This window comes from Aythya marila, assembly GCF_965140915.1.
Source record: "Aythya marila genome assembly, chromosome: 3".
Taxonomy (NCBI): Eukaryota; Metazoa; Chordata; class Aves; order Anseriformes; family Anatidae; genus Aythya; species Aythya marila.
In genome coordinates this window covers 64,947,612-65,091,790 of record NC_139044.1, presented here as the reverse complement: position 1 = coordinate 65,091,790, position 144,179 = coordinate 64,947,612, and the positions used below count along the sequence as shown (strand labels likewise).

Genomic DNA, 144,179 nt, shown 5'->3' with positions numbered 1-144,179 from the left:
AAGATTACAGAGTTTTTCCTCTCTGTTCACTTTAAAAAAAAACTAAAAAAGCCTGACTAATCACTTAAAATGGGAGGGGAAAAAAGGAATGTCATTTGGAAACAGTGTTAACCGCTGACTGCCAACAGAAAACTACCCAAAGCATCTTGCCCAGGTAAGAGCAAGTTCATCAGGCTACTTAATCTGGAAAACTTTTCTAAATTTTACTTTACTTTTTCCCCTGCTTGGAAGCTTGAAATGGAAGGCATTTATGGTGATATTTTGGATGCTTCTCAAAATTGGTTTTAGAGGTGCTTTTAATGAGAGTTGGAAATACCTTCTGTAAACACAGAAGTAGAGAGAAGAGATGAGTCTTACGCCAGAAGATGTGCTTGTCTGGTGGGAAGATCTGGCAGGTTGTTGCTGTATTCGGTCCATCCAGGTTCCTGGCAGTCTTCTCCCTGCTGGCAAAGCTATTCACTTTTGACTCTTCAGAAAGACTAAAAGGGAAGATTAACAGTTCGTGATCCTTATCTCACTAAACAGGGAACAAACTGGGTGGTGAAAAATAATCTCATGGTTGCATTTTCTCTCTTTTATACATAATTAAATCCCCCCCCCCCCCTTTTTTTCCTTTCCACATTGTTCTGTGGAATAAAAGTAAGATCAAATTTTGTGCGAACGTAAAATAATTTTATATTAATAGCTTGTCAGGGAAATCTTTCAGATGCTGACTTCCATTGTGGCTAGATAATGAGTTTGTTCTGCAGAAGGCAGATTTCTCAGCAAGTGCCAATCTGACAAATCAGGCTTTATGTTTTGGATGTTTGAAGTCCCTGTTAAGTTGGTTGCACATACAGAAATTTAGCACTCAAATTGCTGAAGGAAGCAGGAGATTATGAGGGGTCTTAAAGTACAACTTCTTTTTCCTTTGAAGGTCAGTGTAAACTCATGGTCTGGCTTGTCGTCCAACCCCCGTGTACAGCATTTATTTAAGATGCTTGTTTGTGAAGGATCCTGCGTCTTTTGCTCCAGTGGGGAGGAGAAGTTTTGAAAGAAATGGAAAGTTGTGTAGTCTTTTTGTAGCATACGAAAGTATTGGTGTCCCATATCTTTGTTCTTTTGATTTTTATATATAAACAATATTTATACATATTGGGATCTTTTGGTATGGCATATACTCAGCTTTCAAGGCTCCCTGACATTTTCTAGCTTCCTTCTGGGTATATGTAGAGAAACTACATTGAAAATTGGTGATCTGAATTAACAACAGGTATGTCACGATAGAAGATGCAGGTTTTTAGCTGTAGTAGCCCACTTTACAGAAATGATTTTAACTACTTGAGGCTGATGATAGCTGGTGATTGACTGGTAGTAGAGCATATAAAGGAAGCGCTGAGATCCTTTTGTTCTTATTTCTTGTTCATCTTCATTCTTCCTCTCCAGACTTGTTTTCTTGCCTTTTGTTTTTCTGATATAGCTATGCCATTATCTGTGCCATTGGAAAATTTACTCAGCTTCTTTGTGCCATGCAGTAGCACCCTGTGAATTTAAATGATATTTCTTCTGAGAGGCTTTGGAGGTCTCAACATCAGGTTCCTCATGTTTTAGACTAAGCATGTAGTTTAGCAGATTGAATAAGGCTTAACGGCAGCTAATTTCTTTGCTCTTGTTTCCAAATTAATCCTATGCATCTGTATGAGATCTAAAACAAGATGCCACTCTAATCGTGGAATATCTTGGTATTAAATGGTAAAATTTTAATTCTACACAGTTAAGAGAGTTGAGGATCTCATTGGAATAATGAAACTATCCTTCCTAAGTTCTGTACCTTCTGCAAGATATGGAGATGTGATCTGTATTTCATTGGGAGACACAGCGTATTCTACTTCTCCAAATAAAAAAAAAATAAAGTTCTATTACAGGAAAAAGTGTTGCTCTTCTTTCTAATCTTGTTCTGCTTTGTGTGTAAATATGTAATCAATCTTTGTGGTGTTTTTTGTTTTTTTGGACAGGTTATTTGGAAGAGGAATGCTTTGCTGAACAGGATGACTTTCGATTCCTGTTCTTTGTGGGAGACTCTATGGATTGGTATGCTTTTTTTTTTTTTTTTTTTTTTTTTTTTTTTTTTTTTTTTAATTTGTGAAACTGATGTGTAGTGATTACATATATACTCAAAGGTTCCACTCCTAAAATTCAGGAACCAAAGCATTTAGGAAGCTTCCAGTGTGCTAGTTTTCTGTTAATTATGCAGAGATATAAACTAAAAGAGTATGTTTTCAATAATATTTTCAGGGTTTGCCATTCATCTAGGTGCTACGGTATTAAGTTAGCTTTTCAACATATGTATGGTTAATATGACTGTTGAAGTACTGGAAAAGCTAAGAGTTGGGGGAATACTGTGTCAGTACTAGAAATGAATCTAGAAGTGCAGAAGTCCTTTCACATGATCTACAAATCAAAAACATGATTTTTCCCAAGAGCTAAGAATATAAAATTATTAATTACATTTTGCGTGTTTATGGTTTCGAATAGTAATAACGACTCACATGGCTGGCATTTCTTGACAGTTAATGGCTCTCTGAATTTAAGATAGAAATAAATATCCTCAAGAGGGCAATTAGTTGTATTTAATGACCCAAAGCAGAGGTGGCTGTTCCCCACCATACTTTCCTTTGAAAATTGCCACAGTAACGTTTATACAGTGGAAGAAAGGAAAATTTCCTAAATTAAACTAACGCTTCTTGTGAGTAGTTTTGTGGGTCATCTACTCATGCAGTGTAGTTGATTAGTTTCAATTTAGGATATGTAAATAGGTATTAAAACTGCAAACTGCTGGTTCCTTTCAGGAGGAACAGTTAGGTGAGTAAGAGAACATTGTCCCTGCTGATTTGTGCTCTGACTCATTCTTTGTATTGGCTTTAGCAGAAAGGATTCCACTGCAATATGTTGCTGCCTCTACTTAATGGCACAGGAAAAAATGTTCAACTCATATTGAAGCAGGAATATGTCCCAGGCTGCCTTGTTCAATAACAGGGTGTCAGAAAGTGCATACTTGAGTATTTTCTGTCAAAATATTTTTTTCAAAGACAAAGTAAGCCCATGACCCTCATACGTGCTCTTGACTTTATTTGTCTTCCCAAAAGGGTATTCTGCTTTTTTATGGTTATGCTGCATAAACTGTTTTTGCAGTTTTACTTCAAAATAATGTCAGCTTTAAAAAATACAGCAGGTTCCCATTTGTGACCATTTAAAATACTCCCAAGAACTAGATTCACCATTTCAGGCACTGTGAGCTTCAAGTTTCTGAAGAATGATGGCTTCTGCATGCTGGGCCTTGGTACTTTTGGTACAAACCTTGGTACTAGACAGTAATGAAAAAATGCTTGCTTTTAGCACATAAAGTTAATTTAGTAAATGACTGGACATTTTGACAGCAGTTCATAGCATGTTCTGATCTGCATCAAACACAACTGCTATGATGGTACTGTTTTCACAAGTAAAAAGTTCCCTGTTTTGGCTGTGTTGGAGTTACCGGTTTTGACAGATGTTGTCTTTGCATATGAGATAGAATCTTTTATTTCTGATTGAGCATACTATCCAGATTTTGAACGGAAATTATTTACCTTTTAGCTTCAAAAGCTGTTAAAAACAGACACCATAGTTCTAGCAGTTCATCATATTTGATGAATGAAATTTTTGTGGTATTTAGCTTTAAGTGTGTACTTCATTGAAATAGTTGTGTCTATTATGTTCTATAAAAAGAAAGTTGCATATGAGTGAGAACCTTGCTTGAGAGAAAATGTGCATACCCAGTAATTTTCAGTACAGAAATGGAAAAAAGTGATTATGTGATGCTTTTTTGCATGTGAAAAGAATTGGTGAGAGTACATGTTCCAAAAGTGAGAATGCTGTGACAAAAGGTACCTGCCCCTTGCTTGAGCACTTTCACCATCAAAAAGCTTACCTATTTAAACTACCAGAGCATGGTCTTCTTTTTACAAGGTACGTGATTGCTGTTCAGCAATGACTGCCTTTGAAATTACAGGATCTGTCTTTCTCAGAGAACAAGTGAGGACTGAAATGAAATTGCTCTGAAGTTATCCTATTGGTCCTTTTCTTTCATTTGAAATTTCTATCCTTACATAATTTGGGGGAAATTTGAGAGGGTAGGAAGAGGTATGCATGAGAAAAGAAACACAAGGTGCATGTTTAATAATCATGTGAATGCTCATGGTAAAAGCCTTGTGAATAAAAAAATAAATAAATGTATGACTGCTTACAGAGGGGGTCCTTTTGAGTTTGTTGGCTGAAATGCTAATGACTTTTACAAAGAATAGCCAAGAAAGGCCATAACTAGCATGCCTGCAGGTTAGATAAGTACAACTTGAAAGCACGTTTAAGTATGGAGATTTGCTGTGTAATGCATGGAGAGATTTCATACATCAGACTGATAAACAGAGGAAGGTGCTGCCTAGAAACCATCAGGAAGCAGTGAGCACATGAGCAGCACTCAGTTTCTTTCTATCTGGAATCTAAAGACTTCAGTCCTCTTCTTAGGTTAGGTATTGTCTTCACAAAAGCGGATGACAGCTTGTTTATTGTTCTCAAACCGAAGATACGTCTGATGACTTTCATAACAACTGAATGGCTGACACTCGCTTCCCACTGAAAGCATTTGGCAGGGTCCAGGCAGCAGCTTGAGATAGTCGCAAAATAGGATGTAGCAGTTTGCTTAGGGAGCTGGAATGGTGAGGGAGCATACAAGAGATTATTTTTCATAGTCACATTTTTTAGGAACAGTCTACAGACACCTGTTCATCCTTTGTTGTATACCGGGCAGTGCTGGCTTGAGAAATACAGGATAGCACAATCTTCTTGGCTAAACTAAGGATGCAGACCACTTTTGCTCTTTCTCCCCTTGTTTCCTTCCTTCAGTTTAGAAGGACAATTCATGATAAAGCAGCATTTTGTAAAACTTTGATACTTTGCCTTGGAACATGAATGCTTCTAGTTATTTTTTTCTCTTAGGGTAGACTTATGTGATACCTTTTTTCAGTCACTTTTGAATGGAGATCAGATGAAGCAGAATTGAACATAGCACTGAAGATAAGAGGTGCCATGGATGTGTATTGTAGCAGGTAGTGTATATAAATATATATTGTATGTAGATAGCTCCTGCCTTTCTTTGTTGCTTTACTAACAGTTCTGAACACTTGGTTTAGTTTTCTTAGAGCAGAGTACCATCAGTTGAAAATCTGTTTTTCTTCTGGATGGTAATAGTTTGTTTAGCATCTGTTACTGTGCAGATAGCCCTGTTTTTCTACACATGTACAGCTTTACCTCTAGCAACACTGAATTTTATCTGGTAGTTTATTACCTTGTCATTAAGTATCATGAGATCCCTCTGTACCTCTTTATAGTTGACCTTTGTTTTTATTAGATTGCTCTGAAAAACAGTTCATGTTCATCATCAGTAAATGTCATGAATTCACATTTCCCTCTTCTTTCCATATGTCAAACTGCTTGAACCCCAGTGTAGTTTTTCTTTGTAGAATCTTTCCACTGACCTTTTTCTATTGAGAAACTAACTGTTCCTCCTTTTGTTTACTATTTTAAACTGATTATTATCTGTGAGAGGTTTTACATTTATCCAAGTGCAGATTAGTTTCTTTTAGAGCCTTGGTGGAGAAACCTTGTCAAAAACAGAAATGCAAAAGTTACCTTTGCTGTTTTGTTGCTCACAGAGCTCTAAAAGATACTGCCCTGGGGATCTCATTTTCGGTTCTCCATGATTTTAAATCCAGAAGTATTTGTTGAATTTCTGCTCTTTTACAGTCCCGGCAGAACACTACAGCTTCTTCCCCTCTTCAGTGTTCTTGGCTTGTGGAGTCATAAGCCTCTGTGGAACTTCAGGTGAGTTTTTCTAGTTCGTTGCTGAAATTTGTGGTTATCTGTCCTGGAAAGCTGTTTTAACTTTCTGCTGTTGTTTATGGAGTTTGTTCTAACAAATATCTTAAAGAAGAGTAGTAAACAGAAGGTTTATAAAGACCAGAACTAAAAACCAACAACCAACAAAAACAAACAAAAAAGTTTTATCTACTATTTATGCTTTAGCTTATAAGTAACATTAGAAACTCTTCTACAGAAAGTTTCATAAAATAAAATGAAAGAAAAAGGAGAGAAAAGTAAAATCTAGAATGAATGATGTTTTTACAAAATGTCAGTTTACATGCTTCGGTATATTCTTGCTGAGTTTAACAATTGTTGAAATGTAATAGGGTAAAGTAGAAAATGATGACAATATTTTTTTCTATTGCAGCAGGAAGACCTCTAAAAAATGGAATATGTATGACACAATGAAATTAACATGCTTATAATAATACCTCTTCATGGTTCTGCTGGAAATGAAGAGAGACAGATTAATAGTTTGTCTTTTAAAAAAAAACAAACAAACAAAGGCTGTCTGGCCCTGGAAATCATCTAGTGATCATAAGCATGAAAATGGGAAAGGAATAGCTTTGCTATGGAATTAGACGAGCAGGCCAAAATGTTGGTGTTCTTGATGAATTCTTGTCAGCATCCTGAGCAACCTTGCATTTGAGTCACAAAAAGTTGTCCATCCTGAGCATGTACATTAGGCTTGCCTTACAGTTCATTCCTTTACTAGTGAAATATTATTCTGGGAAGAGTACGCTTTTGATCCTCCTTGAAGCATATGGTTCTTGTGTAATTTCTTAAGTGTTTTTTCCTCCCTTCATTAGTGCCCAGTGTTTGTACCAACCAGAACCTGCATAGATACTATGGGTGGGATTTGTGTTATTAGACACAGGCATCTCAAGTTAGTAGCACAAACTTGTCACAGTGTGCAGAGGAAGAGGAGATAGATTGCCCTCTGTAGATGTCTATATCCTTCATCTGACTAAAAACATGAAAACAGCCTGAAGTGGCTGCTACTGTCATCCAGATTGAATGAGATGAATCCCACTTTATGTTTCTGGCTGTGGTGATCCATTTTTAAAAAAGGCATAGTCCTTCTGTTCTCCAGCTTGATTAGATGCCAGAGTACTCTGTGGATGCTTAAATTAATAGTCCAAGATAGAGAGGAGGAGTTCTGTGAAGAGCTAGCACTGAAAGGGGGAGACAGCTCTCAGCTCTTCTGCATTTTGTTGGTAAGAACAGTGAATATCTGATAAATACCTAAGACAGTATGTGTAAATTCAAAAAGGAAATGTTGCATTCTGTCAGCATAACAATGAGGAAGGGAGTTCAGCATAATGTCTAAGGATTAGATTTACAGGGAAAAAGAGGACGTGAACAGTTAAATTATGTGGAATAGCAAAATGAATTAACAAATACATGGCTAGACCAGTGAAAACAGGAACTCTTGCTGTGGGGGGCAGGATTGTAGCAACTAAAGAAGAGTTAGTTTCCTGCACATTGATATGAGTCAGTCACTGTATGAAACAAATTGAGAAATACTTCAGTCCTGTGGACATGTTATTTGATAATAAATAACAGGTTAGGATGTTTTACATGTATTTTTTCTTTCCTGAGGCATCTGCTGCTGCTGACTGACTTAGAACAAGGGATTCTATAATGTGTAGTGTAGCTCAGATAGGTAAGCTTTTCAGTGCCTACCAAACAGGCAGATAGGTGATACTGGTACTACCTAAGTTATTTGGAAATACTAGTAATGTTTCCAGCTGTAGGTGATTTCAAAACAAAATCATGAAGTTGGCTATGAGATTTAAATAAATATTCTTTAAAGATAGAGGATCCAAGGAACTACAGACTTGTCAGTCTGACCTCAGTACCAGGGAAGGTTATGGAGCAGATCATCTTGAATGTCATCACACAGCACATACAGGGCAGACGAATTATCAGAAGCAGCCAGCATAGGTTTATGAAAAGCAGGTCCTGCCTGACTAATATCACCTCCTTCAAAATGACCAACTTGAGAGAAAGGCTGTGGATGTTGTTTTACCTGGATTTTAGTAAAGAGTTTGACACTGTTTACCACAGCATTCTCCTGGAGAAACTGGCTGCTTATGGCTTGGACAGGTGTACAGTTTGTTGGGTGAAGAACCGGCTGGATGGCTGGGTTCAGTCATAACAAATGGAGTTCAGTGCAGTTGGTGGCCTGTCACCAGTGGCATTCCCCAGAGCTCAGTACTTCGGCCAGTTTTGGTCAATGTTTTTATGAACAATCTTGATGAGGGGATTGAGTGCACCCTCAGTAAGATCACAGACAATGCAATGATCACAGTCAGGTGGGGCTGTCTATCTGCTTGAGGGTAGGAAGGCTTTGCAGAGGGATCTGGGTAGGCCAAGTCCAATCGAATGACATTCAAGAAGGGTAGGTACCGGGTCCTGCACTTGGGTCATAACCCCATGCAGCAGTATAGGCCTGGGGAAGAGAGCGTGAGCCAGCAGTGTGTCCAGGAGACCAAAAGGCCAACCTTGCATGCAGTATTGGTGAGCCTGCACCTCAAATGTCATGTCCAGTTTGGGCCCCTCATTACAAGAATGATGCTGAGCAGGCCCAGTGTGTGCAGAGAAGAGCAATGAAGCTGGTGAAGGGACTAGAAAAAAAAAGTTATGAGCAACATCTGAGGGAACTGGGGCTGTTTAGTTGGGAGAAGAGGAGGTTGAGGGGAAACCTCATTACTCTCTATAACTACCTGAAAGGAGGCTACAGCAAGGAGAGTGTCAGTCTCTTTTTTCAGGTGACAGGTGCTATAGCATATGAGGAAATGGCCTCAAATTGTGGCAGGGGAGGTTTAGGTTGGGTATCAGGAAGGCTTTCTTCATGGGGAGGGTGGTCAGGCATCGGAACAGACTGCCTAGGGAAGTGGTGGAGTTCTCTTGCCTGGAGGTTTTTAAGAGATGTGCTGATGTGGCACCAAGGGTTTGGTGATGGGACTCATTAGGTCAGGTTGCTGGTTGGACTTGATGTTGAAGGTCTTTTTCAACCTGGATGATCTATGATTATATTGATTTGAATTATTCACTCTTCATCAGTAAAGTTTTGGTTTTGAACGCAAGATTTCCAGTCCTGGTTATAGTAGAGAGAAGCATGGTGAGTCAGAGTATTGTACAGTATCAGCAAGGCTACAGGAGCAGGATCTTTAAGAAAAGTACCAAATAGTGCTAGACCCTGGCATGGGTTCATAAGCAAAATATCAGTCTGAAGTGTAAAGCTTTGCAAAGCTTAAATTGTAAGGATACTTTCATCACTGAGGAAAGCAAGTGATCATTTGCTTCACATTGATTTTAGAGAACCATATTTTGTTTCTTTATTTTTTATTTTTTGCAGATGGAAATACTGACATGAATTTAAGAACTTTGATGCTTTCGGATGTTGAACTCTGATTTGGTAAATGACCAGGAATAAGATACTGCCTGAACAAGCTGAAATGCCTTGAAGACCTCTGGTTGTGCTTTCATTCTTCCTGAAGCAATGGTTTTCTCAGCAATGTTGACATTGGCCAGTCCTGGGACCTCAAATGCTACTTTTATTGTTTATGAAAACGCCTACACGAATTTTACTACTCCACATTTCTTGCTTCGTAGTGGCACAACACAGCCATTGAGATATAGTTCAGGTGCCGTGCTAACCACTGAGAGAAGTACTTTTCTGGTAAATGCTACAGCTATCCTGCCATCACAAGAAATTTTCAGGAGCTTGAGTTTGCCACTCCAGATCATTCTTTCTGCTGCTATGATATTTATCCTATTGGTTTCTTTCCTTGGAAACTTTGTTGTCTGCCTCATGGTCTACCAGAAGGCAGCTATGCGATCTGCGATTAACATTCTCTTAGCAAGCCTGGCTTTTGCAGACATGCTGCTGGCAGTGCTGAACATGCCTTTTGCTTTGATAACAATCATTACCACTCAGTGGATTTTTGGGGATATATTCTGCAGAGTCTCTGCCATGTTTTTCTGGCTTTTTGTCATAGAGGGGGTAGCCATTCTTCTTATTATTAGCATTGACCGATTTCTTATCATAGTGCAGAGGCAAGATAAACTGAACCCATACCGTGCAAAGATTCTAATTGTGATTTCCTGGGCAGCATCCTTTGTTGTTGCTTTTCCGTTGTCAGTAGGGAATCCTAATCTGCAGATACCCTCGAGAGCACCTCAGTGTGTTTTTGGCTACTCTACCAACCCAGGTTACCGAGCGTATGTGATAGTTATCTTGCTAATTTCCTTTTTTATTCCATTCCTGGTAATGTTGTATTCTTTTATGGGCATACTCAACACCGTCCGCCACAATGCAGTTCGTATCCATAGCCACCCTGATAGCATATGTCTCAGCCAGGCCAGCAAACTTGGTCTCATGAGCTTACAGAGACCTTTTCAGATGAATATTGATATGAGCTTTAAAACTCGTGCCTTCACGACCATCTTGATTTTGTTCCTTGTCTTCATAGTCTGTTGGGCACCCTTCACCACTTACAGCCTTATTGCCACATTCAACAGCCACTTCTACTACAAGCACAACTTTTTTGAGATAAGCACTTGGCTCCTTTGGCTCTGCTACCTCAAGTCTGCACTGAATCCACTGATTTACTACTGGAGGATTAAGAAGTTTCATGATGCATGCTTAGACTTGATGCCCAAATACTTCAAGTTTTTGCCACAGCTACCTGGCCATACAAGGCGGCGCATTCGACCCAGTGCCATCTATGTGTGTGGAGAGCATCGGTCTGTAGTGTAAAGCTGCAGTTGTATGACAATGGTTGATTGTTATTTTCTGGGATTATTTGTTTTTAGGCTTTAGGTTGATTTTTGTTTTTGTTTCATATGGCTTCTTCGGTGTGGCCATATCTTATAACTTGATTAAATTTTCTGTGCAATTTTGGGAGGAAAGACAGAGGGAGGGGATGTGATCGGTTATAGTTGGGTTTACTACCAGAATAAAATCTACACAAAATAACAAATGTTACCTCTAGGATTCCATGGAAATCCATTCTTTTAAACAAAAATTGCATTTGTAACATTTTGTCAGGTTTATGCTTACTAGACCTGCAATTGCATCTAATTGTAGGGATTTTTTATGCTGCTAAGATACAGTATATTCGGTTGGTGTAATTTTTCTGAAAAATGTTGCTGCTGTCTGCCAATATATTAGAGCCAAAAAGTCTCATTAGATAACTTCTATTTAATTTTAACAATATTTCAGAAGTTTTGGTGGTGACACTATAAAACTTTTTTTATTTTTTAATATTTCCACAAATATTTTTGTGCACTTTAAAGAAATTGCTATAGAATTTGTTCATTGGAATATTTTGTTCTGTATTGAAGGGGTATTATTGTTGTTATTATTTGTTATATTGGTGAATTTCAATGAAAGTCCCATGTAAGCTCTAGGAGGGCAATTTATGTTGGTATAGCTACAATTACAGTCATAGATTTGATGTTTTTCAAATGACTGATCAAAAATAGCATTTTCTGCTTATTTCTGAGGGGAGTTGGAAGAAGGAAAGAAAGCGATGGAAATATCGCATCCTGAGGTTTAGGCTAACAAAAGATTTAGAAAAGGGGAGTTCACTTGAAAATTGTTGGAGGGGGAAAGGGTAGCTGTGGTGTGGTTACCTGAGGTTGTTAGATGCTATCCAAGCCTAATGACATGCCTGAAAAGCTATAAGAAATTGTGACTGTGCTTTCAGTTCACAGTACGTTGGTATAATGCTGTTTCTGCATGAAGATCATTTAAGGCTAGGTATGCTCTATATGGCTGAAATCATGCTATAAGGTGTTCATTGGGATAGAATTAGGGATAGTAGGGGAAGCCTATGTAGCCTACATAGGAACAACTGTGGGGGACAAAAATCCTAATTGCTTGTTTTCCATTTTAAGTGTTAGGTTGAAATCATAATCTCATAATAATGAATAACAGTTGGCCAGCAAAGTTTGCTAGGGATGGAGTAAAGTTCCCCTTTTACCCTCGAGACTTCTTTACATTAATTTTTCTTTGCCCCTTTCCTTCTGTAGTGGCTGCTACTTCAAGGGTTTGCTCTACTGTTCTCATGCATTAGGCATCAGGTTCTCCCCCTGAAATGCCAAACCACCCTTTTACTAGTACCAGGCTGTCTTGATACCTGCCTGGAAAGTAGAAAGACAAACGTCTTCCTTGACCGCAGCAATCCAGGCTCAGATTTTTTTTTTTTCAATCAGCTAAATAAATATTTAATGAGAGGCAAGTAAAAATAAGAATTAGGTTTGGGCTTTGAAGTGAGATCCCCAGTTTTTCTGAGGCTAGGGAAGAATGCTTGCAGAACTTGTGTGTTCTTGCAGCAGGTTTTTGGGGCTGTCTGTGATGGGATACAGGAGGAATAAGGCACAACGAACTTGTCAACCAGGGCTAGGGGTTGGGCTCCTCTTGGTTCCAGCTGTCTTTCAGTACTCCAAAGCATGGGGCCTCTTCATTGTTCTTGTTCCTGAAGAGCAAATAGGAGCAATTTTATCTATTGCTGCATGAATTCTGAACTGAGTGTATGAAGGAAATGCTCTGTACTGCATGGATGTCCAGGGACTGCGTGCTTCTGGAGGCCAGCTAAGCATTTCTAGCACAGATTTTATTCAAATCTTCAGTGAAGAACTACTTAAACTGTAATTTCTGTTCCTCTCATTGACAATTATTGGTAAAAGTGTTGGCAATTTTTACATTTTATGAGAATAAAAGAAATGATTCTGAATTTTAGTAATTTCATTTTTTAACAAAAAAAGGCTTGTTAATGCACTGCTAGTGGAAGTTCTGGATTGCGAAGGCACCCTAGCAAGGCTGATAATTATTGATGTCCATGTCAATAATTTCTATTCCTTGTCAACCTCACTGATGATACGGATTTTTCTGATCAAAATGATAGGCGGTAAAGGAGTTCTGCTGTAAAACAGAGTGTTTTAATGTCTTTGCAGTATAGCTTTTATTTCTCAATTACATTTACATTGATGGCAAAAGTTTATGACCTGGGTTGTATGGATTTTCTGTTTCAGAGCTGTCATTCTTGTTTATCTCTGAAAGCAGCAAAATTGTGCTTACAGTTAATGTAATATGGTAAGAGTACACACTGTCGAAGATGGCAGAACAGGTATTTTTTGCTGTCTTCCAGAGGTATGATATAAGGGGCTTGAACAAATGTAAAATATTGTAATTCAAAAAGGAATGAGAATTGAGTAATACAGGAAAGTGAGATGGCTTTTTTGAAGGGGAAAGGGAAAAGATTGTTGGGGGGATTTCATAATCTCTGTTAAGTACTTGCTGTGAAGTATAAATTGCAAACATCAAAGAAAGTTAATCTGTCTGAATAACTTGTTTGTTCATTACTACTCTAACAAGGTTTCTGCTCAGAGCTGGGCCTGCTGATACCTGGAGAAAAGAAATGCTGATTGTGTAGCCCAAATTCAAAAGCGACTGAGGTGGTGATACAATATTCACATTTAACCAGGTTTTAGAGATGATGAGAGCATGTAGTGAACAAAGGGTGTTCAAACAAACAAACAAAATGGTGTCAGAGAATAATCCCCAGGATAACTGTGTTTACACATTCATTTGGCCTATTGTGTCTAATACACTGTCTTTAGAGCAGTGCCTTGATCATTACAGCTGAAGTTCTAGGACCAAGATAAATACCACTAGAACTGCTCAGTCTTACTGTCTGTGATCCCACCAAGATAAGCCTGACCTTGCAAACATCTGTAATGTTAAAACACATACGTTTGCAGAATTAGGGCTACTGAGGCATTTTGGTGGGCTTGATCAAGTCAGGATTTTAAAAAAATAAAGTTGATCGTTCTTGATTCTACTGGAAATTACAATAGTGTTCTCCAGAAATTATACATGTTACTGAACTGCATTCCCTTATGTTACATTTTCAGAAATCTTTCATATGGATGATGGAAATGAATGTATTTTCATTTATGTTTCAGTTTAATTCATTCTGTGAAAGCATGCTGCTTACACAAGGCTCATTTGTAGAAATCTATAGCTAAAATGATTCTTTTGTACTCAAAGTTGTGTATTTTTGACATTTGGTACTCATGTAAGAAAATTTATGTATCTAGATAAGAAAATTGTTTTGCCTCTTACTGTTTTCTGTTACTTTCTTAATTTGTATGCCAGATGCTTTTATATTTTCTTTTGAATTTGGGCACATGCATAAACAATTGCAAGACTTCAGTAGTCTTTATGTAACCATTTGAAACTTTCAGTTCTCAAATCATTCAACAGTGCCCTCCTAGAGAGAGATCTTGATTTATTTTTAAGTGAAAAATAAAAATTCGGAGCACAAGTTTGTGGTTGCACTGGTGACAAGTTTCTTAAGTCCAGTTTTCTAGGAGCCACCGCTTCACCTTTATGAACTTTTAATTTTATTTTTTTTTTTTGAGAAATAGTCATTTTCTGAAGAAAACTTGAATTACTCTTTTAAAACAACCTGTTTAGTAAAATGGTATTGTCTTTTCTGTGTCTGTGAGCATACCTGAGAAACAAACAACAAAAAATACAAACATTCTCAAAAAAATGTGGCAAAAGACTATTCAATTGCTGTGTATTTGTATATTCAAAACCTAAGCAAAAGTTTTCTGTTTTGATGTCCAGCTTCCTAGTTTCAAGTATTGTATTTAGTTTGTAAATTAGAGTATTAGATTGCTTTTCAAAATTGCAGTTTAAAACCAAATATTGTTTAAAAAAATAGAAAGCTCTCTTAAGAGCTTGCGTGTCAACATAGCTAAAATAAAAGTGGTAATATACGGCAAAGGAGGAAAAAAAAAATCCAAAAATACTACCTGTACCATGTGCTATCTCTTAGCTGGGACTAAGTACTTTAAATAATCTTATTTTACAATAAATGAAGCAGGCAGTGGTACTGCATGGCATGATTCATTTCAATATAAGACAGTGACCTTTATGATTCAAATGCTGCTTGTTTGTATGTGATGAATTACTTCATGTATTAGTAGAATGAAAAATGTTCAGCAGCTTGGCTGTTTTGGGGATTTTTTTCAGTCTGCTAATGATTCAGCAGAAATTCCACTAGAGTAATGCAGAGAACAGTGTAAAGAGTCAAGGCGTATCCCTAGAGAACCCCTGCAAGGGGATGGGTATTCCAGGTGCCAGGGGATGGCCTTGCTCAGCTGGCCACACAGCTAATTGTAATGCTCCATCCCTGACTTCTTCAACAACCAATTCTTCATATCATCTTCTCTACTTTTGCCTTCTGCCTCCCCTGCTCTGCTGTGTTGTGGCAGGTGTGGTGGTGGCAGGAGGTGCTGGTGTTTGGATAAGTGGAGGAAGCATAGGTGCCTGGAGCAGCTGTTGGACCACCTTGAGTATGGTTTGGAGCATATGTGACAGGCCGAGAGAGAGTTTTACCAACTTTACCAAGATTAGGGCTGTCAGGGAAGAGCTATTACAGGTCCACATATATTTGCTTCTAGTGTTAGTGCAGGATTCTGCTCTTATCCCCAGTAGTTCCAGGTTTTATTCAGTTTTTGTCCTGTTCCAACTGAGCTGCAACAGTCATCAGCTCATTGCTGAATTTGTCCCTCTGTTTTTGTGAGTACCTTGGGCACAGAATTTGCCAGTGAGTATTAAACAGAACTGGAGTTCCTACTGCTTGCTGTCGATCAAAATGGCATTAATGAAGACAATCAGGTCTGCTCTGTTATGAGGAGAAAAAAAAAAAAAGACTTAAGTCAGTTACTGCACTGTATGATGGGGGAAATTGTCAGCTGTAGTAGGTGATGCTACTTAATTCTCAGCTGCACCTTACGAAACTGATCTGTGTTTGTAAAATGGAAGTTATGGATACTTTGGGCACAGTATGTCTATTTTACTTTATTGTGCAACAGTGAGTGCAGCTTGAGGTAAAATCACTAAGTGCTGCAAGCAAGTGCAGATAGTATTCATAAATATCAAAGTAGAACTTGTTCCTGTTCTATTCTGTCTCGGTAACTAACTTTGCTTGTGTGTGGGAGCAGAACATAGCAATATTGAGGCATGCTCCTTGTTTAATTGGTGCTGTGCCTTAAATAGATGACTGCAATTCGAACCTCTGTGGTTGACCTGGAATAAAGGTAAGCCTTTTCACCACTGTGAGTAGGAATTCTACTAACGCTGTCCCTTCTGTTGAAAGAGGAGTTCTCATCAAATAAATGGCAATAATTCCTCCAGGAGTGAATTAATCTGTTCTCCAAAGGGGCTGTAATCACTGCTGTGATAAACATCAGTGTTGTCTTTCGATTTAAGGGACCTAGGCTCTGTGTCAAAGATGGGAGATTTTGGTGGCTGTCAGTAGTTCATAAACAGCTGGTATGGCAAGAGAGAGACCCTGTAGCTTGGAGCAAAGTCTTGGTGCTGAAGTACAGCTTAAGTCCTGCTGTTCTTTGAGGTGCCAGTGCTGTCTCTCTGAAAAAGTCATGCCTTTCAAAGGCAGAGAGAGTGGCCTGTCTTCCATCATCTCCTGTTCGTTGACTCTTTGATGGTGAGAACAGTCTTAGAATTTGGTTCCCTGGATTTGGATGTCCTTCCCTTCCTTACAGGAGGAGATTGAACCTGTCATGTATTGGCCTGTAAACTGCAATATGTCCTAGAGCAGGGAGATGCTGTCAGTCCCTCTTGTGGATGCTATCACAGTGAGTGATTTCATATTTCTTGGGCCAGAGGGAAAGAGCTGGCGTATTCACAAGGAAATGGAAGGATGTGCTCCAGTCACCTTTCATATAAGGTGGAGTAGAGTTTTGCAGTTAGGTTTTCAACTGCTGGAAGCCCCATTGCTGATGCATGCAGTAAGTATGAATGCCCCTTCTACTCTTACCATATATAAGGTAAGAATCCACTGGTTACAGCATTCACGAGAGACAGAAGCTGTGGTTTAAAATCCTCTTGGGTCCTAAGTTGAACTGATACGGTATTTCCCTCATAAATATATTCACCACTGAATAACTAGCTTAAGGAGGTAGTGGTCTGCCAGGAAATTTGTCTTGGTTATGTTTTTTTTGTTTGTTTGTTTTTTTCTCTCCAGTCTTAGCTGTTGAATGAGCCCTGACAATGCCCGTGGATAGAATTTCTCCTGATGTGGGTAATGTAAAGCCTGTTCTATAAATCCTAGTTTGAGATGGGCACTGCACTGTTCACCACTGTCAGTGCTGCAGCACTTATGGACGTGTGTAGGAGCAGATACATATGATGGGATGAATGTATTATTTTAGCTATCTCTGACAAAACCTTTGAAGGCAGATGACTTTGTTTTCAGTGCAAGTACTGCTAGTCTCTGACCCTCTGAATGAGAGTCTACAAATGGCCTGTAAGTTGAACCTCTGGATCTTAACCCCTCCTCCTTAACACATGACTTTATTTTTTATGTTTTATTTTTTATTTTTTAACTGAAGCAGGTCTCTAAGGGAAAAGAAAAATTCAAAAAGCATTTCATGTTTGAGATTTTTTTGGGAGGTGTTTGTGTTACAGTAATTAATTCACATGACTTGTACAGGAGGCCAGACTATATGACCACAGTAATTCTTTCTGACTTTTTTTTTCTGTATGAGAGGTTGATTTCACTTACATAAATCTTCACTTTACTAGTGCCATTGTCAAGGTGAGCCTGGGAATTGCTAGAAAGAATCTTAACTATAATTTAAGGGGTACAAATAAATGGCCCTTTCAAGAGCATTGCTAACCTTTGTAATTCGTCTTAGGTCAACGTTGGTGGTACTTGATTCTAGAAGGCTGGCTTTTCTAATCAACTTTCTCAGAGGAATTCATTATCTTAAAACCTGTGACTAACGAAAGATGTTTTGTTCTTTTGAAGTTCAAGCTAATTTCCATGAAGGTTACTATTACTAAGCAACAGATTCTGTTGAGCGTCTCTTGAGGGGCTGAAGCTACAGCATGTACAAAAGTAAAGCAAAACACAGTGAAAATATGATGAAACAGTATCCCCGGTAGAGTGGCCACAAGTAGTGCCATGCACAGGGCATTTCCAGGAGTTTCCGTGAAAGCTGCTGTTTGACCCACGGGAGCTGAAGATCAGTATAGACTGATCATAGCATTTCACCGTCTGCTGCAAACACAAAGCAAGATTCAGCCTCTCATCAGACAAATACACCACAGCATGACCATTCAAAAGCAAAAAAAAAAAAAAAAAAAAAAAGTCCACGATATAATTCAGCATGCTCGACTCTTCTGAGAAAAGGAATCAGATACAGTATGTTAGTCATATTCAAAGAAGAGCACTTATTCTACTTGTGTGAGGACAGAGCGAAATGAAATACAGGAATGCCTTCTTAGGTCACAAAAGATGCTATCTTTCAGTATTATTTCTGTGCAGCTTTGTGTCTGAGTAGAAATATATATTTGCAGCTTCCTTAAGTTAAAAATAAAAAGGGGGGTGGAGGATATTCAGCTTTTTGAGGGAAAAGATTTCACTCTTCCCTAGCTTAGCTAACAGTTTTGTTAAATACAAGGTACAAATGATAGGAGAGCCCAGAAGCAGATGTGTCCTCACTTCAGTTAAAAAAATGCCTTGGTGTCTAAACCCCTCCGAACTTTCCCATCCAGGGTTGTACAGGAGCTTCCCAGCTCTGTTTAAAGCTCTTGTGCATCTGCTTACATCTATCAAGAGACTGACTGGCTTTTAAAAATTATTGTGATTTTTAGAAATGGATTCTGTTCTTAAACTGCATCCTCATTTTATGTTGCAAGCTCTAAATCACTTTAAACAGGGGTTTGAAATCAATAAGTTGCATGAAGTCTGATTAGTTGATTACAGAAAGAATTAGTTTGTCTGCAGCAATTAAGATTTTATGATGTTGCCATAGGTCAATTACATTATGGTTTCTGTGGGAAATGCCAGTGTTCTGAGAATGTTTTGATTTTCATTCAAAGGGCAAGTTAGTGGTTTCAAAAATTCTCTCAGCAAACAAAGAATCAATTCCTTTAGAAAAGTAGGCAGCTTCTGTTTTGGCATTTCTTCAACAAAATGCTGCTGTTTTTCTGTTCCAGAGACTCCTGCACTATCCAGGACCCCAGGCAACCTCCAGAGAATCAGACTGGAGTGTGAAGGAGTCTCAATGTAAAAAGGGGTGTCAGTAAGCTTGAACTCTTACATTTCCAACTCTCTTAATGCTTTTAGGGGCTCTGTTGCAGGGACCAAGCCAAGCAGACAAAGCCTGAGTTGAGCCTGGTCTCCAGAGACAAAGTCTTTTATCTTTGTGTCAGCAAACCTGGAGATCCAACATCCTTAGCTTCACAGCACCTTGCATCAGGGTCAGCCTAAAGCTGCAGCCCCTGAACACATTAGGTCAGCTAGTCCCGGACATGGCGAGGGAGCTGCAGGAATGAATCTGCACCACTAGATTTAGCATATACACTGCTAAATGGTCCTGGGTATAGTGGCTACAGCATGGCTGAATTAAGGGACTGGAGCACCTCTCCTTGGAGGAAAGGCTAAGAGAGCTGGGACTCTTCAGTGTAGAGAAGAGAAGGCTCGGGGGGAGAATCAATGTTGAGAAATACCTGAAGGGAAGGTGCAAAGAGAATGGAGCCAGGCTTTTTTTAGTGGTGCCCAGTGCCAGGACAAGAGGTAGTGGGCACAAACTGGAACACAAGAGGTTGTGTATGAGCATCAGGAAGCACTTCACTGTGTGGCTAACAGAGTGTTGGCACAGGTTGCCCACAGAGGCTGTGGAGTCTTCCTCCTTGGAGATCATAACATGGTTTGGGTTGGAAGGGACCCTAAAGCCCATCCAGTTCCAAGTCCCCTGCCATGGGCAGGGACGCCTCCCACCAGACCAGGTTGCCCAAAGCCCCACCCAGCCTGGCCTTGAGCACCTCCAGGGATGGGGCATCCACAGCTTCTGTGGGCAGCCTGTGCCAGGGCCTCACCACCTTCATAGTATCTATCACACTCCCCGATAAAGGGTCCCTCTCCAGCTTTCTTTTAGGCCCCCTTCCAGGCCTTTTCTTCAAAAGCTGCCTGGACACGGTTCTGAGCAAGCAGCTCAATGTGGCCCTGCTTGAAGGGACCAGGTGGTCCCTTCCTACCTCAACCATTCTGTGATGCTGTCAGCACCACTGCACAGTCCTTGCTGTTAAATATTTGACACGCTTACTTTTTTATGGGCCAGTAAGCCTTTTCCCTGACACGGCTCACAGGCTACTACAGGGCGAGTTCATTGCACTTAACAGTTTGGGTATGGAGATCATATTTTAAGGGAAGACCTTAATCCCTTATGGGGGAGAATGTATGCTGAGCCATGCCATTTGGTCTGAGAAATAAATCCCTGGCTTGTTTCATTCTTGATGTAAGCAGGAATTTTGGAATTCCTACTGACTGTGATGTTTTTACCTGCTAGTCCTTGAAATGGTAGGAAGCATTAAAATTTCTCATCCACATACTGATCTTTATGCAGTTTATCCATCAGTGTTTGAATAGATGGTATGCAGATTTTTTTTGGTCAAAAAATATGTACTTAAAAAAATCCCAACCTCCTCACCCCTCATCCTCCTGCAAGAAATCAGAGAGCATTTAAAAAACTAGCTTTTCTCTGAGGTCATATATTTTACTATAAAACTGTATGTATGTTCTAGGTGATCCTGCTCGGCAGGGGGGTTGAACTAGATGATCTTCAGAGGTCCCTTCCAACCTCAGCCATTCTGTGATTCTCTATTTAGGAAAGATGGCTTGCAAACATGATTAGTAAAGATACTGAGCTTGCTTATGTCTTCAGATTATTAATTCCAGATCATTCCATAATACCTCAGTCATTTTTTGCAATTCTACTGATGTTACATGAAAACCATCTTGGAAACGTTTCAGATATTTAAAATTAATTGGACTCTCCATATCTTCACTTCCATGGCTGGACCATTTTTATTGCAGGGGACCAATTTTTACTCTCGTTATAGCAATTGTAAATGTGAAATAAATCTATTCATTTCAATAGAGTTGCTTACAAGAGACTTTGCAATATAATTGCAAATCCCACAGTATTTGGCTCTACCAGACCAGTACAGAACATATCTGAAGAGGAAAGGAAATAAATTAAAATGTTATTTAAATTTTAATATTAAAATTGCACGATGTGTGTCCATTGTCACAAGTGATCTCATTCTGAAGTCTGGGGTAGAAACAAATTCTGTGCATTCAATTGAAGAATGGGCAAGATTACTTACCTCCCTCCCACCACCCCCCCAGACTTTTTCAGACACATATTAAAGGTTTGAACCTCTTCGCTCATCCAGAATTAAATATTTTTTATGGAATTGTACTTCTGGGAGGGATTTATCATGTGTATGTGTACATATGTATCATCGTCATCCATGTATGCTTACAGACCTATCCACACATATCTCTGTATAATGAACAGCATAATTTGGAATTGGTCTTCAAAGACAGATGCAGCCACAGAATAAAGAGAAGGCTCTGCTGATGTGTATTTCTTACTGCTTTTTATGTATGCAGCAATGATAATGGGATGACTAGCCCTTTGTACTGGCCTTCGTCCCTATTGGAGCTGCAAATGACCACGTTATCATTTGTAGTGCTGGCAAATATATATCTTGTCTCAAATAAGGTGGTACCATTTTCAGATGATTTGGTTTGCAATACATGAGTTATTTTGTGGTGTAGGGTGAAGTAGTCTTTCAGCGCCTATATCCAGAGTCTTCTGATTGTTCAGTGACTTAGGAAATTACAAGACTTAAAGGGAAAATCAAGCATGCTTGCAACATAAATCTGGATGAATATTTTAAACAAATAAATATAATAGTTCTCATAGAGTACCAAGTTCTTCTATCTGCGATGCACTGATGACTCTGTGTCCTTTTTCATATCCAAAATTTGTTAATATTACCTGGTAAGTCTTTGATAAATCAGATTTTGACATTTTTTCCCAATAAAGTTATCTAAGTCAGTGGTAATTTATTTCCAGCCAGAAATCACCATCTTCAGTATGAGACGTGCCTCAAACAGTAAGATACCCTACTGAGCTCACAGTGCAATAGAAAACTTTTGTTTACTTGTTATAAAACAAATGTGTCTGTCTGTGAGTGCATATAGTAAAATCTGTTTTTATATGGCTTTTCTTAACCTTTCATTAAATTCTGGTAATGGAATCACTACAAATGCAGAAGGGTAATTATGGCTTAGGCAGTAATGTAGTTAAATTTTTGAAAGAAAAACTATTTCCTAAATATGCCTGGCAGAACGTGTGGCTGTCCAGAGCATCGTGCTAGTCCCTAATATTGCCACATGTTTGAAGATTTAGTTCAGAAGGGTTTGCCATAATTTGGGATTATTCTTTTTCAAGGGAATACTGAAAATAACAAATATGTGAGTTCTTTACCCAGCCAATCTTTCCTTACCACCAGCATCAGTATGGAACCAGGAATGTGGTCTACACTTGCTGTCTGTCTGTCTGTCCCACTAAAAGGGTTATATGGCTATGCAGACTGAAACTTCTTCCAGTTGAAGAAACAATTGGAGACGTATTGCTATGAAATATCCTCATGTGAAGGTAATATAGAGGAGGTTTTATTTTGAGAGTGATAGCCAGTTAATTCCAGTTTCTGGCTATTATAATGAGATACTTCAGAAAACAAGTCATTCTAGCTCCAAGATGCATTATGAGCTGGGAAGCATCCACGGTTGTGAAAACTGCAGGAGGTATATCCAGTTCTACCATGCTGACATATTAGCTCAGCAAGGCAGTGAACTGAGCTTGTTTTGTCTCCAAAGTTTTTCTTTGTCTTCACATAGGCTGGCAGGTTTTAAAAAAAAAAACAGACTCTATGCTTCTTAAGCTTCTTGATGTCAGTGTCGTGGATCAGCATGATTTTTTTTTTTTTTTTTTTTTTGTCTTATAGCAAAATGCACATTGCTTTACTGGATTTGTGTTTGAAATGTAGTAATGGGACCCATTATGGTTTCCTGAACATAACTACACTTCAAAATCACTTTGTGTCTCCTTTCTGTAATAGTGATGTGAGAAACAAAAGGAACAGAAAAATGGTGCCTTGTTACTGCACTTACTTGCTTGGTGCATGTCTTTTCGTGGCATTTGCTTTGAATTCTGTCAAGAATAATCTATAACTATTGTCAGTTTTTAAAAAGCAATGAGGGTATATCAGAGTGAGCCAAATTCATGTATCTTATGTTGTATATTTTTCTTTCTCTAGATTCTGAGAACTATCAGGTAGTTACTGTATTAGAGATTCATTTTACCTAACTTTCAGCACCAATAAGATAGGCATCTAATCTGAGCTACTCCCATATGCTCTCTAGGTACCTTCAGGTGGTGAATCATCCCTTCCATCCAAGAAATTTATTTTGGGAGAATGAGTCATTCTCCAGAAATGCCTGCCTGCTTGCAGCGACAATAGAGGCGGGTAAACTTAGGTTGGGGGCCTGTCGTATCTATAAAGTATGGTCAGATGAAGCTCATTCTTTTCTACTCTTATCTGATGTGACTTGTTTAATAGCATGGCCATGGCTGTTTTTTAAAGAGAGAAGCATAAAATCACACCATGATTATTCCATGACATTTACTGTATGGTTTTTGAATCAAATCCTTTGTGGGCAGATAAATTAGGTATCTCACATGGCATTGCCCCCTGCATTTGTGCAACAAACCAGTATATTCAGAGGTATAAGGAGGGAGTAGATTGTTTTAGCTCAAAATTTGGCTGGTGAGCATTGCGTCCTCTTGCTTCTGGTTAAGCGTATGAGTGATAGAATGAATGAGCACCTTGTTCCTCTCTTGTAGGGCATTACTTAAAACACACAGATTACCCCCCAAGTTTTTAGATAACAATTCTCAGACTCTCTGGCATGATACATATGAAAGCTCTTGCAGCTACTCACCCTCCCCCTCTTTCCATGACTAGTCACATTTTGCATTCTTCCGGTAACATGCTCCATTAATTTTGCCTATAGCTAACTCATTGCACATTTGCATCATTAGCATAAAATTTTGACTTTCAAATTTAAAAAAAAAAAAGTCAGCTTTTGTTAAGGCAGATATTCATGTGTGATTATTATTAATATTGCTGCCATCAAATTCTGAATTTAGTACTTGTTTTGTTACTGCTTAGTTACTATTAGACTGCTATATATGACTCCCTGTTAAGGTACTGTTATATGATACTATTTTGGCTCTTATTTATTTATTTATTTATTTATTTATTTATTTATTTATTTAAAATAATTAGTAACATAAAATACAGCAGGAGAAAAGCTTTTTTAAAGGTTCATTTTTTTTTTTAGCTCCAAGCTGTGTCCAGCAGCATTTCTCTCTTTCATCTATTCCCTCCAAGGATATTTTTAATATCTTCAGCAAATCAGCCTTTCAATTCCTCTTTCAGAGAACTGTCCTTACAGTCTAGACCAAAGGGCCTGTGACATCTACAGTTAGGCACTGTCTGGGACCTAAATATAGGTACAACACACCTTGTAATGTACTGCGGTGCATGGCTACTGTGTTGTACTATGGGATTGTGGTGCTTCATCCAGACTATTGGTACTATGTTAAACAAGCAGAAATACTGTCAAATGTCATAACATATGGCGTTGTTCCCAGTAAGCCCATGGGCTAGGCCAGAGGAATTTCTAAGAGCTCTTCTTAAGCTCTAAAAAGCTTCCATCAACAGTGGCACTTATCTGTCAGGGCGCTGCTCTGCATGGTCTGCCTGCAACACGGAACTGCTGATGCCTCTGCTGCTTACAGGCCAAAATTGGGCTTGCTGACTTCTTCTGCATTCCCAAGCAAGCTGTTACATCTGAATAAAATCCATGCCAGTACCACATCCAGAGTCTACTATATACCTGGGGCACAGGAATAAAAGAAGGGCATCTGCAGTAAGGCAACAGACTGAGGCAGTAAAGCAGTTGTTGCCTGTGGCAGGTCCTGGGAGGCAGGCTGGGTGCCGCAGCAAGGCCAGCTTGTCTCTGGGCAGGTAGCTCTCCCCAGGAATGGCAGAACTGTAGGCAAAGAGAGAGCTACCTGCAGCTTCCTTTCCATGTATTCCACTTCTTCACACGGACATCTTTCAATTTTGAATGTAGTGCTAATGGCTTGGTTACTTCTTCAACAGCTATTTCATTTTCTTAGCTAACCTAACTAACTGGAACTGGAAACCTAAATATTTTACCTTTCCTTCATTTTGTTTCTAGGTATGCAGAAAAAAAAAGTACCTTTTTAGCCAATTCCAGGTCCATTTTAACCTCACTTAATACACTGGGTCATGGTGTACATTTCCCCTTGATTATATTTTCATCAGTAAAATGGTTGCTGTGATTCTATATGCTTTTAATACTTAAGCTTAAGATAATTTAATCATTTTTAAAGAAATTGGAGGTGATAAGTTTATTTGTTTCAAAGTAGATTTCTGAAGTTATCAAATAACAGGTGGTTCTTCAAAACTTAGCATTAGTCCATTTTTTAAATTAATTTTATATTGCTTCTACTATGCCAAACAGAAAATACAGTCATTTATTTGAGATGCACTCATTTACTACAAATGCAGTAGATTTATTTTTAACCTTTTAAAAATGCCGTTGTTTTTAAGAAATCCTGAAAGTTAGGTGATAGAATTGAATCTCTAACTAGGGCAATTGTTTGGAGTCCAAACAGGTCATTTGGATTAGAGATGTCAAAGTCCTAGATGAGGGTGGCCTTCAGCAACTGCTAATGTTCTCAGAAATAGATAGTAAGATCCAACTATTCTTTTATCAGAAAACTCCAGAAGTGGAGATTTAAGTTTTTTCTTAAACATGATGTGGGGAAGAGCCAACTCATGCTGTACCACGTTTTGTTTCTGCTAAACAGCATATTGCAGGCCTCCCCTGATGAATGCAAATGATCACAGATTCTTTAGCCATATTGTAAGGCCTCTCAGTGTTGTTGCACTTGCAATCTCCATTAAGGATTAGAGGTGCAGAGCTATTTATGCACTTCCCTTTAAGCAACACATCATTTAACATCTTACCTTTTGAATTCTTGTGGAACAGTAGAAATGAGAGAGGGAGGACTATTTTGGGCTAAATTTATCTTTAGATGCATTGTAATGAGACTCCTTGCCTTTAGTTAACAAAATCTGTTCAAAATGAGAACAGAACTGGACATTACTTTACTGGGAATGTGCCAGGCCATCTTTGAGATGGGAATAAAGGGGCTTTACAGAATTTTGAAAAAAGAGTGGAGGTGAACTGGCAGAATTTAGGCCTTAGACTTTGTGTAGGTAAAGGCCTTAATTCTTTCAAAATGTTCTCTAACATCCAGGCAAATTTATCCTAATGTCAACACTCATTGTCAGCTCTGTGAATCAAAACACTAGCTGCCAGTATGGAGGAACACAGCACAAAGATTCCAATATGCTCAGTAGATGAGTGAAAACAAGTTTTCTTAAGTATTTCTTAACATCATACAAATGTAGAATATAAGTTGGAAGGGACCCACAAGGATCACTGAGTCCGACTGCTGGCTCCTTACAGGACCACCCAAAAGATCAGACCATATGTCTGAGAGCGTTCTCTAAACACTTCTTGAACTCTATCAGGCTCAGTGCTGTGCCCACTGCCCTGGGGAGCCTGTCCCAGTGCCCGAGCACCCTCTGGGTGCAGACCCGTTCCCTAACTCCCAGCCTGACCCTCCCCTGTCCAGTCTCCATGCCATTCCATTGGGTCCTGTCGCTGTCCCCAGAGAGCAGAGCTCAGTGCCTGCCCCTCTGCTCCCCTCATGAGGGAGGTGCAGGCCGCTATGAGGCCTCCCCTCGGCCTCCTCTGCTCTGAGCTGAATAAACCAAGGGTCCTCGGCTGCTCCTCACACGTCTTCCCCTTGAGACCCTTCACCATCTTTGTAGATAAAAGTATTGTATTCTTCCTGATAATATCTGACATGTTGTGCAAGTCTGTTGTGGGATTTCCTGTGCTTATGAAGCCAGATGAAACACAAGGTGGATTATTTTGAAATCAAGAAAGGGTTTTAGAACATCTATCAAGATTTGTACTTCAGAGAAAATGTTCTGTCAACTAGCCAGAAGGCCACTAGGATATGTTGGTTCACAAGACTGATGCAACTTTAACCCTGTATGGCTTTGCTTCATGTAGGGTAAAAAATCATAGAATCATCGAATAACTCAGGTTGGAAGGGACATTTAAGGTCATGTAGTTCCAACCATTCTGCCTTGGGCAGGGATGCCACCCACTAGATCAGGTTGCCCGGGGCCTCATCTAACATGGTCTTGAATGGCTCTAGGGATGGGACATCCACAACCTCTCTGGGCAACCTGTGCTAGTGCCTCACCCCCATCTGAGTGAAAAATTCCCTCCTAGCCTCTAACCTAAATCTCCCCTCTTTTAGTTTAAAACCATTCCGCCTTGTCCTGTCATTATCTGATTGAGCAAAAAGTTGCTCTCCATCTTTTTTATAAGCCCCATTTAAGTACTGAAAAACTGCAATGAGGTCACCTCAAAGCTTTCTCTTCTTTAGGCCGAACAGCCCCAACTATCTCAGCCTTACTTCATAAGAGAGGATCATTTTTGTGGCCCTCCTCTGGACCCGTCCTAACAGGACCACCTCCTTCTTGTGCTGGGGGCCCCAAACCTGGATGCAGTACTCAAGGTGGGGGGTTCATGACAGCAGAGTAGAGGGGCACAGTCCTCTCCCTCAACCTGCTAGCCATTTCTCTGTTGATGCAGCCCAGGATGCAGTTGGCCTTCTGTGCTGCAAGTGCACACTGCTGGCTCGTGTCGAGCTTTTCATCCACCAGAACCCCCAAGTCCTTCTCTGCAGGGCTGCTCTCAAAGAGTTCTTCTCTTCAGTCTGTACTCATGTCCAGGATTGCCCAGACCCCAATGCAGCACCTTGCACTTAGACTTGTTGAATCTCATTAGGTTCACGTGGGCCCACTTCTCAAGCTTGTCCACGTCCATTTATATGGCATCTCTTTCTTCTGTTGTATCAACTGCAGTATTCAAAACTGCCTGTAATATCATACAGATGTTATGTTTTCTAATTAGAGAACCAGATATTAAGTCCCTTTTTTTTTTTTTTCTTTTTTTTTTTTTCCCTGCACGTTCAATAGATGGTGGCATCATATGATGCTTTTTTCACTTGTGATACCTTAAATTAGTTTGCCCAGCAGCTAAACAGTGGATGGAGAATTTATACTTATCTGCCAAACAATGACTTAAACACCACTGTAGATAATGGCACTGTTTTTTCAGAAGAGATATTAGGTAGGGCTCTAGGGAGATTTTCTTATCTTTCTGAGAACTGCTACACAGGAAACAAATTTGATGCTATATTAAACCTGGAGTGAATACATTACTGTCAAAGTAGTTATTACTAGTTTACCCTGGTGTACTTCTGAGCAGAAATTGGCAGTATAGATTCTGTCTGGGTGGGTGCTAAAGATGAACAGATGGATGCTTTTTGCCACATTTTATCTTAAGCATTGAATAAAATGGTAATGACGTATTTGGCTACGACAATTTCTGCGACTGGAAGTTTCTGAAACTAAAAATGTTTCATCTGTGCATCTCTCTTCCTCTTTTATAAGCTATTCTGGTTTTAGTTCTTGATGACTGAACTTTTCTGCTTTATGTGCAACTCTAAATTTACTTGTTATTAATGCTACTGCCTAGGCTAGACAAGAAAAAGACTAATTTTAACTCTGCTTGACACCATGGGCAGTGTTTGGCATCATGTTGGAGTGATTTATATCTCTCAGATTAAACTGCATACTTCTGGTGAGGGCTAGATTGTCACCTGCATCCCAAATTAAAGCAGTTGCACTGCCCTGAATGTTGGTGTTTTGTTTGTTTTTTTGTTTTTAATAGGAACTAAGGTGCAGAACTTCCCAATGCTGGAATGAGAAAAGTAAATGCTTCTTTGTCAGGGAAACATTAAGTAACTTTTAAAGTGGATGAAACTATTCTCTGTTAAGGTTGTTATACATAAAAGATTTTCCAGTGCCTTGTTTACTTATTTTGTTTTCTTTTAATAGAACAGACTAATGATAAAATAAAACTGTACCAATTCACAGTCTGTTAAAATTTTCCTTAAAATTGAGTTCATCATTCAGAATGGCTATCATCCATTTTAAATTAAATTATATTAATGTAATCTTTTATGATTATGTTCGTGAGATAGCTCTTAATGGTTGCTTTCCTGGACTGCCAGTACAGTCTCTGTGTATGTCGTGTGTCAAAGTGTCAGACAGATGATACAGATGATGCAAATTGGGCAAAAACCGTGAAGCTGTAAAATTAGCGAACCTCTGCTCTTGATATTTTTATCTTTCATGTGTCGCATTTTTAAAGAGGTTTCTAGTCTTGTTAGAATTGGCAATGACAGAATGTGACACCATCACTGAAACAGAGACAGTGAAACATATATCTGCTTATTTTAGCTATCTGACTGTGTGTTTTTTTCTCTTGAGGTCCATCTGCTACCACTGGCTCAGCAATCTGATTTAGATGCACCACAATGCCCTTCCATCCCAGAAACTGCATAAATGCAGCACTGATTCACAATCTTAAATCTAAGTGGGTGGAAAGTGCATTTCATTACACTAGGGCTTGAATTCTTCAATTTCTTTTCTCTTGCTTCTGGGAAGATTGAGAGCTTTGGTATTCTAGCAGTGGGATTAGATATAAACCTTAAAAAGCCTTCTTTCATTGAAGGGGGCACTATGGGTTTCCTGGCTCTCACTCTGGTCTGAACTTGCCTTAGACACAGTCATTCATCTCCAGCTTGCTTCAGTTTGGTGCAAAGCTTGGCAAAAGTAAACTCCATCTTTCTATTTCTCTCATTTTTCATGTCTCACCAATGTACATTTTTCTACTCATATGTCCCCTGGCTTGTCTGCATCACCTCCGTGACCCCTCTTGCATTAACTCTGCCTATTGTTGCCAGCATAGGTTACAAAATCCTCTCATCTTTGAGATGCTGTTCAGGGGGCTGGGATGTATGCTACAAGTCAAAATGGCTGTGGTCAAACTTGGGGCTTCCATTCAAACTTTCAGGAGCACAATGTCATTGTCTTGAGTTTGGCGTCTGTCACCTCAGGGTGAACAAAAGAGTCGTAGTTGAATAAAGTTTCTGTAGCTCAGCAGGGGCCACTTACAGACCTATCTGCTGTAGCCCCCCCAGATGGGTGCCTGATTATACATCAAGAGCTACCATAACAGTGCTAACACAGGAGCTGGTGGAATGTCAGGATGGGCTTGCTAATGAACACTAACAACCCTTGGGTAAGCATGAATCCTGTCTTCACAGATTCAGTGCCAGAAAATGACCTTGTCTTAGCAGCAAAGGAACACTGACAATGTCAGGCTATCAGTCTGTGATGTGCCAAATGTCACAGTTACTTCTTCCCTAGTTTCCAGTTGTGATAATATGAGCTCCACAGGCTCTCTGCCTGAGTATCAGCTCCTTGGTGTGGGACATGCATTTGGATGCTTATCTATAGTTGGGTGTATTTTCCTTAATCTCCTGGTTGCCAATGTCCTGAATGGTATGCAGTATGCCACAGCCTTTGGGAGGCCTTAGGATGAAGAAGACAGGGTACTCAGATCTTCCCCAAACCCCAGAGCCAGCCCGCTGGCACAGGGCACTCTGTAGGGCCAGCATCCTGTGAGTGTCCTTTATCACCCAAGGGCAAGGTACCTCTCTTGTCTTTTCTCCCAGACTGAGTACTGGCTTATCACAGACAGACATAAGACATACTCCTAGACAGAACCTTTTTAGTCCCTGCCTTCCACATATGGGAACAGGAACTATACTATGGTCACAGAAGTCTGTGTGAGGTGACTAGAGGAAACAAACTCCTGCATACCATCTCGCTGGGCAACTTTTATGAATTTCATGTCTGAATCAGGGGAAGGAGGTGTCCAGAGAAGCTGCAGTGACTGAAACCTGGCTCTCTAATAAGAGTTTCAAAGGGATCTTGTAACAGAGAGTAGATCTCCTGTCAGAGACTTGTAGGGATTTCCTTGGAAGGGTAGCTGTGGTGTGTAACCTCAGAGTGATAAATGTAATCCTAGCCCTTGAGATAGGAGGTATTGATTTTTTAACGATTTAAATCTCTGTCCTGGTGTGCTCTACCTGGATTTATCCTAGACATGACCTCATGCTGTCCAGACATTTTATGAGAAAAAACACTGTGTTTGATGGGTTTCTTGTAGGCAACTGGTATAGTAATGGAAAAGAAATGCGTGTTGCTCTGTAGCTCTCCTCAAGTAACACGGAGCTGGGACCAAGTCCATGTGAAACCATGAAGCTTGTTGGAGCCAGCTCAAGCCATTTGGGTGCTCAAACCTCCACTTTGTTTGAAGTGTTGGGTCTAAATGCCAGCCAGAACTTACCCCAGCTGAGCCAGAGCTGTGCATGGGCTGTTTGGGCAGCTGGCTGTTACCAGCCCATCTGAGCTCTCCTTGCCCGCTTCTCAGTGGGGTCATTTTTTTCTGGGTTTCTTTCTAATATATCACGATGCTTTGTAATGTTTATGAGTTGAATTTGAGTGCTGTTTCCTAAAACGCCTTCAAGTAGTGAATATAACCTGACAGAACACGTAACACAGATTTTCTGAAAGAAATTGATGATGCTGCCTAAAGCCAGCCTAATCCTTCCTCTGCAGATATTAACTGTTTACCCCAAGCAAGTGGTACTTGCCCAATTGCTGTTTCAGGTTAAGCAGCTCATCAGAAACAAAAAGATAGCAGTAACAAAAGAAGATTGACAACTTAAAAACAGTGTCCTGCCACAAACTTTAAAGGCACTAAAACAACACCACTATGATTGGAAATAAAAATTATCATGGAATAAGTCCCCTAGAGAGGTGAGTTATCTTGAGGCTTAGTCAATTAGTGTTTGAAAGCAATCTGGGAAAATTTTTGAATATATGTCTCCGTTCACCCAGCTGTTCTGAAAACTAGGAGAAAGTGGCTGTGGCAAAAGACCACAGAATTGGTTCCCCTGTGCTCTCCTGAAAGCCAGAAGCATGCACCCATGCCTCCTTCAACTTATCTTTAAGCCAGTCTTTCATACTATTTTCTGCTCCTCATCTTTCTTCAGAATGAGCACAGGTGAAATTACAGATGCTGTACAATAAGTCCAAAGATAAAGTACAAATCATTTTCTGTTGTATGTCTAATTCTGGCTGCCTCACCTCCATGCAATCAACAAATGATTGCTTTTAATTTTTTTTTGCCCTTTTTTTTTTTTTTTTGCCTTTTTTTTTCTTATTTTATTTATTTATTTTTTCCATCTGAAAGTGGCATGTAGAGTGGAGCTGTAGCCAGAGGTACATTTTCTGGAAAAGTTTCAATGTAATTGGGCAATGTCTGTTTTGCAGACAAGGAATCCTAAAAAAAATCACCCAGGTGTTTCATTTTTTGAAATGCCTTGTGATATTTTCTGTAAAAATCTTATCTCAGAATCAGCTCGACCTAGAAATGTCAGTACATTGGAGATGCTTGCTAGTGTGGATCTTGGCAGTCCAGAGTGTCTCAGCAGGCTCTAATGACTCTGCCAAAAAGTCTTGTGGAGAAAATTAATCTCTAGCAGAGCCAAGTTGCTTCAGAAAATGAACCAGGGACTTAGATGATTTGCCATAGTGAAGCATCTTCAACAATTATAAATAACCTGCCTTGCTCCCTCTCTCTCATGCCTCTCTGGCTGTGCACTTGACTCAAAGCTATTTCCAGTGCTTGGAAAACCCGGCCACCATCATGCCTCCTGTATGCTGTGTGCAGGTGGTAGGAGGTAAGACCATGAAGATTTTTCTTCATTCACTATTCTTTGGTGCTCTAATGACTGGATTTAAACCAGGATTAGGATTGCCTTCTGGAGAAGACGGTGCCTCTTGTTTCCCAATATCTAGTCAAATTGAGTGCTTCTGCCTTCTCCTTGGGAAAACAGTGCCATAGGGCATGCTATGATGAATCCAAGGGTATGGGCTAAGGAGAGGGATATATGGAGGGAAGGAAGATGGTAGCAATACACTGAGAAATGGATTGAATCAGAAAACTCTGATGTCCATCCCTGGCTGCTGTGCATTGATGTAAAGGTGCAGGGAGTGGAGCACAGCGGAGCTGACTGCACGTCAGCCACTCATGACACAATTGCAGCCCTACTGCTGCCATGTGCAGCTTGGCAAGGTCTGGCAAGCCCTGGGACACCCAGGGCAAATAAACCTGTGCTGTGCTGTGAGCTGTCACGTATAGGAAGCTATCGGCACACAACAAGGTGCCTTCTATAAGTAACAGAAGGGTAAGGAAAGCTGATCCATGAGCCCTGGTTCTGTTTTGCTTCTTTGCCTTCGTGCAGCCCAAGTACCGTCTTCCCAGGATTGCAATGGATTCATATTCTGAATAAATTTTGCCTGGGTTACAGGCTTTGCCTGGGTGTCAGGGGAGGAAATGTTCAGTGTGGGAGAGTCTGGGACCAAAGCTTTGTTTTTGGGTTTATCCTGTGTTCTTCTCCCCTCTGAACAGGGAATAGTACAGCTCATGAGGAAGGTTAAGACAGAACCTGCAGAAAGGTTACAAAATTAGGCAGTCGACTTTTAGCATTCAACAGAACCTGCTACAGTAAAAAAAGAAAAAAGAAAAGAGGAAATCTGGGTCCCGTTTGGCAGCACTGGGCTTAGGGAGAAAGGTTGAGTGAGTCAGTAGTAAATAAATGGGGTATGTGGCAAGACAACAGGTGGCTGTATCAGCAAGAATATACATGACCTTCTGTTGTTCCTCTGAGCTCCTGTTTGACAGAAAGCTCTAATCATTTTGGGTAAACAGAGCTATAAGCTACAGATAGACAAAAAGGCACAAGAAGGAAATTATTCAGTAGGCAGAGAAAGCAAACCTGCTCTCTTCAGCTTTTTTCCGTCTGTTGGTCCCCATTGAGAAATTGAAAAGGCAGTCGCTGGGGAGTCCTGATCTGCTGGCAATCCAAAGTGATTATTTGATTTGCTTTCACGCAGTTGCAGTGCTGAATCTCAGTGTTCCAGCAGGAGCCAGCTTTATTATTTCAAGGTATTTTAGCTTTCACAGTCACTATTTTTCTCGTAAAGCTTTAGTTTTCAAAATATGCTCTAATGTAACATAGTATAAATTTAAAGATTATCGAAATTTAGGTAATGTTAAACTGTGATGGGGGAAGGGCAGTGTACAGCAGTTTCCAATTTGTGCTATTTTTTTTTTGCAGCTTTGAGTTGCAGAAATAATAACAGTATTTAAAGGAGTCAGCAAGGGGCTGTAATAAGAAGAATGCCTTTCATGGCTATGCACATGCTGTCCATGTAATGTGTGTGATTCATCTGGATTCACTATATTTTTTTTTCACTATATTTTTTCCTTATTATATTAGTTACGGTTTGCACTCTACTTTGTATCAGAAAAATCCACTTTTTACTTTTCCTGAGGTCCTCATTTCTGTGGACCTCCAATACTGACTTGAAGCAGATCAGCCTGGTCTGACTGATGTTAATTGGAGTTATCTCCACTCATTTCTTACACTGCAATAGTTAGAGCACAACCCCACTACATATGTCAAGCAAGGAATTATTAAAGAGATATTCTTAGAAAGAAAATATTGCCTTCCCTTTCAAACAACACCTTCTCTCCTGTACTCATACTTCCAAGAATCAAAGTCAGAACAGAAACAAATGTTGGCCTCCACAGAATTCATACTAGAGGACACTGATGTCTTGGGGGACCTCCACATTCAAACTGGTGCAAAAATCTTAAACCTCACATGGCACCTCCTTGATGTTGCCTCTGACTCTGCTCTCAATACCTGAACTCAAAGTCAATATGCAGATTGTACAATGTATGGATAAGCTGTATCATTTTGAACATCAAGCTATTAACTCCATGACTGACTAGGACAATCCAGGCAATTACTATCATGACTAGCACAACTGTTCATATAGATCTTTTGAAGATGAGTAGAGAGAAGAAAAGAAACTTGAGAAATAGGTAAAAAATAAAAAATAAAAAAGGGAAAAAAAAGAAGAGAGCTGAAGAAATGAATTTTGCAAATATCTGCAGTAGAAGATTTCCAGGCCAGCAGATCATTCCTCTCAGAATCCAGAGACTCTGCCAAACAAGCCATAAAAAAAAGACGGAGGAGTTGCCCTGACAGATGTTTAGCTATTGCAACAGCATGTATAGTATAAATATTTAAATAGCACAAAATACGACAAAGATATCAATTATGGACCAAAGATTATTATACTTCTATATTTTCTTCATGGTCAAGATACTAAAACTGGTGTTTTGGTTAACTCTCTCTATATATATTGTGATATGAGGAGAAAACAGTTTGAAAAAATGTATAAACATTTCAGGCTTTTCCTCTGAAAGTGACAACTAGTGGGGGTTTTTGAATATACATTATTCAAGGAGTCAATGGATAAGAAGCAGGGGTGTGTTTTTCTTTTCATGTTTGAAACACAAAAAGCTTAAGAATTCATCATCCATATCTGAGCTGTAAAGCCCTGAAACATTTAACTATCATCTAAGTAAGACAGGATGAAAATTCATGACAAACATCATAGTTATAAGGACTTGACAAAAAAAATAAAAAATAAAATAATGTATGGCTCTTCTATTAAGGTCTGGGATAAAGGAAGTGGAGAAAACACAGGATACCTCCTGACTGTGATAGCAATAACATCTTCATGACTGTCTTCATGTCTTGTCTAAAGGGAAGCCTTATGATACTTTGTGGGCTTTGTACAGGTGAACTCTGCACATATGCTAAGCTTTATTGGTTGAATTCACAGGTGGAGGTGCTGATCTGGAAGCTGCAATAGGATAAGCAATTGATTTGAGATGTCTATGAAAAGAGATGAAGTTCTTCTCAAGAAGGGCAGGCAACACTGAGTTTTGCTGTCCCCTGGCCAAGGACAAAGTAACTTGTCACTTACTGGCTGCGAGGTGGAGGTAAAGATTTTTGGTAAGGGCAGAGCTGCTTTTCTTACTGATGCCAGATATGCTGGTGAAGCAGTCAGCACCCTAGAAAACTGCCAGCTCTGTTTGTGCCTAACATCATCCTCGAGATGCCTGAATTAGAAGCTTAGTCACACAGTCTGCCAATTTAATCGGTGAAGAAAGGCAGACGCCTCCAGAGAATGAATGGCATAAATCTTTGTGCAAGTGCATCCTAAAAATAGTTGTGAGGAATCCACACCTGAGCCTCCTGTGTGTATGAGTGGCTTTCCTTAAGTGGACAAAGGAAATTTAGTGAGGAATTTAAAACCCCATGACTATTGCATATGCTAGGAAAAAGATAATAGGATAGTCAACAAAAAACAACATCTTTCTGCCTTGGGTAAATATATAGATGCACAATAGTTAAGAAATTAATATAAAATAGCAAATAATAATACAGAATGATACATTCACATAGAATAAATGTAAATAAATACATACATACATATGCAGACCAAAGGAAGGAAATAATATTTTGAATTCAAGAATTAATGAAGTATGACAGCTGTACTAGAAATGGGTGATCACCAGAGTATAACATATATATATATATACCTGTGATCAGTGTGAGGGGGTATATGTATGTGTGTGAATTTACAAGCAGTTTTCCCTACTTCCTCACAAGGAAAACATACCTAAAGGAAGGCAGAATATAATTGTATGTGCAGACTGAAGAACCTCATAATTCAGGTACCATTTCTGTGATTCTTTGCAGACATAGTCCTCCACGTTTCAAGGTAAGGTCCTACATATATATGTATATATTTAAATAAAGTACTCAGACCACATTTTTCCTCTATTAAATATACATGAGTATTTTTATGTGCTGGTAGAGGTGGTTGCAGACATGCCAATGCACATAAAAAGGCATAACAACAAGGTGCAAGAAGCCTCAGGAAATCAATAGAATGCTGTAGTTTTGTGTATGAAATTTTTGTGTTCTTGCAGCCTATCTGATTTCCACTGTTTCAAACCTTGGATCTCTTTTTGTTATGCCTATTAATAAGCTGTCAATCTAGTACCTCTATGCAGCCTTCAAAAGTAAGGCCTTAAATTAGGAGAGGAAAGTAGGGAAGGTGTAAATTGCAATTGGTAGCGTAACTCTGGTGGTGTGAAAGTCTTGCTAATACAGAGAATCTTTTTTTCTTCTTCAACTAAGAGAAATATACCACTTCAGTGCTTTTAGTTTGAGTGAGATTGTTAAGTCTGTGACTGACAATGATATTGTAAGCTTCTTAAAGCATATGTAGACTTCATAGCATCCAGGGAGTTAGCAGAGAAGATGAAAAAATTACCATGGCTTTAATGACATATTTGACATTTGTTTATGCATTCCTATGTCTGATTCACATGCAGCTATGCTCAGTACTCTTTTAACTGTTGCTTGTCTTCACTATTTAAAGAGGCAATAAACCTTCTCTTTAAACCAGAAGGGGTTCTAGTGAGAGCACAGTGGAGGAGGATTGGGGGAGGTGGCAAAGCTGGGAAACCCTCCCTAAAGCCTTGCCCAAAGATGCTTGAGATAGGGTCAAGCTTCAGTGGTTCTGAATGGCATTTTGAAACTGTTGTGCTTGTGCCTATCTTCAGGCCTCAGCCCTAAATTTGATGCTATTGACCTTGAAAGACATGGAGCTTTTGTGCACTCACACAGAAATCAGCTTCTGAAATCCACTTACCTACTTGCCACCTTGGAGGATCACCTCTCTCACACCAAGCTCAGAAGTGGTGGTTAATGAAGCCCCACTCTCTTTAATAATAATAATAATAATAATAATAATAATAAATAATAATAATAAAAAGATACCGTTGACCACAAAGTCTGATCTTCTTTTGCCGATTTTTAACATGATCAATTCACCCTATAAAGCTTTTCTACTCCTTAAATCTAGGACAGCATAGCTGCCATCCTGCCATCACTGCAGAAGTCAAATGTCACACTTAGAAAGCCATCTCAGCTGCTGGAAGGAACAAGGTAAGGAGAGTATGCAGTGAGCATAATGGCTTTCAGGTTGAAGTTGTTTCATACTGACTAGAACATAAATCAGTAATGCAGAGTAGAAGAACACCTCCTGAGCTGTTAAGTCCAGTCCTGTCCTCTGCTATCCCAGGTAACCATGCTATGTAGTTTCCTTCAGAAATGCCAGTCCGTATAGCTGATCTGTCTTAAAGCTATTGACTTGGAGGATACAACAGAAAACCTTCAGGCTAATGTTCTCACAAAGAAATGGCATGATGAGGTCTAAATCTCTAATCTGAAAATGGAAGGCATCAGGTTTGCTAACTCCAGAGGAAAATAAGCTATGTCATGTGGAAAAGGAGAGATAAAGCAGAATGTTTTGATGAATGTTATGCAACTCCAGCAGTTTCATTCAGTGTATTATTTTTAGTCATAGCTGCAGTACACAATATGTGCGTATGATCTGCAGAGGGATTTATTTTAAATAATTGTGGATGGAAGAACCAGGAGCATTGTTCAGAGAGCTATCTCAGCTCATCCTCAGCTTACATCTCTAAAACTGCAGAGAGGCAAATACTACCCTATAAACTTCCAGAAACAACAATTAAAGTCATGATTACTTCCATATATATGGATTTTTAAAGTAACACCTTCTGGAGGGATTTTTCTTGCACACACACAACAATGCTGACTTCCCACTGCCTGCAGCCTGGCTCTGGGACACTGCAGAAGCTGAGAACCTGAGCACCATGTGGTAAAACAACATTTCTTCATGAAAAAGTATAAAACAGAGAGCAGGCATAAAGTAATTCTTCCTGTTTATGTTCTCCCAGCTGTTGCTACCAGCAAGTTAAAAACCACCCACGTTGGAGGCTGCTTCAGAAACACTGTCTTCAGTCATGCTAGGCAAACCCAATTTAACTACATGGTGTGAACAGGCATTTCATTCAGAAGGTCAGCTTAATAGTTTCAGGGAACATCATCTGGTTTCTGGGTTATGGGATGCTGACAATGATTGTTTCTGATTCACCCACTCTGTTTCAGAGGGTACTCATTTGTATCCTCTCTCAGTTTTGTCCTTTTTAATCAGTGTTCAATATAGTCAGTATTTCCTTGCTAGGAACCTATTCCAAAGCTCTTGGGCAGCCATTTCCCATTTCCCATCATCTCTGACATCCTTTTCTGTACCATTTTCTGTTATTTTCAGGATGAAGTGAACATAGCCATATACAGTGTTCAGAAATAATCTACTTTTTTTTTTTTTTTTAATTATTTTTTCCCCAAATACAAAATTCCATTTAATTTTAATTTAATTTAATGCCATTAAAACAGAATCTGTGCTTATGTTCAAATTTTGGCTTTGAAAAACGGGAGTGCTTCGAATTCTCTTGTAAACTTTGAAAATGTCATATGGTTTTATTAACTACATTTAAAGCAGTTGCATGTTTGAAGACATTATCTGTCATATTTATAGCCAATACCTACATCTCTTAAAAAATAATCCTTGTCTCTTGATGGTCCATGACCTAAGTAACTGAGGCAGTCCACTGCAAAGATTTTTTCCTACTTGAAAAACTTACATCCATCATACAACATCTCAGATGCCTACATCTGGAAGCAGCAGCTGAACAAACAAACAAAAAACCCTACAAACTGACACTTATAAAGTTAAGGCAACAGAGAAATCTGGGCATTCAGATTCATTCACACAGTGGCTTTATCATTTGTGCAAAAAGGTCTCTGATATTTTTACAGCAACCTCATGAAACATGCTCTAAGGATTTTCTCAATGCAAGCCTTGGTGTATTGCTGGCTCATTGGCACAGCAGATGCTAACACCGCAGTTCTGTGACCCTCCGGATGGGAAGGAGAGTGGGCTGTCAGCCTGGCACACCAGGAAATGTTTGATAGGCACTGATGTGGCGAAAGGTGCAGACAGGCATCTGCCCTGATGCTTAGGAGGAGTTAGGCACTTAATGCGAGAAAAGCTCAAGTACGTGCCTCTCTACATTACTGGAAATTTTCAGACCTCCAAAATCCATCCCTTGATCCATGTGTTTGGGGGAACACATCTTCTCTACCTGTGTGAAGGGGGTAATAACACCGCCTTATCTCGGAACAGGGTCCACAGACCAGCCTATTTAAGGCTTTAAACTGGATAAACAGCAGAGCACGACACTGTGATACAATGTCAGCTGTTAGACATGTCTGACTACCACAGGATTTTCTCAAGGTTTGTTTCCTTTACTGAGATTTGTGAACAATCACTAGCATTTAAGTGGAACCGAGGTTAAGATTTTTTGTTTGTTTGTTTCTTTGTTTGTTTTCAGTTAGAAATGACACTTTCCTATGCATTTTATTTAAAGATATCCACATCACTTCTGGCAGCTATGCACAGTTCCACTTATGAAAGTATTTTGAACATAGAAACAAGAACTGTGCAGGTTTTATGCCCCAGAAGCATGCACTATTCTTCTTCTCACTAGATGGAGGTCCAGTGCCATGAAAACTGCAGCATTCTTGATTCTTCAAGTTAGTGATGAAGTTGAAATCATTGCCACAACGATCTAGGCAAAACTTTGCAGTATATCTGTGCTCTGAGTAGAGGACACAGATAAAGGAATGCATATTTATAGATCTGTTAAAGCCTATAATACCCTTTGGTAATAAAACATTTAGAAAGGGGAATTTAAAAATGCCATAAAGTTGTAGATGTTTAGATGCAGATGTCTAGCTGTAATGAAGACTTTATAAAATCCAGTTGTGCTGAATAAATTTCTTTTGGCAAAAGCAGAGCTTTTTAATAGATCACATCTGCCTGGTTGATGCTGCATTAATCCTGACAGTAAATTGCTGTAACTAATCTGTTTTAATTAGGGAGAGTAAGGACTGCCATTTATTTTGCTTTTCAAATTTTTCAGTAATCATGCTGCATCATGCCAGTGCATTTAACACTTGCCAGTCGTGGTACCAGAACAAATGCAGGTAAGACCTTTCTTTAGGGGTACCATCCATTTGCACGAAGGAGTCCTATTTAACCTCCTCCAATCTTCCATTAGCTCTGCCTTTCACTTCTCAGAAAATCTGTAGCCCCTTTGTCCTAAAACACTCCTCTCTATTGTCATGCTGTACTTCTCTAAGAATCATTTCTCAGACACTTAATATGAAAGAGGAAGTTGAATCTGCAAGACAATATGCAAATAAATAGATAAATAAAACAAAAAATCAAGGAAATAGGGACTGAGTTAGAGTTGACGTGTTTTTAATTTGTGAGCCAATGTGCTGTAAGAGTGGTGTGGGTGGTCACCCACATCATCCAGTGCTTTGGGTGATGGGAGAAAGGAGTTTAGTTTCTCCCTATCCGTAAGACTTTATTTATGACAGATAAAATCCATTCAGCTTAAGCATATATCGGATGTTAGTTCCTAAAACATCATCTAGATCATTTAACTGACCAGTTCAAAATCTATGTCCTGAAGTCCAAATGTTCCTTAGCCTGTCAGTGACTTTAAAATCTTACAAAATTCATCACATGTCAACAGCTTCTAGTGCTGGCAGTATCTTCCTGGCAAATGCTGGACAGAACACACCTGGTTCACAGATTTCACAGATTTGGAGTCCATACAGTATTTTTTTTTATAATGCTTCTGCCTATTCTGGACTTGTAATTTAGTTATATATTATTTTATATTTTATATTTTGTATTTTATTATGTTATTTTTTAAGATGTTAAAATCTCATCCAAGCAGAGATTTCTGGTGACTGTGAATTCTCCTACATATTGTGAAATGTACGTCATTTACAGTGGAACTTAGATACATAAATGTAGCTGTCTAGCGGTATGTTTGGAGATGTGTGTCTTCCTGGAGAGGCATCTGGGGGCAAGACGGAAACCCTAAGGCATCTCAAATGGCAACCTGTGCCAGAGCCCTGTGTTTGGACTCTGAAATTGCTCTTCTTCGCACAATAAAGGAAATCAAGCACCTGAAGAATAATCATGTATTCTGCTTAGGAGCCTGGCATCTGAAAACTTACTGCAACAATGCTAAATGCTTTTTTAGTCATCTTCCTTGGTGGAGGTAGCTTTAGGAGTTACTGTCTGGGTAAAGTATGGGCCTCCATACTTCACAGAGATAAGAATATATAACTTGCAGTTTATGAGGTGCTAAGCTACCAAGGAAATATTGTCTGAGTAAATATTATCATTAAAACAACCTAGGCAAGCAGCTCCACGTCTCTATCCAGGAAGTTTCAGCCCTGCTGAAACCTGTGGTGCTTGCAGCAGACTCAGCACACACTGCAAGTTTGGGGCTTGAGTTATGAGCTGTGGAAAATGTGTTAATTTTGGAAATTAATGAACATTTCATGTTGATGAATTTTGGATGGATAAATGCATTTAATCATAAAAAGGAGCATGGATGCTTCAAAGTATGTTTCATTTAGGCCTGGATTCCAGGAAAAAAAAAAAAAAAAAAAAAAAAAAAAGGTCGTTACATAATATTTGCCATTGATTCCTTTGCCAAATCCCTTCCCCCAGTTATTTTTGATGCTGACTAATTTTAACCAGATTTTAAAAAAGGGTAGAGTACTCAAGGATATTTATGTTCCTACTGGTCTAATGGAAATAAATTTCAGGATAAACGATAAATTTATGACCCCTCTGAGATAGGCACAACTCAGTCATTATAATTCTCTTTCATAGCAACCTCCTGGTTAATAAGGCACATAACAGGTTGGCCTAACCACATGGACCCAGCTCCAGATGAGTCATAGCCACTGATTTCTTTTTCCCAGTGGGTGTGTTATAAGTGTATGTGGACATGCTGGGGTGAGAAGCAGGACAGGGAGAAGAGGCACAGTATAAATTCATGTTTCCAGACCTCTTCTGTTTCTTTGCTCATGAAGCATTTTATTTTGTTATTGCTTCAGCCAGTTACTCTCATGGTTACTCATAAATTTTATCTCTTGCTCATTATACTGTATTTACTTATAGATGCTGGATATTTCCCACGATTTATAATGTAAGCCTACTCAGAAATGCAGATCGCTCAGTAGGTATTTGACTTATAAAGCAGGCTTAGATGTCTTCTGGGGAATAGCACAGCTATTCTTAGTGCTATATGCTTTATCTTTGGGATAACATATACCAGACATATGCCTTTAAAAGAGAAAATTTTTAAAGTTTTCCATAGATAGTCAAGGCATCTCAGTTTTTATGACCCATTCCCAGTTGTTAAGATTGTATTTTTAAAAATGATCCTGAACCTATTAGGTCTTTGTCCTGATTTATAATTTAGCCAATTAATATTAATTGTAAAATTGTCTTTATTAAATAAATATGATAATAACTTGCAATTAATTATTAAATAATAAAAAATTAGGAAGAGCAAAGTCTTCTTTGGTTTTGACTCTGCTTAATAAGGTACTTGCTCAAATTTGAGAACCGTTAAGAGAGGTAGGAAATTATTAGGATTAATATTGAAAGAATCACCTTAAACAAACACTTTTTCTGCACAATGGATCTACATGGTTATGACTTCAAACACAAGATTGCAGGATTGTTCACTGTAAAGATAAGAACTAAAATTCCATTTAAAATATACATACAGTTAAACAGCCTGAAAAATATTAGAGCATTCCCAAAACTCAGATAAAATGTATGACAAAAATTGGGAATTATTTCATCAAAAACAATTTGCGATAAATATATCTACCTCCAGAAAATGTTCTCTATGAAAAGAGAGAAGGCTTTATTTTTTTTTTCTTTTTTATTTTTTTCTTTTTTCTTTTCTTCTTCTTTACCCAAGAAGAAGCCATTGTGAAAGAAAGATCCTTGTGGAGCTTACATCACCATCTTCTCCTGCTGAGCTCTGGAGTCCAGCACAAAAAAAAAAAAAAAAACAAGAAAAAAAAACAAGCACTGAGCTCATATTACTGGAAAGTTGCTGGATTGTATCTCTGGTTTATGTGGCATAGCTCACCAGAGTGTTGTGAAGGTAGAAGGAATTTCCAGAACACTTAGTAGAATCCAGTGCAGAAACCCATACAGCAAAAATGGAGAAAACTGAGATGTTTTACTACATTCAGAGCAATTTTTGGCATATTTTTTCTCACATAAAGGGGAAATCTTGGTGTCTGCTCCCTAGTCCTGGGCCGTTTTGGTGTTCCAGGTATTGGAGTATCCTTCAGCACTCTGTCAGACTAAACTGTGTTCACTGAGCATAATACGTTTAGGTGAAGGAAAGAATGAAAAAAAGAAAAAAATAGGGGGATTTAACATATATAAATTCTTATGCAATTGAAGTAACAGTCCATATCCTATGCTCCTTAAAACACCTAACAGGGAAGTGTTAAAGCCAGGAAACTAGAAAATCTAAAGCTCATGTCTCCCTCATGCCCCTTACAATGAGGTGAGAGTTACAATAAAAAACAATGAAACACCTCATAAAAAAAATAAGAAGTGACATGATTTACATTCAAAGAATGTTTTCATTATACATTCTGTCATGCTTCTTCCTACTCTTCAGTTCACTTTAGGCCAGAAAGGTTTAATTTTCTGTGTTGACACAGAAAGGGAGCTATCCTGTCAGTGAATGTGCAAGGGGAGTCTCCAGGGAAGGAAATGCAATTATGTTGAGTAACATTGTATTACTTTATTTGTAATAAATATAAAGGCTATGATGCCAAAGGACTGCAGTATAGCTGCATAAAGATTGAGTACGAATGATAAAAGAAATAGAAAATATAGCTTGGATATACAGTGAGCTTCTATTTTTCCCCAGTTGCTATAGTAATGTTTGGCACCTTTGTTAGTTATTCCAGCAAGCTTTCTCATGCTACGTCCCTGGGAGATTTGTCAGTTTGGGAAGACTGAGAACAATGAGCCTGCCTCGGATCTGGACAGACCTCATTAGCTGTGAGGATTAGACACAATACCTAGCACACCCACAGCTAACCAACCTACAGGAGCAGGGGCTTCTGTGGAGAGGGATCCCAGGATAATTTTAATGAGGCCACTCAAACTGGAGGTAGGATTGCTGTTCGACACTCCAAAGCTGGCTGACCCTACAGAAAGTGCCATCCTAATAACTGTTGTTCATGTTTAAGCACAGACTAAAAGAGCTCAAAGGCTTCTACAGCTTCAGGGGAGTTGCACTGATACTCAGAGGACCACAAAAATATGTAAGTACCAAAAGGCTGCTTTTTGCAACCAAATCAAGTTGTTGAAACAGTTTTGCTCTCAGATGTGCAACTTCCAGAGAGTTAAGCAGGAACAGTTCTTTACAGGTGTTGGCCCTTTCCTTTTATCTTTTCACTGTCAACTGAGTCCTCAGCGTTTCTCTGCTCTCCTAGGAGGGATGAGAAAGAAGTGGCAAGCAGCACTGCCACTCTTCTCCATTTTCCTGCCTGGTTTGGGAAGCAGGTGTTTTCTTAATAACAAGGTCTTTGGATGAATCAGTGGAAATATCTGTATCTATCTATCTATCTATATAGGTTATGATGATTATTATCATATTTTTTTAAACAAAAGATCTTTCAATTTCTCTGTGCTGCAGAAGCACCCCCCAACCATAATCAAATCTCTGGAAACTTCGAAAGCTGAATATAACAAAAGTAGCTACAGTAGCAACAAAAAGGATGTTTTTGTTATTGCTGCTGTTTTTAACATTTTTAATCTTATGACGGGTGCTACAATTTTGGACTCTGGCATTGGCTATACTTCCTAAATATATATTTCCAAGTTGCTTGGAAAGTTGGCAGGAGGAGCAGAGATGAAAAAGGCATACTGAAACCTCTCCTGTCAGAATCAACTGCAGTTCACCCTCCCCCTCCCCCCCCCCCAAAAAAAAAAAATGCTCTCTTTTATCATTTCTTGAGTGTATATATAGACCTGCCTGGAATCCTAGTAAATCTCTTGAGAGTGCTGTATTTATAATAATCCCACTATAGCACTGAATTAATTAACACCGCACATGCGAATTTGTGAATTCACAAATGACAAGCTGCAAATAGATCTTTTTTGTTCTTGAGAAGCATGTGCTCAGTGACTAGGAAAATTACAAGTCTGGAAAACTTTGATTACTTTGGGTTTCTCCATGAAGGGCCTAACCAAGAGTTTAGGGAGCAGTTTCGCTGAGATCAGAGATTTCTTGTAGGGCTTACCTTCCTCGTCATGTGCAGTTAATGGCAGCTCTGTGCAATGGGAACTATTTTTAAGAATGTAAGTTAATGATGAGCTGATTATAAACTTTGTCAGGAACCATTATAGGAATTATAGGAATACAGAAGTGACTTTAACTTGGATCAATCCACTTGAATTATCTCTATCCTGGATCTGTTTTTATCATTATTTATTTATTTATGTATTTTTCTCAAGGGATTAATGCAAATAAGAGGTTATTAAGTGTAATCTACATTCCAGTAGACACTTAACCCTGAAAACTCATGCCAGACTCAACAAAAATTTGTGCTTTTGCAAAAATTCTGTTTGACAATTTCAAAAATATCCTATCAGTTACACTGTATAAGTATCCAAATGACAGAGTGCTCCATGATGTTGTCAAGATCCTCACTCTGATGTGCTTTCTGTTTTATGGGTTGAGAGAAAGACAATTTCTTTCTTTAATAACACTTTTTTTCTCTTTCTTTAAAAATAATTGCCAATTACCTTGACATCTGCACTCCATACTGCCTATTACCTGAGCCTGCCCTCATCTTGGCAGTTAACAAAGTAGATGTAGCCCAAGGTAGAACACTTGCCTGATGTGGCTTTTGTCAGTTGATGTGGCTTACTGCAGAGCTGTATTACTTTAGTGCCAACAGTGGAGAGGCAGTGAGAACAAGAGGCCCAAACGAGAATGGGAGAAAGCAACATAAACTGCTCAAAAATTGTCTTTCTTGCTCTTTAGGCATGGCATCCGATACTGTCTGTATGTAGCAATCAATTTGTAACAGATGTTATTTATTTTGATATTTATATATATATATATATATATTTCTACCAATACATGATGCCATGAACTGTAGCTAGATCTCTTTATCTGGAAGGGAGGAAAAAAAAAGGAAGGTTTGGTATGCATTTAAGAAGTGAAAAACCTGCTAGAGAAGAGCTCTGTGGTTAGAGAGATGTAAAAGCCATGTCAAGTCTCGGCTAAGCAACACCGGTGCTTATGTATAGTGTCCTGTATTTCCAGAGAAGGCCTAAAATGTCACAGGATCAGTTCCTCTACCCGCACCCAAGCTGAATGATGGTTGTAAGATACCTGGCTTGAGGACTCTCTAATTAGACGCGGATACTAAAAATCCAGTCACAATGCTAAACACTAAGACCAATGCACCACCAAAATGGGCTTTTACAAACTATCTTCTGGAATGCTATTCCTGTTTGTTGTACAGCCAGTTTCAGAAATAAACCCAGTTTGGTGAAGGACTGACTGCTTCACATGCAGGTGGAGTCACCGTCCCTGGGGGTGTTCAAGGAAAGGTTGGACCTGGCACTTAGGGACATAGCTTAGTGGATGACATTGGTAGTAGGGTGATGACCAGATGACCTCGAAGGTCTTTTCCAACCTTAATGATTCTATGATTCTATGATTCAAGTTAGCTCTCAAGTTTGTTGACACCTGTTTGGAAGCTGAGTGGTATATGGCTTTGAGAGCACTGCAAGAAGCTGCAAGAGAAATGAGGGACATCCAATTAAAAAAACCTGTTAGCAATTAAGCTGAGGCTAAAGGAATATGTGAAGACAAGAACAGAGAACTAAGGTGGGTAATCAGAGCTGTCAAGGTTTTAGGTTGAACATATTTAGTTGAATGCATTTAGTATAATCTACTGCATTTGGTATAACTGAACTGAATTGAATTATCCTTTGATTCATCTGAACTTTTGAGGAAGCTCATATAATCTGGAAGGGTGTGTATTTGTTCAGTAGAGCTGAATAAGGTAAAAAATGGGTTGTTTCACTGAAATGAGACTTTATATTCTACTTAGGCCTTTCTCTAGGAAGGTGGTGACAACAAAAGTCTCTTTTTGTTGTCCAAACTAATAGCATTTGCATAGTGTGGAAACAAAATGTACAGAAATGATATTATCCAACTCTAAAATTAGAATCCAGTTAAGAAACCAGGAAAACACTTACTGGCAGGAACAAATGCTCTTATATACAAACAGACATGAAGAATTATTTTTCATTTTAGTTCAGTTGTATTTAAAACACAACATTTTTTTCATTACATTTTGTTGCATCCTTTCTGAGCTTTGTTATAGAACTCTTGTGCTTAAATTAGGAGAAATGTCATTATAGGTTAAACGGTACAGCTCCCTGAGTAAGTGGCTTGAAATTGGTTTTCATTAGTTCAAATGTACACTTAACATCAACTGGTTCTGTATCGCTTGCCTGAAGCTTGGTCACCCCTGTCTTACACATTTTTTCTTTGGTTATATTCAGATTTTTATTATTATTATTATTTAAATAAGGCACTAGCTAGAATTTTTCAACTGTTGCTATTTTCCTGTTTTTACCATTACCTGCTTTTTATTTTTCTTTATGTTGTTTCACTGCATTCCAGAAAAAATTTAATTATATCTGACTCCAAAAGGGAAAAGCACAGACCTCAGATTTTATGACAAATATACCACTGCATTTCCAGGAGTGTTATTATTTTTTTTTCCTCCACTTAATCTTTCTTCTTTTCTTCTTGAGGAAGAATGACAGATCTTTAGAGGAGTTGGTTCCACTGGCTCTAGAAAATGCTTTCTCCACTATATTAGCAATAAACTGGCAGATTTCAGTTACAGCATGCTCTGTTATCTGCTTTAGATCTTTTCTGCTTTTTTTCACAGACATTCAAGCTACTGGTTTAATGAGAGAGACACTGGACTTACTGTCCCAGAAATCACAATTGATTTTTAAAATTATTTTGATTATGATGTAGTCCAACTTTTTCTTTAGTGAATGCTCATGGCCACTAAGAATCTATTTTTCTCATCCGTTTTCCAATATATTCCTTTATCTTGGCTAAATTTATATACTTGTTAGTGTTTTCTATCGTCCATCAGGCCTTGGATGTTTATTTTTCTGCAATTTTACATGGGGTATAGTGATGGCTCCAAGCTGTGATTTGAGTAGTACGATCCAACCAGACAAAGGGATTTTTCTTTCACTTTAGTAAATACATGGGGTTGTTTACTCAATACCACATAAACTGCATCCAAGCAAAACTTAATTAGGTGTTCTGCCAGGAAAAACCTGTGAGAAGAGAGGAATGGAGAACAGCTGGTTCTGTCAGATGTTACAGTGCTCAGACCTACAAAGGTAAGAGAAGTGTGACTGGCTTATTTCCACCAAGAGAGTAAATATGTGAACAAGTATGGATCTTTCACCCAGGTTATTTTATCTAATAAGACAAGAGGGAAGACAAGCTTATTTGGTGGTAGGTCAACTTTAAGCTCATTTGTTAAGTCTAAATCCCTTGCAATTTCATTATGTCAACAGACTTCTGACCACAGAATTTCTCCTGCATCAAGGATGTTTACATTTCTAAAAATCTTAACACAACTGTACTGACTAAATAATGTTGTAGTCTTTCATACAGTCATAAAGTACATTGTATTCTGGGGTGACCAAGTCCTGGTCCTTCTATTTTACATATTTTTACTACTTTTAAATATTGATGTATTTGCAAAAGCTGTTTACATTGCAGAACTCCTCTTCTTCTCCTCCCCCACCACTCACACGAGAAGCTGCTACTTTGGATGGCTTTTTCCATGGGCATGTATTGTTGCTGCTGTCTACTCCATGGAAATCTGTCACTTGATTCTTGGTATGTGATACTTGATCAGGTTTGTGATTTTTGTGGAACTTGGCATGAGCTGGAGTATCACTGGGTGAGAACCAGCTGTGCTTTATTGCGAAAGAAGTTTGTTGTCTGTGAAATACTCCAACTGTCTATCACATCCTGATTTACCATCATCTAGCACATGGGTATTCTTTATTAGGTAGCTGAAAGCAAGACGTTGTGTGCTGAGCTTGCTTAAGCTGGTTCTTACAGCATAATAGAGATGGCTTAACTGCCTTTAACTTTATTACTCCAGAATTAGCATTAAGTTCAAGAGACCAGTAAGTGTTGCTCAACAATGAGAAAATAAGTGATTAAAACTATACAAGCTCTGGTGTGGTAGCGTAAATGTAACATTGGTGTGCTGGGCTGGTATAGATCAGCCTCTGAGGGTGGCATAGCTGGAAGGCAAGGATCTCATATTGACAGACTATCACTGAGATTACCCTGAGGATGACATCCAAGAACATCTAATGCAAACGTGGTACTGTGGTCCAGAATGTATTTATTTTGTGGCTTTTCTCCTTTTTCAGTCAACCCTCCTGCACATCCATCCCAGCTTGATTGTCACAAGCAGCTTCTTGTTTGAAGTTTAAGCCTTAGGTAACAAATTATTTTCTCCCATGTGTTTGTGCAAGTGGTTCTCCCTATAGTGAGGTTTTATGTGGTTCTGCAGTGAGAAAAATATGTTCTGCTATGCAGGACAATGCTTCTCTGGCTCAGTCCTGACAGATGTTTGCTGTGTCCATAATGTCAATAAAGACAAACTTCTTGCATGCTATAAAGTACTCTGATATGACTATAACGCAAGTGAAGAATTTAAAAGTTGACTCTCTACATATTGGTCAGACTGTCAAAACCCAAAGAACTGCCCCCTTTGCCTTCCTGTAGCACTAATTTGAGAAGGTCGAATAACATTAACTTCAATGAGGCATGATTAACACTGAAGCATATAAATGCAAGAAGTTCAAAAAATGTGAGTTTGCACTTAGTTATTATGTCTCACAGATATTAGGTCATTTGGAGAAAATTATTAGGGAGGTGAAAAGTGGACTTTCAAGTTTTCTAAAAAACGTCAAGCTGACATGCCATTTAGTGGCCAAATACTCTGTTCACATATAGTGGCAGCATAACAGTTGCTGACATTTTTTATTTCTGGCCATATGCATTTATAATGCCAAGCATAATTTATATCCTTGCATTTTGCATATTTGAGAGGAAAATTAAGTTGACAAAGCCTCAGAAATAAAAAAGCAATCAAATTGTGTTTCTATGTTGGTGGAATAGCTCTTGAGGAGACAGAATGTTCCCAGAAGATGCTAAAACAAACATGCAAACAGAACTCTAAATTAGGACCAAGGCAAGAGTTCAAGTGTTTTATTTTTCTTCTGAGACAGGCAGCTTAACTATTTGCTTCAAAGATACAGATCAAATAAATCTGGAAAGTTACATTGCCTTGCTGAATCACTGTCTGAAAGGTTATACTAAATATATTGGAATACAAACGAACCAAACACACTTGAGATACCATTCAGGGTAAGATTCTCACTGTGCAGATAAAAGAGAAGTCTAACCCTTGTATATCAGTAGAAATAAACCTGAAATTTTTCCATATGGAAGAAGGTGTCAATATTATTTGACACCAACTGACATAGCTTCAGCTTTAGTGGTGTTAAGCAAATTTTTATTATCCCTAGATGCCAGTATCATTTCAGATGATGTTGGCTGAATTAGCTTTGCAACAGCATCTCTTGAAAATACAGTTTCTCAACATTGTGAGTGTGCATATATGTATGCACGTAAGCATTTTGGAGTGGAGAATGATTAAGTTCAGCATGGGAGGAGTTTTTATGGTTTAATTTAGAAGCTGGAGATAAACTCAGGGGGTTAAAATCGCTATCGTGAATGTATATCTGAAATGAATGGCATTTACAAGCTTTGCACGTGTATGTAGGAACAAAAGGTTTTAAAAAAAAATTTTGAAAGCAATGCATCATCCTGCAAGGTCTAATACCACCTATAAAAGAGAATCAAAAGACAGCTGCTAGCTTGTTCACACTTGCTGTATATGGCCAAAAGCATATGCACAATGATTAATCCAGGTCAGAGTCAGTCTGTCTGGCAGAAAACTGAGTGCAGCTGGGCTGACCACACGGAAGCCATTTCTCAAAACCTGGGCTTTGAGCACAGCTTGCTGAGGGTCATGTATGCCTGCCTTTCTCAATGCTACTCATAAGAGAATCAGCCCCAAACTGACCTAATTAAATGTCTGCAGTGGGAGACTGCTACCTCTGAGATATATCTGGAACAAGCTACAGGAGGAAATGATTAATCCTGTCTATTAGCAGACTGTTGTATAACATTCACTGATTTGATTTGTCAAAGCTTCAGTAACCGGTGTTTGGGGCACAGCAGAAGACATAACAGGAAGGTTCTGGAGAATATTGCTGTCTGAGAGGAAGATGGCTGTGTTCAGTGTTGGTGTTTCCTCCAGCAAAATCATCGGTGCTCCCAGTTCGCAGCACTATTAGAATGAATATCTCTGCATTATCCAGGAAGCCTGCAGCTTAGCTGTGGTACCCACAAGAAGAAATGACATTCAGATAGAGAGCTAATAGTGTGTTCGTACCCCAAACCTCATCAGTCATAGCTGTCATGCACAACTTCCAGGTAAACATGTTCTTGTAGTATGGGGCAAATAAAAAGCAAACTAAACATTCCCACTATATTTTCAAATGAAAATAAATATCACCAGGATATCAGAATGAAATTGATTAATTCTTGTTGATGTTTGGATAAATACTCTTTATGGTAAACAATCCTAATTCTTGTACTATCTTTTTAGAAAAATATACTTTACTAATTGTTTTTAAAGTAAAGATTTAGTAACAAGTTCTGAAACTTCTTAAAGAGTTAGATCAGTGCATTGCCACCACCAGTAGCTACCATTACGGTAGCTGTTGATGCACTTGTTCATTAACATCCCCTGGAAAGTCATCTGAGGATGTAGGTATAGCTGAGGGCCATTGACTGCTCCTGTTGGATGTGGGCTCTGCTTTCTTCTCCTCTCCCTGCCTTTGAGAGGACATAATGTATATTCTCCTTTCACGTGGATTTGAGGGAGTTTTGGTGAGAAGTAAGGATGAGCTTTATTTATTTTTCTTTCTGAAAGAATGAATCAATTACATGAAATTATTATTTGGTTTGGATGTGGGAAATGTCTTTTTCCCAGTCCATGTTTTGAGCTTGGGTTGCCAGTTTCTATTTTGTTTGTAATATTGTTTTTTTCTTGGAGTGGAGAGAGGGAGTTAAGTCTTTCCATGCTCTTTCCAGTATCTTCCTGTCCAGTGACTACTTTCCTGCTCTGATATGGCCCCCTCCAGGCCTTGGGCTTCCTTCCTCTCAGCCAAGAGCAACAAGACACAGCTCTCTGTAGTGACAGGAATCAGTTGCTCCACCACACATATGTAGGAGTGATATCTCATGTGCAAAGGTCTACTCAGTGCCACAGCAAGTGTGGATGAAGGTTGGTCAAGGACATGCACTGCTATCTCTGCTCTCTACTGACTTACTTCATAGCTGATGAATTGCAGAAGGTATCTGACTCCCATAGTTGTTTATTTCAGAATTAAATGCATTCAGTGTGGTAAGACAGCCACACAAATCTCCCCCTAACAACCTGCTTAAAAAATCAAAAAATCTGTTTAGGAAATATGAATATATATATATATATATATATACACATACATATATTTCTCCAAAAGCTTTTGCTTTTGGAATACATTAGAATATGTTCCTCTGAAGAGGAGAGTTAGTAAAAGGTTTTTGCAACAAGTTGGAATGTGTTAGCAATATCATCATTTCAAAGGAAAATAAACCTTTTTTTTTATGAAGTGTGTTGGTTTCTCTGTGGGCATGATTTACTGTTATGCACAGACAATATATCTTTGAAAACTCTTCTGGCACTTCTAAAGCATCAGCTAAATAGTTGTGCTTCACAGTGGTGAAAAATACAAGAGTGAAATAATAAACTCCTCAAAATCCACGTTTTGTACAATATTATAACTTCTAGCCAATATTACTTGTAATTTCACCTTTTGTACTCTCTTTTTGCCAGGCAAGGAGAGCTTATAAACAGTAATTTATGTTCCAAGCATGTGATGAATAGGCAAGCCTTCCAGTGGAGTTCTTTGTGTTGTTGTACACACCTTGGTGGTTATGAAGTATGGACTTGTTAGAAAATAATGTAACAAAATTGTATCTAACTTGAGAAGTTTCATAAGTGGCTGTAATCGAAAATTGTTGAAATCAATAGGTTATGCTTAAGGGCTAATTACAATGGCATCATGAATCTTATCTAGAAGAATATGACAGCATTATCACTGGGTAGAAAATATTTGAAACTTTTCAGTCATTTGAGTTGGGGTGCATCTTCTGTTACCTTGTTTTGTGTCTTTTTTTTTATTTTATTTTATTTTTATTTTTAGTCTTAATTTTTTCCCCTCTTGGAGACATGATTAAAGCTCACACAAAATTTTTAGTAGGAGACTCAAACTCCTTGGCAGTTGCTACCATTATAATTGCATGTTTAATTAATTGCATGCTTGTGACTATTTCAGAACAACCGTTAAGCAGTGTTGATACCAAATATATCACCATCATGTTCCATGTGGTCTCCCTCAGCCTCTCTGGTTTGACATACTAATATATACCTGTGCCTTAAAAGGATGCTGTGAAGATCGTCAGGTTACTAACAGATGCAGAGGCCATGCTGGTTAGAAAGACTCTCCAGAAGTTGTACAGTCCAACGCTCTGCTCAGGGAAGGACCAAGCAGAGCAGGTTGCTCAGGGCTGTGCTCAGCTGAGATCTGAGCACCTCGAGGGATGGAGGCTTGACAGCCTCTAAGGGGCAGTGCCAGGCTTTGACAACCATTATGGTAAACAAACGAAATTTGTACGCAGGTTCTGAGTTTATCTTATTGCTGCATGCCCACTGCCTTTGATCCTGTCACTCTTCACTCAGAGAATAGTCTGGCTCAGTCTTTGGTACCCCCTGCCTTTAGGTGACTGTAGGCAGCAGTGAAATTTTGCTGTCTCTTCTGCAGGCTGAACAAGCTGAGCTCTGCCAACCTCTCTTCACAGGACAAATGCTCCAGCCCATGACCTGGGCTGAATTCACTCTGGGTTAGCAAGGTCTCTCCTGAATTCTGAGTCCCAAAACTTCAGAGTAGAAGAGGGATACAGCAGGATTCTGGATGCAGTATCACAAGTGCTGAAGGCAAACATCACATCCCTTGACCTGCTGGTAGTGCTCTTCCAAACAGAGGGCAAGATATGATTGGTCTCCTTCCACACAAGACTGTATTGATGGCTCACATTCAGCTTATTGTCTGTCAGGATCCACAGGATTATTTCTACAAAGACAGTGTCTCATCAGTGGTCATCAGCCTGTACCAGTGCAAGGGTTTGTTCTGGCCTACTCTGCACGTCCCTTTGTTGAATTTTATGAGGTTCCCATCATCCCGTTTCTCCAGCCCATCTAGACTCTGAACAGCAACTCAGCCATAATTCATATCAACTTCCTCCTCTGATTTGGTATTGTCCACATTTTGCTGGGGGTATGTTATCTCCTATAGCATAGATCATTTAAAAAAAAAAAAAGTAAGCAACTCCTGTTCCAGTACTATCTACATAGTAAAGGGATCTGTATTCTTGTGCTTTATGCTATTCTTGTTGTTGCATCTAAAGGTTTTGGTTTTGTTTATGCTGCTTGCTGAAGTTTTATGAAGGTGAGAGTTCTGTTTCACCGCAAAAGAAAGAACTGCAGCTATGTGCCTATTTTCCCCTCTTCTCAACTGCCCATGACTCTATAAATATGTCAATCAATTTATTCAGCTGTTATTCTGTACCTTGAAAATGTGGTTAATGTTTCCAAAGCACTATGAAGTAAAGTGCTGCACTGAAAAACTGCCAAATATCATTAAATACAGATTTGTGCTTCTGGAGTATAAAAATAACAGCCTAATATCTCAGATATGAAAAGGGGAAAATCCCAGTTAAAGAACTGTGTTCATGATCATAATTCCAATTTAAATATTAGTCAGAGAACTGTTTGGGTTGGAAGATACCTTAAAGATCCTCTAATTCCACCCCCCTGCCTACCCTACCTCCCACCAGACCAGGTTGCTCAGAGCCCAACCGGCCTGGCCTTGAACACCTCCAGGGATGGGGCATCCACAGCTTCTCTGGGCAACCTGTGCCAGTGCCTCACCAACCTCTGAGTGAAGAATTTCCTCCTAACCTAAATCTCCTCTCTTTTAGTTTAAAGCTGTTACTCCTTATGCTATCCTTACCCTCCCTGACACAGAGTCCCTCCCCAGTTTTCCTGGAGGCCCCTTTTAGGCACTGTCAGGCCACAGTGAGGTCTCCCCAGAGCCTTCTCTTCTCCAGGCTGAACAAACCCAACTCCCTCAGCCTGTCTTCATAGGAGAGGTGCTCCAGCCCTCTGATCATTCTCATGGCCCTTCTCTGGACTTGCTCCAGCAGGTCCATTCCTTTTTTATGCTGGGAACCTCTGAGCTGAACACAGTTCTCCAGGTGGTGTCTTATGAGAGCAGAGCAGAGGGGGAGAATAATCTCCCTCACCCTGCTGGTCATGCTGCTTTTAATGTAGCCCAGGATATGGTTGTTTTTCTGGGTTGCAAGAGCAGATTGACAGCTCATGTTGAGTTTTTCATCAATAAACACCACCAAGTACTTCTCAGGGCTGCTCTCAATCCATTCTGTATTTGTGCTTGATATTGCCCTGACCCAGGTGTAGGACCTTGCACTTGGCCTTGTTAAACTTTGTAAGGTTTGCCCAGGCCCACCTCTCAAAACTGTTAAGGTCTTGATGGCATCAAGATGGATGCTCTGGATGGCATCCCTTCCCTCCAGTGTGTTGGCTGAACCATGCAGCTTGGTGCACCATTGTCAGAAAAGTTTCCATCATCTTCTCTCTTATGATGGTTCTAATAAAGCAGTCTCTCTCCCATCCCAGGTGTTAAGCTGATTCATGGGCAATTACTCTTAATGATCTTTAAAAACAAACCAACAAACTCAGACCAGTCAGTCAATACTGACAGGCCTAAAGAAGTTCTCTTGACCTCCAGTAGTTCTCATGACTTGTCCAGATGTCTGCAGTTTTTGAGGACATCCCCAGGCTGAGTTTCTTCCTTCCCAAGCAGAACACATAAATAGAACCTAGGTGTGCTGATAGACCATCAATGAGAGTTTGATCCCAAAGAGGAGATAGGTTCCTAGTCCATATTATTAGCACCTGACCTCCTTGCAAAGCAGTAGCTCCTGGCTCATGATGGTTTTCTACTTGATTTTGGTGTTAGAGACAGTAAATGTTACTTACCAGTAATTTTACTTTTACAGTAATTTTACACAGTGTTGAGTGGTAAACCTTCAGGTAACTGGCAGTGTTGTCTGATTATATGTGGTGTTGGTGTGATATACTTCTCTGATGTTTGTCAAGTACCATGTGGGAACACTAATCAATTCTGTTTCAAAAGATCTGACTTTCAACCCCAGAAATGTAGAGATAGAAAAAGTGTGTCATGTTGAATACTAATTGTTTACAAAGAAGTGGCACATGATTTTTGATGAACTTAATGCTGAAGTTAATGAGAGCTAGCAGCAGTTGTTTAGATAGCCCCTGTGAAGAGCCCTTTGTGAGGGTATCATAGCTGATCTGCGTGGTACCTGAACTAGATTCCTGTGGTATGAGAGAAAAACTACTGTGTTGCAGACGATGTTTAACCAACTCTAATAGATCATTCTTCCAACAGCTTTCTTTAGTGAGTTTTGAATTGATAAAGGATAATGGCAAATGACTTGCATTTCTGCCTTTTTTTTTTTTTTTTTTTAATGCTAAAAGGTGAGTTTCTGGTCATTTCTGACAGTTGATATGAAGAGTGTAAAAGCCATTTGCTCTGGTTTTCCATTAAATCTGTCAGAGAAGCCACCTCTCTTTCGTGACCTGACAAAACAGGTTTTTGAGTTCACTGGAGAATGAACTTTGGAAGGTTTGCTCAGCACAAGCTTGATGGGTAGGACAACTGGGAGCTGAGATGCTTTGTGAGCTGTGCATTACCAGGTCAGGATGGGAGCTCTCATCACTGCTAGGTGCCTGGTGCACAATGCATAACAGACTTCAGCTCTAGGTTCAGTAGATTATTATTATTATTATTTTTTTTTTTTTTATAGATTCATTTGAGCACAGTAGAAGACTGATTGTGACCTGGTGGATTAGAAATAGCCTTGTTGGCTGTCTTGCTAACCTGTGTGCTGTATAATGGCAGAGAAGCTGTGCTAGCTACTTGCATCCTTGCTAGTCATACTTTCATGCAGTGAGGTAAGAGATTTATTGCAGTCTCATTGAGATCTTCTGTACATGAACAAAAAAGCCAGTTCTCCTATACTTTGTAGATGCAAAACCTTTCCTGACTTTTCATGACTCCAGTATCACCAAGGACTGAGTTTTCTACTGTGAGTGTGGCCTTAAGATGAGGTAACCAAAACCTCTAAAATCTTGTCCTACTTCTGTTGGGCACAGGAGTAAATCAGTTGAAAGACTTGCTTCCCATAGATTCATAGAAGGAAAATAGCACCCTTCTTTGTTTATGAACAAGTTTATGGGACAACTAAGAAATAAATGCGTGCGCACACACCTATTCTGTCCTGTTAACAAGATACGGAAATATGTGTGGTAACACAAAATGCTTTCATCAAGTGAAAATAATCGTAGCTACCTTGGATTATAATGTCGGGCATCTACACAGACTCTACTGTATGTGGCCTAAGTGATGTAAATATTAGATATGCTGAAAATATATCAATGATTTATGGAGAAAAATACATTGAAAATTGTTACTGCATTTTATTGTGTTAACCTGTCACCTAGTGACTGCTGTGGCAATACAGTAGATAATAAAATCAAATATTACTGATAACTCTATAGGCTAAAGTACTTTGCTTTTTAAATATATCTATCTATTTATTTTTTTTTTTTTTTACAGAGATTGCTCCCTTTAATACCTGATACATATAATAAGTCTTTAGATTTAACATCTTTCCATGACTAAACTGCTGCATCATTTTAGTATGAGGAAGTTTTGCTGTTAATACTGATTGATCCATTACTGCTATTTTCCTATATTTCATTTGCACCTTTTCACTTTTCTGTTCCTATGCTTGTCACCCTTAGAACACTGTATGCATGTTTAATATTTGATATTCAGAGGAATTGCACTTATACTTTTGATTTAATACTTATAAAGATTATTCTGATCAATAAAGCTGGAGCCAACAGACCTATTTGTTTTCTGCCTCATTGTGTTAGTTCTTACTGGATTTATTTTTCCATTACTATGTCTTCTTTTAGTTGCTTACACCATACCCTTGCATTTCAGAAGTTTTCATCCAGCTGTTACTAGTTATATCCACATTAGTACCCACCAGAGATATTGTTAAGGGCAGTCTATCTCTATTGTATCCAATCTTACAATAGAGTAAAGTAATCCTTCTTATCCTAGCAGTTCCTCCTGGAATACACCAATTGAGAGTTATTTTTGACAGTTTCTGTTCTATGTAATTTTAAAATTCCCATCTGGCCACATAGAAGAAACAGTAGAAAGCAGATGGGTTTGAAAGGTTTCCCAGTTACTTGATAGCATCTATTATTCACCTCCTCCGGAGTGCCCATGGGAATGTGGCCTAAATGTAGCTCTCAAGTTGTTTGACCAGAAGTACTTAAACTCCCATCAGAGGACTCACTGCCCCTTGTCTTGCTGTTGTCCCAGTCTCTGGGTGTCCAGCAGCATTTCTACAAACCCATTTCTCTATTGCTCCTCAGGAAAGGGACAGTTTTTGTCAGGGCTGGTCTCTGAAATCACAGTATTATTGGTAAAATCAATGAATGAGCTAAGTATCTTGCTTCCCATGTTTATTCTTCCAAGAAAACAAAGTAAATTGCTCAGAATACGGCATGCTGATTAATAACCCTGACTGTGTACCACCATGCTGAAAGTGGCTGTAATGGTACAGGATGCCCTTGTAGTGCAGTCTCAAGCAGACAGAGGTTAACAATGTCCCTGCCCTGTGAACACCTGCAGAAGCAACCTCTCCTCTGGAAACTCTGCATCCTGACAAACCCACATCTGATTCTTAGATAGAGCTGATATAGTTAAAGGGTGACTGCATTCATTTGCTGCAGCTGCAAATGGACATTCAGGATTCCCCAGCTGAATAACGTGACTATGGATGTTAGAGCTCTTCTCACGTGCTTGAGCCAATGAATATTTAATTACTTCATGTCATATTTAAATATCTTTGGCAAGAAACATGCTGCTTTTCTTGCATGCAGGATGTACAAATTACCAAATAACCAAAACTGGATAGAGCGGATGCTAGGTTTTTGACATTCCTGGTGAGTGTGCTCACTGCTGCTCTCATGTCTAGAAGGGTGGTAATGCACAAACTTCCTTCTCTCAGGACTGTGTGTGCTTGAAATACTTGGTAGAGTGCTTCAGTACCTTGGTAGAGCTTTAACAGCTTTGAATCTAAGCAGAAAACGTTTGTAGCTTTCCTGTCCTCTAAGTAGCTGGAAGTGAGTGCTATGATTTAGCCTATAACCTTTCAAACAATATTTTCTTCTGGATAATTTAGACGCTCCTCCTCTCAGACCAATGGCTTCTGTGAATCCCGGTTTTTGTTTGTGCAGCCTCTCTGTCCCTCCCAAAAGGAAGCCTATCATAATTCCTCGGGACAGTGAGGCCCTTAACTATTTGAGTTGTGCAACTCCTGCACAACTGCTCCAGGGTGGCTGGAGACAGTGTCAGTGGTATGGTTTTTCATCACATCCATTGCAGAAGACAGGCTATTTAGCAGTCTTTACCTCTGCACTAAGTGTCTGTTGGATATCACATTTGAAAGGAAAGCTTGTGTTATTCTGCTAGCTGGTATATTCTTGCTTTAGGCAGTAAGAAAGTGGACTCCTGGTTCCCTTCCCTTGCTGTGAGTCTTCTGTTTGCTATAGACTCAAACCCCTGCTTTCTGAGGGCTCCCACTGGAAGTCAGTAAGTGTGAGGGGTGGAATAGGGATGTGACTTTGCTTCCCTCCCATGAGGAAATGGCGACTGTTTTTGTACCAGGAATGCAGCTGACTACTTGAGCCTCTGGGCAAAGGGGAAGTAAGGCAGGAATCATGTTAAGCCTTAATTCCTCTTTAATAGTTGTGGCAGTTTTAAGTTACTGTTGTTTAACTGTCAGGCTGCAGTTGCAGCTGAATTTCTGCCCTTGACCATTGCTTTTCGTCACACAGGGTGACTTTAATTTCAGTAATGAAAAACAATTAGAAGCACATAAAAAAACAGTATCACAACCTTATGTTCTGCCTGAATCTTTTCTCTGCAGTAAACAGTCCCGTGGCTTGCTTTCTGATGGAAAAAACTCCGTGTTCCTGAAACAGCTCTGCGGAAATCAGTGGGGGTCAGTTAAGGGGAGTAAGGCAGTTGGGTGTCATGCACCTCCCATGCTCGTCTCTGACCGCAGTGCATAAATCTGCAAAATAAATAACACTACAGTTGCTCAAAAAAGTGCAACGATCCTGCATCCAGGCAGATCACCCCTGCCTCAGACGTGAGGGATGCTTTTGTGGATGCTTGTGACTGCGATGGTTTACGGAGGTTGGCTGTTAATGCCAGTTTTTCCTAAGAGTGGTTGTAGGACAGGAACATGTGCCATCTAGTGGGGGTTGGCAGGAGGGGCCCGTGGGCCCAAGGCACGGGCAGAAGACAGAAATCCTGCTAAATCCTGCTTTAGACAAGGCTTGCGGGTTTTGGCGGTTTTCCAAAAATATGAAATGAGAATAAAAGCGACTAATCCTGGCTAATTCTGTTTAGGCTTTTCAGAGCTTGTCTCTGATCCCAGTGAGGAAATACCAGAATTAGAACTGTCCCTGCAGCTCTCCTGCATATTCAGGCAGACTCAAAGCCTTTACGTGAAATGGCCTCTGAGATGTTTTTCCAGGGAAGCCACTCCCCATCATCACCTGTGATCCTGGAGTGGATTGTGCCCTTGCAGTGAGCCCTGGCCTATGTCTGGGCCTCGCAGCCCTGCTTGCTTTATGGCTCTGTGCTGAATGCCTGGCCAAGACAGGGACCTTTCCTCTGAGGCTGGCCTTGTCAGGTTGGTACAGTTACCTCCATTTTACAGCTGACGGCCTGGAACATTACCCAACCTAAAAAGCTTACAAGTGTATTTCATCAAGCACCTACTATTACACAGGGCTTTGTACAAGCAAGGTAGGCCTCTGGCGTAACCCCTGGGTACTGGGGGCATGCAGCAGCTCTGCAAGGTGGGCAGCATGCTCTCCTGCACACCATGGTGAGATGGGTACAGCGGGGGCTGTATGAATTAGCCAGCATTACCGAAGTGGACCCTAAGGCAAATCTCTGTGGGCACTTAAGTAACATTGCCAAGACCCTTCATTATCCTGCAGCCCCAATCTGCACCATGCATTTGCTTGCCAGGAAATGTGTGTGCAAATCGTTAATGCAGAGGAGATCTAAGTGGACCAGTGGATCTTTGCAGGGATGACACGAGGCATCTCTATGAGATAAAGTTTCACTTTTTATTGTCAATTAGGTTCTTGAATCAAAATCAAGCAAAGCACATGACCAGCTCAATTAAAAGGTTCTTTAGTATACTGCAAACATTATATATATATATATATATATATATATATATATTTCACTTGCTTTGTTTTGTGAAATAATTTAATTTTGACTGAAATCTTCTAGAGATGAAAAAGGGAAAGAGGAGAACAGGAGATGGCCTGAGAAAGCTTGGTAAAGAGCTCAACCAAAAGCATTTAACTTTGAGAGTGTTTTATAGGCAAATAGAAATATGCTTTAAACTGAAGGTCTCACTAAACAGTACTACACATGTTCCAGAAAAAAAAAATAAATAAATCAGTCAGGATTGGTTTACCTTTCAGTGAGTTAAGAGTTAGGACTGCAGTAAGGATTTTGTAGAAATTAAAAAAAGAACCAAGCTAACAAGGCATAAGTTGGCTATCACGAGAAATCTAGGACATTCAAGAGTTAAAGGTTAAAGAAATTCAAATGTTTAAAAACATTGGAAGGTGATATTCAGATGACCCAACTTGTCAGTTCTCTAAGATGGCATGAGAACAGGCCCTTGACAGGAGACTGGGAGACTGGTGTCCTAAGGATGGTCCTCTGTCACATACTCACAGAGAACATGCTGGGCTACCATTTAGTTAACAGATTTATTACCAGTTTCTTATTACTTGGGGTAGGTGCTATTAACAACCTTTTACAGACATCTGCTTTCACAGCCATAAATTTCTACTCTGATTGCAGCCCTTCCAATAAAAATGAGCTTGTTTGCAAGAAATGAGCAGTCTTTTTTTTTTTTTTTTTTTTATATATATATATATATTTCCTTTGAGAAACAAGAATGACAAAAAATGAAATTCATCAGAACTGGATAAAGACGTTTACATGATTTTGCACTTTTTTTTTTTTTTTTGTTGTTTAGTCTGCGCTCAGGTGGGAAATACGATTTTTTATTTTTTTATTTTTTGCTAATTAGTCTAGCAAAATCTGACCCCAAGTCTAAGGTGAAGATAGAGATGGCTAAATGAGGATCTTGTTAATATGCCTACCTGAGGCAAGCCTTTAATATAAAATTACTCTAAGCTGAACACTGGGGTTCAAATATAAGCAACTGTCTGAGGCTGTTTGGATTTTGTTACCTCCTGCTGGGGCAGTGCTCTATTTAGTAACTCTCCCAGGAAATGTTTGTGACTGTGCCTTTGTGCCAGACTGAGATTCTTTCCCTGTTAACTGCTCTTCTGGTCATGTGTGGACATTGCGCGAATACACCTGAAGACTACCAGGACGTGAGCAGTTGGGTGAGCGGGAATAAGTGACTTGAGGAGGAGCTGAGATGCTTGAGTGAAATATTTGAACCCCTCAAAACCTGCTCTGTTTTTTAGTTACCTCTGTATCGGTGCCCAGTCTATAGGCAGGAACCAAGTGTTTGTTGTTTGTCCTCAAAGCCTCACACAGACTAAGCATTAAAAGGATTTGTGGCTCATGCTTTTCAGGAATGTGGTGATAATGCAGCCTCTTGCGTGCAGGAACTTTGAAGTTTAGGTAGTGCGAAAAAAATCTGCAGTGAATGAGATGAACATCAACCATCTTGAATATCTTATGGGAGAGGACAGTAAAAGAGCAGAGGCACAAGCTTATAAAACCAGATACATTATAACCAAGACAGAGATAGGGTTCATTATTTTGGATGTAATTCTGTACAATGGTTGTCCTTCTGACACTGAGTTAGTTTGCACTGAACAGATCCAGCTTCTTACGTGGCGTATTTGCTCACCATTGGAGATATTTGTGTGGCTGTGCTGTAAGGATATTGCTATCTGGTCTCATCTTCAGGGAGCCGCAGTAAGAACTCAGTTTAAAAATGCAGGATGTGGGAAGGAAACTGATACATGGGGCTGGAATGACCCTGTGCTGGAGGTACTCTGGATGTTTCAGCAATTCCTTAACATTTTTTTTGACAGTTCTTGAAAATAACAACTCACTTTAATCAGGTACTTCATTGGCAGATGTCCCCTGCACTATTGAGTAAAGGATATCAGGGGAAATGGAGGCCAGTTGCATTTGTCAGTAAATCTGGAGGAGCAGAAAGGCAAGCCTACAGAAATATTGAAATGGATATTATTGGACACACGTTCTTTCTAACAAGCCAAGAAAAGCTTACTGATACAGGCCAAAGCAGATAATAATATCACTAGACCTTCCACTGCAGCCACCTATTGCCAATTGTATAACACCCCTGCAGTATGATAACTGCAGCCATGTCTGTCCTCCAAAGGTCTTATTGCCCTCTTGTACCTCAAAATACTTGTACCTTGTACATATGGATATGATGAACTGAAACTTCTGTTTAGAAATAGTAGTCTGTAACCTTACCAGGTGTTTTGTACTTGGATTTAAGTTGCCAGGTTTCCTGGTTTCCTGTGACTCAGTCCTTTAAAATTTTGGTAATTTGAGGGTAAAGAAGCATGCAGGCATACAAATATTTTCTCTATGAGATATTATTAACAAGAATGTAGAGGCTTTATTGCAGCATTCCTGCTTGATTTGTAAACAAGTTTGTTCAGGGTATGGACTTGAATTCCATCCAACATTTTTGCTTACAGAAATGATCTCCCAGCTTCCACTCAGGCAGTCAGTTAACATCACTTTCTTTCAGCTATTGATATTTGTCATTGTATAAATTTCACTGTTGCTTTTACTTGTCTTCCTAAAATACAGTATGCTGCTCTAGATCCATTCTGTTAAATGAAGCATGTTTCACAAAAGCTTTGACCAGGTGCTGAAACTGATGGTGAAGTCAATGAGGTCTTAGCAGATATCTCTTTCTGTTGTGATGAGGCCCATGAACTGTTTGAAACAAGCCTGGAAGATCTCACAAAACCTTGCTGCTCCCCCTCTAATGCACCTGGGGCTAGACTGTGCCACTCTTACCATCAACAACAAGGCTGGGGACAATATCCACTGGTAGACTACAACAGCCAGTTGAATATGCATACGCTGAAATACTGCAAAAAAACTACACTGCGATGTAGCACCCACTTCACTGATGTGGCCAGACCATGCTGTAGCTCTTCCCCGGTCTAGGTTCACATATCTTTCCAGAAAACCAGGGGACAAGGGAAGAAGAGAATGGAGGATGTCTAGCTGGTTTCATCTTGCATGTAAGTCATGGGTCTGGAGCATGTGCCTTGGCCTGGAAATGCTGGGAAATAATCCCACATTCCAGAGTTAAGTTACAGCTCGTGTGCATTGCCTGCAACAGCATCTGCTGAAAACATGCCATGATTTTAAAAGTAGTAGTCCGGGGAAAGACTGACAACTTCCTCTCACTGCATGAACTTGTCTCAGACTGAAAAATGTGACATTCAGAATTATGCATAGATAAGGGTCACTTGGTGATAATACTGCAGGGCTTGTCTGTGTATTTTAAGCATGTTCTTTCTGGGTGTTCTCTCAGGATTAGGCAGTGATTGAAGAACCTCAGCCTCAAGCACTGAGGGTGGTAATAGGGCACCTACTTCAGTCTTAAGAAGTTAGTCTCAAATAACAGTCCTCCTGCTCCCCTGAGGCAATTGTGAGTACAGCAGCATGTGATCAGGACATCAGAGACACCACTGTACCTTGGGACAATTTAGCTTAACCATAACAAAAGCAAGGTGATTACCTTAGAGTTGGGCAGCTGGGGAAGAAATAGATATATCTGAAAATAAAACACTACAGTGTTAAAGAAAAGCACAACATTAACAAAAACAAATTGACCTACCAAAAAATAAATCCCTCAAACTTCCATCCTCTGAGGTTTATTAAACAAAATTGAATTGCATTGGAGTCTTTACCCTGATTATCCAGCAGTAAATCAAATGTTAGCAACAAGAACTGAAGCTGACCATCTGGCTATTTTGCCCAGTGCTTTGCTAACCCAGGCACTCATGCTGTATCTGCTGTTTCATGCAATGATCAAACAACGCTTAAAACTGACCACATAGTTCTGCCCCCCTTGGTTCCAAGCTCACCTACAAGCCTCAACATTACTTAGAAGCAGCCTTCTAATTTCCAGTTTCCAATACTGAGAGGTTTGCTTTCCTTTGTTCTTCAGCCAAATATAGCCTCTTAACTTACAGCAGCCTTCTTATACCCTCCATGATCTGTGGTCCTCTACAAAGATATGTGGTTTATTCTTGTAGCCCTACTAGGCTCCTATTCAAGTTGGGTTTCATCTATCATGAGAACAGGTGACCCAAATTGTGCAGAGTATTACTGTATTTATGTTTAGACATCAGCAGCTGGTGACAGAAACTAGGAAACATCAATCTAATACGTTATATAACTTTTATTCCAACTATTTATAGAGATCACATTTATTTCTTTTTATTACTCTGAAGTGAAAAGGCTCAGTTTCAGATTTGACTGTAGTGTATTTACTGCAGGAGAGATAAATAATTCAGTTAGTATTTCTAAAAATATAATTGGTTGATGAGTCAGAACAGAATTTCATTTTCATAAATGTTAAGGCTAGAAGATTGGGATTATCGTGATCAATGTGTGTGATCTGTGACTCTGCCGTGTCTTAGGATTTTGCCTGATAATTCCTGCGTCACTTCATAATTAAGCTAGAACATTGCTCAGACAAGAATGAATAAAGGGCCTGAGCTACATTCTTGCAATTTGCTGAATGTTATTTCACACAACAAAAATAAAAGGTATGCCCCACAAACATGTCTGCATTTGATGATTCATCATTTTCATTTAAAAATCTAAGACCATTAACATTTACTAATGGGATAATTTGTAATAGTTCAGTACACATTTTTAGAGCATCATACTTAACTGCACCACTATATATGTGTGTGTGTCTATATGCGTGTCCACACACAGTATAAGTGTGTGTATATATGTATGTATACATTCATATATATATATATATATATATATATATATGTACCTTTTCTTGAGGCAATTTCTATTTATGGGAATTCAAGTTTTACCAAGAACCTGTATCAGCCATGTGCAATGTGAAAATAGAAAAGGAAGCAGCTGGGATTAAATGAAAAGGCATAAACCAATCGAACTCCAAACCCCAATAAAAGTTGTTGTGAAAAAAGAAACTGAAAAAAAAAAAAAGAAAAAAAAAAAAAAGAACAACACATAGAGCAAAAGATCAATATTTTATTGACTGGAAAACAGACTGCTATGTACTTGTTGGTCAGTCATTATCCATATTGATTTTACGCCACTGCAGTTCAGCTCTGCCTTACTTATGCTCACATGCTCTTTTTTTCTCCCTTTTACACTTAAAGTAGTGTCTGATTTCAATATGAATAAAGCCCTCTCAAGTCAGCCAAATAACTGTAAGCAATTAACATCAGGGTCTAAAGGAGAATGCATGGTTTTAAGAGATGTGAGATGACGAATAAAACAGAGCTGAGTGGTGCAGAACCACTGTACCATTCACCATGGCCTGGTAGATGCTGCAACATGAGTCAGACTGTTGTAACATAGAGTGTGAAACAAGGAAGAGAAAAAATGCTTGTAAATCAGTTCTAGATGACCTTTAATAATAGACAATTGAGCAATGAAGCTCAGCAAGGTATAACCTTCTCAAAGCCAGCTACCTAGAAATGAATACCTTGTACTGCAAGTGAGGACTGCCTAGCTTGCAATGGCAACATTACAAATTCTTGACATAATATTGGCAAATGCATGTGGTGCATGACAAAATGAATCAGGTATTGGCTCTGAAGAGCTTATAGCCTGCTACTGACAAGCATGCATTTACAAGAAAAAAAGCAGACTGAATAAAAGACAGCAATGTGGAAATGTCAAGGCCTTTAAGTGTCTTGATTGCTGGCAAATGGGTTTTGTGGGGAGCAAGACTGCAAAGTACAACTTTAAAGGGACAACTGTGAGTTGGTTCTTGTCCCTACTAATAAAAAGTATATTTTAAGTATGCATTTGAAGCTCCAATGAAAACAATGGAGACAGTTTTAAGGCATATTAGCTATGGGAAACTGTACATTAGTACTATCCAATCTTGGGCAATACTTACCTCTTACAGTAGGTCAAAATATATCATTATTTATGTTCTGAAATATTTATACCTAAAGAATTAAGTAAAATTAACCACTCTGGGGAGAGGACCCATCACTCAGTCTTTTGGATGACTAAAGTCATGGAAAACATTTAGTTTTCCGAGGAGCAATCTCAGTAAGGAGAGAAAAACAAAACAAAACAAAAAAATAACACTTTTATCCCTTTACCTGGCCCTGGAATGGACTTCTCTGACTTGGTGTCTCTTTGTGTACACCTACATTCTCTTTGTTAGGCGTGCTAATGCCTCATCATTACTTGTATGCCATATAGACTTTTCATACTTTTTGATTCATGGGAGATGAAATGTAAATTTTTAAGCTTCTAACAGCAGAGTGCAGTATGTTACAAGGAAACATACTGTAGTTACATTTTAAATATATACTAATATTTTCTGCAGTTTTCTTAGCCAGTATGTGGCTATTTATTATTTTTATATTTTTAACAAGCAGTTCAGAACTATGATAGAATTAAACTGCTGCTTGAAAATTATGTGAATGACTAAATAAGTAGTGTGCTGTTTAGATGATTTTCTTATTACAAGTAACAAAGAACATGTTTAAAGAGTGAGAATAATGCATCTGTATAGCTCTCCACAGAACTATGAAGCAGAGCCACATTCGTTACAAAGGACATCATCCTGCTTAGTGAGGAATTCTTCGCCCACCAGTGAGACAGAGCATTTTGCACAGTTAAAGCATTCCCCATGCCACTGGCGCTCTTCAAATGAAATAAACTTGGCACCTCCAAGAGCTGAAAGAGATTATGAGAATGAAGATGTGAATCCGGTATTTCTGGACATGGTTCAGAAATGCAACAGATTGTTTTCAGATGTATGATCACATTGTTATTCATACAGCAAACAAATTAATGAACAAAAATCCATAGTCTGAAATGCCCTTTTTTAGCTGAATTGAAAAACAAAACAAAACAGAAAACACAAAACAACAACAAACAAACAAACAAAAAATAACAACAACAAATAACCAACCACTTTAAGATAGTGAGATAAAATAATAGTGAGATACTGGGAAATATTTTAAGTAAAGCTATAAGTCACTTGATTGTTTTCATATCCCATTATGAACTCTGAATGGAACAAGTTTATCAGAATGTCCATTAAGGTTTGCAGATCTTCCCAACAAACTCTCATGAAAATTATTTGCAATGCATAGATACATATAGTTTCTATACAATACTGAGTGAGACTTAATTATTTTCACCAAGTATCTTCAAGATAGTGTCTTTGGGAAATTTCCAGGTCATGGAGTTTCCAGACCATGGAAGTGCACAAGGATGCATACAATAGAGATTTGTTATGTTCGGCAAGCTCTCGAACTTGACAGGTGTGCCTTACCAGCAGGCAGTTACCTCACATCCAGTTTTATCACATTTGTATTTAAAAACAAAGGCAAACCAATTACAGCCATGAGGGACTTGTGTGTATTGGCTGAAGAGGAGCCAAAAATGCCTTTTCATATATTCTTGGGATTCTATGCATTTTTAGTGCATAAAGTGCTAAGTCAAGTGATGAGAGAATGTTTGGCACATAAAAGAGCACAGCATTCAGGGAACACGTGTGATCAGTATGTCCTAGTGAGACGTGTTGCATTTGACAGAGAGGGGGTCTCTCCAGTACCTAGCTCTCTCTGTCTTTAATTATGATGGGACTATTTTTAATTCCATTTTCTACAGTAAAGATTTTGAGATGAGACTGATGAGTCCTCAGTGTCTAGTCCCTTCTAAAAGATAAGACTCACCTGTAATAGGTTTCTTGCAAGCAGCACACTTCTCAGCATAAAATCTGCTGTAACAGTCTACACAGTATGGGTACTCATCTTTGGAGATAAACCTTTGTCCAGACAGTTGAGTTTTACATCCAGCACAGACAAAGCATTCTTTATGCCAAGGCTGGTCATGGTAGGTCACTCCCCCAGAAGTTATTACCTAACATATTGATAAAAAAGGACATAGCAATAAAACAAAGGCATGAATCATGAAGGATTATCAAGTGTTTCATAAGTCCTTCCACTTGTTTTCTCTCTTCCAACATGCACAAGTGAAGAGAGAGACAGTATGGTTATGTTGACTATTTTTCATCTGGAAAACTCAACTAAGACTTCATCTGAAAACCTGACTGATATGAATATACCTGTGTTCTGTTATTTTTGATTTCTTATCACAGAATAACCTTATGGCTAGTAATGAACAGGTTGGCTTGTCATGAATTTTTTTCTATTACCCATCTGGGTAAAGGCTGAGCATCAGGCATACTCTCAGTGCAACAATTCTGTGATGGACAGTGGCTGATAGAAATGACGATGCGAAAAGGGCTAATCTCCAACTGGAATCGATATTTTGCTGTCTCAAAATTGAAGCAGCATTTTAAGTAGGAGGAAAAAGACAGTAAAGAGGCAGAAATGAGACAGAAAGGAGATCTACATTGTCAGAAAAAGGAAAAATAGTGTTTGTCACTGTCATCAAATGTCCATTCCCTGCAACTCGCTCACAGCTCTCCACTGGTTATTTCTGAAGAAGGAAATTTCCAGTTGCTCTAAGGCTTCCATATGTGCAGTAAAGAGTAAGTTTCACAGAAGTTTTGAGGGACTGTTTAAAGGAATTTCTCTAGAAATAAAAATGAGCTCTAAGATGGTGTTTCTACCACCAAGACACGTATGACAGTAAATGAATAGATGAGTGAGTGAATAAGTGAGTGAATTAGTATAGTTAGAACAGGAAAAGAAAGACTTGGAGAAACTTAATTAAATAAAAATAAGGCACCATGACAATTTCCTGGGAAACACAGCTTCATGAAAATAAAGAATTATACTGGGTGATGTCAGGCAATAAGAAATTTAAATGGTTCCCAATCCTCTTAGTGTTCTAGTATTGGGTTACAATAAAAGTTAATCTGTCTTTCCATTAAAATCTCAAAATTTCCAATGTTTTTTCTCTGGCACAGAATTGAAGACTTCAGCAATTCAGTCTCTTTGAGCTCACTTATTTATGGAAACTGATGTAGTTTTATTTAGTAAAATTGTTTTAGTATGCATGTAGTCTATTTGCATTCCTATAATTTTTAAGAAGCAAATCCTGATTATTTCATATAGATGCTGTTAACCTCAATTTCTCTAGTAAATATGGAGCAGAATTACTATATTTGTCATGTGATCATTTAATGCAAATAAATGGCTATATATAGAGGCATAGGAATATCTGGAGGTATTTTCTAAATTTAACTGTTGAAGAAAAAACAGGAAACAGGTTTTGCTTAAATTAAAGTGTTTTGTTAGAAGTGGAAGTTTACAACTAACCAGTAAATAAATTTAGAAGTTATAAGTCATTTGAATTGAAAAAAAATATTTTTTTTGCCTCTGGATTGGTAGAGATACTAAAGAATAAGTGAAATTCTACCATAAAAAGCAGATTAAAACATTTGTTAGGCAGCAGTATCACACCAGAATAATGCAGTACTTCAATTGTTTTCACCATCCAGAGAATTTTAAAACATGAGAAACTGAGGGAGGGAAAAATTTATTTATTTGTATTTGGGGGAAGAAAGAAAAGCTCATTTGAAAACAGGTTTTCTGGTAACCACAGTGGAAACCTCATGTATTGAAACAGTGTTACTCTTGACTTGTATTATCACAACTAAGTATTACTTATTCTGATTATTGCCTGATACATTTCAAGAGAAAACAATGTTTGACCTTGAACACCTTTGTCAGCTAAGGTGGCCAATTTTGCATGTGAAAACATCTGACAAATGTAAAGAGAGGCATATTTATCAAGGCAAGGTCAGTTGTTATCAGGAACGAAGGGTTTTAAAAAACTTTCTGTAAAATTTCAACCTTTGTTAAAAAAAATCACAACTAATAAAAAAATAAAAGTATTTGTTTTTGTCAACAAATATAATTAGGCTTATATTAATATTAGCTAGAATAAAATGGCAAATGCTGTCACAGTTAGTTTTCAGTGTCTAATATCAATACCAAAAGGAAGACTTGGCTCTTCCTATCCATTCACCAGACATTTTGCGTGATCCAGCATCTTCCTCCATGAGCAATAATGCCCCACTAAGGAGCACAGGCATCTTTGTTATGAATTTAAAGTTAGGTGGTGTGACACCCTCGTTACATCCTATTTCTCCAGTGTTAGGAAACCTAGTGTCTTGATATAACTTTGCTGTCAGGAAAAGAATTAATGTCTTCCACAGGAGTAGTTATTTAAAATATAGCACTGTTTCCCATAGATCCTGAATTACTGTGAACAAGTCACTAAACAGAGACACACCATTTTTTTGTTACAAATGCACATCTCTTTTTTGTTGTTTACCTCCGCTATTCCCCAGGCTTGTTTTACTGAGCTATCTAAACATACCATAATCTCTGGTGTATTTATTGCCATAATTTGCACCCAACATTTCCATAAATTCAGAAAGTTAACTGGCATTCCTATTCTATTGTTAAAAGACTGAAACAGAAAGGGAAGTACTAAAACTTCCTAACTTCCACATAACTGGCGGGTCAGATGTGGGAGCTTAAGCTCTTTGTATACTCACAGGTGCTCTCCTGAATATCTTGAGAGTTCTACTGATGAAAAAAAGACTAAAAGCTTCTAATTTAAGCATCCACATTAAATACTTTAAAACAGGTGATATGAATACCTGTTGGAGAAACAAAGCAAGCTCCAGGTGCTCCTGAAAAGCAGCTAACAGCAATTATAAATAGCTGTAGTTACAGGCAATAAGAGTTCTGTTGATCTCAAGATTGTTTTCCTCTGTTCCTTATCTGCTTTTAGAAAAGCACTTTAAAGTACTAAAAGCATTATTTGTTGACAAAAACTGTAAGGAAACAGGGATAAAAGAAATATATTCTTACTTTATTAAAGCTTGTTAAGCATATAGTCTGAACTTTCATCCAGCTATGTGACTTGTCCTCATAAGCTCTAATGTGTAAATTTTTTATTTATTTTTATTTTTATTTTTTTAAGCTTTGGCTTTTTTACAGAAAAGAACTCATCTAAGAATTCATGTTCTCTACTGATAATCTCTTTTGCCCATTATGACTTAAATTTCAGACTTCTAGATGAGAATGGAAGTAAGAATTTACATAGGTTATTTTAAGCCTGAACTTTAAAGATTGCAGAAAAAACTGTTAGCATAGTTTTTGCTGTTGGACAATCTGGTCTTGACTTGACCAAAAATAACATGCCAGCACAGTGAAATTTCTCCATTGTAATTACCTTTTTGCAAGAGTAGCAATGGTGAGCAAATTGCTTCTCAAAACAGGGCACACAGTAATTCTCGTTGTCTTTGGTGATCAATGGTTTTGTTCCCAGTGGTTGCCGGCAATACTGACAAACAAAACAGGATTCATGCCAGGAACTTCCCTTAAATTCCATTTTACGAGAACCTGCAAAAATCATTACAAACAATGGTCCCAAATACAGCCTTGTAACAAGAGTTTTAAATGTCAGGAAGACTCCTATTTTTAGTATTTTTATCTTAGTATCGCCTACCTCAAAAAACACTTATCCTTAACGCCATAGGTTTTACAAGAGCATATTTAATCTCTAAAACACATTCAATACCATACAGTCACATGGCAAAAGACATACCAAACTGTGACTTTTTTTTTTTTTTTTTTTTTAGTCTTTACTTATACGACTCTTAGAGTTTCTGTTCTGTGATACAATTCAGCTGCTCAAAGTTTTTCTCACTGCAAGGACAAATGCAATTCCAAAAGGAAGTCACTTAGTTAAATGTCTGCTACACCAGTTTCAGAGCTTTTAAGTTGTGTACAGGTGCACTGTACACCTTAATGTAGATGTGGAAGCCTAAAATATGCACACATGTCCGAAAATGACTCATTCAGTGACTCTCCACCATAGCTTCCACCTCTGCCAGTAGCATCAGACTGCAAAGAGAGGTGCCAGGCACTTTACCATCCTTTCTCAAGGAAGGAGAGAATTGATGATGTAACTGATTAATCACGGAATACTTGCTTTCTGGACTGTGGGTTTAGAGGAAAGAGAAACTATTAGTTGCACTTAAACATAAAGGGTTTGCAGCTTCCTCCTGGTGATCAGAAGGCTAAATTTGTTATCTTTGCCTACAGGGTCTTTTCAATATACAGCTAGCAAGCTGAAGAAGAAGTCAACGATTAACAAGGTAGGAACTGGTTAGCATCACTTCAGTTCTTTGCACTGTTATTCCTACCCTCAACATTTGCTGTGAGGATTTAGTCTCCTAGACTCTAGGACAAAATCGACAAGTTGGATGGTAGAAGAGGGTGGGTTGGGGTGGGGGGAAGGTGTTTATTTTGAGTTTCTCGCTGCTCTAGTCTGCTAGTGATAGGCAGTAGGTTTCATTAATCTCCCTGTGCTGAGTCTGTTCTGCCCACAACGATAATTGTTGAGTGATGTCCCTGTCCTTATCTCAAACCTTGAGCCCTTTTCATCATATTTTCTCCCCTTTTTTCTTCAGAGGAGGGGAAGGGGGGAGAGTATATTGCCACAAATACAACTTTAACCTGCAATGAAAACGAAAATAAATACAATAGTACAAGTACATAGTTTTATTAACTCTACAGGTTAAACCAAGACATGGGTAACCTAATATCTATATTAAGATGATAATTCTTCACAGCCTGGATCTTATTGTTTGGCATGAATCTGAAAAATAAACTTCCTGTGTTGCTGGTAAGTTTACTGATGTTCTTGGCCAGAGGTTCCCAATCTAGTAGTTATGAGACCAAGGCACATAGCTTGCTGCTGGTATTTGGACCTATATGCGTGATCTGTAAGAGGATGTAAACATTGCGGGTTTCCAGAAGTTTGCGACCCACTCTCCTTGGCAGACTACTCCATTTTGGCACACAAACTGCTCTTGCTTCTCTTAGAGGCAGCCTCTGAAGAGGCAGATTTAAGCAGTGTCTCTGTCGCATTAGCTTTACTGGTGTGGAAGCAATGAAAGACCTAGACAAACAACTACCAAAAACTGAGAAGCGGTTCAGAGGAAAGTGCAAAATTTTCAAAGTTGCTCACGTTAGGAAATAAAACTATTGTAAACAAATCTGTATGTGTTTTTTAGTAAAAATGTTGATAATGATTTGAGCATAAAACACTATGTTTTGACAATTAAAGCAAAAGATATTTCTGAGGGAAAGAAATGGTTATAAAGACTGTGAGCCAGGTCTGATACTCAAGGTCTTGCCAAGGCGACAGACAAAATGCAGATGTCTTGTCTAGCCCTGCACTCCTGCTAACGATCTCTGTTTGTCTACCTACACTCACAGTGGGATACACTTCCTAAGAACTGCAGGCAGAATCAAGGACTCAGCATGAACACATCTTTTTCTATTTTGAACTCTAATATTCTTTATAAGGATTCATAAGCCCTGCTAGTGCTAGACCGGAGGTGTCTGTCTTGCCTCTTTAATGCTGGCAGGGTACTACAAGAGGGAGATGCAGTCACCCGCAAGCTGTTTTGAATGTCAAGGATTTTATAGGTGGGTTATTAAAGGATGTGATTTTAATTAAAAATGCAGTTCCATTTTTCAGTGAAAGGTCCTTGTTGTCTTACCAGGCATAATGGTCTTCTGACAGTGGAAACACTTAGATGAATACTCATTAGAGTAGCATTCAGTACACAGCAAGAGCTCATCCTTTGCAGCAAATGGTTTCTCCACCAGAGAGCGACTGCATTTGGCACAGTTGAAGCATCTCTCATGCCAGTGGCGGCCTTTGTAGGCCAGATCCTTGGAGAAAGTATGTCCATGTTAATGAAGACGTTTCTTTACAGTGTTCTTTTTTCCTCAGCTCCTCCCAGAAATAAAGTGAAAAATGCAGAACATTTCGATAGCAATTCAAAGAGAATACAGTTGCATCCAGCAGAAGGTGTGTCAGCCCTCATAGTCTCTGTGTTAGGGTATATTGTAACTCTCTCGTACAGGATGTTAGGATCTGCTTTGGCACAGGCAATTGAAGCAATTGTTCTTCCCTGTGCAACATCAGAGCGATGTTTATATTGGAAGACCAATCATATATTTTTACAGTTGGCCTTCAAGGGAAAGCAAGTAATTAACATTTTTATGTGCACAGGCCACCTGACAAGAAATACATTCTCTGTAGACTTTTAAACAGAACTTCATGCATTTTTTAATGTTACTGCTTTTTCTTCCAGCTGACTCTACATAACACTAAAGAAAGATCATATTATTGCAGAGAGCAAGCAATTAAAATCTCATTAATTGAGAAAAAAATGATTCTTAGGAAGAGTATTAAAAAATCTTTGCTTTTGTTTACACCTAATATAAGTCCTCCTAAAAAGCTGGCAGAAAGATGTTTGTTTAAGACTCAGCAGGCTTAGAAGATGAAAAAGCTAATAGTATATGTATGAGATTTCCACTAAGAATTCACAAAAAGAGCAAACACCAGATTTTATTTTTCCAAGGTTAAAAAAACAAGGGAAAAATACATCACCAAAAAAAAAAAAAAAATCCGTAAAAAATAAACCAGACCCTTCCAGGTCTCCTTTATAAGTAAAAAGCTCAAAAGGGCAAAAAGCCAATCTCATTTTTCTAGTTTGTCAGTTCCCCACCCCTTAAAATGCTAAAATGAGAAATGAAATACATACCAGGCGTCATTTTTAGGAGGTGCTGAGTGTTTACCACTTTCATTTGCTTTAGCTAGAACCCTGAACCATTTAGAAAATGGGCTATCACCCCAGAGCAGCCTGAGGCAAAGAACTGGTAAGACGGAGAGGAAGAGATCTAAGTTCTACATGTAGCACCTTGGCAGAATTGGTAAAACCAGCTGTAGGCCTCTGTGGACCACTTCTCATACTGTGGCTCTCCTTTCATGTTATCTCTGCTTTTTTTTTTCTCTCAATTTTTCCTCCTAGTCAGTCAAAAGACATGATTTATTTTATTTTATTTTATTTTATTTTATTTTATTTTATTTTATTTTATTTTATTTTATTTTATTTTATTTTATTTTATTTTATTTTATTAATGATCTTTGATATCAGTAGCCCTGCCATTTAATTTTAAATTGTAGTAGTAGAGTTATTGAGGGCAGAGTGTAAGTTCTCCTGGTGACCCTGACTGGAGCTGCACATAGAAGTTTGCAGTTGAAAAACACTGGTGAGTGTTTGAAAACAATCATCATCCAAATTAATGTTTTCCTTTGATTCCTTTATGGAACTGAGCTATACTCAGATAATGTACTTTGAAAACCATCAAATATGTTGACCAGGGAGACCTCCCAAGAGGCTTATTTTATTAACTTTATGGCCCAGCATTCTTTGTGACACAAAGGGAAAAGGTTTAGTGATGAGACTCAGTAGACCAGGTTGATGGTTGGACTTGATGATCTTGAAGGCTTTTTACAATCTAGATGATTCTATGATTCTTTTATTTCAAAAGAACATAGACAAAATGAGCATGGGGAGAATGTGAGCAGTACATACTGACCTCAGCAAACCAGGGTGTTTTGACAGGTTTCCTTTCAAGTTAAAATTATATATATATAAAAAAAAAAAAAAAAAAAAAAGATGTCTTGCAGTAAATTGAATTCAAGAGTACTGGAAACCCTGTGAAAGGCCACAGAGGAATTCATAATATTAATTATTCTCAGAAAGGGGAGAGGTGGAAGGAAAGTCAAGTCCAGAAACACTGCCTCTAATGTTTTCTCTGAGAGACGAGCAAAGTGGAAGTTAAAATGAAAACACAGCATTTCCAAAATTCAGAAGGCACAAAATACATATTATAAATATTGCTTCTTTTCAGCTTGACATCTGTAGGTCAACACACCTGCAGTCAAAGTATTTTATACAATAGTTGAAGTCAATTTTTCCAATGCATGTCTCAGATATTCTAAAGCTTCTCTCAACCTGACCCACTGAACTCCTTTGGCACCCTGCTATTCCTCAAGCACTGTGGTGAACATCTTCTTTTTGTGAGTGAGCAGAGATGGATAGAATCCAGATGTGGTCCATGCGGACACCACAGCTTTAACTCATGCTTGAAGTGTATGTATGCACAGATTTCATCATTTAGAAAAAGCCCTGAAGCTTTTCTATTCTGGGAAAATAGCTCTGCTGTATACATATGTACAATCACTATGCTTAGGTTTCTTCACTAGCACAGGAGTATGTAGAGGGACTGATATAGAATCCATCATTTAAAAAATGGGATTTGTGTGTAATCTAAGAAAAGACCAAGGAAGTTAAATCCTTACCTTAGAATCACACTCAATAGGTTTCTTGCACTCTTCACAGGGGTTGGCAAACAGGTTGTCATAACATGTGACACAATAAGCATTTTCTTCCCTTAATGCATACTTCCTTCCACGAAGAGACTGCAGGCAGTAATGACAGTCTGTCTGATTGCTGGTCATTCTGGTGGGGTTTTCCGGGTGATCTGGAAAGATGGAAAAATCATGTAATTGAATGAATGGCAGTTTGCTTGCCCAAATAATACATACTGCTGCATTACCTGTGAAAGTCAGTATAGGTGTGTTTTAGTCCTTTGCAGTGCTCTGGATTTCTAATTCTGGGCTGTTCTGTAATAAAATGAGAGTCTTTAATGACAAATACTATATATTTTGTTACCTAAATAATGGGGAGCAAGAAAGTTACTTCAGCTTAGTTGACTGGCATTTACAATGATAAGTCAGGTACCTGAAAACGAAGGTGCCTTTGTGTTCTGTATCTACAACTACTGATGTCACGAGCATTATGGATGCTGGATGGTGTGGCATGTTTTATTCAGAAATCAAGGAGTTGAGAGAGAAATGAGAATTCAAAAATTAATCAAACTGTGGAGTTAAAAGGCTGTAAAGAAATGTCAAGCACTTTCTGGTGTTCTCCTGGCTCTCCCTTCTCATTCCTGTCTTTCTGCTCATTCCTGTATTTTCAACGTGTTCCTCCCCACCCAAACCAACCAACCAACAAAACAGAAGGAAGACAAAGGTCTCCAAGCTTTATGACTATTTTTGCATAATCCCAACTGTGCTGCTAATACTTGATGGCAGTGTAGGGTAATAAAAATACCCCTGGGTAGCAAAAAAATCAAAATATAAAAAGAAATAAACAAAATAAAATCCAAGCAAAATCATAACTCAAAGCAAGTTTGTCTTGTTGTTATTGGAAAAGATTGTTTTTACTTATACATTTCTGTATTGCCAGATTCCCTGTTGGCAGAGCCAAGACACTGTGAGATAGATGATATTTCTGTGCCAGCCAAGTGCAGGAAATACCACAAATCTATTGAGATCCAATTGTATGAATTTCCCATCCTTCAGTTTTTCAGGCTAAAGAGGCTTGGATAAGTATCCAAACTTTAGCTGCTTATAGTTCAGTTACTGATGAATGTTTTAAGGATTGTGGAGATGCAGACTTTTTTCAGTCATCTTGTCACTGGTTGGATCATCAGCACTTTGCTAAAATTGGGTCTTGATTCCTGGGAATGAAGGACGAAGAATCCAGAAAGTTCCCAGTGAAGCAAACCCAGAAACATCTGCTGGATTCATTGGATTGCACTCTTCATTAAACTCATCAGTGATTGTCACTGCATACAGTGCCAGCAGTCATAAATTTTAGATTGAAAACAACTGGGGAAGGTCTCCTAAAATACTTACATATCAGTGAATTTGGGCAGCTGAAATCTTTTTACGCTGACTAATGGTGCAAGTTAGTTTATCTTAACCAGATGCAAGGCCTGATAGCAAGGAAGAGAAACATATTAGAAACAGGATTTGAGGGATCACTTACCACCACAGAGCTTACATATAATCCACTTAGGAGAAGTCACTCATACTTGTTTGTATATATTCACTAGCTATCTTATATACATGGTTCAGCTTTAAAAAGGCAATTAACTTTTTCTGGGTTTCTGGTTTGTGAGATGTAATCCAAACTGATAGCTTCAACTATGAGAAGGAACAGTTACTGGAGGTCTCCACTGGCACTAATGCGTATAACCAGGAATTTATTAATCTATTCCTAGAGGGGCTGTAGTAAGCCTGTGGAAAAAGTGGCAGGGAGAGAGGCTATAATGCTTATCTCAGACCAAAAGTAATGACTTGTTTATTTGGCACAAGCTATGGAAAACTAGTTCCTGTAAATTGAAAATCTTTGGAGTTGAATTGATTTACTGTTTTTTTCTGACTGCCCTAAATCTTAGTGCTAGCCAAGACAGAGTGTAGTAAGGAAATCAAATAATCTGTAACTCAGATCAGTGGGAAATGTGCTTTCTTAAAAATATTAAAGATGTATTTTACGTGATAACCTTGGGATAATAGTATTTCCTTAAGATCAAAGAGAGCTTTGAGTGTGCAAAGAATAACCAAAGTATGAGTGAAAATGACATCCATCATGCAACACATATAAAAACCAGGCACAGTGCAGTAATTCAGTGCATGATCCATACACAGTTTTCACTAAAACCAAAGTTAAATTTTGCTCATTTTCTTCTATATTAGGAAATTCTTCTAAATTGGTGGTTATAGAGACAGTCAAGAAGGAATGCTTGTGGTTAGCTGGGCTCCGCGTTGAAGGTCATAGGACAGGCTTGAAACTGTGTTTCAGAGGAATTTTATTTATTTATTTATTTATTTTGGGGGAGTTAGAATCATGGAATGGTTTGGGTTGGAAGGGACCTTAAAGATCATTTAACTCTAACCCCCCTTGCCATGGGCAGGGTCATCTCTCACCAGACCAGGTTGCTCAGAGCCCCATCCAGCCTGAACACCTCCAGGGATGGAGCATCCACAGCTTCTCTGGGCAACCTTTGTCAGTGCCTCACCACTCTCGTAGTAATGAATTTGTTTATCATATCTGATCTAAATCTCTCCTCTTTTAGTTTAAAGCTGTTATCCTTTGTCGTATCACTGCACTCTGTCCCCAGCTTTCCTGTAGGCCCTCTGTAGTTACTGGAATGCCGCAACGAGGTCTCCCCAGAGCCTTCTCTTCTCCAGGCTGAACAACCTCAACTCCCTCATCCTGTCTTCATAGGAGAGGTGTTACAGCCCCTTGATCATCCTCATGGCCCTCCTCTGGACTCGTTCTAATACATCCATGTCCTTCTTGTGCTGGGGGCCCCAGAGCTGAACCTAGTTCTCCAGGTGGGGTCTTATGAGGGCACAGCAGAGGGGGAGAATCACCTCCCTTGTCCTGCTGGCCACAAATCACCTCCCTTGTCCTGCTGGCCATGCTGCTTTTGATGCAGCCCAGGATTCGTTTGACTTTCTGGGCTGCAAGAGCACACTGATGGAATTATGTCAGAGTTATGAACTAGTTAGTTATGAAATGCCTCTGAGGATAACCCTGACCAGACTACCTTCCTGATTTCCTCTCTGCTGAATCAGTTCCTCAGCTTCATAACAGTTTCACCTCAGCCTACAAGTGGTGATGGTAAAATCCTAACAGGACAAATATGATGAACTTATCTATCAGTTATAGTGGGTTGTGTTGCACAAAGCTCATCAAAAAATAGCTTCAGATATCTGCAATCTGCAGATACATCTCTTTTGGTGCTGTTGTTGTTTTTTGTAATGAATGGCAATAGGTTTTAACGTTATTGAAACCTCTCTATACTGAACTATTTTGTTCAAAATGTGGCTCTCTTGATTTTCTTCCCCCCCCACCCCAGGCCAATCTATTTCAGGAAGCCCAGGTTATGCATTTGCACAAGATGCACTATTCTAATAGCTAACAACTTCCAAATCTGTAAAGTCCTCCTTAAAACCTATATGGGTATGCTAACAAAGTCCTATTACTCTTGTTTTATAGATGACAGTGGTTGCTGAAGAACATAAAAAGAGTATCCCCAAGACCAGATTCAAAGGCAGAGGGTACCCTTAGGCTGCTCCTCAAGTAAAGCCCTCAAGTCTTTGAAAGTTTTCTTCAGAAAGTCTTCAGAGTTTGACCATGATTAAATAAGACCATGTTTGGGTATGAAGCATAGATGGTATGAAAAAGAACTATTATTATTATTATTTTTTTTTTTTTTGGTAAATCCTTTGGCAAAGGTCTGGGTAATCTTTGTGAACTGCTTTTACCCTTAGACAATACAACAAAAAAGTGAATCTCGGCTCCCCCAGCCCATTTACCCTTGCTCCAGTAAGTAAATCATGTTACAAGCACCATGTAGTTAAGTAGAATGTTTTTCCTGTGCTTTGATCCTGATCTCTAGAGAAATGTGTTTACTTTAAGTTTGCTGGAAGCTAGACTCCGTGTTTTGAAGGTCGGTTCAGAAATCTCTGGAGGTCTGGTGCTATTCACTCTCATGGAATGAAATGCTGACTCCAGCATTCCAGCTGCTCACTTGCGTCCTAAGCACAGGGAGAGACTGCCATTTCTTCATTCCTTGGGAAAAGATGATTTTGTTATCTAGATTGGAGCAAAGCTAAAGTACAGCAGATTTTTGTGTAGATAGTAGGCACAGTCATGCGACGCCATTTGTACTGTTAGGATACTCCTAGGGCTGCACAGAGATGTTGCCAAGGATGTGAGGATATTGCAGCTGATGTCCCTGGGGTCAGATCTGAGAATGCAGCAGCCTCATGGTATAAATTATAAAGCAGCTGAAAATAAAACAACAGAGTTGACTAGTCTGCCTAGTGTTCTAACAGATTAAGCTAGAATTTAGCTACGACAAATTAGGAGAGGGACTTTCTGTAGAGTCGAATGGTTTCTTATAAGATGTAGAGCACTGGAAGTCTTCTAGCACAGAGAGCCATAATAAAATGGTTGCCAAGTCCACCCAAACCGAAATAAATGGTTCCATAAATGTGGAACCATCAGGAAAGGAGTGCTAGTTTTCTCACCGGACCTAAGTAGCACATTCATAATGTTAACATATCTCTTAATTTATTTTAATATTCTCTGTAGATGTGATAATACACCTTAGATTATGTAAGCATAAAAAGCACAAACATAAATCCTACTTAGAAGGGAATGAATATACATATGTATTTACTTAGATGCATGCATGTAAAGATGTATCTTCTGCTTTGAGGTGATTTTAATGGATTATTTTTTGATCTAAATAAGGCTGCCATTAAACTACATCATCTTTTTCATTAAGAGCATACCAGGAATGGAACAGGGCTCTCTGTTAGGCTCTAAAACTGTCATGAATAAAGAAAAGTGATAGCAAAATAAATTATTGCAACAATGAAGGGTAAGTAAAACAAATTGAATTATTACAAGGGTGACACCCCTGCAAGCTATTCCAGACACACTTTTACTTTCAGTTAAGTACATATTTTCATCTTGGAACATAATTTTGCTTATTCACATGCACTTGCTGATTTAATTTTCCCTTGTGTGTGTGTGTCTGTGTGTGTGTGTAAGCTGCTGGACAATTCATCGCATACTTTTACAAAATACCTTAGTGACTCAAAGTTACAACTGCATTATAAAGCCAACATCATTATGATGAAAAGTACCTAAGAATGCCATTATTTTATAAATGGAAGTTTTCAGCAATGTTCTCCAAGAAACATTTCAGAGATTACAGTTTTTGATTTCTCTGCATGATTGCTACCCCCTAGAAATTTGCTACTTTATTGTGCTTTTTTAACCCCCTACCCCTCAAAAGGAAAAAAGAACAAAACCAAACCAACCAAAAAAAAAAAAAAAAAGCACACACACACACAAAAAAAAATCACAAAAACCAAGGACAATTAAATGGATGTCTTATTTTCAAAACATTTACAACATCCTTGCTTTCTCTCCTCCCTCCCTTAGAGTAACTGCAGTTTTCCTAGTGATACCCTGAAGTTATATTTGAGTGTTCAAAGATACCAGAATATTTGCTCTTCTAAAAATGACTAGAGAAGCAATAGGAACCAGGGACATAAAGCACAAATCAAGTCAAACCGTGTACTTACAGGAAAGTACAGACAGATGTTAACTTTGAACTAGCCGTTTTAGCTCAGTGGTGCAGCACACTGGTTCAGAGTCCAATCCTGAAGGCATTTGAGCAGGTGCAGAGCTCTCACTGACAAAGTCCTGTTTTCAGTAGCCAGGATGGCCATGCTAAGCAGGGCTGTGCTGTATTGACATGACTACAGTGCTTCAAGGTCCACCAGTGACAGTGATGTGGTGGACTGTCTTGGCAAAGCAGCTCATTTAGAGCTTGATCTAATAGTGGCACCATACTGCATTGTACCATGTTCGCACATTCTGTGACCATGAGCGAAAAGGGCAAGAGCTCTGGCTTAACTGGGGGATTGATCACCCCAAGTATTGTGCAATTTTCTCCTTAATTGGTATTGCTGTCTGCTTTGTTTACGCCATGCAAATTCAAACGTTGGTGTTAGTCATCTAAATTCTTCCTTCATCCCAGTAGTGCAACATAATTTACTACTTACTTACTCAAACTTCAAGCAAGCACACCAGAGCAGTGAAAACGCCTGGACTAAAGGTGTGCTGTCTTGCAGACATATAAAAATTCTGTTGCAGCAGAGCCATGACTAGCCTGTGTCTCTCAAAGTCTCCTTTCTAGCTACAGTGTGTTGGAATGGCCTTGCTCCAGTGTTGCTACAGCAAGCTGGGTATTTCCTTAAATTCCTCCACAGAACTTTCACCAGCAGCACCCAGCTTGTCCAACACCACTTGTATGTGCTACCAAGGTCAGCCTGAGGGATTTAGTTGGCAAAAGTTGAATTTATGTCTTTGTATGTTTCTCTCCTGAAGCATATTCTTCCCCTATTGCGAGCCTTGCTATCAAAGATCAAGAATTACCATCACAGTAAACCCACTGTACAGGGAAATCACAGTAAACCCATCACAGTAAACCCAGTGTACAGAGGTCAGAAATAAGCATATCACATGTAATAGCTGAAAGCTTTTTTTTTTTTTTTTTTTTAACAAATCAGCATATGAAAGTCTGAGAGTGCAATTCATCTTTTAAAACAAACATTACACCGGATCCCAGCAATTCTAGTCAGAACTGGCACCATTATTGTGAATGCAGAAGGCTCAGCTGCTCATCAGTATTGCTGTTCTGTAATGCTGCTCTGTGTTTAAGCTGAGACAAACTGTCTGTGGAGTGCTTGGTATTGATTCAAGTCTCTCTCAGGCTGTTACCCAGGAACACAAATCCTTTCTATCTGCTCAGATTCCTGGGCACTGTCAATATCGTCAACAGCAACCATTCAAGAAAAAAAAGTGAGGTTAATGCCAAGACTTAGATTGCTGCTTTTATTTTTCTGGAATCATTCTCACCCGCACATTTTTTTTTTTTTTTTTTTTTTTTTTTTACAGGTTTTCACAGTCTGGTACAGCCAGAACTTTCTCCAGTGTGCACTGTGGATCTCAGCGCTTTATGGTTACTGTGAGATTTACAGAAGCCATGAAATGTTTCAGTCAGGTACTGGTATGCCTTTTCATGTAAAATCATGGCAGTATTCTCAGTCATACTGTATATATTTAGCCATAGAACAGGTTTGAGGATTGTATCTGGCACAAAAGGGCCATGTAGAGAAGTATACCCACAGTACCTGGTGAGTTAGATACTTAAAAGACATTTAGATAGTTTAAAATAGATTAGCTTCAACTGCCCAGACTCAAAAAGCAAAGCAGTCATGAATTTAAGACGTGGATGAAAAATCATTAGTGAATCCTAGGTACAACATTAAAGGAGCAAGTTTAAAGTAATTTAATTAGTGGTGTACTCCAAGAGCCGACACTGGGACCAATAACATCATTAATGACCTGGATGATGGGACAGAGTGCACCTGCAGCAAGTTTGCAGGTGACATAAAACCAGAAGGAGTGGTGGCTACACCAGATGGTCATGCTGCCATCCAGAGGGACCTTGGCAAGCTGGAGAAATGGGCTGCCAGGACTGACTTAAAGTTCAACAAGGAGAAATGCAATGCCTTGCACCTGGGGAGGAACAACCCCAGGCACCAGCACATGGTGGGGGTCACCATCTGGGAAGCGGCTCTGCAGAAAAGGTCCTGGGAGTCCTGGTAAACAACAAGTTGAACATGAGCCAGTAGTGTGCCTTTGCAGGTAAGAACAGCAGCAGCAGCCTGCAGGACATTAAGAATAGCACTGCCAGCAGGTCAGGGGAGGGAATCCTTAATGTCTGCTCAGCAGAGCTGAAGCCACACCTGGAGCACTGCGTCCAGTTCTGGGCTCCCCAGTGCAAGAGAGACATGGAAAGAGTCCAGTGAAGTGCCACAAAGATGACTGAGGCACTGGAGCCTGATGACAAAAGGCTGAGAGAGCTGGGACTGTTCAGCCTGGAGAGGAGGAGGCTGAGGGGATGTTCTATAAATGTCTACAAATACCCAAAGGGAGGGCAGAGCCTGGCTCTTTTCAGCGGTGCCCAGTGCCAGGACAAGAGGCAATGGGCATAAATGGAATACAGGAAGTTCCCTCTGAACATCAGAAAACACTATTTCACTGTGATGGTGACAGCACTGGAAGAAGTTTTCCAGGGAAGTTGTGGAATCTCCTTCATTGGAAATGTTCAAAACCCAACATGGTCCTGGTGAAACAGCTTTAAGGGGACCCTGCTTGGAGCAGGGGGATGAGCTACATGTCCCTTCCCACCTCAACTATTCTGTGGCAGAAAATGGAAAGGTTTACCACTGCTGAATGATAAAAGAGGCTGTATGAAACAGTCCACAAAACCTGTGTTCTCTTATAAGCATTTGGGAAGAAGTTGGGTCATTCTCATAACAGAAATAAGGGTGTCCTGTAGGTGACTTGTGATTCCATGTATAAGCCACCCATACATGTAGTCTAAACACAGGAGAAATGTGATTGCTTTCAGCTGGAATATTTACATGCTCAAAGCTGAATGCGTGTTTAGTGCTTTGCTGTCTGTATCCTTGAAGCACAGATTTTGAAAGATATTTCCAAGGATAAGCAAGAAATGGGATTTTAATAAGTATAGAAGCAATTAGGTTCTTCATTACCATTAATGTTGATGTTTCCTAATATTTCAGATCTGATAAACACAGTCTCTAAACCTTTCTCAATTAAAATACAGTCAGTGGAATTGCACAAATTTGGTTACAGAGGAAACAGCAAATGGAACTAGTGATTCTAAACAATTTCTGTCAAAACAAATAATAATAATAAAACAAACAAACAATCAATCAATCAAACAAACAAACAAACAAAAAACAGAAACAAAAAACATTTTTCAGTAGATCCAGCATTTCTGCAGGGAAAAATCACTTCCAGCATTCTCAAGTCCCAGCCATGTGTGAAATTAAGAGACTGATATTACTTCATATTGTCACTGAGTGTGAAATGTGATCAACATATCTTTTATCAACCAGCCTGATATTTAGATCTGAGTATGGCCCAAAACCTTGGCCCTTTCTGATGAAAAAGAGTTACTGGCTTGTCTGTGGTATCTGGTTTACCACAGTAAGGAAGATTTTGTTATTGTGGTTGTTGCAGGCAGATGCAAGAAAAAAAACTTCCTTTTTTCACCAGTTTATATTTCAGCTGATGTTAGTACAGACCAGGCTACAGAAGAGATGTGGAGGTCTGGATGCCTTCAGTCACCTTGACTATTTTGACAGCTTGGCTCAGAAGGAAATGTAGGCTGAGCTCCACTGCTCAGCCTCTGCCCTGTATGGTACAATAAGGAATAAAGGACTGACATCTACATTAAACATAGTCCATACTAAAAGTTACGAGGAGAAGCAGATCTAAAAATAATTTTGTGATGCTAAATGACTACAGGGGTACTTATCTTTTTCAGTTCAGCAGGCAAAAATACCCTAAGGAAGATGCAAGAAACCCTACACAAGATGCCTAGGCAACAACTTGCTCATGAGGAAAGTTTCCTAATCCTTAGAGGTTTAAATTCATGCTCTGAAACCTGAGCATTTATAAGCTTCCAAAACCAATATAAATTAAGAGGTTATTGCATCAGGGTATTTTTTTGAGGGAAAAAAAAAAAAAAGAGTTTTGCAGAAAGCTTATTTGAAAATGCTGTAGCAGTTGGTTTTTTATTATTATTATCTTTTTTAATTTTGATGTATTTTAGTAGCAAATATTTGTGAATAAAAAAAAATAATGGAAAATATCAATTTGATTTAGAAAAGTAACATTCACAAAAGTGAAATCTGAAAAAGACGTTGGTCTAAAATGAACCTTAAATTCTCCAATGAAAATCTTTTAGTAAAAGCTTACTTTTTGGCTTTTGATAGAGAGTTGAATATTTCACTGGGAGAAACAATTTTATAGCTAGCTGTATATTTTATTCTAGGAAAAAAAGAGATGGGAATCTGAGTTAGAGTCATCTCAGTTTGAGATAAGAAATTCTGTGGCAAAAAGACATTTGTGCTGGGTGATAGTTTCTTCAATTAAAATGGTGGAAAGGTAGAGAATAACATATTGTACTTGAATGGAAATACTAATGTATTTTCCTTCTATCAACCCACAACCCAGCAAGTAATAAATGTCTTTGAAAGAGAAAAAAGAACATTAATAATTTGGGGTTGAAATAAATGGTCAGGATAAGAACTGAGGTCACAGGTGATCTCTGGCAGTGAATACAAATTCTCCCCAGCTTTTCAACCTGGCTTTTTTCAGTCCCCTTTCCTGCCTCCACTCTCACCTAGAATCCCCTAATTGTTGAAAGTACTTTAAAAGTGCTTGAATAAAAAGAAAATGAAAGTTACAAATGGAGAATTGTATTGAAGTGTTGATCCAAGACTTTTGCCAGTGAATTCATCTGCAGCGTGCAAATGAGAGCAGCACTTCTTACTGAACTCTGCTAGAAGTGGGTCTGCACACTGAAATACCCCACCCAATTCCTGTATACAGTGCAATAAAGCCAAAGGTCCAACAAGAAAATGGCAGCATCTTAGCAATGCATTAACACTACTGGGCAGGAACACATTTACCTGAAAACACAATAAGCTTGTCTTCAGGACAGAAAGCTTTCCTGGGGAAAGCAATAGCTGTAGGCAATGATGCCTGTGCTTCACAGGGAGTGACATGCTTATAAAACAAAGCAGCCTTGTTGCTTACAAGAGGTAACAGAGCTTCAGTAGGCAACATTGATGCTGACTGCAGCCTTCGAGATCTTAATAAGAAATAAGCTACGTCTTTTCCTTGCAGATGTATCAGCTGCAGACTGGATTTCTCCCACTCTCACATTTTAGTTCATGGACAGAAGGGAGGATGGAGAGTGTCATGTCCTGTGAGAACAGGGACACCACATGAATTAAAATCCTTGTGAAAGAATAACGACAATTCCCTACTCACTATAACTTTGTCTAGCTGGGTTCTTTAAAAGCTGGTGACCTACTTTAGGAATGTTTTAAGAAATAAAATGAGCGATAAGAAGAAGATGAGCAACAGCAGCAGATACATTTTAAAGCAAGCTAAAATTGGAAAGGGTTTTCATTACCTTTTTTTTTTTTTTTAAAAAAAAAAAGACCTCCTTCCTCCAAAACCAAACATAAAACCCCCAAGTGGTAACAGCATCTGCTGCAGCAGCATAGCCTTTTACTTTTCTCTCCCAACAGTACTGGGCCAATCTGACCTAGTTTTCTGAGGAAAAAATAAACTGAGCTGCAGCGCTTTTGTAATAAAAATATGACACCTTATTGAAATGAAAGAAATCTAAGGATTTCTGATCTCAGCTCTGTTAAAAGATTGTTATGAGTTAGGTAGCATTACAGCTTAGGAAGAGCAAAGGCTACTGGTAAGGAGTATCAGTACATATCTAACTGAGAGAGTTGAGATCCCTACCTCAATTTCATTTTTCCCAGTTATTTATTTATATTTTTAGTCCCAGTGAACAGCCAGTTTTGTTGGGGCTCCATCGGTTTTGGCTGTCACCTTGTTACCAAACTTTACACTGAAAACAAAAATGACCTGGTTCTGCAGGCAGACTCTGGGCTGCTGACTATGATTCAGTCTGTGAAGCCACTGCTGGGCACAGCCTAAGAAAACAAGCAAAAAAACAGCAAAAACAAGCGTAGCATCTGCAGCCTCCCTTCATGTTATGTGGGAGCTGTTGTGGGTGACCATTGAGAAGGAATGGGCAAGGACACTGAGTACAGCCACTAGTAGCCTCACCACAAAGTGAGGACTGCGTATGTACTCTGGGCTTTTACTGACAACAATATAATATTGTATTAGTTGTAATGAATAGTTAGCTTGTACTGCTAACTATGTGCATTAGCAGTAACAATCCTCTATAACTGCAAACTCTTTGGAAAGCAGGGATGCAATAAACACTGTCTGGTTAAAATATGTATGCATATGTTGCATCTGCTAGGTGCAAAACCTGAAAGGTGCGGTACTCTTTGCATTCTGATGCTTTTGCAGCAACAAATTGTTTATAGAATGTAATTGAGACAGGGGTAAGAAATGTTGCCAGGAAAACACACTGTGGATGGTCTTAAGTAGACTTATTTGACTTCCTCTCTTTCCCCTAAGGGTTACATGAATGTGTGGTTTGTCTTCTCTTAGAAGGGGACCCTTAAAACACTTACATATATATACAACTTAACATAGCCGAGCAATTTCGCTCAATTTATGGATGTTAAATTAGGTGATTTAATATATGCTGGATCAGGTTTTTAACTCCGCATGATACCACTGGTGCTCTTGTATCTATTGGGCACAATTCACTTACACACTCTGAACATTTGCACCAAGGCTGCAGAAAAAACTAGCGCAATATGGCTGTGTGTGCATTTCACCGAAGATCTGGAATTGTGGCATAGTAACTTCTTGTTTTTATTCTCTGCCCTGTATTTGTTTTAAACATACTGTAAAGCTGGAAAACCAAATAGTTATCTATGCAGATGAATCAAATTCAGGCTGCTGCTCTTAGCATTCTAGGAAAAAAAAAAAAAAGACAAAATATTTGGATCTATGACATTCACTGTAAACCAGCATATTTCATTCCAACACAGTAAAAGGGTAAATGACATTCACTGTAAACCAGCGTATTTCATTCCAAAAGGGTAAATGACTCTCAGTGTAAGAACTCCCTTATGGAAGACAGTTCACTGCAGGCCTTTCAAGGCAGTGAACCCCTTTAGGAGTGGAGTGGCTGATCAAAAGAGTTGGGAGCAGAGATCTGTGACTTCTTGTTCTTCCTTTAGCAGGGAGGAGGAAAAATAAAGGAGTGTTTCTACGACTGAGTATAGATTAATATAAAAATATTTTTTTATATGTGGTTTTGTGAATTAGACATTAACCAGAGTAAAAATATTAACTGAAGATTTCTTGAATCTGGAGCAGTTGAGTAGATAACATCTTGCCAAACAAGATGAGTATCATGGCATCAGCTCTGTTTTAACTTCAGTTCTTATATGATGTGAGCAGCACCACTGACCAGTCCTCAGATATTCTCAGCTCTGGGTTTTGTTCATGCCCTGCCAGTGACTGCAGTACAGTCTTTCTCATGTACCTGAAATCTGCGTGCCTCTTTCTTTACCTGTTCTGCCTACTTAGGAGATAAGGTCTTCAGAATAGTTATGTGACTGGGCATCCTAATATTTCCTTTAAGGCTTAAAATCTCTGTGCTAGACATTAGACATATTTCTTTCTATTTTTAACATAGTCTATCCTCCTAAAAGTGGCAATGATTTAAAATTAGACCCAGAAATGAATAGATCTTGGTATTCTGTCTTTATTATGATGTGAGGTTACTGACCTTTCAGTTACTGCTCTGCTGGGAGTTTTGTAATGTCCTGGCATGTGAAAAGGTCCTTTTTTTTAAAAAAAAAAAATAAATAAATAAAATAAAAATAATAATAAAAATAAATAAATAAATAATATATATATATATATATATATAGGCACTATGACTTTCACAGTGGATTTCTTTCTGTGATTACAAATACATGCTATCTTAAAGCTGGTTCCAGTGTGGGATTGCCCTACTTTCATTGAAGGAAAATTAAAACTAAAGATTATCTGAACACCTCAGACAGCCAACATTTGACTCAGATGAATTACAAGGAATAAAAACCATCAGTTAATTCTCATACTGCTGGAGGAAACAGTAAGAATGAAGAAATTCCTTTCTAACATTTAGGAACATTTTAAGATCAGGTTATTTAATTCAAGGATATTGTGGAATAATAAGCCCATTGAAACCATTAAAGTCTATTCAAATGATAACGTGAAGCCTGATACCTAGCAATAGCAAAGCAACCATCTTAGTGAACCTGGAATGGAAACTACCTGTTTCAATAGGGGATGACGCTCAGAGTCCCTACCTGGCCAGCTATAGTGGGTGAGGCTGCTCTTGTTCTGAGGGGGGCAGGGTGACAAGAATTAGCAGGAATTGTTAACAAACAAATACAGGTTTGCTAAATTACAATGAAATTGGTAAATGTTTCCAGTAAAAAGTGCAAGACAATGATTAAATACATCTAAAAATTCCATTCCTGCATTAAAAAGACAAAATACCCCCCCCCCCAACATTTTGAGCTTTTAATTTGAAATGTTTCTCAATGCTTTTCATTTCCAAATTAAACAGACTCTCAGCTCATCGCATTAAACAGTTTTCCTCTAATCTTTTCCTTTTTTTCACATGCAAATAGCACCCCAAACCCAGATACTCAGAAAACTCTAATTATGCCACAATTTCACATTATAATACATAAATGAATCATGTTGTGGTTGAATTAGAAACTTGCAGCGCTCACTTGTGGAAGACTGGGCTCCTGGTTATACATTTATAACCTAATACTGTTCTGGGCTTCTGATAAATAGAATTATAAACTAATACTCTGAAGTATTTTACAGTCTTCCTTTCAAAGATTTCAGAATGATTTTCTAATGATAATAAAGCAATCGCAAAACACAGCTGTGAGATACTTGTCTACAGAAAAGGTTAATGCTTGTCCAAGCAGAGCAACTGGCTTGCTCAAGGTCAGAGCGCAGTCCTGGAGGAGTGGGAAGACAAGCAGCCAGACATTACAGCTTTGCCACTTGGTGGGTCTGCTCATTAGGCTGTGGGCATGGTGCTGATCCAGGGTAGTTAAAAGCACTGGACAAAGGTTGCCAGGTGGTCAGCTTCCAGTGCTACAGGTAAAAGGCATTTCAAACTTAGCTGAAGCAATAAAATGTTCCAGGTGTGAAAATTACAATTGTCCTTAAGGACTCTGAGGTTATGATCAGTATTCTTACACAATTGGTTGAGAGAGTTCCTGGTTATTAAGGCTGTTTCCAGTCAATAAACGTGGTTTTGAACTCATTTTTTCCTCCCTGAAGTAACAAACTCAGTTCGACATATGGGGAACTGAGGCAAAGAATATCTTGCTGAAAGTGTCTCTGGGCTGAGTTGTGGCCTCCCACGTACGTTCTGCCCACAGTTATGCCACGCTGTCACCAGTATCCCTCCTCCTATCAATTCTGTTATCTGCATACAAAGACAGGTATAGGAAAATGAGCATTGTTCTGAGTCTTAAGAGCATCTCCAGCAATGAACCAGAGCAGCCTGCTTAGATCCCTTAACCATAATATGTTGAGATGTGCAACAATTTACCAGTACTCATATATGGACCTAGAACAAATTCAAACTTGAAGGCAACCATGACTGAGAAGGAAAGTAACTTACTAGCATGAATGAAGCAAAACCAGAAAAACCCTCTTAGTCTGAGAAAGGGAAAAAAGAAGGGATAGTTGACGTATGCTGTTCAATATCAGAGGAAAACGGGGATATTCACAAAAGCAAACCTAAGCCTACTGAGGCTAATTCACAAGACACTTTTTATAGGTAAAGGAGAGAGAAATTCCTCTCCAGGGTGATTCCTAGCACAAGCTTAATTTAGCCATTATTATAGAGGCAACCAAGGGAAATTAGTGAGCCTTTGTAATAGTTTTGTCCCTCATTGTATCTCTGTTACATAAAATTAAGTCACGGAGTTTTATTAAGTTATTTTTAGGGTGTTAGTTCAGTGTTTTGGAATAACATCAGTGCGTTTCTACAAAGCTGCCCTTATTTCATCCCTCTTACATTTTACTGGAAAATATAAGTATATGACATCAGAAGTTTACAGCCTCCTAACTAGAACTGCGCAACATGTTCCCAGAAGAGTGAATTCCTCTGCAGGAGCAGAAATGGAGCATTTCGTCATTCCAACTTCTGAATTTTGGGCTCTGGAGATTTTAATAGAAAAGTTGAGCTGGAAATCATTAATTTTATGAACATCATAGAATTAGACTTAAGACATCATCTTACCTTTAACTGGCAGGGAAACGTGCAGAAAATCTTAGTTTTATTCCCTAGATGATCTAAAAGCCTGAAATAAGTTTAGAGCTTGTTTAGTTGTCAGGAAGACCACTCATTTGAACAGGGTCAGGATCTGAGTTTAGGGTTGAGGTTAGTAAGTATACTGGTTAAGATTTTCACATTTCTTTCTGTCTGTCCATGGTTAGGCAATACTGATTTATTTTTTTTCTTAAAAACTCAAAATTTAAAAAAAGGTATGCAGAAAGCTGCGATTATTGGTATGCGTCCCATAGAATTTACATTTTACCAAGTCAACTTACAATTTACCAAGTCAGCCAAATGCACACACTTAGCAAAATATGATTGCCTGAAAATAACCCGGAGATACCACAGGTCACAATAGATCAGAATCTCTTTCAAGCAGCTTCTGCTTTCATGTTGCTCTAATCTTGCAAGACAATTAGTATGTTATCTTAGGTTTCTACCAGTTACACAACTTTGAATCAAAGTGACTTTTATGGCACTGCTATCAAATTGCATGACAAAACCATCAGCAATTTGTTATAACACTAATACTTTAGATACATTCTGTTTTGTTCAAATACTCTAGAAATGTCAACCCATCACAGAAATAGAAGAAAAATGGGTGAAAAATATTAAAGAAAAACAACACGGGCATCTGAAATTGATTTTCTAAATAAAAGTCTTTGTGTCCAGCTCCAGATATAAAAACAGAACTTCTGAAAACAGAGACAGTTAAAGAAAATATTTTCAACATTGGTACTATTTAAATATTTTAATTCAGTTCTGATAGTTTCATCCAAATTTAACTTTGACCCAATTATTCAAAAAAAAAAAAAATTGCCACTGTGAAATCAGGTAACAGTACAATTAATATATGTAGACTAAAAGGAATATTTCCACCCCATTACCCGTATTTCTTTTTTAATTCTGTAGTATAGGCCCACATTTCCAGCAAAATTCCAGCAAAATTCCAGCAAGCAGTGGCTTCGCCTTTCAATTCCACTCTCTTCAAATTCCAAACCAAGATTACGTTCACAAAAACATGACAGATTGAAAATAATAATTTATAGAATTGCAAAATACTACTTGATTTCTGTAACAAGTCAAAATATTTCTGTAAATAGCAGCTTGGAAACTGGTTTTACTTCAAAGGAAATGCAAGAACAATCAATATTAGGCGATGATATTATTTGTGACTATAGAAAAAGTGACTTACATGAAAAGGCATTAGTTAGAAAATTTTCTTGCAATAGCAAATAGCTATGAAAGCTTGCTAAGAAATGAGAATGAGGATTGAAATGTCATAGGAAACAGCACACTCTTTATGTTGGCTTGTTTTGTGGAGTAAACAAAATTAATCCTCATCTCATTACAAAGGGAACCATAGACAATCTTCCCTTACATTAATGAGTGAGCCAATTCATAAAACAAAAACTATTGCATCTGAAAAAAGTGTGGTATCTCTTTCAGTACACAGAATCATTTTTTTAAATATGTATAGAATTCTGCATAGAATTTAAAGAAGCAGTATCCATGTGAATTAGTAGTTCTGTGTCTTGAAAAAAAATACTTCTGCTTCATTTCTCAAAAAGGTAAGTTAGTTACCTTGTACAGTACCACACCTAAGCATTATCATATAAAGGAATAATGGAAAAGAGCCTCAATACTCACATTTGGTTTTAAGCTGCTTCTCCTGGTAACTTGTGCAGCAAAATGAAGAAGAAATAATTACACGTCTGCACAGAAACAAGCATTCATCAAGTCCAAAAGAAACAGAACACTTTGCCAGAGCTATTTGAGGGTCCCATCAGAATTTGGCTGGATGGAAGAAGGCTGAGGGTCAGTTTGTTTCCCTGAGACCTCATGACATGCAAATAACTAGCTGCCTCACCACTTAATCAAATATTTTTTTTTTTTTTGACATACTCTGTTTACAAATGGCAAATACATACCGTGTAGGAGGTTCTTAAAGGACTGTATTTCAGACAGTTGTCAAAAAGGAAAAAGGCACTTCTGTTAAAAAATTCAAGAGTTAAACCCCCTAATCCCCTAACTGTTCAGCAGAAAATGAAGAGATGGATCATCGTTCATCCCCGGCTACGCTGTGGTCCACGCAGAATGAATCCAACAGCCCTCAGTTGGGCTTGTAATTCAGAAAAGCAGCAGAAAAATCATGATTACTAACGTATGACTGCTGCGTACAGGAAATGGGCGGGGGGGGAGCAGGGAGAGAGACTTCTCCAATTAAAGGAAAGATTTTTTGGGGACCGAGTTGAATTCCTCTAACACTACTAAAGCAATTTCTGGGCTGGAACAAGTCGCCTCTCCTCCAGCATGCAGGAAGTTGCACATACGGCATTACCATTCGTGGTAGGCACGGCCTCGTCAAGGCTATCCCTCAATATTTCTCAGTTCTGGCCTACCTCAGCTTGCAGTCATCTCTTTTTGTTTGGACACAGGAGGGGCCAGCTAAGTTTTGCAGACAGTCTACTGCATGCACGAAGCACACAGAAGAGCTTGTAAGCAAAGTACTGCATCAGGCTCTATGCAGCACTTTAATCAATTTTAGCCGAAAGTAAGTATATTGTGTCCATTTAAAAGAGGAGGCTCAAGCTAAGCAGAGTGAAAAAAACAAGGATGGGTGCTTGTGGTATGAACTACTATTGACCTCCAGGCAGATTTTTCCACTGCTAAGAGCCAATGAATCTGAATCATTTAGTCTATAATGTCAAGTGGGTGGGACCTGCTTCATATCACAGGCAGAAGAAAGAAGGAAGCATTTAAACGTTAGATGTATTATGTTCTTTGATAAACTGGCAAATCTGGATAATGTGTTCTGGAGGTTATCCTGGGTAGTATCTTGCAATTACGGCTGATCATTTGATTGTTATTGCCGAAAATTCATCATTTCTATTTGTGGCTGACTGGTTTCTTAAAACTCTGCACACATTTATTCTGTCTTCCAGTAAAATTGGATTGAACTTTTACCTCCTACTGTACAAACTATAAGCTTTATTTATATTGAGCACTTCAATGCTAATTTTTCAAGCTTGCAATTTTTGTAGATTGGGAAGTTAGGCCTGAATGCATGTCCAAAGGGAGAATCATGAAATTTCCTCTTGCCTTTACTACCAAAAAGAAAAAAAATGAAAATACATTTTTTGATCAAGTACATTTTGAAACCCGCAACTATGAGCAAGACAAAAATATTATCCAAACTGATCTGTCAGAAGACCTAATGACACTTAGTTTCAACACAGAAGGTTATTTCCAGAAATCACGAAAAACACAGGAACCTCCTCTAGTCGTATCATCTTCCTTAAAACTTCAAAGACCATCCTTTTCATTTTTTTCTAATTGGAGAGATAATTGCTGTGTTAATAGAAGTCTTGCCAGGAGAAGCTCTTAAAAGAAAGTATTTTTTGCCAACAGGTGCAAATTGAATACAACAGAACAAAAATTCTGCTGCTTTTTCATATCACAGTAAGATGATGTCTCATACAGCTCTCACATCCTTTCCTGATCTTCCTGAAATAGAAAGCAGCTTATTTTGTGTGACCCCAGATGCAATCTGTCTTGACCTAGCTTCCTCTTCACGTTGAGGATTTAGGAGTTCATAGACCAAATGATGTTTCTGTTTAAAAATCTCAAATTGCTCTTCCCATCTCACTGTATTAAAAACAAAACAAACAAACAACAACAAAACAACCAAGGTATCATTCCTTGCTTAAATATTTAAGCATTCCTAAAAAAACATTATCAAATTATTTGCTGTTTTCCTGAGAAAACGTCTTCACACTTTACTGAATATGCTACTATTTGGGCCAGCAGAGAGAAGGATTCCTGTTCTCACAAGTATCCTGTTTACCCCAAAGCTTCAGATCATTACCATTTTCTGTGTTTAAAGTACAACCATCATTCAAAATGTTTGAGTAGCATGTATTTGGAAGCTCCAGAAATACACAAGGGAAAAATCTCTACGTACATCTCTTATGCTTATACTCCTCCCTAGGTATCCCCTTTTGGCCACTGCTGGAGAAACAATACTGGGCTACACAGACAGTTGATCTGACCCAGTACAATCACCCCCATGTTTTCTGTGTAAGTACTAAACTTCCTATTCCAATAACAGCAACAACAATCTACTCAGTTTTTTAGATATTTCCATTTTCCTGGCCTAAGGAAATGTAACTGCTAGTTAAAAAAGGAAAATCACAGAGCAGTATTTCAGAAGAAGCCTAAAAGACCCTAAAAAGCCTGTAGCTTTATCTGAGCAAGCTGTTAAGATGCTTTAATCCAGACAACAACCCCCAATACTAACTATTATTTGGAAACTTGTGCCAATTCTTGTTTCAAAGACGTTGCACACCAAGAGAACAGGAAAGAAAGCTGCAAGTTCCAGCAGACCTGCAAATAACCAGCTAAAAAAGTTGCAATTTGCCACGTAGTAATGGGGAAAGGAAAGGCTACTGCTGAGAAAAATATTTTTCTGCCTACAGTTAATGCACCTACTCCAATTTGCTGAGAGCAGCAAATGAGACTACAAAAAGTCTGTTTATAAATGTTCGTATGTATGTACATGCATTCACAGAAGCTATAATGGTGGTGATTAAGGTGAAGGTTACAAGAGGCTTACACTACTTAAAGCCGAAGTAACAATGTTGTAATTGTGCATCGCTTCTCATTTTCCGAGATATGCCAATAGACACTTTTGTTTTGTGAACTGAACCTCTGATTTCTAAGACAAGAATACTCTTACATACACAGAACCATAGAGTTATTAAGGTTGGAAAAGACCTCCAAGATCATCTGGTCCAACCATCACCATACTACCAGTCACCCACTACATTGTGTCCCTAAGCACCAAGTCCAACCTTTAATTTCTCATATGGAGAGGTAAAACCCCCAAATTAGCATAATATTCAGGAAATTGTAAATATTCTTTTTCCCTCTCTTTCAAGATAAGTCTACTTCATAAACTAAAGACTGTTTTTCCATATCTAAGAGACTACAAAAGTATCCGTGGGAAAATTTTCCCACTTGTGTGTCCTGGAATTCCATAAAAGACCTCTGAATTTTAGCGTCTTTTTCTCATCTACTTAGAAGAACACACATATTTTTATAATTCTTATAACAATGGCTACCATATAGCAACTCTAATGCATGGTTTAGTAGATTTTATAAGTTATTATTCCAGCATAAAACATAATCAAACAAAAATACAGGGACGCTCAAAACAGCATGTTATATAAAACAGTGCATATAACTGATTGCTGTTTGAAAGCTTCAAGTTGCAAGATCATCAACCATTGGTTAAACCAACAAAGTGCATTTTAAATACTTCATTTAATGTTATTAAAATATTTTCATATTTGCATACAGAATGTCATATGGCATATTATTTACAAAATAGATCCATGTTATATAAAATCGTTTACATTCAGTATAGGAAAATTGTCATTATTCTGGCTAAATAACAACAAATCAAGCCTGTTCCCTGTATGCAAACTTTTTCTTAAACAAAGCTGAACAGCCAGAACACTACTTTTCTCTTATTCCTCACTGTCCTTTAATGTCATCTAAGATAGCCTCCATCCAAAGAAAAACAAACAACTACCTTTGCTTCTAACTTACAACTAGCACACTGCTTTTGTCTTACAGTGGGTAAAAGACCAGAATTATGATGTGAACATCATTAAAGTAAAAAACAATTTTAAAGATATAAAAGTACATTATCAAAATTAACTCAACCTTGGTTAATCTGAGTTTCCATACCTCACCTTGTCAACTTTTGTTATTCTAATTTCAGGCTTGCAGATAATTTTGATTAAGCATGTAGAATACATGAATGGTATTTGTTTTGCTGACAAAGTATTTAAACAAAGTAGGACTTGCACAGAATCTAATTACTTTCTTTCAGCATCAAAGAATTTTGGAAATTTGGTTGAGCAACTTTTTCAGTGAAAAGAATGCTTTCTTGTCTTAGTACTCAAATTTAGTTTTATGCAAAAACCTGCAATTAGACACGTGAAAGCAATGGGCCTTACTGAAGTAATATAAATCTAAAAAGGATTTGATACAACTAAAATATTTATGGTTTGAAAGTGACCTTATTTAATGTGACAAATTAGAAATTAGTTTGACATAGTGTTATGACAAGTTTTATGTCATAAATAGTGGCAGAACTCCAATTTATTTAATCTACACATTTTCAGCTTTACTGAATACATAAAGTACTTGTGAAAATAAGGCAGGGAAAACACTTGAGTGAAACACTTTTAACAATATTTTGCTATTTCAGGTTAGAAAAACAAATTTCAGTCCATAAAGTTTATGTAAAAATATCATAAAAGTTAACTTTAAAATTTTTTTTTCAAGAAACTCAGGGTAAACAGAATACTAGAAGTTCCCTCAAGGCAGCTGCCTTCAAACTGCAACTAGAACTGGACTGAGAAATCAACAAGACTGCTGAATAACATGTAGTATGTTAAATATGGCTGGTGCAACATTATTTCTTCACCCTCAAAATATTAGTGCAAAAGATTATTGCCTCTTCTGTTCCAATTACAAGTTTCAAATGAGCTGCTATTATTGATGTTAATACACGAATAGTATGGGTGTGCTGATTTTTGAAAGCTTTCAGTACCTTTAGAAACTCACATTAATACTGAGTCACTTAAGTTTAGGAACATAAACTTGTACTCAGTGTTTTTACTCTTGCAGTTTAGTGAACAGAAGCTGAAAATAACCACTCATGATATCAAAAAGTAAAAGTGGCCTTTCATTTGTACACCATTTATGGCAATATTATCATTTCAAAACTAGTCTTTAAGATTGATACATAGGCTTATATAAACTTATATGCAATCCTTTTATCATTATAAATCAAAATCAGAAGAGCATAACTAGAAGCATGTAACAGAATAGTGTTACAGGAAAAATAACTATTTCTTGAGGTCTCATATGAAGTTGCCAATTAAAAAACCACTGTTTTCATACCCAAAGTACCCACAGTTGCGCTCTGTCATACCTACATCTAATACATTATTATGCATGTTACAGGTATGCTGCAGTAGTACATAAACAAAACTCCATTTGTCACTATCACACAACAGCTGTGTTCCCTGGCTGTGATTTGCGAGAAGCCAAATATTAGAAGTTTTTCAAGCATTTTCTCCTACCCTTCCCCTCAGGATAAAAAAAAAAAAAAATCAAAAAAAAATCTGAGTATATCACGGATGTGGATGCACTCAATAATCATTTTATTCCTCTGTTACAGAAGATTTTCTAGGTCTGAGAACAAGATCTTTGATAGAGGTAGTGATTTCCTGGAGCTCTTTCCGAATGGCATCTGCTCCTTCGTCCTCTTCTGTTTCATCACTGTCCCCCTGTTCAGTCTTCTTAGTCTGACTGATCAATTGTTTCACTACTAATCCCTGGTATTTGACTAACAGAGAATGCTGATCCTGAAGGGGGAAAAAAGAACAAAAAAAAACAAACAACAAAAAGAAATGTCAACATTATGGAGAAGGTACACAAACTTTTAATTAATTGAAGAATAAATGTTAAAAAACCACACACATTCTTCCATTCTTGTCTAAAAAAGGTTAGTGATGCATGTAGTTCCATCAAGGTATTTTGCAACCTAACCTAAATTCTGTGAAAGATAGAGATAGAAAAATAAAAGTACACCCATACTGAGGGAACAGGACAATTAACCACTGCAGCAGTAAAGCAATGCAGTCAGTAAACACCATCAGTTTGTGCTGATTAGATATAGAATTTGAAACTTTATTTTTGAAGAGGTACATCTTTTGTAAGACTGAATCAGAAAAGTTCAAAACCATCCACGCTCTAGGTAGGAGGAAAGAGAATTTTAAGAATTTTCAGTAATTTATAACATTCCGTAATGGATAGCTGACTCTACAGATAAAAGCAAAAGCTACAGTACAGACAGATCACTTAAGGATTTTTAATTTTATTTAAAAAATGTTGAAAAGAGATTCCTGAAATGATATACTTGAATAGAAACATAGATCAGACAAACTGCATACTCTGCACATAAAAATTAGACATGAAAAGCAAAGGTGCTAGTGTTATACAGCAGAAGGAGTCAGTATGAGGCACAACTCTTTATGTTTAGTCATAGAAAAAATGTGCTTTCCTACTAAAAGGCTAGAAAGGAATACCTCTGGGATCTTGCCGCTTAGGAAATTAATGATCTGTGGTACAGATCTCCCTGGTGCATGAAGCATACAGTGGGTTGAAAACTGAAATAACAGTACTGATGTCAGGTGCAGAACAAGAGCTGGATCTTCTGTTACTTTTAGCTGTTCAATCAGAGCTTGTCTATGCTGAAATAAGACTTGCCTAAGAAACAGGAATATATTAGATTAAAATATGTTTTCCATTCTGTCTTATAATAATTAAAATAGACTCTAAAGCTCTTCTAACATTAATAATGCTACTTTCTCCTCTGATCGACCAGTTCTTGATTAAAAAAAAGCACTGTTGTAGCTCAGATTTTGAAAAAATCCCTAGTGAACCTGAACTGGTATGTTGTAGTAACCAGCCAGCCAAGCAAGTTAGCTAAATACAAACTCTCCTCTCTGACTTCTCCCATGGAATTAAGGCTGCCTGACTTTGTATTTTTCAGTTAAACAGTCTGGAAAGAAAGATTGCCTCTCACACTTTCTGTGTGACTGCTACCAAACTACCATCTGACATTTGTGCATCAATAAAGTTACATTTCACACAGTGTAAACAGAATAAATAAAATTAAGGTACCTTTCTTTCTTTTTGTCTCCTTTTTTCACCATAATATCACAAATATCTGCTGCAGAATCAAGGTATGAAAGGAAATCTTCTAAACTCTATTAAAAAAATAATAATAATCTGTGTAAGTAGGTTAGAAAATAAGCTAACTACTGTTCATAATTAATCATTCAAATAGATGACAATGAATACACTTAGAATAAACCATGGTAGAAAAACAAAAAAGTATTTAGTAAAAATTAAGTTTATCCACCTTCCAATAGTTAACGTATTTAAATACAAAAACTATACTATCATGTTAGTATTAAAAATGAAATACTAAATAGGAATTCATTCTACAATTCTTTATAGATTTTTCTTCTTTAAAAATGGTCTTTTGCATATAAGAAATTATAAATTGCATTCCTTTATACTTACACTGCCATAATCTGGTTTTTATTTATTTATTTATTTATTTTTAAATACCCAAGAATACTAGTTAAGGAATACATGGGAGAACATCAGGAGCTTCAGAAAGTAAATACAAGAAACACCAATCACTTTAAACTGCAGATTCTCTATCAGCTTTTGTTTTTCTTATAAAAGATACACTAGAGTCCATCTGGAAGCAAACAGCCAGGTGACTATCAATATCAGAATGTGAGATCACCTTTTCACCTCTTAAAATTCACAGATATGAAAATGTACTTACTCTCACTGACTTACATAAATTTGAAAGATGACTTTGCCTTCAGCCTTTACAGCAGCAGCACCATTTACGTACTACACTATGTGTTTCAGCTGTTTATTAGCATAGTATCACCAGAACAGAAAATGTGAACTCAAAAGATTCTGGAATACTTTACCTTGCCATTCAGAGAAGTATGCAGTTTAGTTAAAGGACCTTTGGTGTCTTCTGGCAATTTACCTAAAATCTTGGTCCTGACCTGTATGAGAGAAGAATGGAAACAATCTGCAATATGAATTACTATTTTAACTGTAGGCATATTTAAACAGAAGTTTATTAAATATTAAATAGGTATCACTGATCTATTTGAGACTGTCAAAAAAGGAACTGATAGCTGCATACCTCACTTGTGATAGCAGAATAATTTTCTGTTGTCATCATTGAATCAGATGCTAGGAAGTTGAAAATAAGATTTGTAATGTCTGTACAGACAGTCTTCAACAGGTGCTTGACAAGGTTAGTCTGAGTTTCATCTGTTTAAAAAAAAGATTAAAAGTTGGAAAGTGACTTATTACAGCAGATTCATATGAACAGTTATCACAACACTTCCTAAATCATGGACTCTATCAACCCAGAGCAGTACAAGAAAGTTATCTAGATACATGAAGAGTATCTTCCCTCATTTACAGTTCTTCATTCCTCAGTGAAAACGTGGACTTTCGGGTCTGTAAGAGCATTTGAATGCACTGTTAGTACTTCAAAGGTGTATCTGTATGAGCAAGAACTGTTAATGAACAAACACACTGTTGATTCTATTAATCAACAAGCAGAAGTATGAAAAAGAAAAGTCAACAAGACAAGCAGTTAAATGAGCTGGCATGCGACAGAAGATTGAAATAGCAGAATTTTAAGAAAAAAAGAACCAGTGTACAAGAACAGAGGCTAATGGGAAATAACTAAATTTATTTCAAAAACACGTTTATATCTATTTGTTCTGTGTGTGTTAATATTTCCTTTTGCTGTAACTTTCCACAGGGAAAGTTTCAAAGAAAACTGAAGAGCACAGAATCTTGGAAACATTTACAGCATTAGGAAAATGCTGTAGATATATACATTATATATAAATACATAAAAATAACATACATGTAATTTACATGATTATATATATATATAAAATCTATGTTTATGTATAATCTATAATATATATATATGTATACGCGTGTGTGTGTATATATATATATGTGTGTGTGTGTGTGTGTGTGTGTGTACACATGTGTATATAAAGCACCTATGACCATGTTGATAAACACTCTTCGGAACCACTCTGATGGCAGGGGTAAGAACAGGAGTTGGCCTGTTAGTAATTCAGCACTTCTGTTTCCAACCAATAAAAAAAAAAGAAAAAAGCCACAAGTCTTTGCTTGTAAGAGAAGTCCTTCCTGTAATAATAATAATAAAAAAAAAAGGTGGATAAAGAAGACCCATTTCAGAGTAACCCACTGCAAAATGAACCTACACCTTTTTGAAAAAGTACTTACAAGGAGCAGTTACTTTCAACACCAAACCAGAAGAAGGTTGAGAGGTAAGTTCTCAAGAGTCAGATGCTATTCATTGTTTTCACTAGTTACACAGGTGACAGAGTGAAGTCAGTTTAAAAAAATAGTAAAGAGACAACAAAAACTAAAAGGGACGCAAACACTTTGGAAGAAAGGCCAAGAACACAATGACCTGGACAGAATGAAGACTGTGGATATGAAATAAAGAGAATGTGTTTCAGTAAGTGTGCAAAGCAGTGCACCCCAGCAGGAGGTCAGTTTTAGACACCGTAAATACATCCCTAAGTTTTAATTTTCTTAAAACTGTTGCTCCTCTTTGCCTCTGAATATAGATTCTGGAATAAATTCAACATCCTTGAAGGAGTGTATTCATTTTAACTATGTATTTATTATACCTGTGAAATGCTTTGTTCCCTTTTCAAATAACCGAATGTTGTTGTACAAGTTTGAGAATTCTTCCTGCAGGTCCTTCATAGTCTGTCTTCTGCTAGCTCCAGAGGAAGATGTTGAAGATGTAAAAACGGAACGCACAACTTCCTGGTAACTTTTTGTTAGAGGTCTTAGAACAGGGAAGATGAAGCAGAAAAAAAAAGGAATATTAAGCAAAATGTAAAAATGCTGAAGATTTTTCCAAACATACCAATAGAGAAAGCTATGTCACAACAGAGTGAGTGGGACATAAAAGCCACAGAATGATGATATAAAGCAAGCCCATAAAGTTTATGGTTTTCTCATGTCCTTATGGTTTTCTCATGTCCTTTTTGCCCTGAACACATACACTCTCTCATGGAACATCTTTTAAAATAAATTATTCATCTTTGCTGACCTATCTTACCATCCGGTTACACAAGTGCCAGTAGTGCCACAAAGGACAGAGGACATACAAGAGCTGTACATAAGATGGCACTGGTGAAATCCCAACATAGATCAGTGTAAGAATGTGGAAATATAACCGTGACCCTGAAATCTCTTCCTGACACAGGACACAGAACTTCCTACCGCTTGGCAGAAGCATTATTTCTCATTACTGTGACAGTACAGCTTTCTAATACAAAAGGAAGTATATAACACAGATCTGCACAGAAAGAGAGTATCGATTCACTTCCATCAGTAAATTTGTTTTCTCTTGATTCTGTTTTCTTGCTTAGAAGATTCATCTGAAATGAATCACAGACTTTCTAACTCTGTTTGAATTACAGAAGTTACCTTATTAGATGTTCAGCAAGTTCTGTAATAAGCTCCTCAGGGCAGTCTTGCATACGGGTCTTTAAAACATCCTGAATTTCCTCTTGGGTCATGAAAGGGAACTCCATGTGCTTATTCCTATCTGTAGTAGCCATAAACAACATTCATTGTCAAAACTCTATACTTAACATTGCTTTAGTTACTCTGTGTATGAGACATTGAAACGCCTCATAGTTCAAACATCCTCAGAAGAAATGCATTACCAACACAAAGAAAAGGATGACTACAGACAACAGTAACATTTTGTACATACGAAAAATTGATGAAATCTCTTTTGATCACAGTTATTTTCTGTTACAGACAACTTAAGAAATATACAAAAACATTTTGGTGGAAGATTTCAAACTGTCTGGCCTATATATATGGGAAGGATGACCTTACCAAGACCGAACAGATATTTTTTTAATGTCAAAACTGAATAGAATATTATTACTTGATATTCACAAGATATATTTTTTAACCCAGTTAGTAGTGTAGATGATCATGTAACAGAGAGTATCTTCAACTTGAGGTTATAGTTCAAGATTACATAAAATTTCAGACAGGATACAGTAAGAAAATTAGGACGAAATTTGGGTATTAAGATCACTTTCTATGCTGCATATAAATTATTGCATCTGTATTTTTGTTTTGGGCAATATATTAAGTTCATCTGCATGCTGCAGATGTTAGTTTTTACACTTAAGAATGAGATCAGGATGACGACAGGGAACTGGAAAAGCAGAGGCATTGCATATTCCAGCTGCAGGATAAAATAGGGTAATTCTGCATGTAAGGTAACTGAAAGGAAATCAATGAGTCTTCCAGTCCTGCTACAGTAGCAATGAAGAACAAAGACTATATAAAACAGATGGAAAGGGGACTTAGATCAGTTTTTGGAAGGGTGTTATTTATATTTGAATGGTTACATCTGAATTTATCTTGGGATTTTAGTTCATGAATATGATGACTGAGTATTTTTTCTCCTGTACAGGAAGTAACTCAAAAATGAAGTTAATCAAACAGCATTCATGAAACACTATTTAAGTCAGTCTATTTATTACAACACAGCACAACTAGCAACAACTGTAAAACATGAAAGGTCACACACACACACAAAAAGGTTGATTTAACGCTGTGTTACTCAGTAACTCATCAATCTGGAAAAATAACTTCATTTATATGTGAATTACAGGAAACTATGAGTAGTATCACGTAAAATTAAGACACTGTGCCTCAAAACTTCAAATATGTTTAGAAGTGTTTTGCAGTCACTATTAGAAATCTAGATACTACATATAAAATGGAAGCACACATCTGGTACTTGAATTAAAGAAGTAACACATAATTATCACTGTTTAATTTGCAGCCACTGTTTAATAAAAGTCTAACCATGTAGGCATCTGCTTATGAGGAAGCCTCCATGCTCCTTCTTCTAACAATCAGCAGGGAGAAATGGGCACCAGTAGGGAATGATTCAAACTCCTCCTATAATACAGATCTAAAACTAGTCAGACTGATGGGCCTTCATAACACCTACTTTCTGCCACTAAAACGTTGGCTTACAAAGGTAGCTAGCTAAGATGTAAAAGTCTCATTAATACAAGATGAATCTTATTTTAAAATATTAAACCTGTATTTTCATGCTTATGAGGACTAATGTCTAAGTAGTATTTCAATGCTATGAATTGTTTAAGTTAACCAGGCTTTGGAAATGGATGGGAACTACTTTATTAATCATACACTATTCAGCGTGAGTTAAGAAACCAACTACAATATCCCTATCACAGAATCACAGCATGGTTGAGGTTGGAAGGGACGGACCTCTGGAGGGTCATCTGTTCCAACCTCTCAGCTCATGTGGAGCCACCCAGAGCTCCTTTCCTAGTACCATGTCCAGATGGCTTTTCAGTATCTCCATGGAGAAAGGCTCCACAACCACTTTGGGAAACCTGTGCCAGCACTTCATCATCTGTACAGTAAAGAGTGTTTACTGAACGGATGAAACATCTTGTGTTCCAGTTTATTCCCACTGCCTCTTGTCCTGGCACTGGGCACCACTTAGAAAAGCCTGGTTCTGTCTTAACTGCACCATCCCTTTAGGTATTTATATACATTAATTTCATCCTGAAATCCATACCATTTCCTACATAAAATCAAAATTTAAAAATATCTGTTTTATTTTCCATTACTTCGGTTTCTTTTTCAAAGACTAAGTTAGACTATTCAGTGAATATGTATTTACATTTCATGTAAATAGCAGTATTATATCCATTGATATAATTCTAACTGAATAGTATTCTCATATTTTTTGAGATTTTACCTGACCTTACCAACATAGTGGGGAAATTAGAGATGATGAAAAGCAGGTGATATAAACATGTCTCTACAAGTAGACAGTGCCCAAAATAAAATGATGTACCTGTGCTAGTTGTTTGTGACTCTTCATCACTGTCAGCATCCTTCCTTCCTTTCTTCTTGGTTTTCTTAATCTTGATCTCTCTAGCATTACCACCACCGCCTCCTCTCACACTTCCACTGCCCTCTGGTGGAGAATTACTTGCTTAATTCACAGTTCTAGCATTTAAAAGTTTATAATATTATGGTAATTTATCTGCAGTCCTTGTTAAAGGTAAATTAAGAAAATGAAAAGTCAAAAACTTGAGTCGAAAGATAACCTACAATACATATGCCAGAATACTAGTGTTACAAGTTTCATTCTTTAGAAATAGAAAAACATACTAAGTGAAGGCTTCATTTTAACTAGTGTCACAAATAGACACAAATACTAACCACATATGCCATTAAAAAAATCAGTAATACCTTTTTCCAGATGAAAACTGATGAGATACTAATTTCACTCATGTAATGGGAGATTTTCTAATGGCTGAAAACAGCATTTTAGTAAGCAGTTAGCATTTTGTTCAGTGATGCTGAATAAATAAGTTACTCAAAAATATTCCACATAATGCAACTTCATTGACTTTCATAGAAATAATCCTCCAGGCATTTACCCCAAATATTCTTGAAAATGTGCATTCAATTAATACTTTTTTCAACTGTTCCTAGATGACTGTGAAGCAGTAAGATACTCCAGTTCCGACAAACAACAAATTACTTAGTTCATAGGTGCTGTAACCCACATATTTACGCTGCAGATAGCATCTCAACTTACAAAACATTCCCTCTGTATAATGCAAGTTGCTTAGTTGTTTGCTCCCTTTTTCATTGCTCATTCCCTTGTTCTTTGACTTTAAACTCCAGAATAATTAGTTCTATGCACGCTCTAAGTCTTGAGAAAGTAATTATTTTTCCAGTTAAATATAAGGTCCAAGGTTTCAAGTTACTATGTTACCTAACAGTACTATCATCATTTGACAAAAGGAAACACAAGGGCAAGATGCTGCCACTTAGAAAGCTAACTGCATAGCATTACTTTACAGGAACAATAAACTTGTCCAGTAGCATCTAGCAGCACACTGTGAGACCTGAGTTTCTGACCTCCCATAAAGCAAGAGTGGATGTTTTTCACAAACTTATTTAATACATGACTTTGTCAAGTTTGTCAAGTGCGCAACATATTAGTTATTTTGAAAGCAAGCTACTTTCATCCTGCATTTTACTTGAAAGCCACACAAAAAAGCCACAATCCACAGTCAGTATCTCATTCAGAGAGCAATGAAGTAAGTGAAACTACAGCTGGAAAAGAAGCCATAGTTTATGACAACAGGATGGACTGTAACCTACAGGAAGGATCATTTCTGCAGTGTCCGTATGTATTTATTTGTAAGAGACTGCTACAAATGGCATTATAAGTGGACAACTGACAATTTATTTTGAAATCACTAAGTACATGGCACAATCCATATTTGTATCAGTGACGTTAACACTTAGGCCATGCCACATTGCACTTGCACAGACAAGATGTTAAGGCAATGTGACATTGGCCACATTTTGCCATTATGCAGCAACACCTAATTCTTAAACCATAATTTTGAATGTTGTGAGGTAACACACATAACAATCAATACAAAAACACTTCAAGGTAGTCTTGCTTATTGCGCAGCATATGTTATCTGTGGATATGAACAAAACTCCAAATGGTACATGCTCTGTAGAGACTTTAATCCTCAGAAGGCTGGAAACTGAAGTCATTCGATTTATGACAGTTCAATTAAAGTTCAAGCTTCTCTACTTCAGCTATGGCCTAGAAAAATCTACTGTCTCTTGTGGCAAGAGTAAGTTTAGTTTCCATGCCAACTCAGTCATGGCCTTTTAAGAGTAGAATCTTATGTTTTATTTTTCAAATTAGTATATTCAATTAAGCTAGATGCATCAATGCTCTGTTGCTTTCAATAGCATATAAAACTCTGCATGTGTGTTCAACATAGATTGCTCAGCTGTGCCGTAGCAACACAACAGTCATGTAAAATCTCTGGAACTGAAAATACAGTGTTTAGTCCGAAAAATGTTTTAAAAACTAGAAAGATTTCAAAGGGTTTTTTAAGCTACACATTTTTATTGTCCCTCAAATTAAAATTTATTCCAAACAGCCACCACACAAGTGGAACAAAGTATAGAATTAATTTAACACACAATATACCATAAAGTAAATTGTGTGAATCTCCAAATGACTGTTATGTATGCAAACATAAAATTATTGGCATGGGATTCTCAAAAAGAAGCATAACATTCTCAAAACAAAAACAAAAAACAAACAAACAAACAAAAAATTAGTATCTCATTTCTGAAGTTAGACCGAATGATTTTGGAAGTAATTTCTGAACACTCTTAAGAAATTCTTCTGGATCCCTGAAAGTGTAGAGGATAAGAGTGTATCTACACTGTGTAGTAAAAAATGGTACAGATGTGTCTGAGCTGGTTCTACGGGACCTCACATACAACTCATTCTTGTGTGAATATACCATATACACAAACAAATGAACACAGATTCCATTTCTAGAGCCATGTGCTTTGTTCTGGACTAACTCAGGATTTCTTTATGGTACTTCATCTGTACTGAATCTGAAATGAGATCTCAGGTACATAGCTCAGATACATCTACAACTACAGTATAATCATGACAAGTGGTTGGATTGTTTCCTAAAGTATCTTCAGCAATGGACTGGAGGAAACTAACGGACTACAAAACAGAGTAACTTCATAATTAAATATTTTTAAGGCTAAACATCTTTTTTTTGCATAAGCAAAACACTGATGACTTACCAGTTGCCTTCTTTCTTCTATCATCTTTTTTGTCTTTTTTATTAGCATTTGAATTTTCTAAAACAGAAGCCTGTTTTAAATCTTCTTCAGTGATTAAGTGAACAGGGTTATTTTTCATTTCCTACAACGAAGGACATGCACTTAGTAGGAAAGATAAAGACAGCAACAAAAGATACATACAGGAGTATTTAAGCCATTTAGCCATTTCAGAGTATACTAATTTAACATTATGTTTTCCAAGACCAACACATGAAGACGTATTTAGTCCTCTATCCAAACTCAGTATCTGATCATACTGTTAACTGTGATGGTGTTCCTTGAATATACACTAAACTACACCAACTGCATACACAAACTCTTTCCTCATTTTTTGCTTGTCTTCTTAAGCTGTATTTCAGATGAGAAGTAAAGAGATGGTAACAGCAAACATAAAGACAATCAAACTATGCTCCAAAATTCAACGTAGCATCTTGACCAATGAAAAACTGTACCTTTTCAGCTTTCTGTTTCATCATATCAGAAAACAGATCAGTACAGCTGCTTAGAAATTTCTCACTGACTACAATGGTGTCGCTGAAGACTACACCTGAAGAGTTTTTGTTCAAAGATCTCATCACTTGCTGAAGCAAAATTCCACAATCTTCTGCTGATAATGAACTTGGCAGAAGAGTCTAGGGTAAAGAACAAAGAAGTCATTTACATACAATAATGTATTCTGGAATGGACAGACGTGTGGATAAACAGATTTGCTCTTAGCTACTTAAAATATATTTAATTTATAACATTAAATGAGTAATTCAAGAGTAAACACTACTTTAAATCTCCTAGCATCCCAAAAACATCGCTCAAGTTGATCAGTGCATCAGTACACCAACTTCAAAATGCAGTTCAACAGATGCAGAGTAACACCAGATACAAAACAACAACACACCTCCTTCCAGGAGACAAAGTGATACTCTAAAGCCTAAAATAAGGATTTATCTAGGACAAAATGGCTTATATCCCTTAGTGAAATGAAATTTACATAAGAGTTCAGTTTAAGGCTTTTTCCACAAGAGTACCAAAAATATATATTGCTCTCTAGCAAAAAACATTAGCATTAAATTTAAAATGAAAAGTTAGTCTTAGGTATCTATCAAATGAGTACTGACATGGCCTTCCTCTGCTTTTGTTCAGACTAATGTAAAGGAAAATAAAGTCTGTTTGTTATGACATTTTGTCTGAATATTTTTGTCTGACAACATGGGATTTACATTAATGTAGCTTCAAGAAAATATCATCTGACACAAAAATAAGACAAAGCAGTTAAATCCAACACCAACAGAAAGGATCACTTACTGCTACATCTATCCAGGTTCCAGAACTGACGGCTTCTTCTACAGAAGCTTCAACCTGATCCACAATTTCTTGACCAACACAAGCTGCTCTCAGAAATAAGAGTTTTGTGGACTTGTATCTTTTTTTAATGTAGCCTGATGGGTCAGGGATTCCAAGTCTGTATAACGCATCAAATTCTATAAAACAGTCAGAAATGTATTAAATTTAAATTCCTTCTTATACTACTCATGCTACTTACAGTATCTTATATAGCAATTTTCAAGAAAAGCAGGAAAAAAAGAATTACATATAGTTTCTATATGCCCAAGTGCAACTTCAAGCTGATGCTGACCTAAAACTTGCTTCAATACAAGCTACAGCTAAACGCAGTCAACAGAAATATGAAGAATAAACCGTGGACATGACTTCAGTCCAAGTTTTAGAAAAAAATGCTTCTTTCAGATTCTTAAACCACTACATTTATCTTTGCAATGACATCTTCCCAAATTATTCTAACATAGCATGAACAATATTTACAATATGGAAAATGTCAAAATCTTATGTTTTCTAAAATTAACCCAATATACTCGTAGAATTGTTCAGTGCCTCACAAGCAAAGCATTTAAAGTATTTGGCAGTTTAAACTTAGATGTTCTGAAAACATTTAAAGACTTTGACGGATACTCTAAGTTGAGCAATATTATGGAAGCACTTAAAAGTACTACAGTACGTAGCAAAGTATGTTGAGCCTATTCAAAATGTAAGACTAATAAATGGCCCTCTGGGACCATAAGGGTATGCTCCCCTTTTTATTCAGGTCCACATTTTCCCACAGCTCCCATTTTAAAACACCATCACCAGGCATCAGTCAGCTTTAAGTCAGATAGACATATCTGGATTCATACCAGAACATGAGTGCTATCCACTCTAGTTCTGCAAATCTTACTGTGGAAAAGGTTCTTCCTGCGCACTGCATACTTCGCTATCAGGACAATGAACAGTCAAAGTTTGTTTGCAATCTGTGTATCTGACCTACAATTCCCAATTATGTGGGCCAAATACAACCACCTGAAAAGTCCACTACAAGCAGTCTATTTAAGAAATGCTTTCAGAAAAGTAATAGAAGTAGCATTTTTAACACCCTTTGTGTGAAATAAAGTTACTGTTTAGCATCATGGTTCTCTCTGCTAAAATATGGTTCCTTGTGCTGAAGTAACACAACTATAACCAAGACGGTCTTTTAAAAGGAGTATTAACTGTACTTATTACCACTTATACTTGCAGAGCTTCACACTAGATAGTATATATATTAAAGTAAGACTAAATACCTATGCTAACTTTAGAAAGATATTTTATCCAAGAGAACAAAGATTAATTACCTAAGTAACCATTCTGCTTGAAAAAGGAATCCACCCAGTTGCTCTGTGTTCTGGCATAGATGTCTGGAACAAACACAGCCTTATCCTGTTTCCCACCAACCACGGTGCCTTTTAGACGACCAGCGTTAACAAGTTCTTCTAGCACAGCTAAAAGAAAGAAAAACAAATGAAGCGACATTTTGCACTTTGATGTATCCATTAATCTAAACATAGCAATTATTTTCTCCATTTTGTTTCTTCTTTTCCCCCTCATTAGTTGTTTTTCTTTTTATTATTAATTGAAAGAAACTAGAGACCAAACTACAAGTGCTTGTTCGAATGAAACATTATCAAGTTCTATCCATTATTTTTAGCACTTCTAAGAATTTCTTGACAAAAGCTCGCAAAATCATCCAACGTTCTGAAAGAGTGCACCACTACGGAAGGATCAAAAGTCTCTTTATTCAACATAGATCTGGACAGTTTCAGCTTTTAATTTAAGAAACGCAGTCATAAAAGGTTTGTTCTCTGAGGAGACAATACAATATAAGAGTATTTTATTAATAGTGTTCTCTTTGCATTCACTGTTTGCATGTTAGACAATATGGAAAATAGAGAGATCTGAACATACTAAAAGACATGAAAAACTGCTATCTAAAATGCATAAATGTTAGCACCTATCATACGGTTTACAATGAGTAATTTTACAATTGTACTGTCTTTATGGTTTAAAATGTTCACAGTGTTGCCAGTAATAAATTCCTTGTAACGAACAAATATTGCTTACAAAGAATGTACTGGTATCTGGTAGAACCAAAGTACTAAACCTTTCTTCATGCTAACTACGGTATTTTCATTCCATTTGAAATGAAACACACTGCTAATAATGACAAAGATAAAAGGCAAGGAGTATAAATAATGTCACTGAAAAGATATTTTCAAGTTTCCAACATTTGTGGAAAGTTCCAGTGAAACATTACTGAGTTCTATTGATTATTTTAATATTATCAATAATAATCAATTATTTTCCCTGGCTATGGCAAGGGAAACCACAGCAGGGGTGGGTAGAATTAGTTGGTCATTAAGGTCTCTTCCAATCCAAACCATTTTATAATTCTATGAACTGATGTTGTACCTCTGAAAAATTGATCAAATGAGCTCTGGCAATAAATAAAAACTTCTTTGAAACCTATGAAACATCAGAGGGAATTAAATATAGTAAGAAGAACTAAAGAAAGAGATGAACTAACTCATTAAAAATAGAGACAGTACTAGAAACACACTTAGCCATTGTGCTGACTATTGGTGACAGGAAAACACTTGAACTTCAATTCAAATTAACATTGTACATGAGCAATACATAATCATGTACTTGCAGGGCCTGTAAAAAGACTAACTGCATACTGAAATTTGTTGCCTACTGCAACATTGCTGTAATGCAGTTTAGCAGATTTTCCTTTTAACCTACTGATAACTGGACAATACATTCCTAGGGAAAAAAAAAAAAAAACAAAAACACCTTAATTTGATTATATGAAAGCCGGGCATTTATATGATTTGATTTAACTGCTAAGATTTTCATTTGTAATGAATATACTTGTAACAAAGCAAGAAGGTAAGCAGAGATTTTCCTGGGGAGCTCAAGTATGCAATGCCCTAAAGGCAAAAAGACTCAGAAGAGAGAGATCAACTTTCATGAGAAGAGATGGAAAACCATTAAAGGATTCTGTACAGCTACAACACTTGGTCAGCCAACACACAAGATTAATGATGTTTGAAGCATCATCTTGAACAGATGGGAGGGGATTCCTCGTAGTCAAAGAAAAGCTGAAATATTAGAAGTGAGAAACAATTAAGTACTGCCTACAAGTTTCAGTAGTTGGATAGGAAATCTTTATGAATTTCTATTTAAAGAGCTGCAGAAAATAAAGGTAAACAGTTTAAGAGCATGCTTTATCTCTCAACATATAAAGACATTTAACTATGATTGTAACAAAAGCTCTGCCTCTGCTATCACAGAGAAAAGTCAATAAATGAAGTCCAGAGCAGTTAATGCTGTTTGGATACACAAAATCTGTCCCCTTTTGTGTGCTTCACTGATAAAATTGCCAGTAGCTAAAGGCAAATAACGTAACAGATGACAAAACGAGTACTGTACTTCTTGCATCATCCTGCCCCCAGAGGCATTTCGTTACTATATGCTTTCATTGCTTTAGATACAGAGAACATCTCTTCAGTTATGGATAGCACAAAATGTTTAACACTTTTTATACTAGAGAGAAGCATACTGTTCTTTACTCCAGAATTAATGGTATATACTAAAATGCCTCTTTGAAGGTGCACTTCTAGTAATGAAGCATCTCTGAATTAACTAATGAAAATACAAAACAGTCTGAATGAAACTCACAGTAAAGTAAATGTTCTTGAAATCCATACCGAGTGATCAAGTTACTTATAGGTGTAGGCCTCGGAAAAAAGAAAAACAAAACAATGTGACTAAATGACCTGAAATGGATGTGAAGAATCTAGAAACAAGAGGTTATTCCAGACGGACAAAACTATGTAGTATCTTTGCCCCACTCTGCTACACTGACAAGTAACACAGGTGACAAGGTTTTAATTGTAAATTACTATGATAAAATATAACATAGCTATGATAATTACCATAAGCAACCTTTTTTTTTTTCTTCATGCAAGTTGACACAAAAATTTTCGATCTATTAAGAAACATTTCCTACAGAAATGTGTACTGGGTAGATGTTAATACATAATTGACAGGGGAGCAGTGGAATGACAGTAAGGATAGATATTCTCCAAACAAACCAACCAACCCTTTTTTTTTTTTTTTTTTTGTAAAAAATGTAAATATGTCTCAGTTATACTTTCCTTGCTCTCCTGGAACTGAACTATATCTGAAGAAACCTATCCATGAGTTTCTTTTCTTTCTCAGTCTCAAGTGAATTTGGTCTTTAAAGAACTATGGAAAAAAATAGTTTTAATATGTGGTTGCAGGTGCTGCAATTTACCGAGTAATCGCACTGAAGAGACCACGAATGCGTGCTCGATGCCGGGAAACAAAGGCTTCTGTGAAAATCACCCCACGGTTTTCCTGGTCTAGTCGTCCATGAATAATTCTACCCAAACGCCTGGATAATACCTGTAAATAGGAGCAGGGATGATTGCTAAAACTGTAATTTAGCTAAGCAATGTTAAACAGAAATTATTTAAAAAATCTGTATTAACAGACAAAACAGATAGTTGTGCTGAAAAAGGTAAATCTAATTATTAGATATATTGAGAATGTGTCTAACTGTATGTAAGTTGACGTCATTATGTTGATGCCATTATAGCCCACACTTCAAATCAGTGAATTCAGCTTTCCTAATAATGCTCTCTTCTGTCTGTCTTAAAAGGATTACAATGTATGTATCCAATACAGAAAACTTTGCAAAAGAAATCCATGTGGTTTGGAGATGCACAATCAAAACTACGTTTTAACGTTTCTATTTATTTTGTATGAACTAGAGGCAGAGAAATTCACTATCAATTTTTTCAAACAGTCAAGAAGTAAAATAGCAATAAACACAAAAAAGGTTTTCATAAATGTGCAAAGTGAACTAAACCTTCAGCATTGCCCAAAAAAGAAGGAAAAAACATATAATAATTTTCATTTTTAGAAATGTTTTTTGTAGAAGCTAACCACGTAACAAACATTAGATGAATTCTGTTCACAAATTAAGAATCAGCAAAGTTGTAATTAATATGACTGCTCATTTAATACACCACAGAACTACCCTTTGAAAAAAGCATCTTCCAAAAAATATCCAACCTTGACTGAAAGTCTCTGATCCTCCCTAATCCTTTTAAACACTTAAGATAGTCACTAACAAAAGTTTTTATGAATGCCTGGCTTCAGCTACAAAAAACTATGTTTACTTTACCCTTCTTGAATAAACTGAAAAGTCTCTACCATTGTATTTCTGCCTCCTGCCTAGCTAACGGGACTGATTAATTTACCCTTACATCTTCTACTATGTCAAACAGTGAAATTTTCAGATCTTCCACGAGTCTAACTTATCCCTCTGTTCCTAACACTCAAAAAGACCCTGAAGAAATGTTGCCCAATACTGAAAAGGCAAACATCAATCTCAATCTGTCAATAGCTGTCACACTGAAACCTTTACATAGTAATTCTTTTCTGCTTAGAATGACAACCAGCCTGTCACAATTAAAGCCATGGATATTGCAAAGATGACAAAAGAAGGTGAACACAATTGATTCTATGTTTGATAGGTTGGTGGGTTCCATCACCTGTGTCAGGAAGTCTCCTGGAAGGTCATATGCCTTGCAGAGTTCGGATATTGTCACCTGGCCAGTTTCTTGTAGTTTATCATTTATTTCTTCTGCTAATTGGTCTAGGTAACTCCTTATTTAAAATCAAGGGAAAAAATAAGAGATGAAATTGATGTGAAATTTAAAGTCAACCTGTTATCCACATGCACTTCCCCTGATGAATTATTAATTGGCCTGGCACTATACCCTGTTCGGGTGCATATTCTCAAAAACAAACTAGAAGTTATTTTACTTGAATAAAAGAGAAAGATGCCAGTGAAAATGTGTGTTTTTAAAAGCCTTGTAATCACGGCAGCTAGTATTAAAATTGGTCGTTTACCTGCTTGTATGAATCTGTCAAAGAAGAAGAAACTGGAAAACATTTTATGACAATGAGACTTAGAAAAAGGGCTTTAGTAAACATAGTATGTCTTAATTATTTCAAGAAAGCCATGAACTACACATTCTTTGCCAAGAATAAATCTTGCAATGCAATCAATAACAGAGACAGCGCCATAACAGTATTACTTCAGTGTTTGTTGGCATGTTGAAAGCCACAAAATAACTCATACGTCTTAGGCTTGTGAGGTAATGCAAGAGGTAGGTGAAAATGAGAAGGTTTGTAAACAGCTGAGGCAGACAGCAAACCCACAGAAAAAATGAGATCTGTCTTCTGAGCACAAAAACATGAAGAAGTAAGAAATAAAACCTCTGAATACTGGGCAGAGACAGAATGTCTTTGTCCCATGGCTTCAATGAATACCTTCAGACTGGCATCACTAGCCATTTTGAAAATAAACACTTATCATCAAGCAGCTGTAATAGCAATCAAGAAAAATATATTTTGCCTCAGAAACAACAAAGGCTGACTCTCATTGTTAGCCTGTGTTTCAAAAAATAGACGAGATTTGAGTTATACATGTTGCTCCTGAAAGCACTCACTCATTTATAAGCTGTCCCAGCACAAGCTGAATAGTTTTGTCTGATTTAACGATATCATTAGCTCTGTTTTCTATGTGCAGAAGGTCCACATTTATTATCTGAAAACAAACAAACAACAAAACTGTTATAAGAATTTTAAATTGAAAATCATTCTTAAACATTGAGCTATTATACTTACATATTCTTAAGGAAAGGTGCTTTTATTTTTTCTAGTACTGCATACATATACTGCAAATCTGTGATTTGGAATAAAGCTTCACTGGGTAAAAATACTCTTTTCAACTGTGACAAGGTTAACAGAAAGCTATGCAATACAAAATTGCAGAAAGCTATGAACAGAAAATATTAAATTATCTTTCAGAAAGGTTTTCTGATTCTAAGTGATTTTTCTTTGCCAGAAGGGAAAATTAGTCTCAGAGGAAGACTACTGGAGGATAAAGGTTAGTGGAGACAAGAGATTAATGAAGGAAGAGGGAGGATCCAAAAAGGCATATGCAAAGTTAATTATGCATGCTCAAGCAGTTTTAGATTTAAATGGGAAACAATTCTTTTTTCCCCTTAGTCTGCAAAGGAAGAGACCATCAAGAAAATCCGTTTATTTTGGTGCTGATTTCACAGATCACAGAGTATCATTAAGTACAAAGGAACTCTACATAAAACAGCAAATGGGTGCGTTAAATAATCTGCAGTGCTCTGACAAGGGCTACCAGCTCTTCATAAACTGTTCTCTTATTAAAAAATGAGTGTGACTGATGAAGTCTACATTTACAATAAACATGATAAAAAAAGGAAGAACGTATTTTTTTTTATTACTAAAAAGTTACCTGTTGCAGGTCAACAATGTTTATTCGACCTTCAAAAAATAAAAATAAAAATATACTTTTAGTATATAAAACATACTTGAGCAGGTTTAGTATACAGCATAGTCCATTGTGTACAGAACACTTCACTACTTTGTAGACTAATTAAACCAATTTCAGCTTTAAATATTGACAAATCACAGAAATCACTTATGGTAAGTGCAGGATATCCCATGCTGTTCTACACTATGGCTTTGCTAACAACCCAATACAGAAACTCCAGGAAAAAAAAAAATAAATCACTTTTTCAGCTCCCTCCTGACTGGTTTTGCCTTGATGCTGATCAAATTTGACCATTAGTCCATGAGTATTAACACAGAGGCTGTCAAAGCTTCTTACCTTTGCATGATGCTACAGTCAAACATCAGCAACAATAATTTAAAAATGTAATTATTACAACTAATGATGTGAACAGAGAATGGTTTTGAAATTCTGAGCCCAGGGCAAATATCTGGGCCAGATACTAAAACGCAAACTTCCCTTCAAGTGGGTTAGTAGACCATTTGCACCTCAGAAATTCTACATAGGCAAAAAAGAATCAAGTAACGTATCTTGATATGTTTAATTTAAAGCCTAATACAGATTTGAAATAAAAAATTAAATAAACAAATTCACATGTAGATGAAGCAAGAGGAAGCATGACCACTTTTTTGAAATACTCTGGGTACTGAAAAAAACTATCAAATTCTTCCCATAGCCTTCAATATTAACCTCCAAGAGAAGGAAAGCAGATGTGACACTTACCACCACAAACATGAAGCTCATCCCGAATCTCCCTACAGATCTGTGCTGGCGTGACATACTCTTTTCCATCCAGTGTATGCACTACTTCCAACTGCTTTTCTGCGATCAGTTTAGTGACGATTTCTATACAGTTCCGTTCTGACAACCTATCGGCAGCATGAAGAACAACAGGTTATTCCAAGCACTCACAAACTTTAAATGCGTGTTTTGAAAATACTGAACAGAGGGAATAAATTGATTACTCGCTGTTCTGTGCGTTAAATATTTCTTATGACAGTCACTTTGTGTTCCTACTTTTCTGATGCCCCACAACTCACCCACGCAGCTTTTCGTGCCCAAATCATCGCTGGGAGGTGATTTCCACTGCCCAACAGCTGTCAGCCTCTTCCACAATAGGATCGCACCTTCCTGTGAACGCGGACAGCGCTGCGCTTACAGGATTTCTTTACTACCCTTATATACTTCTTCATTTTTTTCGTACTTTATTTATTTTTTAATATAAACGAGTTCTGGGCCACAGAGTCTACTACCGAACTGCTGACGGATCAGAGCGCTGGGCCTGAGGATGTTTACCGGCCGGGACTCCGCGTCTCCCCCGGACCTAAATACGCCCCCGGGGACCCCCAAACCCTCCCCACCCCCCAAAACTCCCCAACACCCCCACCCCAAACCTTCCCCCCGCCGTGCCGCCGGGCCTGGGGGGAGGCCGTGGGGCCAGTATCAGAGCCCTGCCGCCGGCGGGCTGCGGGCACCGGCGCGGCGCCGCTCACCTCTGGGCCACCTCAGCGAACTGCGCCCGCTGGAAGTCGGCGGCCAGGCGCCGGATCTCCTCCCAGGCGGCCGCCATGGCCGCCCTCCCCTTCCACGTCGGCCCAACCGGGCGAGCTACGGGCAGCCAGCGCGGACAAAGCTCCTCGCCGCACCCCCGCCCCCCGGCCGCCCACAGCGCCCCCTCCCGGCCCGGCTGCCCCCGGTCTGCGGGGTTACATTTATTTTTTTATTTTTATTTATTTTTATTTATTTATTTTTATTTTTATTTTTATTTTTATTTTTATTTTTATTTTTATTTTTATTTTTTTATTTTTATTTTTATTTTTATTTACTTTTATTTTTAGCGCGGAGAATGTAAATTAAACTTGGTTTAATGCATGAGCCAGGCTTTTGGGGTGTTTGTGGGGACGTTGACGGAATTAGAAGAATGACACTACTGACAAATTTAGGGATGCTCAGACTGGTGTGTGAGGCGCACGGCTTATACAGCTGCTCAGTGGCAACTCCATCACATAGTGAGCCCAATCTGTGTAGCTGTCAAACCAGCAGCCAACCACGCATTTTAAGGGCCCTTCTGCCCTTATGTGGCATCAACGTGTCCATGGGAGCAACTGAGAACATGGGAGGGCTGACTGTGCTCCTCCCTCACGCCCATTGGTGAAGGGCCTGGAACACAAGTGCTATGAGGAGCGGCTGAGGGAACTGGAGTTGTTTAGTCTGGAGAAGAGGAGGCTCAGGCAAGACCTTATGGCTCTCTACAGCTACTTAAAAGTGTGGGGAGCTGGGTGTTGGCCTCTTCTCACAGATAACTAGGACTAGAGGGAATGGCCTCAAGTTGCGCCAGGGGAGGTTTAGGTTGGAAGTTAGGAGACATTTCTTCTCAGAAAGAGCAGTCAGGCTTTGGGACGGGTTGTCCAGGGAGGCGGTGGAGTCACCGTCCCTGGGGGTGTTTAAGGATAGGTTGGATGTGGTGCTTAGGGGCATGGTTTAGTGGGTGACATCGGTAGTAGGGTAATGGTTGGATCAAATGATCTTGGTGGTCTTTTCCAACCTTAATGATTCTATGATCAAAGCTGCCCACCGTCAGCATGAAATGGAGTGTGGAGACAGCCAGCCCCTGTCCTGGGCAACCAATGCCATGCTGCTGGGGCTGCAGTTATCCACCTGTGTTTCCTGATGGTCATTCCCAGTGTGAACATACAAAATGGTACTGGCATAGTATAACAGCATGTTTATGGTGGGATAGATACATGGTTTGGATTTTGATGGCCATTTGCTGCGTGAGGAGAAACCGGAGGCAGGATTCATTGAGCTCAGGCATCTGAAATTAGCTGTTGAATTCTAGGCTTGGAGTCCTCCATAGGCAGGGATAGTCTCACAGAGTGAGATAGTCTCTTCAAACTGTTGTGTAGCTCTTCCTATTGGGAAAAAGAAGTGGGAACTTAGATCTGGATTCCTCCTACCTAACCCTAAGTGTATCTGAGGTGCTTTGCTTATGAGTATAGCCTAGTCTGTGGAGAATCCCCCCTAAAATCTGGATCTCTCTTTGGGCTGGCCAAATTGGGCACTGTAGTTAAGATCCAAAAGTGTAGTGTAATGAATTAGACCTTAACGTGAATCTGTGGATGTAGTCATCTGTAAACGTGTTATTTTTTTTTTTTTCTTTCTTTGAAGTTTAGAGTTGTTTTGTTTTCCCATTGTGCAAAGAAGGGGCAGGTGAATCATATAAACACAACAGTTATATGTATATTGATATTCATAAATTGCAGGTTCTGAACCCTTTTATTTCTAGATATATGTACATGTTCACAATATACCCCTTAGGATTTTCCATCCTGATTGTTATTCAAGTAGCTCAAGTAGCTTTTTTTTTTTTTTTTTCCTTTTTTTTTTCCTGTAGAAATCAGTGTTTTATTTGGACAGTTTATAAATTAAATCTTCTGTTGTTAAAATATAGTAAATGATTAATTTTGCTATATATGCTCAAACCTCTTGCAGCTAACTGAACTGTAAAATGTTATTTTCAGCTGAGATTTGAGTTTTATATGATATGTGTGTTGCTTGAAAATAAAGTTGATACAATTAATTTTACTAGTGTTCTAAATTTTACTGATTCCAGAGCCACGATGGTTACAGAAGTATTTTTATTTCATTGTTGCAGGTATATAAATGAAATGTGAAGATTTTTATAGCTTTAATGTTGGTAAAGGATTAAATAAACCTTTATCTCCCACGTGCCTGGTGACAGGACGAGGGGGAATGGGCTTAAGTTGAGCCAGGGGAGTTTTAGGTTAGATGTTAGGAAGAACTTCTTCACTGAAAGGGTTGTGAGGCACTGGAACAGGCTGCCCAGGGAAGTGGTGGAGTCACCATCCCTGGAAGTCTTCAAAAGACGTTTAGATGTAGAGCTTAGGGAAATGGTTTAGTGGGGACTGTTAGCGTTAGGTCAGAGGTTGGACTCGATGATCTTGAGGTCTCTTCCAACCTAGAAAATTATGTGATTCTATGTGATTCTATGTAACTATTATGATATCAATCGATTGCCACATTTATTGATACAGTACAAAGCAACTAATGTGTTATGAAGGCCATGTACAATATTGCATTAGTTCACTCTGGCAGTATCAGTTACCCTTGTCTTAATTGCAGACAATAAAAAAAAATCGTGAGGTTATTAATACTGTCAAGATGAATCAATGCTGTATATCTGATGTAAAATGCATTATACAAGTTCATATTGTAATATTTATATATGTTTATACATACTATACTGAACTCTCTTCCCAGGGAACTTGGAATTTCTACCAGTCCATTGAAGGAATATCAATTAATAGAAGAGATTTTTCAGTCCTACTTGATGATGCAATACATTAACGTCCAAAAGACCGAAACATGAAGAACCACATTGAGTGCTGGCACCTGGCTGCCTAGCATTACAGAAAGTTATAACTAATGGTTCTACATTCTACTCAGTTGAAGGTATCATTTTCAACTAAAAGACCAGAAAAAGTCTGTACATTCATTGCAACATTTAGAGCAGAGACAAGCATTACCCTCAAGTACACAAACTCCTGTACTATTTGTGTAGAAACATCTAGTTCTGCTTCCGAAACTTCTGTCAAAAGATCCCAGGCACATATATTTCCATACTCTGGAACATTGGCTCCTAAGACTGAGTAGGAGCGTCTTTTATTTTTTTATTTTATTTTATTATTTTTTTTTTTCGAGCTCATCTTTCAACTTTAGAAGCTTTCCTTGAAAGAGGCAGGAAATCTGAAAAATACATGCATTTGGATTTTCTGTTTTGATCTCTGTGTTCACATATACTTTTATTGCACATTTCATGGTATCTGTCTGTTGATTTATATCATTATCCTGAAATAGAGATTAATTAATAATAAAATAATTGAAAGAAGGCATCGATACAATACATGTTTGGAGTAACTGGTGATCCCTAAAATTGCCCTTGGTGCATCCTTTACTGCAGAGCAGGCTATTCAGATATTAAAGATTTTCAATCTTGGAGGAGATACCATGAATGTATTTGCAGCAATGTGTATACTATGAAGACAGTGATAACAATGTCTTGCGCATCATACAGTCTCACTTGTAGACCCACCAATTTCAGTCTGTGTGGTCATTCTTTTCTGAATTTGTTTGTAGTTATTCAGGAAAGAAGAGAATGTGAGAGTGTATTCAGTCCTCACATATTAAACCTGTCATGAAAAAGTATTGTTATTAATACTGTTGAAATCTGGATAGCTAGGTGTAATAGGTTAAACGTCTTCTGTGTCATTTGATGTAGCTGTTGTTCATCTCAAGATAGATCAGGAAATGAATCTATTGATGAAGGAAATCCACAGGACTAGAGGACAATGCTACAATATTAAATTACTGTGCAAAGGTTATGATGCCGTGTGGAAACAATTGTACTAATAATATAGTAGGGTTGGTTTCTTTTGACATAAAGGTTTTTTAGCAGTATATATAAAATACATAGAATGGATGAAAAATGTGAAGTAGAAAAGAATGAAGTTCCTAAGAGGTGTGGTTCCTGCAAAACATTTTCACTTGGCATAAAATATCAGGAGAACAGTGATATGCATAGTGTGTTTTCTTTTCACTCAGAAGGAGTAGTGTAGCATCTTGTTCATCTGGGAATTAAATGTATCTGATATTAACAGAGCAAGAAAGCATAAAAAAGTGATTATTTGGTAGACTGGACTGTGTGCAGACTATATGTTTTTTATCTGGGGCATTTTGATAAGATAACCTGCATAGACAGGAGATAACAGTGTAACCACAGTAATGATTAAAAAAAAAAAAAAAAGTAAATATGTAAATGAAAATGAGTAAATACTTGTCCAACAGGTTGTGTGGGGAACATTTTCATATTTGCAGTCCCTCTTTAATGCACAGCTATAAATAACAATGTTTTGCTTTTCACTGCAATCTTTTTTTTGTGTTTTGTGCAGCAGTTGTTCTGTGTGCTGATGAGAGGGTGCTTAGTTCAACCTCAGGCAGCCTTTTCTATATACTTTACTTACAAAACACCATACGTTCAATTAATTAGTATGATTATCTACCTAATTATAGGTAGAAGAAATTTGTTCATTTGGTTCTTCCTTTGCACTGAATGTTTATATCAATAAGAAAGGCCTCCCAGAGTAAAATATTTATAAATATACAGAGCATGAAACGGGACAATGTGGATAATTTCACTACTAAAAAAAATAGTAAATAGAAAAAGAAATCGTAAAAAGAAAATAGCTGCACAAGCAGCTCCATTGTTCATATACTTTATGAATGTTGTTTGGACATACTCAGAAAATTATATGCATATAGATAACATTTTTACAGTTTTAAATAACTCTTTTATTGTCATTGGTTTATATATAGGGCTAATGAAATTCTCTCTGCTAAAAATATTAAGTCTAGCTTATATTGTTTTTGACAAGTTTTTTTTCTGTATTTGGCTTAGAAGAGTAAATGTACTGAAGTGTTTAAGTGAGCGAGTTCCTATACTGTGTTTGACAAAAGTGCCTTTGATTTTTTTTTTTTTTTTTTTGATAAATAGTTAGATATAATAAGCAGAATTCAGAATAACCATTTGTTTCACCTGGTATTTGAACATATTGCAAAATATTTAGGGGAAGAGAGAGATATTTCTGCAGGTTTTCGGCCATATGCCCAGTTAATGTACTGATGCATAAAAAATGCTGCTGTAAATAGCTGTATTTTAAAATAAATGTTTTGATTAATGCTAAATAGAAGACCAAGCTGTCATTTGTGGCATAGTGTGTCATAGTGAGGTACTGCAAACATCAAGTATATCTTTCTCTGATATACTGAGCTGTCGGGGAACAGAGCATTGAAGTAGTATATAAAATTTCTATTTATAGTAAATCAGAAGCACTTGTAAAATATTACAGATAATATAAAATATATGCTGTTGCATAAATACACAAGTATTTATACTACTGATGGCAACAAAGAAACTTTTGAGGTCTGTCAACAAAATCCAATACCAAACAAAGACTTGAGTAGCAACTAAGACCAGAGAAATCAAATAAAAGCACTTGAAGATAGAAAGCAAATGCAGATTTATTGTTAATACACTTTCAAAGTGCAGTTATATTAATGAACATGCTAATAAAAAGAAAGCCAGATATTATTATCCTCATAAATCTTTTTCTGCAGGACTATATTTTCAAACAGTTTTTCATGATGCTTTCTCTGTATTAAGCTTCTGTTGCAGCTAAGATGTCACTGATTTTATCTTAAAACATCTGTGAAAGGAGCTTCTGCATATTCTTGACAGGCATTGAATTATCAGCAGAGGTGTAAGCTCAGGGCATAGGGCATAGTGTGGGTTCAAGCATTACAGGTGCTGGAAGTCAGCATAAAATCGAAGAGTACTTTATACAAGTATAGTATTCTGTATTTCAGATATGGGGGAATTTTAATGTGAAGAAAAGAGACAGGTTTCAAGCCTGCCTGCCTTCGTGTCACCTCATCACCTCCAAGATCATCCCTTTGAACCACGTGGTTTCTATCACTTTGCAAGGGAGCAGGCTTTTGACTGCACATTTTCTCTCCCAACCTCCTCAGGCTGTTTTTCAACCCTGAATGAGAACAGAGACTTTAGATCATCTGTTCTCCTTTCTCTTTGTTCTCTGTGTTGATACACATACAGGTTTATTAGTCAATCACAGAATCAGTGTGGCCTCAAACTGTAATATTTGTGAAAAGGTGCAATAATGTGACACTTAATGTGCATGGGGAAAGATCTTTCTGGTGAAGATGGAAGGGTTAATGCAATAGAGAAAGACGCTGGTTACACTTCATGAGAGTCATGTACAATTCTATGTGTCCAATTAAAGAAGACAAAATTCCTGTGAGATCTGTAGGGACAATTTTTGAAGGCAGAGGAAAAGAGGGTCCGTTTTAGGAGAAGGGTCTGTCCTGTTCAGTTTAAAAAGGCTGAAATATGGTTTATCCTTTAATCAGAAGATATGCAACTGTAAACCTGTAATTAAGTTAGAGGCTAAACTGGCACAAAACCCAGTAACAATGATGCTCTGTAACTACCTTAAGATGTGAGTTATGAGGCAAAAAAATCAACTGATTTTCAGTTGGAAGGGAGAATATGGTACTTGGTTGTCTAAAATATTCAGGATCTGGGTCACTTTCTCATGTTTGTGGTCTTATATGTGGTTATGTGGTTTTGTAGGAAAAATAAACTACATATGATTTAGAGATCGTATGATTCAGAGATCTGATCATTGTTTAAATACGAGTGGAAGAAATGGGTGGTGATCAGCACATTTCTAGATTTAATTTAGCTTAATTATTTAAAACATATGGTGACTCTATTCCATAGTAAATCATTCTGCTGATTTAAATAAATTGCATAGTTTTGTGCTATATTTGAATCAGATTCTGTGAATGGAGACACAATCAAAAAATATGATATAGCATGGACGAACATGCTCCAAACCTTTCCAACTGTGAAAGAAGGTAAACTCAGAGTTGAAACAACTTTATTTTATTTTGCAGTGGAACCAGCTAGAAACTTGTGGTGGTCAGTCATCACATCCCAGCTAATGTGTGGTAATTTGACAAGTTGCAGTAGCCCAAATGCTTCTGACTGTGTTCTTGCATATTATTTGCTAATGCATTTTCTCTCTGATGTTAGCAAAATTTTATATACAGTATTAAGCTAACTCAGACAAAGTGCAGGGATATTTTTCATTTATGAATTGAGCAATAAAATTCTTTAAAAAATTTTATTTCAATGTCTTTCTAGAAAAATAGTTAAATTGGCACAAAGAAGTAAAAGTGTGGAAAAAAAAAAAAGAATTTAAAGAGTTAATGTGAATTTTGTATAAGCTTTTTTGTTTCAACCAAGCCTCTGAAATTATAGGCATGATCAAGAAGAACAACTTTGTTCCATTTTAGCTCAACATATTAGTCCATTCCATTCTGTATATTTTCTTAGAGAGTGCCTTCATGTTGCACACACTGCAAATAGCACAGATGTGCTAGGATAAAAAAGCTCCACTGTTTTTCAGATGGATCTTTATGAAATGCCAATGTGTGCTGAGAAGAAAATTCATCCTTCTATTAGAAAAAAAAAAAAAAAAAAAAAAAAAACAGAAAAAAAAAAAAGGCAAGTAAAAATAAATCTACATCTTCTTTTCTAAATTTACATAAGTATTAGATTTAAAACAAAAATTCTTCTGAAGTGTTGAATTGGTAAGTATTGAGGCTAAGGAATCAAATATTTAGGTAGAAAAAATATCCCTTAGCTTTTGGCTTTCTCCATAGTATTATATTTATTATTGCACTACTTTTTCTCCAGGACTTAAAATTTAAATATTGAAAAATTATTTTGTAGAGATTTTCCTCTTCCATTTTCTCTACATGTCACATCCTCTCAATATTTTTGATATTACATGATGAAATCTTTCCTTGCAGAAATCCTTTAATTCTGTTGACAACCTAAAGAAAAAATACAGAGGCAACTACTGAAAAAAAAAAAAAAAAAAAAAAAAACCAACAACTTAGAATTCATTATTGATCTTACCTAACCCTTTTTTTTCTGGAGTGGGGAATTATGTCAAGAGAAGTGGGTTTTCTGGCACAATCTAGATACAATGCATATTTTTGTTCAAATCTGTTCAACTCTGTCTTTGTTTCTAAGGTAGATTTTTAAAAAAATATTTTAAAACTAGGAGAAAGCTTTCAGGTCAATATAGGAACTTAAGATGTCTGTTTTCTTACAGAATTTAACAGGTTGCTGGTATGCTAAGAGCACCTCATGTCTTAAAGTACAGTAGTGTGTCATGGTTTTATTGTGCTTCATCTGTGCCAGTCAGCCACCAGCTATCTTATGTCTTATGAATAGATTGCATGCTCCTAGGGCAGAGATTTGTCCTTTTGTTGGCTGTATATATCACGTACCAAAGTGTAGGTTCAATTTGGGAAAAGAGTGCCTAATAGGGTGGTACAAAATAGCAAAAAAAAAAAAAAAAAGGTTATTTGCCTTTTAGAAATGGAGGATTGCACTGTTGTCTAAGCCACAAGTTACACTGATGTGCAGTGGTGCGTAACATCGGCTTACACAACACAAGTAGTCTTTTTACTAGCAACAGCAATATTCTTGAATAATTCCCTCAACTGAAGGTCCCTGACTATTTTGTGCTTTTTTGTTTGTTTGTTTGTTTTTTGTTTTTTGGTGGCAGCCTTTAGGTTACTTAATTTAAGTATTAGAAAAGGAACCTTGAAAGGGATTCAATCTGAAATTAATATAACTAAAATTTGTTATCTCTACATAGGTGAGGTATGCAAGGTGTCTAAGACACTTCTGTTGCCAACAGAGAGCTAATTAAGGGGAAGAAGAGTATTTTGAGATGCTATAGATGCTATAAAGTATCCAAAATATTTGCATGGATTTGATAAGTATGACAGAATGCCTAAGTGAGACCTTAGTATTCCTGGGCTGACAACTGGAAGTTGTGGAAGACCTTTAGGCATCTCAAAAGATTCTCATGCTTGGACAGCTAAAATGAGCACCTAGTCAATATACCTACCCCAGGTTCAGGTTCAGGTGATCAGCGATGAGAGTTGGTTGCACATATACTTAATGTTATTTCAGGTACTAAAGAGCCACCCTACTGGCCTCCGATTTCCACTCCAGAAGGACACTGGTCTTCCTGAAGTCCTATTTTATGGTTGGCAGCCATGAGCCTGAAATACCTTAGGGCATCTGAAATAATAGATCTTCAGATGGGCAACTAAATCAAGCTCTCAATATCTACACAATGAGTTACTGCTTGTCCTGCCTTTTAAGACAAAGGGTAACACCAGTTAATTTAACACGACAAGTTAACACCTTCAGTCTGAGGTGCTTATGAGTCAATTCCCTACCTATTTCCATAACATCTCTGTGCTCTTTTGTTTTGTTACATGCTGATTCCCTCTTTCATGACACATGCTTATGGATTCAATGGTTTTGGCATGTGCTGTATAAGAAACCTGGAGAATTACCTTGTTTTACTTTGTAAATGCATAATTCTAACCATTGTGATACTAAAATGGATAATATATTTAAATAGTAAAACTACAAATAAATTGGGCACTTTTAAATTTCTCTAACTACTGCAGCCTTGTCAGCAGCTCCTCTCCTGGAAATTTCTGTTTGCTCGTTTTGCGTTTTCTGAGACAGGATATTTGAAAAGTCCATTAGCAGAGTTCTGCAAAATTGTGTTTGTTTGTTTGTTTGTTTGTTTGTTTTTGCTGAAGGCTGATATGCATTATGCACTTAGTCATATGGTCTAAACATTTGGGTAGACCTGTGCGATGCCAGGAATTGTACTTGATGATCCTTATGGGTCCCTTCCAACTGGGGGTATTCTATGATTCTGTGATTCTATATAGCACCATGTAATGTCTTTAGATATTAGTTAGCTACTATATTATATATTTTATATATATATATAATATATATATTATAACTGTGCTGCATTCTGAAAGATTTGTACCAAGAACCTGTCACGATGGAACTTGTTTTCCAGGCATTTATGGACATACATTCTCAAAGAAAATGCCTATGTAGACGTCTGATATAGCAGAGTTCAGATATTAAGCATTTTATGCAGCCTTTATTCTAGCTGACTTAGAATCTTGGAAGTTGTCTAAGTTTGAATGCCGAGTTTTTGTAGTCAGTGAAATGAATCAAGTGTCTGCAGAGAGAGATTCATCTTGTCTAAAACACTGGTTTTAGGATGAGATGAATTACTCTCTGGAGGTGCTTCGTTCATTCCTTTGATATATATAGAGAGCTTAAGGTTACTCGTTTTGAAGTAGTCAACTAACTTCCAGGTGACTGAAGTTGATGATATTAATCTTCCCTTTCGTAATTGGAAAGTGCACAGCTGAGAATGTGCTAACAAGCTCTCAGGCTTTTCATCAAAGGTACACTGACACTGAACGCTCATATTTAGCTTATGGAGGGTGGATGTTTCTGCTGGTCTTTTGGTATTGTCTCCAAAGCAGCATCATGGGAAATGATTCATGTTTCACCATTACCCAGCCATAAGAATCCATAGCAAAGCTGCTTAGAACAGCTTAAAAGGCTTCTGGAGAAAAAAAAAAAAAAAGTGTTTGAATATTATTGTGCACTCACTGAGACTATCCCATCAGTTAAAATTGAGAAGTATTTCTTACATTTGTAACCATTATCTCAGTTCCTTTGAAATTCCTTATTATTTCAGTTGAGGTTGCTGTGAGGTTATCATGGACAGAAGGACCACGTCGTGGTAATGGTGTTCATAAACTAAATGAGCTAAGACCAGGAGGCACATGGGTGGCACTTTTTTTTTATTTTTTCCAGGAAGGAACTTGCCAAGGGGAAGTCTTGGACAAGAGTGGAAGTTGCCTCTGCCTGGCTGCTGTTCGCTGTTTATCTGGTACCTCAGGAGTGCAGTAACAACTTTGTAAAGGCAGCTTCCTCCATCTCAGTGTCAGGGGTCTGTTTTCACGAAATCACAGAACCTTTTAGGTTGGACAGGACCTCTTGTGATCATCTAGTCCAAACCCCCTTGCTCAATAGGTCAGGTAGAACAGGTTGCTGAGAATAATGTCCAGTTGGATTTTGAATATCCTCAGATGGAGACTCCACAGATTCTCTAGGCAATGTGTGCTAGTGCTTAACCACTCTCAGAGTAAAAACATTTTTCTTCTGGTTAAACAAAATTCCTTGTGTTCGAGTTTGAGCCCATCATTACATTTTATCATGTTACAAAGAATCTGGCTCCCTTTTCTTCATTTTCACCCTTCAGGTATTGATATATATTGGTTAAAACCTCCCTGAGCCTTTTCTTTAGCAGGCTATCAGATACTTCAGCCCCTTCATCACCTTTGTGATACTTCACTGGAGTCATTGTGGTATGTCCATTTACTGGGAAGCCCAGAAGTGGACACAGTACTCCCAGCGTAGCCTCAAGAGGGCTGAGTAGAGAGAACCTTCATTGGCCTGCTGGCAGTATTCTTCCTCAGTGCAGCCCAGGATGCTCTTGGCTTTTTCTGCTTCAAGGGTGCATTGCAGGCATATGGTCAATTTGTTGTCCAGCAGGACCCTAAAGTACTTCTCTGGTAGAACTGTCTTCCAGCTGTTCAGCCTCCAGCAGAGTGGTGCCTGGGATTACTCTTCTCCAGAAGCAGGACATTGCATTTCCCCTTTCTGAGCCTCATGGGACTCTACCAACCCTATTTCCTAGCCTGTCGAGGTCCCTCTGGATGGCAGCACTAGATGGCATCTATCTGGTGTATCAACCACTCTGAGGGTGCACTCTGTGTTGGCCCCAGCATCTGGCCCCACTATTGGCCTCAGTATTGACACCTAGTATTCTTGGCTGAATAAAGAATCAAAACAACGATGAATATGAAGAAATAATAAATGTGCTAAAATATTGTAACCTTTGGAAGTAGCTAGCATGGGAGACAAAGAGTAGTTCAAATGCTTTGTTAAGGACATGCTCAGGAAACAGCTCTTTTAGTAGTTATTTTAAATATGCACATACATGTCCACATTAAGCACACTCCTAGGGCTGTACTCATTGGGGAGCTGCAAACCCAGACTAGGGTTTTCAGGCCGCGTGGCCCTTTCCTTGAGGACAGAGTGCAGAGAGAATGAGGGCCCATGAAATACCTTCATTCACATAACGTCTTAATTATCATTCCCAACACAAATGTTTTCTTTTGTATGACTGCAATCCCACTGAAATTGCTTTCCAGTCCCACGAAGAATGCTGTCTACCTCACCTTATTGACTGAAAAGGAGTCATTCCATCTTCATTGAGTCAAGGGTAAGTTCCAAAGGCTACCTGCTGCAAAACTGCAGCCATGCACCCAGACAAACACACATCAGTGGCTGTTGGTTTAGCTGGTTTCACTTGCTGTTGTAAAATACAAGAGCAGCAACTGCTTTTAACCACACATGGAATTATAGATCAAAATCATTATCTAGAACAGCCTGAGGAGATGATGCACTGAAATAAATACAGGGCATCTGAGTTTCTGAAGAACTTCATTATACTGTCATGTAGAATACAGCAGTACTGGAATTGCTAAGTGGAAGCAGGCAAGAGTTACTGGCAACATGAACCTACTACTCTCCTCTGATTCTTTAAGACGAAGGAAAATGAATATTCCTTCCAGTATGCAATCTTAAAAAATCCTTCAATTTTCTCTAAACTAAAAACAAACAAACCATACTTATAAAACTTGAATGTACTCCAATTAAAAGCATTAAAATTTCTCTGCATTATTGCAAAAAGAATTTGCCACTGCTTGTGACTGCTGGCATTTAATTCTCTGAGGCAGCTACCTTTTGGATTTTACATGTTAATCCCATCACTGCATGAATCCCATCGTGTTTATATTTCCCTGTTTTGAGTTTTAACTCCAGAGTAAAGGGTTGAATACAGAGCGTCTGTTTTAAACACCATGCAAGAGCATCTGTTATAAATAATATTGCAACATAAATGAAAGTCTTAGGAAAATGCTAAATTGGAAATATCAGTTTGGTGGGCTGGTAAGAGGAAGAAGACAAAGGGGTGTTTAGGGTGTCCCTTTCAAAACTATTCCATTGGGTCCCCTGCCTTTCATCTTTCCATGATTTTGTGTCAATGCTACAGCAACAGCTCAGTGTAAATTAAATGGAAGAATTCCACAAGCCACTTAAGGCATTCTTTATCAGTGTGCTGATCGCTTGTGCTACTCTGAATGTACTGGCCACATTACATATCAGACACTCAAGCTTGCTGTTGGTCTGTGAGGATCTTGAGGTCAACAGGATGCTGAGAGGGACAGAGATAGGATTATGAAGCTTTGCAGAATGCAGGATTTGGAGGTCAGGTCTCAGTTTCAGACATAAGGGAAATACCCTCTCAAGGAAGTACCTTAAGTACCTTCACCTGGTCTAATAACCCTAATGTTTAACTAAAATTATTTTAGTTATGTCCCCTGACAATCATATCAAGAGTACCTCTAATATCTCATGCATTGTGATTCTAGAAAATGAGATACAGGTGGGTGCTTTTCAGAAACATACCTGTATCTTTTACAATTTATTTTCCCTATGGACTGATTTTCAGGATAAGTTAATCTCAGCACTCCCATTTGACAGTGCAACTCATCAGCCTTTTGTCCTCCCACTTACTCATTTGCTGAAGTAGTCAGAGATGTCTCTAGGATATAGCTAATTCCTTCCTACTACAGTTAGTGGTAATTTGTCATGTGAATCTGTCAGGAGGCTTGGGAAATGTTTCCTGCATGTTTTTCCCAACACCTTTCTGCACAGTTTAAAGAGTGAAATGTCCACTTGGACTAGGACTCCATCTAATAAATAATTAGCAAGACTACATGATCAGTCCACACTAAGTGACTGTATCACTTTTATGCTGTTCTTGTAGAAGAGGGGTTTGATCTCAGTAGTCTACTCAATTCCATGGGTTTGTACTAGCTATAGAAAACATTGGTATAAAGATGCACCAGATACTCCCTTATGCTACACAACATAAATAAAACACTGATGCATCGACTGTAACTAGTGAACAGAAATATGTGAATGGAATGAATGGGCAGAATTTGTTGTATTTTGTTTTAAATTCATCTGGTCTAGAAGAATGTTTGCTTTCCTTTACAGAAGAGAAAGATGGCTTGAATATTATGGCAGATGCAACAAACTGATGATCCATTGCCCCATTTGGCAAAAATATAACTTCAGTGCATTGCCTGTGAATCGTTTCCATACTGTTTGCACCAGTGTATTGTCAGTATACACAAGCTGCATTTTCCACTACAGTGCAAACTGGTTCAGACTGGTTCTGTAGTTTGGAATAGAATCTGAGCAAGAGCAATCAATCCATTGACTGATCAGGCCAGATGTCTATAAAATACTAAACATCACCAACCACAATGATATATGAAGAAAAAAGATGTGCTTTAGCCATTGCAAAGTCAAACCCATTTCTATTTGCTTTGTCTCCTCTCTGTTTTCTGGTGTCTATTTATTAGAATGAGAAACCTGCTAAAGTAGGACTTTTGCCATGTTCTGGCTTGCATTTATACACTTTGTAAGGAAGCAAATTATAGAAATCGCTATTTACCATCAGGTGGTGAGGAGAAGAGTAGTTCAGGTAAGCCATATCACTGAGCAGACACTTCTCTTGAACTTCAGTGTTAATGTACTCCTCAAAGTGGGATATGACTGCCTGAAATAACAGTGGCAATATACTTTCTGTTAAGAGTGTAAGTATGTATGTATTTATATATATCAGTCTATATGATTTATTGCATTTAGTAGTCTTTAGGAGTTTAATTTTCAAGAAATTAGATGGGATGAAGAAAAATAAAGCAATAGCTGCTGTGACATCCCATCTTCACCCCATTTCCTCAAGAAACATATCAGACAAATTGCTGACAGTTTGCTAACATGAACACCTGCTCTCCTTGTCCCATTTCTTCCACCCCTGGAGGATATTTTATGGGACTGGGTGGATTTCCTGGCGGCGTGGCTGCTAAACACATGTTAGAAACTTACTCTCTTGCCTGTCACAAGATTATTATTGGTATCAGTTATGGTTATTTATAAAGCCCCTAGCAGGAAACAGGCAGAATAATCTGCTTTGACTTGTTCTCACCTTCTCCATTTAACATACATATTGTTTCACAGGAGGAATCAGGGCACTTTTAAATGGTATTTAACAAACAATATTTCTTACCCACAGGACCAGCATCCTATTCAGAAATAGCTGTATTCCTATTCTCACCCTGTATTAAATTGGTGTTTTCTGAGGACAGAAGTCTACTCGAGACCAGGGCACAGATCCAAACAAAGCAGTGCAGTTAATGCACATTCTAGCATGATTTTGGCCCATGTCTGGTATCAGTTTCTCAGACTTCCCAAACACAGTTTGGAAAGATGTAGAGGCCAGGGACTGTTTTCCTCAAGCATTTTGAATGAATCTATCCTCTTTAGTGGAGAGAAAATGTAGCTCAACAGTTGCAAGTTTTGCTTTGGCACATGCTGCTGGGACAGCATTCTCTTTCTAGTTAGTGTAGGCAACAGAGGTTTGGGTTGACTTCTTAGAAGAGAATTGGCCACAGTCCATGCTGTAAAGCCTCAATTTTACACCAAGGAGTCAAAACAGCTTAAGCTGTAAAGCCCTCTGGAGAAGAGAGAATCTCAGTATGTGTGGTTCTGCAAAATGACTCTTTTAGACAGAATAGGTAGAAGTGAAGCTTAAATAACCTACTGAGCAGGATATATTTGGAGTTAGATTTTCCTCAGTTACCCCTAACTGTGAGGATGGAAAGAACCAGCATTTTGGGACTCAGCGAACACACACTTGCCTCTCAAGCCTCTTCCCCACCTGGCAGTGTAGATGCTACCCCAGGTAAGGGAGCAGTGGCTTGTTTAGTCAATCAGTACTCCTACTGACAGTATGAAAACAATTGGCCTAACCCTCCTGGCTGAGCAATGCATTATAGTAAAGATGTAGTCACTGTCATTCATTAACTGGCAGACAAGTTGCAGATCAGCCTGTTACATGGAATGTAGCTACACACGGAGCTCAGTGGAACTAGGAACTACCACTTTGACAGCAGACCATTAAAGGGAAAGGAAAGAATAGTAAGGTTATAATGGAAACCAAAACCAAAACCAAAACAAACAGCACTTGAGTGTGAAGAAGCAGAAAAAAGGTAGTGGAGGGGAGAAAGAAACAGAAGACTTTTCCACCCTCTTCCTTGCCCCAGTTCAGCTTGTTAAAACATGCATGAAAAAGTATTACCTTGTAATGATTGTGCCTTACTCCTAATTGAAATCTATAATCCCATTACAAATGCATCCAGACACATTTAATCAAACCATATCCTGTTGTGCAAATTGAGATCCAAGTTCATAGCTCATTTCTAAGCAAATTACACACAGTGTGAGAGTCCAGGCACTGAATTAGGCATCTAGCAGCAAATGCTGCCAGCTCCTTCAGGTTATGTGAGAAACTGGGTTGCTGCTGTTTGCAATTTCTAAAGCATAGCAGGATAGCTCATTTTCCAGGCTGCCTTGGATTTCCAGTTAGCCTACCTCATGGGGATATTTTGTCTTCTGTGATATTCTGCTGGTGGTGGGAAGCTTAAATATACTTTCTTTAAGACTTTCTTGAAAACTGGCAGTTTTTTTCATCAAAATTGAAGGCAAGGCTGCTCAAGTAGAACATCGCTTAGTCTGCTGACCATTATTTTGCAGACTTGAAAATTGAACTGGAAATAAGTATATTTTAAAGGTATTCTGATAAATGTACAGAATAGCAACTCTGACTTTCTTTCCTGTGCCAAGTTCCACTTTTCAATGTAAGGTCTGATTTTTTCCATTACAGTTTTCGTAAGCAAGACACTTAAAAATTCAACTTTAAGATTATCTACAGATTGCTTATTTGCTCTTTTACCTTTTCCTGCTACATACTCCCCTAAATACCAGCACCTTCACCTTCCTCTACTTCTTAAAATAACCACGCAAATATGATATTTTTTCTTGAAAGCGAGTCTATTATCCATGGTTCCATAATGTCCTAATATTGGACTCTAGGTGGCAGCATATGTGAGTGAATATTAGATGTCTGTGCTAAACTACTGATTTCAACCTACTGTTTGTTAGTCATTATAGACTAGTCTTCCCTAATAGCACTTCTTTTTGCTCATCTTACTGTTTATTTTCATCCTATAAAAGCTATTAATGTACTTAACCTACAAGTATTGAAAGAATTCATATTAGCATGTTAAGATGCCAATAACGATTCAGGGCAGACTCCCGTGCTTTACTATAACTTGAGGCACAGATGAGGAAGGACTCCACATTGCTCTGAGCCATCCTGGTCAAGAACAGAATAGATAATTTTTGGATAGAAAATGTACATTTTTACTGCTGTCATAGAAGGTAATGTGCATCTCTGTGCCTTGGCTCTTGAGTAGCTGCTTATGTTGTAACAGATGATGCCTTGTTTGGGTAATAAAAGGCTGGGGGCATATATATGCAAGTCTTTTCCACCACCAAAACCATAGAATCATAGAATCATAGAATATCCTGAGTTGGAAGGGACCCTTAAGGATCATCAAGTCCAACTCTTGACACCGCACAGGTCTACCCAAAAGTTCAGACCATGTGACTAAGTGCACAGTCCAATCTCTTCTTAAATTCAGACAGGCTCGGTGCAGTGACCACTTCCCTGGGGAGCCTGTTCCAGTGTGCAACCACCCTCTCTGTGAAGAACCCCCTCCTGACGTCCAGCCTAAATTTCCCCTGCCTCAGCTTAACCCCGTTCCCGCGGGTCCTGTCACTAGTGTTAATGGAGAAAAGGTCTCCTGCCTCTCGACACCCCCTTACGAGGAAGTTGTAGACTGTGATGAGGTCTCCCCTCAGCCTCCTCTTCTCCAGGCTGAACAGGCCCAGTGACCTCAGCCGTTCCTCGTACGTCTTCCCCTCAAGGCCTTTCACCATCTTCGTAGCCCTACCAGTATCAGGGTCTTTTATATCTGTCCCTGTTCAAGCATACTGAAAATGAAGGGAGGATAAAGAGTATCTGTGGAGTATTTTTCTGCACAGTTTAAGTCACATCCTGATGTCAGGTTGGACAGATGAACAAGGATCTATAAAGGATTAAGTTGATTAGTACTGCAGAAACAGGGATCTCATTCTGTGTTTTTCCTTTCTTCCCTGTCTGAAAATATTTTTGGGGGATGAAAAGAAAATCTCCATTTCTTCTCATCTCTCCCCAGCTATCTGCCTAATCTGATATAGATCCAGGTTTGACTAATGAAAATAGTACTTCAGGTATCAGCAGCTAACAAACAAAGCTAGAAACATTTCTAAAGATATATGGTGAAACCAACACAGTAGCAATGTATTTTTTTTTTTTTTTTTTTGGAGTCCATGTCCTTCTGCCTGTGTTTGGTTGATAACTAGCCAGCAGCTAAGCAGCCACCCAGTTGCTTGCTTGGTCCTCTCCTGATATTCCTGAGGAATATCAGAGTAGTTCCAGAAGAGTACCAGTGAAAAGGGATAGATACTAGAATTATTATTTTTCTTTTTTTTTCTAAAATAATTTGAGCTGTATTATGGAAAAGATTTTCCTGTAGTACAGTCAAGGAATAACAAGGTGAAGTTGCTGCACAAGACAAAACAAGCCCTGAACAACAATGCAGAGAGGGACAGCATCCACTGACAGAGGCATAGGCTTGAGAAGTACAGGGATGGTGACAGTAAGAGGACACATTTACAGATCAGTGATTTCGTATAGCTCAGATCAATGATGATATGAGCTATACAAAACAACCTGTCAAAATAAGCCAGGAAGAGAACTGTGCACAAACATACCTGCAGGGTAATTCAGGCAAGGAGCCTGACTGAAGTTCCTGGACCAATGTGCAGACAGTGCATGGTGGAGATTGGTCAAAGCAATTAGAACCTATTGGTGCACTGGGGGGCCTGGCAATTAATTAGATAATACAGACCTGCTAAAACTTAATTGGAATAGTAGTGCAGTCTTAGCTTTGTTTATGTGGTATGTCCCTTTTGCCTTGATGGGTTTGGGTGTAATGGCATCTCTTTTAATGGGCTAAATGCAGCTACAGCTCCAATTATAGCCCTTTTGCCACAGAGCAAAGACACGGCCAAGCCTGTGTTCTGATACAGTAAAAACACGGCCACTCACTGCCTAGGTGAATCTCTTGGGCTGTTGTTTCCTCTGATACTGTGTAGTGATTAAATTGCTTCTTTAAAACATTTGTAGAGATATTGCTTTAGGTATGGACAATTGGATTGCTGGGTGCAGTGAGTACAGCCCCAAAGTAGTTTTGTTGTAGCAATCTGGTCTTACAACACTACACAGCAGTAGCATTACGCTGCTGGCACTAAGGAAAAAAAAAAAAAAGTGTAGAGAGGACACCAATCTGAACCTCTATCCACACATATATGCACAAACATACAGCCACATAAAATAAAATAGATGATTAAATTTACTTGCTTGATGTTCCAGAATGGGCTCTGAGAAGGGAGTGAGCTTGATATGTGAGCAAAATCTGTTAGACTTTGATTATCTTTAGCTATCATTCCTGCTCACCTACCCCCACATCTATGTAAATAGAAAGTTATTCTCTGTAACCTATAAAATATGAAATAGAGCATATGCTAAAATTCACATTTTTCCTTAAAAAAATAATTTGCCTCAGGAGATACCTCTACTTCTCATTAATACCAATCAGGCAAAGACTTGAAAATAGTGTTGATATTTTTTTTTCCAGCTGTTAACATCTGTTTAGAGTTTCTATTTTGATACTATTGCTTCAGTAATTAGCCCATGTCTGGGTACCTGTAGATTTACAGACTCAACTCTTCAGTATTCATATGCAGGAAGAACAACAAAAAATAGCTTTTACCTATGTATGCTTCAGTCTTATGCTCTGAGAAATTTTTCAGTATCATCTAGCAGTATGCTGCAGAATTGCATTTTCTCATTCTGTAGTATTTTCATTGTTGTCATTAGTGACAAGCCCAACAGGTACAGAACATTTGGATTTTATAGGGTTTATTATGTATATGAAGCAGAGTTAATGTATTTTCTACTTTTATTTAAATATGTACAATACTGAATATTATAAAGATGTTAAATATTTCATATACACTTTTTTGAATAATAATAAAGAGAGGTCAAATGGGAAGGTTAACAACAGTCATTTCTTGGGCTCATATACTTTATTAAAATATTACTTTTAAGCTCTAAAAATTGACATGCATAAGGTAGAAGAAGATTTCAAGTGATGCCTGACCAGCAGAATGCAAAACAGTGGACTGAGTTCTGACTTAGCAAACAGATGTTCAAGGAAACAGTAACATAGGCATAAACTGGGTCAGATTCATGAGAAGAAGCTGGTCCAAAGAAGCAAACTAAATATGAGCTGTCAGTGCAGTACTGTTAGGATTATTCCCATAACCAGTATTCCCATAATTATCCTTATTTATGTCAGAGCCTTACAGAGAAGTTCTGTATTTTACTTGTACTGATTTGCTCATACCTAGAGGTAGATATAGTGAGGTAGGTTTCAATGAAGTTCTAATATAAGTGACTTACACTCTTTGATTATATTTGGATGTGGGTCTCTGCTGCTCTTAATGAACTAAATGAAGAACCAAAATCTGAATTCCCTCAAGTTATGAAAATCATATTTTTGTTCTCACTGAGGAAAGTAATAGGTATCTCCTTTCCTAAGAAAACAGGTCTTTATACAAAAGTCCTCCTAAATAGATGTGCTTAGGCTAGCATTGCTTAGTCATCCTCAGTTTGTTTATGAAAGACCATCTATGCAGCCAGGAGCAACAAAAAAGTTATATTTATGTTCCCTCAATTATAAGCTGTGTTGTGTGGGCTAGATTTACCATCCTGAAGCTGTTGGCTTGATGCTTTGCTGTAGCATATAGCACACATGAATACATAGATACTGTGATGATGGGCAAAGGTGCAAGGGTAATTATACAATGAACTAATTATGTAGAATAATTATATAGCATTTATTTATTTATATTTCCTTGAAAGCCACTGAAAGCACTTTCAATTATTTCTAAACACCAGTGTTGTTTCTAATGCTTTTTAGCTGGTAGAGATCTCATCAGAAAATTCTGGAGTAGATTTTTGTGTGAATGTGTGAGCATTCATGTAAATGCAACAGAGGATCAAGAGAACAGCATGATACAAAACAAGAAAATGTAATTTTTAATTGTAAAAATAATACTAACAGGATGAAAATATGTGCTGTTGTATGTTGGAAGACAGAAACAAATGCCTCTTCCTTTACAAAGGACCTGTTAGCTTTCTCCTCCATGCTTTTTGCACTTAGCCTAAGTGAATGTATTCCTGCCTACTTTGCAAGTGTATGGTTAGCACAAGGAAAAATTACTGATGGCCACATGCAGGGACATGAATACATCAAAATTCTGCAAGGTAGTTAAGGCCAGTAAAATATATGTATGGAAACATATGTTCAAACATATTACGATGTTTCTTTCCACCCA

General features: G+C 38.0%; 3 protein-coding genes across 13 annotated transcripts; 1 reads left to right on the top strand and 2 right to left on the bottom strand.

Annotated features, from left to right (window-relative positions):
• Positions 1 to 2,022: 2,022 nt before the first annotated feature.
• On the top strand, positions 2,023 to 14,488 carry GPR63 (G protein-coupled receptor 63). 3 transcript variants are annotated; one of them, XM_082755919.1, is made up of 4 exons: positions 2,023 to 2,070; positions 5,039 to 5,120; positions 5,818 to 5,895; positions 9,299 to 14,488. In XM_082755919.1, exon 4 carries the CDS (start codon positions 9,443 to 9,445, stop codon positions 10,700 to 10,702), a length of 1,260 nt encoding a protein of 419 aa, XP_082612045.1. In that variant the 5' UTR covers positions 2,023 to 2,070; positions 5,039 to 5,120; positions 5,818 to 5,895; positions 9,299 to 9,442; the 3' UTR covers positions 10,703 to 14,488. The 3 variants fall into 3 exon arrangements, with proteins under 3 accessions (XP_082612045.1, XP_082612046.1, XP_082612047.1); XM_082755920.1 differs by having other exon boundaries at positions 5,011 to 5,120; XM_082755921.1 differs by lacking the exon at positions 5,039 to 5,120 and having other exon boundaries at positions 2,035 to 2,070.
• Positions 14,489 to 68,678: 54,190 nt separating this feature from the next.
• FHL5 (four and a half LIM domains 5) lies at positions 68,679 to 96,966 on the bottom strand. 9 transcript variants are annotated; one of them, XM_082757871.1, is made up of 8 exons: positions 96,729 to 96,966; positions 94,762 to 94,822; positions 79,054 to 79,120; positions 78,797 to 78,978; positions 76,140 to 76,314; positions 73,799 to 73,968; positions 70,315 to 70,501; positions 68,679 to 69,307 (listed from the first exon to the last, which is right to left on the bottom strand). In XM_082757871.1, the coding sequence occupies exons 4-8, from the start codon at positions 78,953 to 78,955 to the stop codon at positions 69,156 to 69,158; spliced, it is 843 nt and encodes a 280-aa protein (XP_082613997.1). In that variant the 5' UTR covers positions 78,956 to 78,978; positions 79,054 to 79,120; positions 94,762 to 94,822; positions 96,729 to 96,966; the 3' UTR covers positions 68,679 to 69,155. The 9 variants fall into 9 exon arrangements, with proteins under 9 accessions (XP_082613997.1, XP_082613998.1, XP_082614004.1 ...); XM_082757872.1 differs by lacking the exon at positions 96,729 to 96,966 and adding an exon at positions 96,448 to 96,655; XM_082757878.1 differs by lacking the exon at positions 79,054 to 79,120.
• A 3,034-nt stretch (positions 96,967 to 100,000) lies between these two features.
• On the bottom strand, positions 100,001 to 122,678 carry UFL1 (UFM1 specific ligase 1). Its single transcript, XM_082758346.1, has 19 exons — positions 122,548 to 122,678; positions 121,778 to 121,923; positions 120,998 to 121,026; positions 120,174 to 120,271; positions 119,211 to 119,325; positions 117,926 to 118,056; positions 117,307 to 117,365; positions 114,921 to 115,067; positions 113,563 to 113,738; positions 112,716 to 112,895; positions 112,225 to 112,345; positions 109,421 to 109,543; positions 106,981 to 107,101; positions 106,170 to 106,333; positions 104,621 to 104,751; positions 104,397 to 104,477; positions 103,564 to 103,649; positions 102,966 to 103,146; positions 100,001 to 102,242 (listed from the first exon to the last, which is right to left on the bottom strand). Exons 1-19 carry the CDS (start codon positions 122,622 to 122,624, stop codon positions 102,039 to 102,041), a joined length of 2,370 nt encoding a protein of 789 aa, XP_082614472.1. The 5' UTR covers positions 122,625 to 122,678; the 3' UTR covers positions 100,001 to 102,038.
• Between the last annotated feature and the right edge of the window lie 21,501 nt (positions 122,679 to 144,179).

Bases quoted from the DNA above. Each gene is read 5' to 3' on its own strand.
- GPR63 (XM_082755919.1), top strand. From the start codon at position 9,443: ATGGTTTTCTCAGCAATGTTGACATTGGCCAGTCCTGGGACCTCAAAT.
- FHL5 (XM_082757871.1), bottom strand. From the start codon at position 78,955: ATGACCAGCAATCAGACAGACTGTCATTACTGCCTGCAGTCTCTTCGT. The intron at 73,969-76,139 runs GTAAGACAACAA...TGATTTTTGCAG, and splicing joins TCAGAAGACCATTATGCCTG to GTTCTCGTAAAATGGAATTT. The intron at 69,308-70,314 runs GTGAGTCTTATC...AATCTCTTTCAG, and splicing joins TTGCAAGAAACCTATTACAG to CTCTTGGAGGTGCCAAGTTT.
- UFL1 (XM_082758346.1), bottom strand. From the start codon at position 122,624: ATGGCGGCCGCCTGGGAGGAGATCCGGCGCCTGGCCGCCGACTTCCAG. The intron at 118,057-119,210 runs GTGATGGAACCC...TCCTATTTACAG, and splicing joins CAGGAGACTTCCTGACACAG to GTATTATCCAGGCGTTTGGG. The intron at 103,147-103,563 runs GTACCTTAATTT...CCTGTTTCTTAG, and splicing joins GGAGACAAAAAGAAAGAAAG to GCAAGTCTTATTTCAGCATA.